Source organism: Pituophis catenifer, unplaced genomic scaffold, assembly GCF_029215685.1.
Source record: "Pituophis catenifer annectens isolate HBS135680 unplaced genomic scaffold, rPitCat1.0.hap2 SCAF_3, whole genome shotgun sequence".
Lineage (NCBI taxonomy): Eukaryota > Metazoa > Chordata > Lepidosauria > Squamata > Colubridae > Pituophis > Pituophis catenifer.
Genome location: NW_027256883.1, coordinates 157,878,849 through 158,023,027, shown reverse-complemented (window position 1 = coordinate 158,023,027; position 144,179 = coordinate 157,878,849). Strand labels below are relative to the sequence as shown.

Genomic DNA, 144,179 nt, shown 5'->3' with positions numbered 1-144,179 from the left:
CTGCAGTACAGCTTATCAAAATGTTACCTAAATAGGCTAGCTACATATTCAAATTACAGTCAATAAATATGAGTGCATTGCTGTGCCTTTCCTTAGTTAAATATTGATCAAAGTTCATTCCTCAGTTAGAAAAAAAAATTGTTGCAATATTTCCCCAAGATAGCCAGTCGACTCCCAGTTAAGCAGAAAAAGAAATGTGTTTATTCATTGCTTCACAATTTCTTGCAAGTATTCTGATTTTGCAGGCCTAGTTTTTCCAGTTTCCAACACTATACAAACATCCCAGTATTGTCTGCAGACCTTGTCCCACGTTGGGCTCAAATCTTTCTAAGCAAAGCTAGCCACCAAGTCCTAAAAATATTAAATATTGGCAAATTAAAGACTGAGACTCCTTTTTCGGCTATGACAGCCTCCTGCAGCCCCCTGCCAACCAAAATGGAACCTGAGGAGGCCACATGCGCCGGCCCCCGGCTCCGTTTTCCCTGGCAGAGGACTGCAGGAGGCTGTCACGGCTGAAAAGGGAGCCTTGACGAGTGATGTTGAGCTGGCCTTGCCCATCCTGGCTGTACACCCTGTCCCCCAACCCTGATGTGGCCCTCAATGAAATTGAGTTTGACACCCCTGATGTAGGTATCAGGAGTAGTGCAAAGGCCCTAAGTTTTATTCATCCCTGAAATTTCTTTGGTCGATTATGTGCCATCAAGTTGTTCTTGACTCCCAGCAACCACATAGCTAGATCTTCTTCATGATGATGTATCCCTAATCTTTTCTCTCAGTTCTTCCAACAGTGCACTCCTTGTTCTGACCTAGGCTTCCTGATACAATAAAAGCACACTATGAGTCCCCCAAACCCTCTTATTTTCACAGCTGTGAATTCTGCTCATTCAGAGCCTGTTCATTTCCAATCTGTTCATTCACAGAGGAGTTCCAAATAATTGTAAAAAGTCTGACAGAAATCTGCCACAGTTCTTCGGGATAATGGTGATAAACACCCACCTTTATCTCCCTTGACACACTGCCAAGACCTAATTGGCAATTAACTTTGCAAAACCACACAGAACACAGAGTCGACACAGAGCTGCAGTCTTGAAACCGGCCAGCACGGACAACAGTTGCTTCCTGCAAAGGGCTCATGTGCCTTTGCTCCTCCTTTATGTCTTATGGGAGGGGGCCAATCATCTCCAAGCCCTACTCCCGAGTCGTCCCTTTTGTTTTAACTGTTCTTGCCTTCTGGCAGCTCTGCGCATGCGCACACTGGGAACAGGCTCCCCCTGTTCCTCTGCCTTGCTGATGTCTGACTCTGGAGGCTCCAGAGTTCACACATAATTCCAGATGGTCCTGGCCCCATCTTTGCCTCTGATGCAGAGCCGTCATCTGAGCCTTCCCCAGACTCCAGGACTGGCCCATGTTCCTCCCCAGCCTCCTCACTGTCCGACTCTGCTGCCAGCTCTGCAGGCTGCTGGCGGACCACAACACTCCTCACCACTGTAACTGAATCCCTTCACCTTGCTGCTAGTCATCGTCTTCTTCTTTTCCCAGCTTTGGAGCCTTTCCCAGAGAGCTAAGTCTTCTCAGAATGTGTCCAATGTAGTATAATTTGAGCCTGATCATTTGCGCCTCTAGTGCCAACTCTGGGTTGATATGTTGGATGATCCATCAGTTTGTTTTCTTGGCTACTCATGGTATTCTCAGTAATCTTCTCCAACACCAATGTTCAAAATACTCTTCCTATCGTTCTTCTTCATTGCCCATTGAAATGTATTTACAGAGCACAAACCCCCATTTATTTTGGCCATCTCAACTAATCAACCATAGCTTATTAAATGAGCACTATTTGTTGCTTTATCTGTTTGAAAAGCAAATGATTGATTTTTTTAGCTTTCCAATGAGTTGGTTGTTTCGATCTTCTGCTATATATTTTACTTGGCAGGACAAAGAGAAATTTAAAAGCTGTTTGGCATAGCAATAGACTCACCCTATATAGTTGTAACATATGAATAACAGCTAGAAGATTGAATGTTTCTCCAGTTTTATGTAAATGGGCAGTTCCATATCCAATGTTATAAGCAAAAAGTGAAGGATTAGTCATACATTTAATTACAATTATATTTTGTTCTTTAATTTCATCTCCATTTTAAAAGAAAAAGTCTTGAGGTTTCTTACCTAAACTTTGCACAATTGATTTCCAGATGTAGTGTTAGTTTGCTTGGCTTCATACTCCCAACAGCAATTTTCCTTTGACAAATAAGACACTGAGGAAATTATTCCCCAGTAAGAAAAACACTCATGAAACCATAAGTATATAGCTTTCATCATACTTTCCTGATGAGGCTTACTTTTATCAGCATTATGAGTACATTGGTCATCTGTAATTTTTCTTTTACCCTTTGAAACCCTCCTCCATTCTGTTTTTAAAGGTTAGAAATGTAAAATAATGGATACTGATGTAAAGATGAAAAATTGAAAATAATCATTCAACAGAAAGCCACTTCCCAATCTGCAGGGTGTGGCCAATTGCACATAAAACCAGTTGGAACTTTGAGTGCACTTTTGTGGTCACCAACTTGACTTTTTTGTACACACATATTGTATACCTGATAGCTGACTTTTCCAGGTAGAGTAGCTTTGAGAGTAATTCAGTTTTGAGTGTGTAAATTCTTTGAAAACTGTATGCAACGAAATTTCATTTTAATGTATGGCGAATAGTGTACATTTAAAGTGACAATAAAGTTATTCTAAGTCTAACTGGTTTATTTTTTTACAACTGTACATACAACAAATAATATGTAGTATTTGTTGTATACAGTATATCATCGTGTACAACAGAAGCATTTCAAGCATTGCCAGAGGATTACATTTTTCATAGAGCATCATTCTAAATATACAATGAAAATTTTTCAGTTTTACCAAGAAAGAATAAAAATGTTAATTTTATTGATTTCTCCATGTTATTTGTGCCCCTTTCCCTGCTTTCACCATTACGTAGGCCAGTGTTTTTCAACCTTGGCAACTTTAGTATGTGTGGACTTCAACTCCCAAAATTCCCCAGTCAGCATGCTGGCTGGGGAATTCTGGAAGTTGAAGTTCACACATCTCAAAACTGTCAAGGTTGACAAACACTGACTTAGGCATTTGGTATACTATTGGCTAGGTCATTTGCACGGATCTCTAGTCTTGACTAATGAGGCAGCATTACAGGAAATGTGTCAATCACTAATTGGCTAATATTGTCCAGAGGCTTGATGGCTGAGTTAAGAAAGTATAATTCAAAGGAAAATTGCGGGAAGGGGAACAAAAGGAGACTAATGGTTGGAAATTTCCATGCTGTTCCACTATGAAAAAGCCTTTCACAGAAAGGGAAAGAATAAGTGCTTTCTCCACTCAAGCTTTTTGCAACCTCTAATTGCATTTCGCAAAGGCCATGGAGAGTTAACCATGAAAAAGACCAAGAGTGGTGAATATGAACAGTCAAAACCATGAACAACAAAAATATCAACCCCGTTTTTTTTTCAATGAATCAAAACTAGTGAAAGCCTACTGAAATCCATTTCAATTATCCTTTAGATTCACCAACAAACTCTGATCAAACAGAGTTTCAACGTCAATACTTTTTTCATCTCTTCCCTTCCCACATTTCTATTGGCTTTTCTAATAGAAAGATTTATTGATCTCTTTAAGTTTGCTTCCAGGTTTGAACATATTTGGTTGGTTACTGCCTAACTATAGGTGGCAATTTGAGAGGGGAGTTTATCTCTACTCCATTCTGATAGTCTTCTGCCAAATTAAGCCAATTGGTTTTAGTAAAAAAAAATTATTGCTGAGTCCTATCATAAAGTCTTAACACTTAATATGTAGCTGATATTTTGGCTCTGGATGTTCTTATCCTTACTTACTTACACCAGGAAGCGCGGGAGGACCCCTTGGAGGGTAGAGCCGAGGATTTTGTTCAGTATCTGTATTACAAAATCACTCAGATTCGGGAAGATTTGGACTCCGACTGGGTAGTCTCAGGGGGAGAGACAGGGGCAGGTCTTGAGAATGTTATCTGGGATGAGTTTGATCCTGTGACCCCTGAGGACGTGGACAGGATTCTGGGTAGACTGAACGTGACCACTTGTTTATTGGATCCGTGTCCTTCCTGGTTAGTACTGGCTTCCCGGGAAGTGACACGAGGCTGGCTCCAGGGGATTATAAACGCTTCGCTGGGTGAGGGTGACTTTCCCGCCGCCTTGAAAGAGGCGGTGGTGAGGCCTCTCCTCAAGAAGCCTGACCTGGACCCGGCAATGTTGGTAAATTATCGTCCGGTCTCCAACCTTCGCTTTGTTGCGAAGGTTGTTGAGAGTGTGGTCGCGCAACAGCTCCCCCAGCACCTGGATGAAACGACGTATCTGGATCCGTTCCAGTCGGGCTTCAGGCCCGGGTACAGCACGGAAACGGCATTGGTCGCATTCGTTGATGATCTCTGGAGGGCTCAGGACAGGGGGTGCTCCTCTGTCCTGGTCCTGTTAGATCTCTCAGCGGATTTTGATACCATCGACCATGGTATCATGCTGCACCGGTTGGAAGAGTTGGGGGTGGGAGGCACTGTGTTGCGGTGGTTCTCCTCCTTTCTCTCTGACCAGTCGCAGTCTGTGTTGACAGGGGGACAGAGGTCGACCCCGAGGCCCCTCATATGTGGGGTGCCACAAGGGTCGGTCCTCTCGCCTCTCCTGTTCAACATTTATGTGAAGCCGCTGGGCGAGATCATCCGTGGTTTCGGGGTGGAGTACCATCAGTACGCTGACAACACTCAGCTGTACATCTCCACCCCGGATCACCCCAACAATGCCCTTGAAGTGATGTCCCGGTGCCTGGAGGCCGTACGGATCTGGATGGGGAGGAACAGGCTCAGGCTCAACCCATCCAAGACCGAGTGGCTGTGGTTTCCGACGTCCCGATATAGTCAGTTGACGCCATCACTGACTATTGGGGGTGAATCATTGGCCCCCACGGAGAGGGCTCGCAACTTGGGCGTCCTCCTGGATTCACGGCTGTCTTTAGAAGAGCACTTGACGGCCGTGACCGGGAGGATTTTTCATCAGGTTCGCCTGATTCGCCAGTTGCGTCCCTTTCTGGATCGGGACTCGTTACTCACGGTCACTCATGCCCTTGTCACCTCCCGCCTGGACTACTGCAACGCTCTCTACATGGGGCTCCCCTTGAGGAGCACCCGGAGGCTCCAACTGGCGCAGAGTGCGGCCGCGCGGGTGGTAATGGGAGCGACATGGCATTCCCATGTAACACCCCTCCTGCGCGAGCTGCACTGGCTCCCGGTGGTCTTCCGGGTGCGCTTCAAGGTTCTGGTTACCACCTTTAAAGCGCTCCATGGCTTAGGACTTGGGTACTTGCGGGACCGCCTACTACCACCAATAGCCTCCCACCGGCCGGTATGGTCCCATAGAGAGGGGCTCCTCCGGGTGCCGTCAGCCAAACAATGCTGACTGGCGGCCCCCAGGGGGAGAGCCTTCTCTGTGGGGGCACCTACTATCTGGAACGAGCTCCCCCCAGAGATACGGAGGATCCTGGATCTGCGCACCTTCCGCCGCGCCTTAAAGACCTTACTATTTCACCAGGCCAGCCTGGCCTAATTTTCCCCCTCTTTTATAAGAGATTTTAAAAATTTTAAATATCTTTTAGTATTTTATATATTCAATTTTAAATTGGTTTTAAAAGTTTGGGGTTTTAAATTTGTCGGGGCCAAAATTATTTAATTTGATTTTATTCTATTTTTAAATTTTGTATATATGTGTTTTTATTGTTTGGCTGTGCACCGCCCTGAGTCCTTCGGGAGTAGGGCGGTATAGAAATCTAATAAAATAAATAAATTTGCCCATTGTCTGCCATTGCTTCATCACTGGTCCAAATAATTTTGCTCATCCTGTGGAATTGGCAATGTTACCTCTTCCAGAATTTATGCTAGTAGTAGCATACATTTGTTCAACAGGGTGAATATAACTGGAGGCAATACCTTAACTAGCACAGCATTCCCCTCCCCTTATCTGTTGTCCTGCAGATCCATTAATTGATGTAAACCATTTGAAACCAGATGAACCTGATGATTAAGATTTTATTTAATAGCAAGTTATCCCAGGGATTCAGTCAGTCATATTTAATTAGGCCGTGCTGGGCTTGAGATCTGATTCCAAAAGATTGCTACCTTAAAGCAATCATGCAGTCCTGGGAGAAAGATCCAAATCACCTTGTTATTTTTTCCTATCCAGCAGAATATTAGAATTTACATCATCAATAATGTCATCAGAGATTGTTCATACAAAAAGAGATTTATTGAGAGAAGCTGGAAAACTTGTAATTTATCTGCCAAAGACAAATGTAAGTGGCCTCTAAGATGGGCAAGAGATGAGTTGATGGTAAATACACACACACACACACACACACACACACACACACACACACACACAATTTCTCCCCAAAATAAGACATCGCCAAATAAGACATCGCCCAATCGGGCTTTTGAGCACATGGCAATAAGGCCAAGCGCTTATTTCAGGGTTCAAAAAATATAAGACAAGTCTTATTTGCAGGGAAACACAGTATATATATAATAACAGAGTTGGAAGGGACCTTGGAGGTCTTCTAGTCCAACCTCCTGCCTAGGCAGGAAACCCTACACCACTTCAGACAAATGGTTATCCAACATCATCTTAAAAATTTCCACTGTTGGAGCATTCGCAACTTCTGGAGGCAAGTTGTTCCACTGATTAATTGTTCTAACTGTCAGGAAATTTCTCCTTATTTCTAAGTTGCTTCTCTCCTTGATTAGTTTCCACCCATTGCTTCTTGTCTTATCCTCAGGTGCTTTGGAGAATACCTTGACTTCCCTCTGAGATATTGGAACACTGCTATCATGTCTCCCCTAGTCCTTCTTTTCATTAAACTAGACATACCCAGTTCCTGCAACTGTTCTTCATATGTTTTAGCCTCCAATCCCCTAATCATCTTTGTTGCTCTTCTCTGCACTCTTTCTAGAGTCTCCACATCTGTGTGTGTGTGTGTGTGTGTGTGTGTGTGTGTGTGTGTGTGTGTGTATGTGGTGGCTCAGTGGCTAAGACGCTGAGCTTGTCGATCAGAAAGGTCGGCAGTTCAATGGTTCAAATCCCTAACACCATGTAACGGAGTGAGTTCCCATTCTTTGCCCCAGCCTCTGCCAACCTAGCAGTTCAAAAGCATGTAAAAATGCAAGTAGAAAAATAGGGACCACCTTGGTGGGAAGGTAACATTGTTCCGTGTGCCTTCGGCATTTAGTCATGCCAGCTACATGTCCATGGAATTGTCATCAGACAGCGCTGGCTCTTTGGCTTTGAAACGGAGATGAGCACCGCCCCCTAGAATCGAGAATGACTAGCACGTACGTGCGAGGAGAACCTTTACCTTTACCTTATATATATACTTGGAAGTAATTTACCATAGAGTCTAATTTATTCTAACCTCTCTATTACAGCAGTAATTGAGAGTCTGAGATGAACTACTGGACAGCCCACTCCTCCCTGCTTCCCTATAAGGCTGTTGCCATCAATTGTCTCAGAATTGCTGCAGCAGTAAAAGACGGTAAAGTAAAAAACATGCCAAGTCATGGGTTCTCAAAGCTTCTTGAAACAAAGTGATGTCATCAAGAAACCAGCAGAGCATGGCCACCTTGAGATATTTTGCTTCTTAAGGCAGAGAAGTCAATTGCATTTGCAGCTCAGGAAAGGCACATCTGAGTAAAACCTGGCCAAATTACCGGTGAGGTAGAAAATTGCACAAGTATCTCTCTTCTTTCCTGACAGTCAAAACACAATGATACTGGGGTTAATAATTAATAGCTTGCTGCACTTTCGTGAAAATTGGAATGTGTTGCTGGAGGTGGTTACCTTACTCCACCAGATGATAGGGCTGAGCTTCACAGGAACTGCGAGAGGTGTAGAAACATTTCCTTCCATACGATCAAGGCTGCTGACGAAAAGGCCCCGCTCCAGTCTAGGTTTTCAAAAGACAAAATCTGGACCAGGGCTTCCTTTAGTTTTAAGCGAAAAAGCATTCCAAATGGATGGCATGGCAACACTTTTATTTGCCAGGCTTACTTATAATTTAAAGAACAGAACAGCCTGTAGTGTTAACCAATGTATAGCAGACAGTAATTTAGGGCTCTTCTTCACAGTAATATTGGCATGCATTCCCTCTCCTTAGTTGGCACAAAGGGAGTCTGACATAAAGTGTCTCGCATGCTAAACTCTATTTTGCTTTCTGCTTCAGTGATGAGGCTGGTCAGTGCTGTCCTTACATGTTCAATTTAAAGGCAACAATTGATGGGCTTCTCCAACTGCATTTCTTTTCCCACCACTGGCAGGAAAACAACCACCAATTACTCTTTTTAAGCTGGAGTGGAGGGTTGGGCAGTTGTGTGTAGGTTCCCAAGGTCTTTAATCACCTTTCAACCTACCTGCCTGACAGGTTGGTGGAATAAAGGAGAGTTGTGGAGTAAAATGGAAGGGACATCACTTATGAAAGTTCCTTCAGAACTTCTCTTCTGCTTCATTGACTGGTCAATTGGTCAGTTTTGGAAGACAGTTTAGCATTCCGAAATAGTTTGGGTGTCAAGTCATTGACACGATAGAGCAGTGTTTCCCAAACTTGGGAACTTTAAGAAGTGTGGACTTCAACTCCCAGAATTCCCCATCCAGCATGGCTGGCTGTGGGATTTTGGGAGTTGAAGTCCATACATCTTGAAGTTCCCAAGTTTGGGAAACACTGCGATAGAGGGATTGAAAACAGCATCAAGCAGCCTTCTTCTCATTTCTGCTGCTCTATGCTTGTGACTGTCTCACAGGCAACAAAAGGACCAAATTTCAAACAGTATTATTAAATTAACTTATTTTAACTTGGATTATGGACTGGGTTTGGTTGGCTTGCTACTATTGAGAAAGCACGACTTCTAGGTAGCTTACCCAAATACCTCTGATTTCATATACATCTTACAAAAAAAGCGACCCAGATCCATAACTTCTTGCTTCAATATTAAGGGGGCTTCAATATACATACAGTGTATCCACATGAAAATAAATGTAGAAAATAAATTTGAGCAGTGGAAAGACAATAACTTGTTCAGACTGCAAGTTCTAATAAGACAAAGATGAAATCCTTCAAGATTCTTTTTTTCCAAATGGTCAGAATCGTCTTATTCATTTCAATATCTCCAAATTAGCTGTATAGTTCTAAAAGGATTACATACAAGACTGAACACTTATAGACCTTCTAGTTGGACTTAAAGAAATATTTATAATGCATAATTCAGAACTTTTGCTGGGGTTTATTTACAAGTTGTTCCTGAAATACAATTCAGAAACAAGGTGTGATTAAATGGATGCAGAATTTAAATAGAAAGATGGTATGCAGCATGGCTACGTGGAAGAAAAAATATTAAATTTATAGTATATATTGCAAAAATGCATTACCAATGGTATAGTACTCTAGCTACTCTTGCTAAAATCTATAATTCTAAAAATTGTTAGAAATATAATAATTAGATCAGGTCATTTTTTAAAATACTTGATAGCAATACTGAGAATCTCAATAATTCTAGAAGATGATTTATAACAGAATTGTCACAAGTAAATGCCTTATTCTCTAATAGGGGAATTGTATATACACGGGGTATCAGGGGTTAATTTATTCTTCCTCCCTTAATGTATTCATATGTAACCACTCCCATCCTTTACTCCGCCTTGTTAATATAAAAGGGGATGTATGCACCTCCTCCTTGCTTCTATCTACAATCATTCAGAGAATATAGAATGCCTACTGTAAATAAATAGTGTTATGTTTGAATACTTCATTCTTGAATCATTTATTGAGTCTGATCCTTAAAATTACGCAACAAGAATGAAACAAAATCTAAAGGTTGCATCCTTTTACCATCCTGTTATTTTTGTATTAAATATTACCAAATATCGTATTTCCACAAAGCATAACAAACTCACTTTGTATATTGTTAGAGCTACTAGGATACTTTGCAGTTCTCACTGGAAATCACATCCCTTTTATAGAAGAATAGCAAATTAAGTTTTGGAAGTATGCATTCATGTTGTAAGTAGCCTTACATCTGAAAGAGAAATCTGATATGGAATTCCATTTGACATTGAAACTTTGCCTGGATTATAGCTAGTCCTCGTTTAGTGATCACAGTTGGGACTCACAACTTAGTTGTTAAGAAAGTGTTCACTAAATGAAACCATGACTATGCTTATGATCTTATTTCAGCTTTCCTTTGGTCTACAGCCCTCAGTTTACAACCGGCAGCTTACTGACCATTCAAAGTTATGACCTACCTGAAAAAGAAGATTTATGACCCAGAGCTAAAGTTCCAATGGTCACCCTTCTCCCTCCCTCCCACCATAGTCACGTGGCTGTACTTTGGGTGCCCCAACAACACAGACCCATTTTCAAAATTCTGAGGTGACATGATTACGTTTTACAATGGTTTTGCCACAAATCACAAATTACTGTGAGCAATGGGTTCGCTTGATACCTTGGCATTTGCTTAATGACCGCCAAAAAAAAAAGGATCATAAAACCTCTGCCATTTTATGACCACAACAACTTATGACCATAATGGGTAGGCTCAGATATCGTCCTAACTCAAGAAATACCTGTACAAACCTGTGAAGGTTCCAAATGTGAGGATAAATTGTGAAGTAACTTTTTCATCACCATCACAACTGTGAACCGTTGTTAAACTAGGCAGTTGCTAAACAAGGGCTACCTGCTTATTTCTACATATGTGGTCCTACATTGTATCTGAATATTGGATTTCTTTTAACATAAGATTTTACTATTTGAGTTTCTTTACCACTTGCAAAATAAGGATAGAATTTTTAATCTGGGTGTAATTTCCAGTGGTTTTCTTATTTACAGTTATTAGGAAGATTGAAAGCTTATGATTTTGAACATTGAAATTATCTACAAACGATGAATTTCTATTGACATTTGAAAGAGAAGAAAAATTTGATAAAACAGGCTGAACACTTTGGTTACACAGGTAGTCCCTGACTTACAATGAGCCGTTGTGGCAGAGTGGTTAGAATGCAGTACTGCAGGTTGATTCTGCTGACTGCCGGCTGCCAGCAGTTTGGCAGTTCGATTCTCACTGGCTCAAGGTTGACTCAGCCTTCCATCCTTCTGAGGTCAGTAAAATGAGGACCCAGATTGTTGGGGGCAATATTATAATCATAATCATAAGTGTATTTGTCATGCATATATAAGATAACAGGTAAAAGTATAAACATAACTTGAATACATGAGAAGAGTAAGTAAAAAGAAATATTAGGACAGGGATGGTAGGCACACTGGTGCACTTATGCACACCCCTTACAGACCTCTTAGGAATGGGGTGGACAGTTTAAGGTTAAAGTTTTGGGGAAGAAACTACAGAGTCAGGTAGTGCATTCCAGGCATTGACCACTCTGTTACTGAAGTCATATTTTCTGCAATTGAGTTTGGAACGGTTTACCTTGAGTTTGTATCTATTATTTGCTCGTGTATTGTTGTGGTTGAAGCTGAAGTAGTCATTGACAAGAAGGCCATTGTGGCAGATAATTTTATGTACTGTGCTTAGGTCAGACTGAAGTCGGCGTAGTTCTAAGTTGTCTAAGCCCAAAATGTGGAGTCTGGTGGCATAAGGTATTTTATTGCAGTTAGAGGAATGGAGGACTCTTCTCATAAAATATCTCTGGACTCTCTCAATTGTATTTATGTCCCATATGCAATGCGGGTTCCAGACAGATGAGCTGTATTCAAGAATTGGATATGCTGACTGTAAACCACTTAGAGAGGGCTGTAAAGCAATGTATAAGTCTAAGTGCTATTGCTATTGCGACAACCACAACTGAGCCCAGAATTTGCATTGCTAGGCAAGACAGTTGTTAAGTGAGTTTTTACGACCCTTCTTGCCACAGTTGTTATGTGAATCACTGCAGTTATTAAGTTAGTAACATGGTTGTTAAATGAATCTGGCTTCCCCATTTGACTTTGCTTGTTAGAAGTTCTCAAAAGTGATGACATGATCCTGGGACATACCAGTTGCCAAGCTTCTGAATTTCCGAATCACATGGCCATGGGGATGCTGAAAGTGTGGAAAACGGTCATAAGTCACTTTTTTCAGTGCCATTTAACTTTGAACGGTCACTAAACAAATGGTCAAGGACTACCTATAGAATGAAGATGGGAAAATATGTTGTTGAAAGGATTGAAAAAGTCATAATTTTAAAGAGAATTTTTATGAAATGATGTATTTCGTTAGGTTTAGGTCACTAGAGAAATAGAATGGATTCATTTCATAGAGTACATTAATATACAATTGAAACCAGATATTTTTCTTTTGGGACTGGTGGAAACCCATTGGGAAAAAGTTATGGAACTTCATTTTTGCATATAAAAACTGCAGTGATATTATTGTATGCATTAAGATAGAAAAACTTGGCAATACCTACAACAGAGGAATGGTTGGTGAAGATGATAGAATTTGCTGAGATCACCAAATTAATTTCTTTGATTAGAGAAAAGACAATAACTATATTTATTGCTGACTGGAAACCCCTAACAGACTTTTTGGGGAAAACGGAAAAATTGAACTTTATGATTTATGGTTTTGATGACTAGGTAGGATAGATTATAGAAAGAAGGACGTATTATAACCTTAGAGAAAGAGGTAAATTTATGATTGTACTTATAACTGCTATAAACAAGATGGGAATTCATTTCTTTATGTATTTTTCTTTCACTATTTTTTCCTATCTTGCATTTTTAGCCTTCTCTTTGATTTCTTTTTCTTTGTTTTAACTTTTTATTAGTTTTTATCTTCTTTAAAAAAATATAAATAAAGCTTTGTATATAAAAAAGAGTTTTAGACGGTAGAAATTATTATAATCACTTACATTGATTTATAAATTATACTTTAATGGTTATTGTCATTAATTATCCCATGTTATCTTGATTTAAATCATCAGCTGAAGTTTGACATTGACATAAGGTATTTTAATTAGTAGGACCAAACTAATGTTATTCTGAGGTTTTTAATTTAATGTTATAAGTCTATATAATCTCCTCTGTTTCAATTTTTGTGTGTGTGTGCCTTATTTCTGGTTTTTGCCCTCAATTATGTCTTTAAATATTAATACTTTTTTCTTCAAAAAAAGAATTCTTGCCAATTTCACCCCAGCTCCCTGTATCCGAAATTGATAAGCACTGCAAAGGAGGCAGAGATGGCAGTGTAGCATTTGGCTGGCAGCATCTGAAGTAGCCAATGGAATATTCGGAGTGGCATTGGAGAATGAAACAGTGGCACATTCCCAAAGTAATAAAAGAGAAAGAAAAAGAAAAAGCCCTTATCAGCAGATGCAGTAACTGAGCTGGCAAAAACTGGCTCTCTTTCCCATTTTAAATCAACCAGAATCCTAATACTTTTTGTACAGACAGGTCTAGCACTCTTTCAGAAGATTGCTAAACCCAGATGGGTTGTCCTTGACTTACAACTGGTCTCTTAATGACCATTTGAAGTTCTGACCCAGATACGAAATTATTTTTTTAAAAAAATAAATATAGAAAGAGCAAAAATTTCAATGTCTACATAAACAGTGTGTTGTCTGGGTATAGTTAGTTTGAGCAATAATCATCACCATAATAACAATAGCATTCATAACATTAGTAATAATAATATAGTAACAATGATGTCTTATCATAACATTGATAATAAACATATAATGACAATAATGCTTACTTATCCATTTGATAAACCATTTTTTTTTACAAAATAAGTCATTCTCTTGTATTTTTTGAAATCTAACTTCTGTTTCTGTTCGTTACCCATTGATAGAACGAATCCCATATTAAGAAATATTCAGTGTCTTCTTTGTCTTTAATTTTAAGTGTTGATTTATCAATTTTTGCACGTTCTAGTATTTTTTTTTATTACATTCTCTTCTGTAAGGATCTCTATGCTCTTCCAGTGTTGTGCAATTCTAGCCACTGTTAACACATGTAGTATTTTTTTAAAAATTTGATTTATATGCCGCCCTTCTCCGGAGACTCAGGGTGGCTTACACTGCATTAAGCAATAGCCTTCATACTTTTGTATATTTATACAAAGTCAGTTTATTGCCCCCACAAACTGGGTCCTCAAGCATTAAGTACATATTCCCTTTATTATATTTTTCTAGTATAATACTCAACAGAAATATTTCCGCTTTTAAGTCTATGTGTTCCTTTGTCATTTTTTTCTATCCAAGTGTGTATTTTTGTCCAGTATTGTTTTGCCTTTGGGCACGTCCACCATGTGGTAATATGAGCCCAGTGTCGTATTACGATACATTTCCAGCACTTATCCTTAAACAACTTAGCTAGTCTTGCTGGTACAAAATTCTGATGGACACTCCCCCCTCCGTGATCACGTGACCATACTTCAGTCACTTGGCAACTGGGCTACATTTACAGTCATTCTCAGCATCTTGCAGTCATGTGACCATATTTTATGATTTTTTTAACGAAAATTGGCATTTATTTCCAGCTTTTGGCAAGCTATGGTCTTGGGAAACCATTGGTCATAACTCAAGAACCGCCTCTGCCTACATTTATTAGATGCCTCTGAAAGCTTCAAATGGTGCTCTCTGAAGTGCTGCAGCTGCTCCTGGGGAAGTCAAGAGTCCAGTTTTTCCTGAAGCACGCGTCAAATGGCCAGGAGGGCAGTGCTCAGCAACCAGAGAGGGCAGCTCAAGCTGCCGGTAGCAGTGGTGCATTTCTGAGCCCCTACCATCTCTACCATCAGCAATGTCCTTGAGATCCTTAATGGCAACTCCAGAAGAGCTAACAATGAAATTAGGCTTCCTTGGCTACAGCTTGGAGAGGAGGGGAAACAACATCATGAGGATCAGTGGTGGAATTCAAAATTTTTTACTACCGGTTCTGTGGGTGTGGCTTGGTGGGCGTGGCATGGCTTGGTGGGCATGGCAGGGAAAGGATACTGTAAAATCTCCATTCCCTCTCCACTCCAGGGGAGGATACTGTAAAATCTCCATTCCCCCCCACTCCAGGGGAGGATACTGTAAAATCTCTATTCCCACCCCACTCCAGGGGAAGGTTACTGCAAAATCCCCATTTCCTCCCAATTAGCTGGGACTCGGGAGGCAGAGAATAGATGGGGGTGGGGCCATTCAGAGGTGGTATATACCGGTTCTCCGAACTACTCAAAATTTCCGCTGCTGGTTCTCCAGAACTGGTCAGAACCTGCTGAATACCACCTCTGTCTTTTAAAGACAGCTAGTGAGGCAACTTGAGCCACAATAGGATGAGCTATGAGGGCTCCTTCCACTTTCCATTCTTTGCAGCTCATTGTCCCATGTGTGGACGGGAATGTTCTGTTTTAAATCTGACAAAGTTAAGCAGCAAAACAAGAGAGATGGAACAAATTTCTTCTTGTAAATGGGAGGTTCCGCCAGAATTGCCACATTTTGTACTAGCTGTCTAGCAACATTAATTTAGCCGCAGATTAGAGTTATTTTGGGCAACGATGCATCATTGAGTCTGTCACCTTTTTATCCATCATCAGAGAGAATCCTTGATTTTATTTAATTAATAATACAGGAAAAAAGCTACATGATTTCTATTATTTGGTATTGGAATATATAAAGAAAAAAAAAGGAAGCCACTTTATTGCTCCTTTGACTAGCTCAATCTTTGCTGAAAAATACAGACTAATTGTACGATGTTAACATATAGCTGCCAGTAGATGGCAGTGTTACTTAAAATAGAGAAAGGTAGGCAGACAGTAATACAGTAATACAGACTACTGTACAGCATTGTAAAACTGCATTCCTAATTGCTTATTAAGGATAACTAAAGGGGCTTTCTTCTCTATTGTTAAAACCGTAATGTAGATTATTCCTTGGTATGGTTTCTGGAATGAAACTGGTGCTGCTGTTAACTTGGTAGGAACAGGGTGGAATGGGCACCTAATTTCTCAGTTTTGAACCAGTTAAATATACTGAAACGTAAGAGTGTTTCATTAAGCCAAGACTTCTAGCTGCAGTGTTTGCACAAAACTCCATCAGTGCAGCAAGTCAGTTTGCCTCCTTGGCGAATATTGACAAAAATGAACAGCACAAAAAATTGAACTTGACAGATTTGTACAAAAAAACTGAAAGAGATCAGCATCGATAGTGTCACCTATTTCTGTTACAGTACTTTGCTTTTGTAGACCTTGATATATGTTTACTCAGGAGTAAGCTTTCCTTCCTTCAGTCACTTACTGTACTAATCCATAATTTAATGACTAAACTATAATTGGCTTCCTTCAAAAAACACACTAAAAAGCATGGCTTAGAAACCACAGTGTCAGGGTTCGTACAATGTGCCAGACCCAAATCAAATAATTCTTGCTAAGACTTAATCTGAATGTGAACCAGGTCCTTGAGTTCAGCTGCACTTATTTTTGCATTAATCCCAAATACAATCTTATGGTTGACAGAGCTGGCAATGTAATAAAATAAACTAGATGTATGCCACGTTTTCCCAAGAAAAATATAATTATTAATATAATTTAGAAGTTGAAGGGATGAAAAGTTTTCTGTTCAAATATTTTTCAAAGAATGAGCCATCTACCTCACAGGCCAAAAGATGTCTGAATCTAACCCCAAATTCTGCAGACAAAGCTGGGTGATGGCAGAATAAATGCCTTATCTGGAATCATTTCAAGGAAGTAGTATATAATTATTCTTCAAGACAAAATATTCTGGAACAAATACCATATGTGGCCTTAAAGTTAGCAAGGCCCACCAACAGTTCTTAATGAGGTCACATAATCTATTGTCTTCTCCAGAAAGTTGTTTTATACTACTAAATACTTTCTTAATATTTTCTTTTCCTGGTTCTAATGTCCAATCTAACCATAACTGCATGGTGGGCATTTTCCAGAACCCAGTTTCATTTCACTACTATAAAATTGAAAGTTTGCATAAAGGTCTTTTACATTTAAAATTAAAGTTTGATATGTTTGGCTAAGAACTCTTTTCTATAATTCTGGAAAAAGTCCTGCCACAAAGCCTTATAGCTGTAATTCACCACAGAAGTATATGGTACTTGAAATGCTGCTGCTATTCAGACTTCAGAAAATGGACATCATATCACCATAATCCCAACTATAAGACCAAATTACATCTTTAAATTACAGTAAAACTACAATATTGTACAACATTAAAATATCAGATAACAACTCAATAGTCAAAAAAATGATATACATAAGCAGAGACAATTCAAAAAGCATTTCGGTCAAAAAGGACAGCTGTTTAGTCTAGAAACAATGATGTAGGCACAGAGAAAAAGCTCTTCTGTTTTACAAGCTGTATCTGTCAGCATTCACAAATGCTAGAAAATTGTTCTGCTACAGTTGTTTGCTCATTTGTATTCAAATTGATGTAATTTTGCCTGCCTTATGTTGCAAAGTACAATAGCACCGAAAATTTAATCAAATAGTGAGATTTTCCCCATTTCAAACTGGTTATCTCACAAAATGTGAATTTTTTTCTTTCATTCAAATAAAATGTTATTATTTTAGTTACATTAAAAACAAATTTGATTTTTAGCTACAGGCGTATTATTTTTGCTGTGCAACAAAATCTGTTGTAGAAGGATTCGGTTTTCTTTAACATAAGTTAATATAAACAGAGAAATGCATGAGTATATTTTGGACAGAAACCAACCACACCACATTATGGTTTAATGAGCCCAGCCCCTGAGCAACTTCTCACAAACTGTAAACTTTCATAGAGGAAAAGTCGCCACCCAAACCAAAAAGATCTTTAAATTCCTGTGGCTTGATTCGCATTTTGGAGAAATTGTATCAATCACTTCAGCTGTAGGAGGGCTGACCATGCTGTAGTTGCCCAAGAAAAATACCAATATGAACATAGAGAACAACATGTAGAATATAATGCTCTCTACCAGAGCATGTGGTTTGTCATTAGGACTGCTAGCTTGCATTTTAGGATTTCTATACTGAATGCAGTTCTCTATAAATTTACCTGAGCCAGACATCCCATATCTGAAACCATCCAGATGTGTTGGACTCTATTTCACAGAAGCTGTATAGTCCAGCACATTTGGAAGACGTCTTCTCTTAACTTTTGTATAATATGATCCATATATCCTAATAATACTTTAGACATATCAGATGTCTAGCCTTAGTGCTAGGAGGTAGCTGAATAGTGGGGGGAGGGGGGAAGGGCCTTCTTGATCTGAGCAACTCTAACCTCCAAGGTATCACCCCCAATTTGCATACAAGGGCAAATGGGGTTGGAGTTTAAGTCGCTAATTGATACGGTTGCATAGCATGATGTCACGTGACTGCATTGCTTAATAATAGCAATCCTGGTCACCACTGTAACCCCAGGTCTGTTAAGTGGGTACAGGTGAGAGTCCTAGGCAATGAGCATGGGGGTTGTAGGGGTGTTGTGGTGTGCCATCAGAGCTTCTAGTCGGTTGGTAGGGGTACTATCACACTACAAAGTGCAGATGGGCACTATGGAGTGTGGGTGGAGGGTGGACTAGGGTGGGGCACAGGCAGGTGCGGGAACATTGTGGGCACATGTAGGACTCCTCAGGAGAAATAGTGATAGCACTAACTTATGGGAGTAACTTGCAGTCTTCCCTACCACCTTCCCAATTGACTGGCTGCCATCATTTTCATCATCTAAGAACCTGCCTTATCTTAGTCATTCATTATAATTTCTAATTTTGTATGGGCAAAACATGTGCCCTGCTCTGTAGACTTTCTCGCTTCTACCCATTTGCCCTACCATAAAAAAAAATCTTGCTTTAAAAATTCTGACGAAGGTGAAAGCTTACACAATAAAGTTTTGGATTCCCCCCTCCTCCATAACTAAAGGGTTTGGCTATAACCATTGTTTATATACAATATAGTATCAAGACTTGTCCTTCAAGCTGAAATTGACTTTATGAACCTTCTTACAGAACATTGCTTAGGGATAGGGAATTTCAGGACTGTAGACTCAGCTGGGAAGTTGAAAAACATTCTGGAAGAAAACAATGGCAGATATTTCCAATGTTGCCATGAACATTGTGTCAATGTATTCATTTTAAGATTCAAGCTTGATTTGAAGGAGAAACCACTGTTTTTTAAAGATAGTGATGTAATTAATTAATACATTGAAATGACTTTGTGTAGAGTTTATATATTTGTCAAAAAGATCAGTAAATGATCCTTCTGCCTATATGAAGATTTTTGCTTCAGCTGTTTGTTGCAATTCTGTTTCCAATATATAGATGTGGAGCAGCTATTTTTGTTATCCAATGGATTTGTAAAAGTTTAGGGCGATATAGGGCAGTGATGGCGAACCTTTTTGGCACCGAGTGCCCAAACTGAAATGTGTGTGTGCACGTCGGAGTGCTGGAAACCCAAAGACCAGCTGGCTGTTGCGCGCATGCCTGATTTTTGGCCATTTTTGGCTGGTTTTTTGGACGTTTTCCGGATGTTTTCCAGTGCTCTGGTGCCCGCGAAGACCAGCTGGCTGGCGCTCATGTGCGCGCTGGAAACCAGAAGAATAGCTGGCGACGGCGCACATGCCCACAGAGAGGGCTCTGCGTGCCACCTCTGGCACTCATGCCATAGGTTTACCATCGCGGCTATAAGGTATTTATAATTTTTGGGACTGTTAACACCCAGTGGAATGTATGTAGAAGGATCATGTATGCACATCCTACTGTAGAGAAATTGTTTGGCTTGAGTTTGTAGTTAAATCTGAAGCAGAATCAGACAAAAGATGAATACATTGTGAGCTGGCAGAGGCCAAATCATCTATACTTTTTGAAGGGAGAAGTGATGTCTGATTAGGGCTGTCCTATTGACTTGTGGAAGTGGTATACCTCTGCTGTGTTTTATTTTATTTTTATTTTTTTTTAATTTATTTTTACAATGCGTTAAGCAATAGCCTTCATACTTTTTGTATATTTTTATACAAAGTCAGCTTATTGCCCCCACAAACCGGGTCCTCATTTTACCCACCTTAGAAAGGATGGAAGGCTGAGTCGACCTTGAGCCTGGTGAGAATTGAACTCGCAGTAATTGCAGGCAGCTGGATGTTAAACGCCACTCAGGCTCCTTTTATACATATGTAAAGAGAATTGCAAAGACCCCGTGTCAAATAATATTTCGTAATATTTGGAAGCATCATGCCAGAAGTTTCTCACTGCATGGGGAAATGGTTGGGGCAACCCCAAGCACCACCTTTCCAAGGTTGACCCTTTTAAAAACAGCAAAGGGTAGAAGCCCTGTGTGATTGCTTTTTTTTTTTAAATTGCAAAGCTTCTGCCATTTTCTCTCTTTTTCTTGAATTCTGCCCCGCAACAACGAGACTGCTCGAACCTTTCTGAAAGTTTGTTGTGACCCTCGACCCCCTTTAAGAGAAGCCTTTGAAGATGGCTTGGGTCAGTTTTGTTCTGAATTTCCTGCAGCGCTCTCTCCCTTTCCTGAAAAGTTTTGAGTTCAGCCTGAACTTTTCTCTTTCCGAAGTCACTTTGCACAGCTATTAAACTGTATCACTACAGCCGCGGCTGGCACACAGTTGGGAGTGTGCGTGTGTGTGTCTTTCACTGTGTTGCTGCCTGATGTCCTGAGCGAGTAAATTTCAAAGCTGTCACAAGCGAACAGCGCGGCCCTTCCAGGCTCTGCCTTCCCTCCCGCGTCTCGGGTTCCAGCTCTGCTGTTGCCATGGCTTTCTGGCTGGTCACGAGAACAGCCACGCAGCGCTCCCGGATTTGTTCCCACCTCCCCAGTCCCCTATAGCTTTCGTTTTCTTCCAGCGTATGGAGAGCGAGAGAAAGAGGGGACGGGGCGGGGGTGGGGGAGGTGGAGAGAGGCAAGCCTGCCTTGTTCACACGGAAACTGTTCCAGGGCTGCCATTCAAAAGCCGCCCGCTTTCCAAGAAGGGGGGATTAATGTGGCGTGAGGCAGGCGTGTCTGGCACGTCGGCTGAACTGGGGAGGGGGCTTCGGGGGGCGAAGGGGCTGCAACGTGCTAAGCAGTCACTGGCTGGGCTGGTTGCTAGGGGCTGCAGGCAATGGGCATCAGGGATTGCGCTCAGCGATGGGCCCGCCGCCGCCGACAGCCAGGCCAAGTTGCTAAGCAGTTTTCACCGGAGCTGAGGGGGGATAAAAAAAAAAAAACAAGAAAAAAAAGCCGCTTTGGGTGCTGTGTCAGCGCTTTTTCTTCCCTCCGTGTTCCCTTCCCACTTGTGTCTTGCAGGGTGGGGGGTGGGGAACGGGGAAGGAGGCTCCATTCGCCTTTCAATCCGGAACCTACATTCTTGGGCAGACCGCCAAGGCTTACTACATACTGGGAATTATAAATATTACCTGTTGTTCGGGTTGGAGGATTAACTAGTTCAAAAAAAAAAACAACAAAAAAAAAACAACCCACAGGTGCTCTTGATTTGACCTGCAGAACATTGGGAGTCTGAAAAAGGAGTTTCCCATTGTGTTTGATGGGTTTTGGTATGGAGTAAGGTGGGCTACTTTCAAAACGGGGTGTTGGAATGACTTGTGCAAATATGGGAAATGGGGCCACCCTGATGTCTTTATTCTGTGCAAACTTAAAGTTGCTTTTAAACATCAGGGTCCCTGCTATTTAAGGAATAAAGCAGTTTTCACTTAAACGGGCACCATCTCTGAATTCCATCAAGTTGGTGAAACCCAGCAACAGGACAGGTAAGGCTTGATGGATAAATAAGGATACATTTCACAGAAAGAAATGTTGGGCTGCTCCACAATGTCAGCTTAATGTGAATTCAACCCATCCTTGAAGTTGCAGAAAACTATATTGACTTAATGTTTATGGAGATTCTCAGTCATCCAGGTCATGGTTGTCCCAAATGTGCTTTTTCAAGAGGCAACTGGACTTTCCGGTTTTTCTTTGAAGATGTTTCGCTTCTCATCCAAGAAGCTTCTTCAGCTTCAGCTCTGAAGAAGCTTCTTGGATGAGAAGTGAAACATCTTCAAAGAAAAACCAGAAAGTCCAGTTGCCTCTTGAAAAAGCACATTTGGGATATAATGACTTAACATTTGCTGCCCCATTTAGTGATCCACAGGCATAAGGCTGACAAGTGATACTGCCCATATTTGTGATGTACAGTGATGTTTCTCAACCTGAGTAATCTTAAAATGTGTGGTCTTCAATTCCCAGAATTCCTCAGCCAATGTGTGTGGATTTCTGTTCCCAGAATTCTCTAGTCAGCTTCTGGGACTTAAAAGTCCATATGTTTTAAAGCTGCTGAGGCTGAGAAACACTGATGTACAGGGTATATGGGATTGCTGAATTCTCCTAGTTTTGTCCCTGCCTTTTCATCCAAAATCCAGTGTAAAAGAACTGGACTCTTCTAATGCCTGAAATAGAATGACCATCAAAGACTGCACAAGAAATGTAGTAGAATCCTAGCCTAAATCAGCCAATAGGCAAGAGGATTATTACTCCCTAATTGTCATCTGATTGCACCACTGACAGAATATGAGTGAAGTGTATCAGATTATATCCATGACAAAATTGTGGCAGGATAAGGGAGAAATAACCCTGGTGCAGTGAAGGATGACTTGAAAAATGTCTCATCTGCAAACAAGGAATCAGATGTAGGTAATGTCACGGGAACATAAGACAGCTGAAGTTGTCTATAGCTGCAGTTAGACGTAGTAAGGAAAGACTTGTTGGTAGGTTGAGCTGAGAAAGTATTTATTAACTCCACCTTTATCTCTACTGAAAAATAGAAACAATGAGCATAGGCAATGTTGAATTTGGATGTTTTGGGTTAAATTGTGATACCCTATCTGATCATTATGTCTTGTTAGTATAACCTAGAGCAGGGCTGTCAAACTTGCTGCCCGCAGACTGGATGTATCATGCGCTGGCCACATCCACGCTTGGTTTAGCAAAGGGGGAGAAAGTCCTGATACGTCATGTGACGCTGCCGTGACGACACAAGTTTGACAGTCCTGACCTAGAATATCTGACTATGAAACAGAATTAATCAAATTGTAATTGATGTATGCATACAACCATGCTTCCATCTTTATTGGCTCTTTTTATCTAATAAAGTTCCTCTTGAATCTAATGTAAATTCTGGTGATTATGCAGAAATGATTATGTTGGTTTGTAGCAAAAATATAGAAGTGCCTTGCCATTGTTTTCTTCCTGGATTTTTTAAAAAATTCCAAGTGTAGTTTGTATTCCTGGGATTTCTCCTATACAAATAAGGAGCCCATCCCAGGTCATCTCCCATCTAAGTATAGCAACTCAAAGTGTATTTGGTTTTATTCATAATAAAAAAAATGCCTACTTAGTTTCTCTTCTTTTCCCCCCACCATTCTATATGAAGGAAAGAGTTTTGACTCTAACTGGAGGAAATACGAAAAATGGAAAGCCTTCAAGCATTGCCTTTCTGCTTCTTTCCTAGCACAGTCTTAGGTAAGTCCTTGACTTATTTCCATTCATTTAGTGACGCTTCTAAGTTATGACCATGCTGAAAAAAGCCCAGTCCTTGCACTTACATTAATTGCAGTGTCCCTATAGTCACATGATTTACATTCAGGCGTTTGACAACTGGCATGTAAGGTTGCAGAGTCCTGGGGCCGTTTGTGACTTTCCCAGCTGCTTTCCAACATGCAAAATCTATGAAGAAAGCCAAATTTGCTTAATGACTGTGTGATTCACTTTATGACCTCAGCAAAAAAGGTTGTAAAATCAGATCACTTAACCGCCTTGCTTACTGACAAAAGATCCAGTCCCAATCATGCTTGTAAGGTGAGGGCTATCTGTCCTTCATTTTCAGACGTTCTTACTTGCTCTAATATCACTCACATTCTCTCTTCTGTTTTTCTTGTTTCTGAAATTCATAAGCTGAAAACAATTTTAGGAAGAGTATTGGACAAGAAAAACCAAATGTACAGATATAGATTAGGTGAAAGCTGGCTCAATAGCAGTAACTGTGAGAGGGATCTTGGAGTCCTAGTGGACAATCATTTAAATACGAGCCAGCAGTGTGCAGCAGCTGCCAAAAAAGCCAATGCAATCATAGGCTGCATTAACAGAAGGATAGAATCAAGATCACATGAAGTACTAGTACTTTATAAATCCTTAGTAAGACCACACTTAGAATACTGCATGCAGTTTTGGTCACCATATTATAAAAAAGATGTTGAGTGCAGAAAAGAGCAACAGATGATTAGAGGGGCGGAGGCTAAAACATCCGAAGAACGATTGCAGGAATTGAGTATGTCCAGTCTAGAGAAAAAAAGGCCAGGGTGACATGATTAGCAGTGTTCCAATATTTGAGAGGCTACGAGAAAGAAGGGTGTGTGTGTGTGTGTGTGTGTGTGTGTGTGTGTGTGTGTGTGAGAGAGAGAGAGAGAGAGAGAGAGAGAGAGAGAGAGAGAGAGAGAGAGCCTATTTTCTAAAGCACCAGGAGGCAAGACGAGAAACAATGGATGGAAACTAATCAAGCAGAGAGGAAACCTAGAACTAAAGAGAAATTTCCTAACAGTGAGAACAATTAACCAATGGAACAGCTCGCATTCAGAAGTTGTGGGTGTTTCATCACTGGAGGCTTTTAAGAAGAGACTGGACAGCCACTTGTCTGAAGGGTCTCCCCTTGGAGCAGCGGATTGGATTAGAAGACCTCCAAGGTCCCTTCCAAGTCTGGTATTTTGTTATTCTAATAGTAATATTTCTGTGAATGTTATGCACCTACATTATCATATACTCCAACAAGAGCCTCGGTGGTGCAGCGGACTAAAGTGCTGTTAAGTGCCAGCTGCCTGCAATTAGTGCAAGTTTGAATCTCACCAGGCTCAAGGTTGACTCAGCCTTCCATCTGTCAGGTTTCGTTGCTGTCTTAACGCTGACACCATCCTTTCGAGGTAGGTAAATTGAGGACCCGGATTGTGGGGGCAATAAGCCAACTTTGTATAGAACAACACCGCTTAGTGGGGGCCAAAAGCCCTAATAAGCAGGTATATACAAAAAAGTATGCAGGCTATTGCTATAATGCATTGTAAGCAGCCCTGAGTCTACGGAGAAGGGTGGCATATAAATTGGACAAACAAACAAACAAATAAATAAATAAATAAACAAACAAACATTTGAATTACAATGAAATGACCTTGTTACCTATAGCATGTTAATGTGTTATCTTCTTTAACAGCAGCACCATTACTTTAGCTACGTAGTCAAAAACAGGATTTTGTGGCTATCAGTTCTATACAAGAGCAAAAAAATACCTTCTTAATAAAAAAATGTCCTATTTTCTTGCCCTTAATTATGGTATCTGATTTTCTCAAACCAGTATGTTGTGCTTGTCTTTGATGTGTCATCCAGTCCAGCTTAGGCCCCCTTTCCCTTTTTTGGTTTGTTCTCTGCTTATTTTAGCAGAAGAAAAGATTAATGAAAGTCAAATTGTCAGTTTAGGCTTTATTTATGTATTTTATTTTCTCTAAAGATTGGCCAATCAAATAAATTGCTTCTTTCTCCTCTGTTCACAAGTGCATTTTAACATTCACTGTATCCCTTAGAAAAGAACTATTTCTAAATCAAATATTTGAATCAATCAACCTGTATATTTCATTTGACAAACATGACAAAAATATTTATTAAGAGTGAAAGATTTGTTTTTCCTATCTTGGGTTTTTATAATATTATCAAGTATGCAGTTTCTCTCACACTTCAAAGAATTCGACACAGCATGGCCAATTTTCATTTCCTTGTTTTGAAAAATTCATCCCTGTGTGGTTGTGTACATAAGTTGAAAAGTAGTCAGTGGGTTGTTTGAGAAAGCCTCCTTTTGAAGCTTTTCATGCTGATGTTTTAACTCCATAATACCTCAACATTAAACACAATTATTAGTGTGTAAGCCACATTGACTTGTGAGATCTCAGTTATGAGAAAGCATGAATAGAATCACAGTGTTAGAAGTATGTAGCTCCAACTGATCATAATTTACCATAGAATTAATACAGTAGTTGTAACTTTATGTGGAAACCAATGATTTTGGATGAAGAACTATTTCTTTTAGATATGCTATCTAAAATCTTATAAAAAGGCTAGTAAGCAATAGAAAACAAAATGTGCAAAGTTGTATACAGTCTGTTTTTAAACAGAATATATTACTCCTATACAAATAAAGTAGCATCTGCAGTTCTACACTGAATATTAGTATTGATAGTGGAATTTTGAGTCTTGTTTTTTTTAAAGAAATGACTGATCAGAAGTAATTTAGTCTGGTCTCTGGAATTGGAGGAAAGAAAAAGAAGCTGTTTAAGATAGTTTCTTGTGAATTTTTGAAAAATATTATTTATCTTTATTGCCTTTATAGTGAAAAGATACATTTGTTTTCTCCAGTGGGAGTACAGATAGTCCTTGACTTACAACCACAATTGAGCCCAAAAATTCTGTTGCTAAGTGAGTTTTGCCCCATTTTATGACCTTTCTTGCCACAATGAGTCACTGCAGTTGTTAAATTACTAACATGGTTGTTAAGTGAATCTGGCTTCCCCATTGACTTTCCTTATCAGAAGGACACAATAACTGTTCACATGGTTTCAGGACATGGCCTCATAAATATGAATCAGTTGCCAAGCATCTGAATTTTAATCATGTGACCAGGAGTATGCTGTAACAGTCCTAAGTGTGAAAAACAGTCGTCACTTTTTTTCAGTGCCATTATAACTTTGAATGGCCATTAAACGAACTGTTATAAATTGAGGGCTACCTGTATTACCATATTATGAGCCCAGAGAGAGGTTAATTGTGATAGGATTTCAGTCTTCATACTGGAATTTGGACATTCATCAATGACAGCTCCAGATGCATTTTGCTGTTGGGAAATAAGGAGGGGATTGTATTTTCTTAATGTGCAGGAATATGGACTCCAACTCACTCAGAACCATATTCTCCAGATCTCTTGGATTACAGTTCCCAGCCAGCATGAACAATATATGGTTGGAAAATTTATTTAATAGCACCTGAAGTTTTCTTTGTTTATATCCTCCAATAGCCCTTTGACCTGTCCCCTGTGTTGGGGTATAAATCCAGTAAATTCAATGAGATTTACTCCTAAGTATGAGTTTATTGCTGTTTGCTGAGACAACTTATCCTAATGTTCAAAGCAATCGAACACTTCCTTAGTAATATGTAAAATAAAATACAATAATAAAAATTATTAAATAAAATTATATGTGAAAAGTTCTGTTTCCAGCTTTCGGAAGGATTGAATACAATTCTTAATCCATTCAAATGTTTCCTTTTGAGGGATTAATTTATAGTTACTTTTTCTACATTTCTACATTCACTTACTGTACGCTCAATTTTTTCCTAGATTCTAATCATATTTATTGAGCCATACCTGCTGTTTTTCATTGCTCCATAATCAATTGTTTTATTGGTTACAATGGAAACAACTTGCAGTAGTTTAGAAATAGCAGGATGAAATTTTCAAGTACATGTAAATCAGAAACCTTGATTGCATTTGCAGAGTTGTATTCTGTGGTTGCTGTACAAACATAATATGCTCCTTTGCCCTTGGAAGTGGCCAGCTGGGAACACTTGAAATCTGTCATAACTCACCTGAATATCAAACTGGGGATTTTGAGCCAAATATTCTGCTTACTTCAAATCAATATGTACATTTCAGTCTCTCCACTTACTGCTTTGCTGTCCAAGGTTGTTACCTTAAAGTCTCTTCAATTCTATATTTTGTTTGTTTGTTTCAGCAGCATACACATTCTGATTTTTTTTCCTAATTAGCTTTTTATTTCTTTATTACACTGATTCTTTTCCACATCACTCATTCTTAAAAACATTAACAAGAACTTTGTTAGACCAAATCAAATATCTACAGTGGCACTTCTAGGCCTGAGATCTCCTGAGGCAAGAGGTCTCTCAGGTACCTCCTGGTCCCCGTTGATTCTGCTGCCACCTGTTTCCCTCTTGCTGCTTCCACTGCTGGTTAATCAGCAAAATCAACCTGAGAAGCCCACAAGCAAAACATGGATATTCCCAATCATCAGTAATCCTGCTAAGAGTATTGTGTCCTGGCAGCTACCTGAGATACAGTAAATGTTTGCACAAGAGTCCTATACTCTTGTCTGAAGCTATTTCCCTTAAAGCGTAACCTCTGAACTAATCTTGTTTTATACCCCTACGTTTGTCTCCAACCAGCAAAATTGTGTTTGACATGATCGCTTTGTACAACTATATCACTTTACCAGCATTAGAAATTGGTTGATTTATTATTTGATGCCAAAATGAGTAAAACTAATATTCCAGGTTCCTCTTTCTGTTTTATTGACCTTCTAATTCCTGGTGCATTTTGGTTCATCAGCAAATGCCAGATTAAGCTGCTTCTATTTTCCGCAATCCTAGTTGGTTTCCAAAGCATCAGAAATATTCTGTAATGCTTCTGCAGCACCTTTGAATACTTACTCAAGGGTACCCACTCCTGCTAATGCTTCTCATTTTGTCACAATTAATCTTTTTCTGTAAAGCATGACAGATGAATTAATACATAGTTTATGTTTTGGGGAGAAAAGAGATTAACAGTTTTAATTGGGTGTAAGGGATTATTTGCATTTTCTCTTTGATTGCCAGATTTAAGTCACAGGCTTGATGATGCTATTTGAAAGTAAAATTCTGAAATTTCTGATACTTTTTTCTTGAATGTGGATGTTTTCTGTGTGGTAGGGGCAGTTGGAATATGCATGTGTTTTTTTTAAAAAATATTTTAATTGGAATGTTCTTCCAGAATATAATTACTTGGGAGTATGCAGAGCTGAATTGAATATGACTTTTATTATAACTGCTAAAATTGTCTTGTTGGTCTCCAAGGATAATTTCTGTCAGCATCCAGCAGTCTAATCTGTGATTGGTGCTGCTGCCTCCTTAAGTACATGTGGATACCATTGGGCCTTTGCAAGTACTGTTGAGGGGTATGAGAGGCATTTAGGAATGCTAGGAAATATGTCAATGCCATATCCCCCCCCCAAGTCATATGAGCTGAGACGACCCATGCTTAAGAGTAATAGCATTTAGACTTATATACCATTAATAGCTATGAGATACAGAAATAAACATCCCAAATAAAACATTTCTCCCCTGCCAGTCAGTAATGAATGACACCAATGAATGTTTAGATAGGCGGGCATAAAATACAATTGTTAGGAGAGGTTGAGAGAAGCAAAACCATAAAATATATTTGCCACTCAATATCTGCAATATGACTAATGAAAAATTACAATGCATTTTCAGTCATAAAAAGAGGACAACAAAAATTATGATACAGTTGGCAGAATAGAATGATATTAACATGAAATTTCAGATCAGCAAGTTAGTGATGGCAACCAGGAAGGATCAAAGTTAGACTACAGCAGATCAAATGTGAGAGATTTGGGGAAAGGAGTTTTTGCAGGGCTTTTCATAGGAAGGTACAACTCGTACACAAATCAATGTTTAATTTTTATTTACATTTAATCAGCCTATGTCCTCAGTGCCTCCAAATTTTTTCTGTCTTCTGACTTGCCTGTTATCTTTCTTGTTTTCTCACAATAAATATCCACTCCTGGATTAGTGAATAAAATACCAGGATGGGCAACACCTGTAAGACTTACTTTCCATTTTTGGGGGGGCACTGATGTTTTTCTGAACAGCGAGCACTTTACCTTAATCATCTTTCCACTGTGGATAATCTCATCTCAACTGCAGCCCTGTCACTATTTCTACTTTCCTGAATTTCAGAATCCAAACAGATTTCTTCCCTCATGGAAAATAGACCTACTGTGTGAATTAAATTAGGCACCAGAATTTTGAGTTTGCAAATATTTCCTTTCTTTTCTGGCTGCAACTCTTCTAGGTTTATTTTTCTCAAACACCTCAAACTCCCAAAATAAAAGTGGAGCAGTTGCTGATTGTTGTAAACAGCATATATTTTGGCAAATGTTGGACTATATTATTTCATGCTGTAATTGGCAACTTACATGACTGAATTCTCTTCCATTCTATAAATCAATCAATGCATACATAGAAAATATTCTGTTCTGAGAATATTTGATATGATAGTTTTTTGAGGTTGGTGGTGGGCAAGTTATCACCTGAGCCTTCTCTTGAATGAAGTGGAAGGATCCAGACAGGTTTTCTACCTCAATTGCAGCATGTAATCATTTTTTTTATTGATGTCCTACTGCAGTGTGGGCTAGGAGAGGCTTGGACTATCATTAAAAGGGGTTAACTACGTATTTCAGTATGGTGGTGCACACTTCAAAAATAATTTAGAGGAAGTGCTTTGCATCACATCCAAGTGCAGACCTTCTCTGCTGTTTATTAAAGCAGCCTGACCTTTTTCAATTGTCCACATGAACATTTTCAGCTCCTAAGAAATGCTCGCTTTGATGTTGTGGATGTTAGAGAAGAAAAAAAGAATTGCACAGATGGGTTAGACAGCAAAATATCAGTTCCCCCCAAAACAATGGAAAATAAGGAAACTTAGTGGAAGATGCAACAGTCTTGCTACATATTTTCTAAATTATCTAAATGCCACTGTTTAATCCACTTATAGTTAATGCAAGTCTTTAAAAAAGTTGCAGGTTTTATTTTTCAGGCTCATTTAGAGGCCTGTACAGATTTGAACTATTTAATAAGTAAAGAAGTGCTGGGCTTGTACAACATCTGAAAGCCTCCTTATGAATCATTTCAAAGCATTAATATGTCAAGTCTTGTTATTGCTATCAATAGCATGGCAAATTTCAACAGCAATTCTGATACATGGGCTTTTATTGCCTCATGGTTATAAGTTTTTGCTCTTAGGCATTCATTGACCCTATGATCAATTTTGATTGGGTGCTAGATTGATAGAGCAATAACTCAGTAATTCAGTAATTCTGAAGAGGACACAGAGTCATCTTTAGAAGTCATGAACGGTGACCTTAAAAGTTTCTAGCTTGTCTTCTGTGGAAGCCCAAGGGAACAGCATCCATATAGAAAGAAGGTTGGGATATTTTTTTTTTTTTTGTATGCTAGCTCAGTCCTTCTCATGTACTGCTTACCCAAAATACTTCAAGTCTGACAATTCTTATTAAACTGATTTCAATTCAGTATCACTGAAGCAAGTTCTTAATTACTTGCACTTTCATCTGTGCCCACTGATGGAGCAGAGGTGCAAAGAGGGGATTTCATTTGCATATATTGATTAGAGTGCACCAAAACTGTATTGTGTCTGTCCATCGTGTTGAGGAAGTGTTAACTCAGAGTCTGTCAAGGCAGCTGCCCAGTTTTAATAAAGAAATGGGGGCAATCCTTTCTATATGAGAGGGCTCTCTCTAGCTCACAGGGTATTTTTAAATTTTTAAAAATGAACAAATGCCATATACATACACATATTGACTTTGCAATTTTGTCTTCTCTGTCTAATGCCAAAATTGCAAAATAGGGTTTTTTTTATATATTCTGAGTGAAGGTGCAATTTCCTTTCCTTCTGAATATTTAATTTATCTTACAGTTAGGGATGCTGGTGGAGTTTATTCAGCATGAACTCCAAACCAAATTCAGCTGAACTGTACTTTTTGAACTAATATCTGGGTTGGAAGGTAATGATTTTCTGGTAATAAAATCATTATTACCAGAATAATGGTAATCATTACATCATCATTGACAATCATTATTATTATCATCATCTTAAAAGGGAAAGATGAAAGCCAGTCAGGATTGAAATCCTGGCAGTGGGTAGAGTCAGCCTGCAATATTGCATTCCAGCCACTGCCTTCATCCTTTGAACTCTCTGAAATACTACTATCATATCTTCCCTAATACTACTATCATATCTTCCCATATCCAGGCAAAATATACCGTATTTTATTTAGCATATTATTTATTCCCCATAGGACATGGTTAGGGTTAGGATTGTCCCTTTATCCTTTTGGTACCCCCTTTTAAAAACTTGTTCTAGTTAATTGATGTCTTTTTTAAACTGCAGTACTTCAAGTAGACCCTGAGCAAAGTAGAGTAGAATTGGACAGTTAGTTCTTATAATATTGACTCTGTACTATTGTTAATAAATCCTGAAAACGGTGTTTGCCTTTTTAGCATTTGTATCATGCTATTGGTTCATATTCAACATGTGATAAGCATGTGATAAGGTAGAACACTTGGATTCTTTTCACAGGTATTACTATCCAACTGTCTTTGGTTCTGTACTCATGCTTTTCATTTCTTCTCCCTAGATTTAGGACTTCTTCCTTATTACATTTTTTTTGTGTCTCATCTTCCATAACGTTAGTCATTCCTAATTTCATGTCATTGCAAATTTGATAATCCATACAACCCATACATCTACATCCTTGTTAAAATGTTAAAACATAAAATCTAGGACTAACAGTATGGTAATTCTATTCAATATTACTTTCCAAGCTGACATGGAACCATTTATAAGTGCTCTCTGGGTACAGTTATTCAACCAATCCTTCTTACAGTTTTATCATCTAACTTGTATTTATCATTTTATTAATTAGGATATGATGACTGACTTTCTTGAATGCTTTGCTGAGATCACAGTACATTATGTCCATGGGATTTCCCCACTCTGTTAATCATGTAACTTTAAAAAAAGATATACAACATATATATAATGCCATACATTGCTAATAGTAACAAGTACTATAGTACCAATATTAAATAGATAGAACTATCAGAGTTTCCAAAAAGATAAGCACTAATAAATTGCCCAGATTAGAAACATCATTTCATGTAATTTTAATACTGATCAAAGAAGGCCTTTCCAAAGTCAGTTGGGGGGTGGGGGGAGTAAAGAAAGTGTTGGTCCCTTTATGCTGTTGCATTTTATATCATCAGAAAGAAATGATATTTGGATAAGTGCCTGAATGGCTATAGCTGAGAAAGGAGTCATTTTGTGCAGAGCTTTTTAGAAGAGTCCCATCCATGCATCTGGAACATGTTAGTATTTGGGAAGATGGCTAAAACTGATCTTTATGGGAAAGCTAAGTATATATTTTGTTCGTTTATTGGGAAATAAATCATACATTTAGTTTGTTATGAAGTGCTCTTTAACTGAGCAGTATTACCAATATCAAAAAACACTTAAGAAATGTAAGATTTGATTTGTTCTGTATTACAAGGAAAGTAATGATAGGGTTACAGTTCTTATCTGCTAAATAACTGTTTCTTAAGTGTTGATTATATTTAAATAGTTCTGAATAGAATAAAACTTGCCTATCAATATACTTTCTTGCTGATTCAAGATAAGCATTTCTGTGCAAAATGTAGAAATGGATTAAGAAACAAATTATTTCATAAGGTACAAAAAAAGATAAAACTAGTTTCTTTTTAAAAATTAATTTTCATTAAAGATGTTTATTTCAAAGTAAAAACAATTCAAATTTATAGGAAAAAAATAAAGGAAAAGTGATAATTAAATAGAAAAGAAATGAAAGAAAATAGACAAAAAGGAAAAGGACAAGAGAAGTGGTTTCTGATTTTCTTATTGGTAGTTATAAATATATTTATATTTCATCCCTTCTAAGGTTACATCATAATTTCCTTCTTTCAGTAATCTTTCTTATGATCAAACTGAAAAATCACAAGTTCAATTTTTTTTTCGACAAAGAGTCAATAAGTGGTTTCCAGTCACTAATACATGTAGTAGTTCATGTATCTCGAAGCAAACAATTTTGTCACTTCTGCTAGATCCATCATTTTTAGAAATCATTACTCGATTGTTGTATTTCAAAGTCTTTCCATTTTTTTGATATAATACTCTTGCAGCAATAATATATAAGAATGGCTTTCCATGGTTCTTTTCTAATTGTCCATTAATCCCAGCAAAAAATTTTTTACTTTCATAGTGAAAACAAGTTTCCATCAACATTAATTGCAACCATTATTCTCAGTTTTTTTTTACTTCCTCTTAACCCATTCACTCTTTCTTCATGTGTCTGTCCACAATTGAATCATCTTCATTCTTTCAGGTTGATCAAACCACCATCAGTATTGGTCACTCATTTAAGTCTTTCATTTGGCATTCATCCTTGGTCCTGTCTCTTCTTGGTTTAATACTCAAAATAAGTAATCCATACCTAGTCCATTCAACTTATCTTTATACAGGTAGTCCTCGACTTACAACACTTCATTTAGTGACCATTCAAAGTTACAATGTCACTGGAAAAAGTGACTTATGAGCATTTTTCACACTTATGACCATTGCATGGTCGCCTGATCAAAATTCAGACACTTGGCAACTGAGACATATTTATGATGATTATAATGTCCCGGGATCAGGTAAATCATCTTTTGCAACCTTCTGACAAGCAAAGTCAATGAGGAAGCCAGATTCACTTAAAACCATGTTATTAACTTAACAACTGTAATGATTCACCTAACAATTGTGGCAAGAAAGGTGTCAGCCTGGAGGCCATCTTTTTCTGGAGCCCCTGGAGGTTGTCAAACGGGGGGAAATTCACTTAATAAATACTTCACTTAGCAACAGAAATTTTGGGCTCAATTGTGGTCGTAAATTGAGGACTACCTGTATTTCTCCTGATATACTGTACCCAATTCTATGTGCTGAGAGAGTATGCTTTTATACACAACCATTTTTACTTATTTCAACAAAAAATTGTGTTACCCACTTTTAATTAGATCACATACTATCCCCTGTCTTCCTACCAGTATTCATGCATATTAAACATTTTTCCATTTTTTCATCCTGACTAAGATTTCTATCAAAATATGCAGCTTTATTTACTTGCTCTAAGGTTTCACCATTTGGTATAGCTGCAAATAATTTTCTTGTCACAAGCAGCTATCTTTTATTACATTAATGTTCAAATCCATTTTCCTTGTGGCATCATACAATCTGTCTAGCATTTGCCGAAAGTCATTGGTTTCTCTAACACAGCATGATCTGTATATAAAGGTTCATGTACAATAATGTCTCCAACCAATAGACCTTTAACAATAGTACAAGCATTAATTATGCATTTATTCATAAATACATTAAATAACCAATACATATTATTCTCTTTCTTCCAGCAGTGCTGTGCTATTTACTAAGCATTCTGTTTATTTTCATGCCTGTTTTATTTCTGTCACATATCACTCTTACTTCATTCAGCAACCAAGCCTCAATTTCATCTTCAAGCAAAACATCAATTCACAGAGCCTATTCACTTTCTCATATGATTTCTTTAAATCAGCAAATGTTCAATAAGCTTTCTCATATTCCTGCATTACTTAGGGAGCTACTGAAAAAGCTACACTCTAATGTGCTCATTGCCTGCTTAGCATAAAACTATTGTGCTTCCTAAATTTTGCTTTGATTGCTTCTTGTACCCTTTCAATCAGAATTCTGTCAGACATCTTTCCAAGCATCAAACTAATCCCTCTGTAATTTTTGCATGGACTCTTGCCAGTTTTTTTGTTTACATAGGAGAATAATAACAGCATTCTTCCAATTGTCAGCCACAGATATAGTCTTCAATAAGTTGCCTGGCCATTCCATAACAAACCATCTATACATTTTTGCATTTTTTCAGTAACACCAACTAGATCTACAATTTTGTAACTTACCAACACATTTATCATTCCCTTTTCATCATTTTTCCCTTTGGAATGCTAACATTAATAACAATGTGATTGAGTCTATATTGCGCTGATTGTGCTGGTTAGTTTTCTCGTTATGCATTGTTGTCTTCATTTATTGTTTTTGTTATGGTGATTTTTACCTGTTTTTTCTTAATTTCTTATCTGCCCACAGTCTAGTGGTGGGTTGCTCCCGGTTCTTTAGAACCGGTAGTAAAAACGGCGGGAGGCTCTGCCCACCCGCCCGGACGTCATAATTGACAATCTGCGCATGCACGCGCATGCTCCCATTGTGAAACGGTAGTAAAGGTAAGTAGAACCCACCCCTGCCACAGTTGTATATTTCAGATGGATGGCCATGTGAATTGAATAAATGAATTTGTTTCTGTTCCACTGTTCAACATATCACTTTCTGTTTTCTAAAATATTCCTTCCAATGTGCTCTCACTTTATCTCATTTTCATTCCAAATCCATTTGCTATATTATTTTTCCCCATTCATTCTTCTAGGGGGCTCCTTGCTAGCTCTTCTTTATTCCCAAAACATTTTATTTGCATGAAAATCATTCTTCATTTTCTCTGCATTTTTAAAATCATGGAATCATAAAACCATAGCAAGAACCTGGAGATCTTCTATTGAGCCCCACTCCACCCCAATCAAATTAAATGTCAGTCTTTGCTTGCGAGCAGTTGATGGGATGTGAGCAATAACATGTTTATTTGCAAAGGGGTATTTAGATTAGAGGTTCTAACTTGCATAGAATCGGGTAAGAATACTTGGAATAAAACTGTCACTGGGCTTTGTTTGTGTTTATGGCATACCGGCCAAAATGTGCCCGAACTGACCAATAATATCATTACTCACAGAGACTTCTTTATGTGCTATAGGCTGGTAACCTAGACTACATCTTTACTTTATTTAAAAGCATGACTAAAGCTTTGGTATAAATTAAAGTCCTTCTTGAAGCTATTCAAGGACATTGTTCCCTGTAAATTTAATGTGCAGAGTTTGAAGGGAAGCAGGGGGGGGGAACTCTTTCAAAGGGGGAACAAATGATTGGTCTCTGTGCTTATCTTGACCTATTGCTGTAGAACAGTAAGATACTTCTCTTTTTTTGCAGTACAGGAGTTGTGCTGGGATGTAGCCAAATATGTTAGAGTGGAATACAAGAGGCAAACACCAATAAACATACTAAGTCTAAAATAACCCTAAAACTGACCGTGTGTTTTATGAAAAAGTTCCAAATTGCATTTGTGGTATAGATCCCCAAGTAGGTGACAATGCCTGCATTGTTGGATTTATAGTCTTTGCTGACTCTGAGGGACGGCAAACAGGATTCAGCAAAATGCCGACCAAAGGGGGAAAAAAAGGAATATTGAAATATGTACACATAGTTCTCGATGTCTGTTCTCACAGAATGGCTAATCAAAGTCAGCCACACCACAAGGCAATTGGTTCACATCCAAGACAAGATGATGCATGCAGTCAAGAAAGAGGAATCCCAGCCTTAAAAAAAGAAGCGCTAAGTGAATCACTTTCTGATTATTCAGGAAAATATTTAAGACGGAGCCTAGTGTGAACTGACATCTTCAAAGTCAGAATTGGGGAGGCGGATTTATGTTACTCCATCCTTGTTTATTCCATCTCGTCCTTTTCTCCCACTTGCGTGTCCCCAGTTTTACAGAAGTACTCAAGTATTTCGACAGGGTTTCATAAACAGGGAGAAAGAGTTCATGCTTAACCTGTTGAGAGGAAAGACTTGAAAAGAGGATATAGTTTAGACCCAAACTCCTTTTATTTCTCCCACTGACTGGGAGAAGTTTACTTGCTAAGTGCTGTCTTGACCCAGTTTAGTGTGAACAAGTGTACTAGAGATTGGACAAGTAAACAGTGCTTACAGCCTCTCTGTGTCATAGGTGCTGTAAATAAATGCTTATTTCAGTTCAGGAAAACTTGATGGGTGGAATTATTAGCAAATTGCCACACCACACTGGCTTTTCCAGCTGGATTTTTTCGCAGCGCAGTTTAAAACCAATCTGTAATTTGGCCTCACTATATGCAGATTTAAAGTGCCTTCAGCAGGGCCCTGTTGACTTGCTTGTGAGTCTGGATCTCGTAAAGCAGTGGTTCTCAACCTTCCTAATGCTGCGACCCTTTAATACAGTTCCTCATGTTGTGGTGACCCCCAACCATAAAATTATTCCTAAAACCATTGAAAATATGTATTTTCCAATGGTCTTAGGCGACCCCTGTGAAAGGGTTGTTCGACCCCCAAAGGGGTCCCAACCACAGGTTGAGAACCACTGTCGTAAAGAGTTCTTTCAGACCTGAACTGACAAACAGAGCATAAGTCAACCTGTGTTCCCTCTTCTTATATCAAACTGACGTCTGTTTTGTGAATGACCATACAACTCTTTCCCCTTTCCTTCACAGAACGATAAGACACTAATTTTGAAATTGTCCCTCCATGCAGCTGGTGTATTTATCCAGATGTAATATAATTTGGCCCTTTGCAAACGTTTCTTCAGGATGCTTTGGAGATTTGCAAGGGAAGATTGACTTTTGAAACTATTTCAAGAGTTTTCTAAACATTATGGTGGGATTTCTGTAAGCCCTAAAGAGGAAGCATTCTAATGGGCGTATGAAATGTGTTGCCCCAAGATGACAGAATTGGATGACAATAAACGTTTTGTGTAATATACAAGCTAAATGGCATTTGAGGGCTTTAACCCCAGTGGACTGAAGAAAGCACTAGCTCAGAAGCAGATGATATGGCTGATCTGTCCAATGAGAGAAAAGTTGCCACAAACAGGATACTCTCCCCAAAACACAAGAGAAAAAGAGGGCAACTTGTTTCCTGGAGAATTGGAGGTTTTGAATATTTGCACTGTAGCAATGCTGGTTTGTGGACTGTAGATGACCCATGACATGGATGTGGCTGCACATACCCAGAGAACATTTACCTGATGTTCAGCTAAAATGTGAAATTGCTGACCTAGCAAAACTAATCTCTCCCTCAGATTGTGCATTATACTAAAGGACTGGAAAGTGAATGTGGCACCAGTTTTAAAGAACCTAGCAGTAGATTCAAGTAATTATAAGCCAGTTGGCTTAATGTTTGTAACAGGCAAACTGCACGATATGATCATCAAAGAAAATCACCCAGAAATACAAACAAAGGAAAAACTGCATGGATTCTGCAAACAAATTTCCCCAATCTTCTGGAATTTTAAAGGACATGAAGAGAGGGTATGGATGAAGGTGACATTGTATTCTTGAATATTCAAAAAGCCTTTGACAAAATTATTCATGATGGCCCTTGAGTAAACTTAATAGTCATGAGATAAGAGCATTAGGACTCTGTTGGGATTGTTGCTTTTTTAAATTCATAAATTATCTTGAAATTAGGGATAAACAGCAAGATAGCCATGTTTATAAATAATACCAAATTATTCAGGATGGTAAGACGAAAAAAAAAAGTGAAGAGATCCAAAACGAACTTCATGAATGGTCAAGAAAACAGCAGATTTGATTAAATTTCAGTGTATAACAGCACAGATTGGGAAGAATCTCTTTAACTTCTTATATGAACTAATGGGATTTAAGCTGTTTGTATCTACCCAGGAAAACCCTTAGGCCAATCTCTCTCAGTCCAACGCACTTCACAGGGTTGTTGTTGTGAGGAAAATAGGAGGAAGATATGTTGGATATGTTCACTGTCTTGAGTTACTTGTAATAATAATGGCAGGATGTAAATAAAAAAAAATAGTGTTAAAATAGATTGCTCAGTTAAAATGTGAAGCAGGTATGTGGCTGGTATGAAAAAAAACCTTCAAATTCCATCCTAGGTACATTAGGAAAAGGAATATAAATAAAAAATATCAAAACTATAATGACTAAATAAATCTATGATACACCCACATCTATAGTATTTGTGCAATTCTGTTTGTTGAATTGGAAAAGGATATATCAGACCTAGAAAAAATGAAACGAGCTACCAAAACAATCAGGGAGGTCAAACAATTACACTGTGAGAAAGATCTGTAGTATTTGGGACCATTTTGTTTGCAAAAAAGGTGAATGAAGATAGACACATTCAAAACGTACAGTCATACCTGACATGGAAAAAGTACAGAGGAAGAAGTATTTTCGCCCTCTCAAAACAGTGGGACCAGGAATCATCTAATGAAATTGACTGAAAGATTTAGAACAGATAAAAGAAATTATTTGTCACACTGACCTTACTACCTGTGGCTTTCATTGCCATAAGAGATGGTCTTAAAACAGAACTGGATAAATTCATGGAGAACAAACTTCTTTTGGCCTTGAAGATGCAGTTTTGCCTTACATTTGAGGTCAGCATTTGACAGATACCCGTTCTAAGAAAACAGTGGTAGGAGTGAGACATATTTCCACCTCTTATTTGTGAGCACCCTAGAGCCTTCTGTTTTAAGAAACAAAATGCTGGATTATTATGGACTGTGGCTTGATCTATTTTTCTATTTTGCAGATCAGAAAATTCAATATTTGAAAGTGTGCTTGAATCAGAATAAATAAAATTTTGTCAGCTTTCTTTCATCAGAGTCAAGCATTTCCTCATCTTCACCTATAATTTTGCTATAGTTTTTATTGTTTCCAATTTTTTTATACCTAATGTTTATTTTCATTGATTAAAAAACAAAAAAAGAGAAAAGAATACACTACATACATGTAAATATATAGCACAATGTATCTAAATTAACTTATATTGTTAATATTTTTGCTATTGCATAAACTACACTAAAGTGAAAATTGAAATGATAATTCAAAATATGGAATTATCAAATCAAATCAAAATTTTTAAAAACCACAGAAAAGTGTTATTGTAGTGTTATTGTAAGTGTTATTGTCTTTTTAGGAGATATTACAACTAAAAAAGGAAAAAGTATTCAATCTTACTTTGTTTTCTTTTTTTCTCCTGACCGCTACCTCTTATTTAAATATTTTTATAACATGTTTTAAACTTCTGAGATTATTGCTTATTTTGATTTAAATTTTTTTGATGATTTTTTAAACATTTTTCTTCTGAAACCACATTCTGAGTATCTTAACTTTCCTTACTGTGTGTGGTGGTTTCCAATTTCAGTCTAATATAATGCAAACATTGAGTGCAAACAGCATAACTTTAGAAAGTGCAGACCCTTCTATATATTGAATAAAAAAACAAGCATTTTAGTTCAAATATGTGTGCACTTTACTCTTTGGGAGAAATCTTATTATGTATCAAAACATTTAAGGATGCAATTCATACTCATTAAAATCAACATTCATAACATTTGGCATTTAATCTTAGCATTGCGTTGAACCCAAATCAGAGACTACTTAAATAATCATCTGATAGGTGCAATTTATAACAAAACCTGAAGCTTGTCAAAACTGAGAAAATAAGTCTGTTTTGTGATTTATAGATGATAGACAGACAGACAGACAGATATAGAATGATCTAGGAAGCACATTGCAAACGGAATAGAACTGCAGGAATAGGACATCTTTAAAATTTTATTGGTAACAGCAAAATTGCAGTAGACTATATCCAGTAAAGACTCTCTTAATTGAAGAGAGAGTTCCTGTAATTAGTTTTGAAGTATGGATTAATGTGGTCAGGATAGAGGTGGTATATAACTCCATTAGTTGCTTGATGGAGTTATAGAAATATTAGTTTTTATTATGAAAGCTAGTGGATTTTGATCAGAACACAAGGGATAATAATTGAATTGATTTAGTTTATATGCTGGCCCATCTCACTACCAAGTGACTCTGGGCAGCCCTCTTATTGTAAGATAGATCCAAGTATCCCTCTTTAAGAAATATTACAGTTTTAACATTGTCATATTATGTTAGGTTTTTAATGCTCCTCCGACTGCAAAATGCTTGAAGACAGGATGCTACAGATGGATTTGAAATTTTGAAGCAAGAAAAAACTTGATGTTGTTATTCTAACTAAGTAACAAAGCGTTTAGTAATTGGTAAGACTTTTGGAGATTCCACAGTAATATACTGAAGTATCATTATTTGTAAGAATTTATCTTTAAGAAATCAAATATTACATTTTAAAAAGAAAGCCAACATACTTTTATGATCACATCATACCAACTAGGCTGTATTTCTGAATTTATTAGAAACAGCGGTCAGTACATCCTTCTAAAACATTACATTTAAATGTGCTTTATTGCAATTTTTATTGCATTTTTATTTTAAAGCAAAATAGGCCAGAATGCTTAGTGTCTGGAATTCCAAAGTTCAACCATCTATTTTTTAAAAATAAAAAACATAAACATCATAGTACACTTGGTGACACATATGATGTTGCATTACTCATCTAGAAACTACAATATGATTAACATACAACTGTTTTCTTCATGAAGCAGTTTCTTTTCAAAAGTTAAACAACATGAATTGGGCTACATCATAAAATGACAGAACAGGTTTTACAGACCAACACGAATACCAAAGTTACATGCTGGAATTCATATTAAAAAGAATAAAAACAAAAACAATTGTGGTGGCTTCGTGAGAAGCAAATCTTTTGATAGAGAGTATCCCTTAAGAGGAAAACCAAAATGTATTTCAAGAATGCAGTGCTTAGGTGTGAGATGTACAAAGAAGTGCACATTCCTAGCATACTCCATTAAAATTAATAATGGTATATTCTTAGAGAAAATGATATTCTATTTATATCTATAGATATAACTTTCCATATGTTGCAATTAATGCTACAGTACTGCTCTCCTTTGCACACTATTTCTAGATGATGTGGCTTTCACTTTAAAAAATGCAATTGTTACTTTATCTCAAAAGAGTTGAGGGTTTGTAGAAAGCATTGCAACTTTGCTTTATGAGATAAGACTCACTTTACTTTTTGTAGCGAGGGCAGTCAAAATATGATCCCAGTTTCAGGCTAAATGTTTCCAGCAAGAGCAGGTGGGCAATTTGGACTCAGTGGGGCAATGCATTTATCTATATACATGTAGTACACTTGCTCACACTCAAATACACAAACAGAAAAGGTTGCAGAGCAATAAATGAATGGGGCTGAAAAGTGGCAAAACAATTAATACTCATGTTTCTTTATAATCAGTCGCCCCAAACTCAAACTCTATACAGGTTGCTAGCTTGGAGTAGAGGTGCAAACAGCTGGGGCAAAGGGATATGGAGAATATTGTCCCCTACAAATTCCTGGAAATAGTTGTTTTCCTACAAATCTGTTACCTGCCTTAAAAAAGGCTGCAAGGTGTTAACTGCAGTCCTTCCACTGTTGTAGGCAGATTGCCAAATCATGTGGAAAATCAAAGTAGATTCTAAATGACCCATTGTTTTATTTTTAGTGTTTCAGTTCTCTTCTCTTGAACTCAGAGTTGTTTCTGTGCTATTTGCTCTGGAGAGCTCTTTAAATTATATTCTAAATTAACAGGGCTTGTATCAAGACATGTTGCTGAAAACATATTAAATAGAAAAATTGGCTTAAAAACTATGGTGCCAGCCAAAATGGCAGTGCTTGAACCTTTTTTTTTTTTTTTTGAAAAGTCAGATTATTAATATGAGGTGAAATAAAAATCATTTTTGTTATCATTAAAGTAATTCTGCATATTTGCTATATGTAGAAATATTCAAATCATTTCCTCTTTTCCAGAATCATACTGCTATCTGTCCATCTATGACCATTAAGAAAACAACTGATTCTTTGTATTTCAATGTGGCTTTTGCATTTTCAAAAAAACTTGTAAGGCCAACTAATATAAAATCAAGTGCCTGGATTGTGATCTATCCCATTGGAACAAGAAATTCAATCCAAAAAGATTGAACAACTTCACACAATTTTTATATATTTCTTTACATTTTCTCCAACATATGGGGCTTATAGTAGAATTTATCATGTTAAGTTTCCTTGACATTAAGTATCATCTGTAAAATACTGTTTTCCCTAATTTTCGCTGAAATTTATTTCTATTGCTTTAGTTTTGTGAGGGTGCTAATATTCCAAAGGAAAAGAAGCCCTGACCCAGCATTTCCATAGCATTAGTTAACTGCCACTTCTTTTCACTGTCCACAACCCCCCTCCCCCAATGTGAGATAATGGAAGATTGTAGACCAATAAAAACATAGGAGAATGGAAAAGAGGCACTGTTGGTAGTGAAGACATCTACCATTGGCAAAGAAACATAGCCAATAAAAGTATGCTGGGATAGTGTTGGCCTAAGTACAACAGCAACAAGGTCTGCAGAGCCCAACTTTTTGATGACACAGAATATTTTTCTTGACTTAAGCAAGAAGAAGCAAGAGGTGAGTTGCAGGAAGTATTGTGACATTCCTAACGCTTCTAGGAAGGTGGAGAAAAGCCTGGGTTTGAAGAGAAGGACTGATGGCTCAGGTATAAAGAAAAGCAAAGATAGCAACACAGAAACTAATGGTGGCTCCTCATTCTTAATGTTGAATTTAGCATCTGCCTAATCAATCCAGAAAGAACAAACCATTATACTTTTTTTTAAAAAAAAATTATTTATGCCATAACATATTTCCACTGTATGTTTGAAAACAATCCTATCCTTGGAGTAAGATCTTCAGTTTTGTTTTTTAAACAATAACTTTTAGTATCAAAATTGCTGACAATAAAATCTACAGTTAATTTTGGCTATACTATAAGCAAATAGGGAGTTTCAAGAAATGAAAAGAATTATGCTTCCAACTGCAATTCTCTTTAAGGGCAAAAGAAGACTGTATGTAAATTTATCTCAGAAACATATCCAAATATCCCAAACCATAAATCACTGGTTTAAGGATTAATGTGCACAAATAAAAATAAAAATATGAAACCAATGATTGATCGTATGCTTGGCTACAGTCACACATAACCTGTAACCTAAAAAAAAGTTTGCCACAATACACACTACCACTTTAGTTTTTTATTCCCCATTAACTGTAAATTTAAGGTACACAAAATTTAAAACAAAAACAAACAAAAAACCCAACAACCATACATTTCATCAGGAAAAAAAATCAAGTACCAAAAAGGGCTTTTCCAAATTTGAAAAAGAGCAAAAAAGCAAAATTGCTACATGAACAAACACTGTATTAAGTCACTGTACATCTTGTCAAGACTTTCCATAGTGAGTGCCAATGTTTATCCCCCAAATCTGTAACATAGCACTAAACATGTCCCTATTTCTTTAAACAAACCACTATCTACCTGTTCCAAGACAGATTGAATGACCTGTCTCTATTCCTGAGATTATGCAGGTTGGTGTCTTGTAGAATTAATGTGGTTTCTTTTATTTTAATCCAAGTGCTACATTATATAAAAAATACAGTATGACTGGAGAAATTGCATATAAATGAGTTCAGTGTAGATGGATTTGATAGATGTAGCTGGAAATTGGAATACTGTATTCCAGCATTAAGAATGCCACGCTTAGACCATGATCCCAATGAATCCTATGGATGTGCAAGAAGTTGGTAACAGTTTACATATAAACAATAGTTTATATGACCTTTTTGAAAAATAAAAATATACAAAAGTACTTTGAGGCAGTGTAAGAGAGAATGGAGAAACAAATAGCTCCAGTTTGCTCATATGAGCCTTTGTATGTTTAAAATGGGTCTCTAGTTCATAAACTATTCATATGATTAAATGAATGGTTCAGGGTTCTGCTTAGGGCTAAGAGTGCAAGAGATGTTATACCCTAGATATTACTGCTTCTTGATACCTCCAATTAAATGTATGCATTAGTTCTTATTAAGTACCAGTGGCAAAGAAATTAATGACCAGAGGTACTGGCATTTCAATTGTTTTTTAACCTGACCCACTGAGCATCATAGCAAATTTAGCAATTGCATAAAAATGAACTTGTGAGAAAACAAAATACTGTAAAATTCTCAATCATAACTCTGAATATTAGACAACACTATTTCGTCCACCCCATTTACCATTTAACACTGCAAAAACAAAGAATGGATCATCAAGATCAGCATTTTTTAAAAAATCATACTTTTTAACAACCCAAATATTTTTGTTTTTAGAAGCAAATATTTTTGCTTTGCTTTTTGGATGTACATTCATTCATTCATTGATTTGACTTCTGGACTTCTGTTGTTTTCTGTTCATTTCAGCTTTGCTGTTAGCCAGTGATGCTTGTAGGGCAGCTAATCCTAACAATCAGGCAGGAGAATTAAGAATGCTGCCACTTGAGGTCAGCTAAGTCCCACTAATGTAAAAAAAATATTGCAGTCAAGGACATTAAATCAAGAACGCCTGCTGAAGCTGAATGCAGATGGTAAAACATATTCTCTATATATTTCAATTAGGTTTTAAAGAGTGAAAAACAATAGAGCCATATTCATAAACTGGATCAAGGTGGCTCCTGAGGTGTATATGAAATAGATAATGTTTAAAGGAAGTGTACATTTCAGAATTACTGAAATCAACAAATTCCAGTGAGTTTGAATGGGTAAACAAGGTGAAATTTATTCATAATATGGGAGTTGGTAGATTATATACTGGCAATCCATTTTATGTTTATATTTTAAATAGAAAGACTGATTATTGAAGGCCCAGAAAAGTTCCACTGTTGTTGACATATGACTTTTGTAGCCTAACCAGTACTTGAAAAATGTGCAAGTGCCAGATCAGACTGTACAACCTGCCTGGCACCCAGAGGATCTCCGTGCTATTTCTGAAAACTAGCAAATTCAAAGACACATTTAGCAGTAGAAACTTTGCTGGTGAGTAAAAGTAAAGTGTGGTGTCTAGGCTTTATTTAAGAGGATGGGAAAGGGTCATTCATTATCTTTGCAGAAGCCTAGGGATTACACAGCTACAGTTCTTTTCACAAAGAACTACAGTCAATCCAGTTTTTTTCTGAAGACATTGCTGCAGCTCTTGGTTTAAATGGCAGTAGAATAGTGCAAATCAGAAGTGCTGTTGGGACATATTAAGCAGTCTACTTTGGCCCCTCCAGCTGATAATTAGAACTCAAGATTTTTCAATTCCTGTTCAGCAATTTCATATTCTGCATAATACATATCCTTTCTGTAGTGCATTCTGCTATATGTAAACATTTGTAACAGTCTGGGGGCTCAAGATGTCATGAAAGCAAGGTAAAGACAGAAGAGGTCCATGTCCCAAACCCCTGGCATGCACTTCATGCTGAATTTGCTTGTTTCCCCCTTCCTTTGTGTAAGCAGTTGTTCTAGCTCAAGTATACCGAGAAAATTCAAGAAAATTATATGTGGAGTGACAAAATGACAGCATTTTTAGGAACACAAATTCTTAGTCTAGTGGATCCAGTTCTCATTATTTGCTATTATTATTTGATGTTACACAGAATCTAGATGGATCTGATGATAGCAGAAAACCAAGCACAGCTGTTTATATTCCGTTAAATTCTACCACTTTTATAGCTTGAGCAGTCTGACAAAATTCAGTTACCCAAATATTTGCTTGATGGTAAAACAACAATGAATCATAAGGATACGTATACAATCTGTGCAATGGAATCAATGATTTAGGGTGCAAGTCAAACATATTACAAGTAAAATTATTGTAGCCAGTTTCAACAATATATAGACTGCACTCATAGGGATATTTTTTTTTTTTTTGGTTTAGCAAGCCACTGAGAAGCAATCCATTGCACTTTTCAAGAATTTTTTTTTATAAAAACAAAATCAAACAATGTTTTCAAAACAGCAAAAATTATTAAGCATTTTAAAAAACATGCCAAGAGCCCGCTTCATTCTGGTATACATTCCAAAGCTTAGTATCTTTTAAAAAGAACATCTGAAATAGTTATAAGAAAAGAAAAATGTTAAAAACTAATGGGGAAAAAGTGGTGCAGTTACATCAGGTCAGTTATAAAAATGACATGAGAAAGTTTTAGCTTTCATAATTTTCTCTTCAAGTTTTGGCAAGTGTGCGATTGCAAATGCAATTATCCCCATAAGTGCTCAGTCCAGCAATGAGAGAAGTTTTGTTGGATAAAGTTTGCTTTTTTAAATTTGAAGATCTGTAGTGCTGTTGAAACTGAAACTTTGTTATTGTTGGTAATATATAAAGCAACATTTCTTTGAGGATATTCTTTTAAGAATGAACCTGAAACTTCTCCCAAAATTCCTTTGGTCTCCTCTCACCAAATACCATGCTACATCAAGATGAGCCCTCATTTGTAAGTTATTCTAACTTGCAGCAAAGTTGCTAAAATTAACACGGAAAAGCTTCTTTAGGTGAGCCTTTCTCCTATTTTCCTGGAGTTTAAGACTGAAAGACGTTACCAATACCTCAGAAAAGAAAAATCCATGTAGAAATTCCATTGATGGTGCCAGGCAAAAATGTTCCTACAATTTTGCTTCAATGGATTTTTAAACACAGAGTTTGAGAGAGTTTTCTTGTTCTTTTTGGGAAATCAAGAGGCAGTCTCCTTATGAACACAGCTGATCTTCAGGTAGCACTATGGTACCTATCCCGAAGCTGTTGCTGCTAAGTTTCCGATTCACATTCATCATATAACTTCTTGTGCAAAACAAGCAGTCTAAGGAGAAAGAATGCCCTCTGGGTTCTAATAAAAATTGTAGAAAAGAAATTCGAGATAACCAACACTTCAGCTATACTTCATCTTCCTAAAATTTATCTACAAAGGGAGGGCATCTGTGCGTAGACAGGATAAGCAAGACGGACATTTAGAGAGTCGTTGTGTTGGACGAGAGAGGTATGCTGGTAATGCAGGACTAATTCTTTAAGGGTGCTATATAGGTTATATGGCTCTGCAAACCCATAACCTCTTGGAGTGCTGTAGATCACACAGTGTTTAACTTCACCTTCAGTTCTGTTAAGGAAAAGAAACAACATTTAACGTGATAAATGTTAGAAGATTACAATAAAAAAAGATTCAGAAATTAATGGACCATATAGTTTAAAAATGTTTTTTTAGCTCTTTAATCCAAGCTATTTTTTAGGAAGATTTTCAGACCATTAAGACATCTATACTTTTAACAAATGTGGAGCTGTATCTAAAAGATTACATGTATATCATTTCTACCAAAATAGTTTTATTTTTAAGTAACAGAATTTAGACCAATGGAGAAAACTGAAGAATGAAATATTTTGTCAAAAGAATGAGTGAGAATGAAGAAAAAACCCATTTTTAAAAACAGCCTCAAATGCCAATTAATTATATCATTTATTTCATTAAAAGATTTGTATCTCACTGCTTGCTCTAGTGATTTTCTAACTGTATAAAACAATAAGTTCACCAAAGAGAGAAACATTAGGGGAATTGTGGCTGGGGAAGTCCATTATAAAAAGTCAAGTTAAAACATGCTGGTATTATCTTTAAAAAGTTTTTAAGAACTAAAGAAAATAACCTTAAAGCAAAAAGCGGATAGATTGAATCACTCCCACTCTAAAGCAAGCTCTTCTAATATAGTTACGCTTTGCAAGTGTGCTGAGAGCTTTCAGGTAGTTCATAAAGCCAATACTTACACCACAGAACAAGCATAGCAGCCTTTCTTGCTACTTTCTCGAATTAAAAATGCTCCATCAGGTTTCCCGCAAAGCAAATCTTCTGCCTGGATGCGATTGATGTCTCCCACAAACCAAGTCTTTTCATCATAATGTGGCAGATTTTCATCTTCCTCATTCATAAAATATGTACTAGGAAAACAACAAATCCTTTTTCCTTAATGCAGGTTTACCTTTTATACTACTTATTCTTGAATAAAACAATGTATACAAACATCGGCAAAGCCTTGCCTTAAAAAGAACATGCAACACTACTACCATCAACTTTTGTTAGAAGCATGACACAAACTGTGGAGTAGGTATCGGGCGTCTCATATGTAAATGTGCATGCGTATAATTAAAATAATGAAAGGAGGAGGTACTGAAGCATTAGTTACATTTTTATGCTATATTCTACATATGGTAAAATCCATTACAATAATAAACGTTACTTTTTAATTAAAGTATGTAAAACAGAAAATATCAGTGTTATTTGGCTGTTCTTATGGATTTTTTTTAGACATGGTCTTTGACTAAGAAAATATACATATTTACGTGGTGATGACATTATTCTAGCACAGATCTGTACGCACCTCTACTAGGATTTTAAATACAGTTTGATAGCAATATAACATTAAACAATTGCACTTACTCATCAACAGTTTCATTTTTGATTCCCAGCCAGTCATTAATTCGTTTCTGCCTTACTCCTTTATGATTAAGCCAGCTGCCAAAGAGAGACAATACTAGTTATTAACTTTCTATAATGATTTGGATCATTCCATCAAATGCTTCTCCAAGATCCCAAGAATACTAGACCTATTATTTTATCAATATAAATGGTTTTATCACAGAACTATCCCCAGCAATAATGTTTTAAGAGAAAAGAAGACAGTTGTGCTTCTTTTGTCTGTTTGTACATTATGTGACATTTACTTTCTTGGCAAAAACAGCTGATTATGGCATAGAAAATATTTGTGGTATGTAAGAACATATCCTTCCTCCTTCTTCCCTCAGTAATGAGAGAGAATGATTGATTTATTCAATGATGCCCCCAATCATCATAACACTAATGCACGAAGTAGTCACCATATTGCAGAATGGCATAATTGAACTAATTAGTCTATGAACATTGCATTGCCTTTAATTTCAAATTGTCTGGGAATATGGAACAAGAATAGTATTGAACAAGCGCTGAGAAGGCTAGCTAAATTTATAATTCTTTTGTGTCAAGAAACTCACTTATCTTATACTATGTTATTAGTAGAGGCAAGCAGTAGTGGGGAAATTGACCTGGTTGGCCGTGGTTTTTTGCTTTTAATTAATATCCCACTCTGAATCAGGAACCTTTTATATTAATTAAAAACTATTTAAACATTTTAAAAAACCTTTTATAATATCTTGTTTAGTTTTGTTACCATTCTCTTGGAATTAAAGCAGAGACTGGGTGTTGTAGTAGGTAGTGAATAATGGTTAGGAGCTTAGCTAGTGCTTACTTACACAAGGTACTGATCTCTGATTTTGCGTAGCTGGATAAGATCAGGTTTGATACTGTTCATTTTCTTGTCTGTTTCTCGGTTGTCCAGGGCTTGCTTCTTCAAATCTTGTTCCAGTCGCATCTTACTATCATGAATCTCACCCAGGCGTAATTTCAATTTTTCATAATTTATCATAATCCTATAAAACAAAATCTAGCGTTTTTAGAAGTTACAAATACACTTCTCAAACTAAAATATTCTGATTTTAAAAGTATGCACATATTTTATCCATAATTATATAGAACCCAAATCAATAGTATGCACTCTACAGAATTCTTGTCCGACTTGAAAACATCCCATTTTCAGTTCCTCCTTTAAAAAAAAAAGCCTTAAAGTTTTATTAATAGTACCCTGTTTCCCCCAAAATAAGACATCCCCTGATAATAAGCCCAGTCAAGCTTTTGAGCGCATGGCAATAAGGCCAAGGGCTTATTTCAGGGTTTAAAAAAATTTAAGGCAGGGTCTTATTTTCGGGGAAACATGGTATATACACATGTCAACCTCAATCAGCTAAATTATCTTCATTATATCAGGAAAAACCCTTATGGTATCTATAATGTACCTAGAGCCCTACAAACTGCTTTGATGTGTCTCAGGTGATAGAAGTGATGAGACTGAAGACAGAACTCTGATCTCAGAGGGAAACCCTGAGGTCTCTTCTTGCCTTTTTGCCAGCCTCCAATGCTGGGTCTTTGATAAGATGAAATATCTCGATCCAGGAAAGTCCTAGCACAAATATGAAAGAGGGCTGAGAATATGATGCTAAGCCTGATGTAGAGAGCGTAGAGAATGTCTTTGAAGGACAGTGGAAGGATCCATGACCAAGCTAATGATCAGATGAGCACAGAGACTTTTCCAAGAAACAAGTGTCAGCAGCTGACACTTGCCCCCAGCTTTCAAACATTCCTGTTACCAAGAAGGGGATTGTTTTCTCCTCAGTCTGACCATTTCCTTCTTTCAGATAATATTTAAATGCTATTGTGAGGAAGACAAATGACATGCTGTGTAAAAATGATTTTGGCATATGGTATCAGAATCTGAACTAAAAGGAAATTCAGTTATATAAAGAGTATTGTTCTGCTGCTATAATTATACCTCTAGAATATGTAAAAACATCATTCAACACGATTGTGTTATTAAATTTTCCTGCTTAGTTGTATCTCTGTCCTATAAAGATTCTGCTGACTTCAAACAGCATAATTAAGTTTTTAAAATTACAATTAATATATACCTGAACTGTTTGTCCCTTAATTTAGAAAATGGAAATTCAAAATATTTTTTAAAGACTGTATATTAAAACCATTAAGATTTCTGAACTCAAAAAAATATTCCTTTAATTCATAGCTGGAAACGGCATACTTATATAATGACTCCAGATTAGTTATTTAGGTACTCTTTAATATTTAATGCAGCTACTTCGGAGCTGAGTGAGAACAATTAAACAATATGGGGCTGACAATGTAACTACCATACTGAACTAAGTATTATTAGTAGGTATAGTATTTGGTAGACTTACCGTTCAATTTCTTTCTCATTCCCTTCTCTTCGAAATCGTTCAATGTATTCTTTGCTATACCGTTCTTGGGTGTGGCACTGCTCTTCAAATATTTTAATTGTTTCATTAAAAGCTTCTATTGCTGTCCTCTTCATCTGAATTTCCTGCAGAAAGCATTCCATTTAAAATATAATAGTTCACAACCAGAAGCATAAAGCTATTAGAATGACTTCTTATGTATTACCATTACATGAAAATATAGCACACTCTTAATTTAGGGGGCAAAATTTATAAAATTCAAGCTTTTTTAACACTTTACATTTTGTTAAAATTGATTCAAATTCAGATTTGTTACCTTACGTGATGAAAAAAGCAACTATGTAAGTAAAGAAATTAAAGTGGTCTCAACTATGAAGAACTAAGTGAACCTAACCAAAACCAAATATGAACCCTCCAGCTTTAGAACTTAATGTAGAAGCACAAGAAAGTTTAAGGAGGGAAGCAACTTGAAAAGCAAAAATAATGTAAAAGCAGGTCTATTTGCATGAAATAGTGATAAGATATGAGAAGGAGCTTTCATAGATGATGTGATAATTTTTCTAATATGTTTCGCAACAATGCATATTCTGTTTTTCTTCTGAATGTGCCAATTTGAGATTTTTTTTAGAAATAAAGAATAGGAAGTAGCATTCCAGATGTGGTTGTATCTCAAAATGTCTAGCACATATGAAAATGCTTCCTGTTCCAGAAGGTTTATTGCCAAAACTAAGAACCACCTTGTAATTCTTGAATTCTGCAAGAATAGTTCCCACCTGGAACATAGACTTTTCATATACATGATGATATAATCTCAGTTTAGAGGGAATGTAAAATTTTATAAAGGAACAACTATAAATAACTATTAATAGAGCAGCTTGGTTCAAGTCACAAATTATAATTTCATATTGGCCTCTGATATATAGTAAAATAGCATGTGCAGGGTAGAAAAGAGCAAACCAAATGCTTTTTTAAAAAAAAACCCAACCCTTCCCATAGCTGTTTTAGTGGTCAAATTGACACATGTATGTTTCAGAATATAATGAAGAAAACTATATATTGAAAATCAAGCATCCCTTTGGTTTGCATGGGCATTTACTGTCAAATTCTATTTTTTGCATAAGTCACCATAAGAAGGTAATCAACTTGCAATATACCTGTGATGTTCTGGTATATTCTTCATATAATCTGTCATATTCTTTACTTTTCTCTTGATATTGAGTGTGGTATTCCTGAAGCTTTTTGCCCACAGCATCAATATTATCTTCTTTTACCAGCTGATCCTGTGTACATCAGAGCAGAAAATAGATATAATTTTCTATGAAAGAAATTCAGATGCTGCTTTCTATCTCGAGGAAAACACATCAATTTTCTTAACCCTATAGCACAAAGTCAAACCTATCATACAAAGAAGACAAAATCTTCTTAATTACCAACATTTCTCCACCCAGATTTTAAATGCTGTTTCAATTACTAAGGCAATCTATACGTCTAAAGACGATATAGTTTTGGGACTTTTTGGGAGATCAACTTTTTTTGGATAAATGCCCAACACTAAGTTTTTAATTAATTGTTTAATCTCATTACAAAGCATGATAGGTTTTCATCAATGAAAAAAAGATATCAAACGCAGATTTTATGATAAGTAGATAAAATTATAATCTGTTCATCTTAGTTTTGCATCAAAATTCATTTAGATACACTTTTTAAAAAACTTGATGTGAAATTATATTAGATGAACAGATCTCAACCATTATAGTTTAAAAAAGATGCCAAATAATTGATATACATGGTGCAAAGATAAATTCTTAACATCTAAAAAGCGTCTGCATTTATTTACGTTGAAATAGTAAACTTTTATTTTTACATTTTTACAAATGGGTACTCTAAAGTAAAAGCTCTTGAAACAATCATATTTTAGCTGTGGTAAATTAAAGTATTCAAATAGGAGTAGAAAAGATTATTCACAGCCTATTTTTCCATAAACATTCAATGAAATCCACCTATACGCTCTTTGAAAACTTACCTGCTGATATTTAGATACAGGATACATCAGCTTCACATCAAGTTTAGGATTATATTGGGCAAGAGATTCATGATGATAATGGTTAATCAATTCCACAACAGAATTAAATGTCAGTGGATCAGAAAAGCCATATTTCCCATCCAGATGATAGATTTTAATTAATTTATTGTTGCCACCCTTCCTAGAAGATAGATAATAACAATCATCAGGTACATAGCACATTTCATTGATGATGCATACAAATCATAACATACTTTATGCTAGAACAGAAAGCCAAATAAAACAATTCCTACATAATTATTTTGCACCATAAATTTTCATTTTCGCCTGTAACACTTCATTCATTTCTTTAATATTAGTATTTTAAAAATTATATGAAAATGCATCCTAGGTAGAGCTTCACCCAAACCTCACTAACTGCTAAGAACACCATGCTTAATTAAAATTTTAAATTAAAATTTGGTAGAGGAAGTTTTTTATGAATGTATAGAAAACATTACTCTTTAAACCTGAGAAATTTTATAAGGCATGATTTGGCTTCTTTGCCTAATTATATGGTCAGATGTTCTACAGAACTACAAGGAAAATAATTTAGCTGGCCTCAAGTACACTGCAACCATTTGTATATCTGCGTTACTATAGGCAAATAAAACAATTCTTCTGGATTCAATATATTAAAACAATTGGTAGGGTGAACCTGGAATATTCAATCCTTTCCATTTCCAGATATTGTTTTACTGTAATGTATTTTTCTTGAAGAATTAGTATCTCAAAAACAGCTAAGATAAATATGAAAATATAATTCTCAATAGTTTTTAATCATGTGGTTGTTGCACATATATATGTAACAAAACTAAAAATATGAATGGCCTGTAGAGAAAATGTTTGAAGCAGAGAGCAGAAGCAAGCCTTTAGCTTTTGCATTCTTTTTTAGACCTATCCCGCATTTACTAAAAAAAACAATAACAGCTGCCATTAATTTTAAGAAAGCAAAATAAAACACTGTATTTGAGGACAAAGAAGCAAAGAAAAAACATTTTTTTTTTATAATGAAAGATAGACACAAACAGGAATCCCATAAGAAGATAGATCTAATTTATGAGGGTAAATCGCCCCAGATTACGAGTTAATTTACAAGAGAGAAGTATTCAATGCAAAACAACACTCCTTGAAAATAACCTTTGATTTGAGTTTGTTTGGTTTGAGAAACAATTTGAAGAAGTGATTAAGGCATCAGCTAGAAACTGAGAGACCATGAGTTCTTCTCCTACCTTGGGCAAAAGACCAGCTGGGTGAACTTGGGCTAGTTATTTTTTTCTCAGGCCTAGGAAAAAGGCACTGGCAAACCACTTCTGAAAACCTTGCCAAGAAAACTGCAAGCCATTGTTCAATTCTTTGAGAATTGGTCATGATTGAATGGAAGATTTTTTTTTTTTAAAGGCATGGTTCACTTGCTTGTCCTGGCTATAGCAGTAGTATATATGAAACATACAGGTAGTCCTCAACCATAGTTGAGCCCAACATTTCTGTTAAACAAGAAAGTTGTTAAGTGAGTTTTGCCACACTTTAAAACCTTTCTTGTTAAATAGGTCACTGGAATTGTTAAGTTAGTGACATAATTGTTAAATGAATCTGCCTTCCCCACTGACTTTACTGTCAGAAGGTCACGTGTCTGAATTTTGATCATGTGACCATGGGGATACTGCAACAGTTATGTGTATAAAACGGTCATAAATTACTTTTTAGTGCCGTTGTAACATTGAACTGTCACTATGCGAATGGTTGTAAGTCAAGGATTACCTGTCTGAGAGATATCAAGAGACTGGAAGTATATCAAAGATTGAGAAATTTTATGTCTTCCTTTCCCCTGCACATTTAACTTTTTGTGAAGTCAATTCGAGTCTCACCAGGCTCGAGGTTGACTCAGCCTTCCATCCTACCGAGGTCAGTAAAATGAGGACCCAGATTGTTAGGTGCAATATGCTGACTCTGTAAACCACTTAGACACGGCTGCAAAGCACTGTGAAGCGGTATATAAGTCTAAGTGCTATTGTAATTGTGCTAGTTATGCCAAAGAAAGGCAAGTATTATTATTACTATTAAAGAAAACCATTATATATCATTGTTTATTTTGAGATCTTTAATTTGCCTTCAGGTAACTTTCTGGGACAAAAGAAAAGCTGTGGACAACAGCTATAGGGAAACTGCTAAGGATAATTATAACAACCAAGACAATGAAAAGCAGCTCAAATCCTGGCAACCCTGTTTTTAATTCAGACTTCTGACATCCTTTGAAACTGAAACCAGAACCTGGTTGTATAGAGAAAGAAAAAAGTGCTAGGCTGCCAATTTCCATAGAGTTTGCAAATGCTCTGACACAGATTATGCTACTCTTTCGTATTATGCGGCATTTTTATAGCCCAGCACATACAGTACATAAAAGAACATTCTAAGACAATAAAGAATATTTACCATTCACATTCACTAGTTGCAACATATCAGTTTACTAGCAAGTAAAGAGCTGAGGTGGCGCAGTGGTTAGAGTGCTGTACTGCAGCTACTTCAACTGACTGCTAGTTCAGCAGATCAGCAGATTAAATCTCACCGGCTCAAGGTTGACTCAGCTTTCCATCCTTCCGAGGTGGGTAAAATGAGGACCCAGATTGTTGGGGGCAATATACTATTTAGTATACTGTCGATTGTTGTAAGCCGCCCAGAGTCCTCGGAGAGTGGGCAGCATAGAAATATAATAAATAAATAAATAAATAAATAAATAAATAAATAAATAAATAAATAAATAAATAAATAAATAAATAAATAAATAAATAAATAAATAAAGTGTCAAACAGAACTTTAGGACAACTTATATGGTAATATCCCAGTTATTTACCGGAGTGTGAGTGTATAGTCTCCCTGTTTCTTCGTTGATGCATCTCGCACCAAGAATGTTCCATCTGGCATGTCTCGGAGTTTGTCATTTACCTCTTCTCTGGAAGTTCAAGAAATAAATAAAATACATTTACTTTTACTTTTACTGGGATTACATCGTAATAGCAATGTTAATTGCAAAAACATCTACCCTGTTTTCCCCAAAATAAGACAACCCCTGATAAGCCCAATCGGGCTTTTGAGCACATGGCAATAAGGCCAAGCACTTATTTCAGGTTCAAAAAAATATAAGACAGGTCTTATTTTGGGGGAAATATGGTAGGTACTCTTGTTTTGTTTCCTTCTAAAACAATTACACATTTCCTACTTAAAACTTTCAGAACACTATTGCCTAAAATAGTTTGCAGTCAATTTTTAGAATCTACTTATATGGTTTGAAGCTTTAATTAAACTTTTTTTTAAAAAAAACAAGTTAATATTTGAACTAGTTATTTTTGATTAGTTATAGTTACCGATAAGTGAAGTAACTAAGGATTGCTTCACATCAGGTTATTTACTGTTGATACTTTTAAATTACTTGAATCCAAAGACAATTTTACATTAATTAAATGTATACAATGTATCAATTTTTGTTTTGTAGCTTATTATTTCCTGAACATATACTTGGTTGTAATAAATGATTAAGCTGCACGGGACTTTACCTAAATAGTAGTCTACTTTTTTTGTTGATTTTATGAACCAATTTAAGAAAACTACAAAATCAATTATTTGAAGAATGACACTGATGTGTGGCAGTTCCTGGGCAAAAGAGATTTTTTTAATGAAATAAAAGGACTCTTTATTGATAATCACAATATTTCTAATTTGCACAATAATGGTTGTAATGTGGCTATAATAGGAACTGTAGCTCTGCCAGGGGAAAAGAAGCATTGCTACTCCCTTGCCACCTCTCTAAGAGTGCACTGTACATGACCTACTGAATCATATACTCTGCATTATCTAATCAAATACCTTTTCTCCTGATTCTTTTTTAAATTAGACAGTTATATTAAATGCAAAAGGGTTTAAGATTAAATTCACTTGAAATTAGGCTATTTTAGACATTTGATTTTAATGTAAAGATCAGTTTTTACTTATGAAAATGTAGTTTTCAAAAATTAGAGTATCTATTTCTTGATTTCATTATATGATATCATTGATTTCATATGGTTTAACAAGTAGCAAAATTGTAATTTTAACCTTGAGTAAAAAAACTTCACCAAGCTTACTATCTTCACAATACTGCCTACATAATTGCATATTATTTAATATTCTTTACCTTGAGATGTCTCCCCAGTACCATTCCGCTTCCTGCAATGGCGAGCTGCAGTTCTCTTTTATCTCATTTGTATTGATAGGAGTTATTGGTTTGGAGGGCTTTGGAGGAAGAGCTGAAAGAGAAATTTGGTCTATTATTTCGGACCGCATAGTACAATCTAAAAAATTTAAAGAGAGGATTCAACTGGGAATAAGATAATTTAAGAACACAATTATTAATAACATGCAAGAACTAAAGACAAAAGTGTCCTTCCTGAAATTTAAGATACATTTTGTTAGCTGTTATTTGATTACACATAAAACTATTTCATCTGCAAATTTTATTCTGGAATTAGGTAGTGCTTGAATTAAATAAATTACATTAATGTTTGCCATAACACAACATACAGTTATCTTGCATTTTGAGTTCAATCAGTTGTTACAGCCAGTCAAAAGGCTCTGAGTAATATGAATTGTATGTTGAAATGGAAGAAGCACTGTATGATAAAATGGGGCTAAGACTCTGGATATAATATATTGATGGAACAGTGGGGGAATATATGTGCTTAGAAGGACTGACATTGTTATAACTTAAAAGAGAACTTTTAGAAAGTTATATGCGGTTGGTTGATTCCAGAAAAATTGTCTTGAATGTATAAAGGTACTTCAAATTTATTTTGGAAATGTGAACAGTAAGAAGGGTCATTTTATCATGATTGGTAGACTTGTAAAAAAGCCAGACATTTTTGGATTCAAATACATATAACGATACAAAGAATTTTAAAGATCAATGTTCAACTGAAACCAGAACTTTTCTGGCTAGGATTAATGGAAAGCCAATTAAAAAAGAGCCGTTGAAGATTATTTAAGATTATTTAATATGCACACTTGCACACACACACACACAAATTTCCCCTGGATTCATGTCTGGTTTCCCTGACCTCAAAAACATACACAATTATATTTGATTAATACCCAGATAGAAGAATAACAAAAAATACTGCATGTGAAAAGGCAACTGCAAATCACGTTTATATCACTGCCAAGAAAACTAACTGGACATATCTATGAAGTCATTGGGAGCTAAGGTTGACTCAAAGGAGACACAATTTTATGAGTGAACATGCCTTTTCAATACAGCACTGGCAAAAAGAAAAACTTACACAAACTATTGAAGATCTCTTATAAAATATTTCCTAAATCCTTTTCCACAAATGTTTAGTGCTATGTAATATATTGCACAAAATAAAAGCTGTGTTTAATTTCAGGAGTACATTTTGTAGAAAACACGTGAGGTCTGCATCCTAAGGAACATGATAGTATACTGCCAAAAACACACAGTTTGGATGCATAAAGCTCCTGACATTTTCCTTTAAAATTACCCTATCCTAACTGGGTCAGGGAATTTTAAGATAAAATAGATGGCCTATGAGAAACAATGTCCCCCTGATGCTTTTAATACAGCTATGCATGTTCATAAGCAGGAAAAGTAAATCCTAATGTAGCCACACTAATATAGCTAAAGGGAAAACAAATAACAATGCTGAGGTCAAACTGCATGCTAATATTTTAGGACTTTAATGTAAATACAGCAAATTTATTCTCTGTTTACTCCAGAGGGCAGAAAACAAACCAATAAACTCAAGTCCTAAGACATGGGGTTTTCAATTAAACTTCAAGAAATACTTTTTAGCAGCAGCTATTCAAAAATGGAATTGATTATCTTAAAGCTGGTGGACTTGCCTTGTTAAGATTTTGTATCCTTTGTTTAGAGATTAACTTTGTTCCAGTGGAACAGACCTCTGAGGCTCCTTCCAAGTTCATGTTTCTAAATGTTTCCTATCCCAAAATATGTTTCTAAACTTGACTTGAAGAGTGAAAAGTATCTTTATTAGCCATGTTAATGATAAGTTAGAAGATGGGTGTAACAGAAGGTTTAGAAAAGGAGGTGCATAGGGGTGTAGGTTTGGGATGAATTCCTATATATTTAGAACAAGAGTGCAACAGGAACTGTGATAGTGTACAACTATTTTCTAAACACCAACGTTAGTTGATAGCATTCTGTACCTACGGAGCAGTCAAATTACAGAAGATAATGTTGCAGATTCACAAGATGTCATTATATCTTTCAGATACATAAATAAAACATATTTGAATATTTCTGCCTTCATAAATTTAAAATAATTGATATGACAAATTTAGGATTTTTATTTCAATTTCTGTTCTGATCCTGGGATACCCATCATATATCTGCTAGGCACTGGGCTCACAAAAAGTATCATGTGATCATTAATCAGTCATACTTTCAATCACAGTGGAAACTCCAGAATTTTGCATTATATTGTATTTAATTATATAATGTATTTATATATTATATAAATAGGGGATGTTCACATTAACTCTATATGAAACCATCACTGTTTCACAGAACTGTGAATATAAATATACAATATTTAAGGAAAAATTGCTTCACATGCTATCAAGAGAGAACCTGGTATAAATTACGAATATAAAACCAGGAATAGGGGTCTTAAGTATCAGGGAGGCTGTTTTCTGTTGAATATTAGGAAAAATTCACCAGTAAGAGCACTTTAACAGTAGAAATCAATAACCAATAAAAATGTGAGGTCCATTTCCCTGGATGTATTGAAACAGGCTGGACAGTTATGGGCACTTTTAATTGAATTTATGCACTGAACAAGGGCTAGACTGATTGGTTTAAATGGTCCCTTTCAGGTTTATGATTCCATGAAATAAACAATAGCATGCTAGGATACAGTTACTCTGAACTATGTCCTGCTATAACTGGAAAAGGATCGAGAGAATTAAAAACAAAGTATGCCAGTTGCAATTTACCACTTTCTATACAAAGAATAATTTGCAGGTATGCAAAGTCATAATCTAAGCAGCCACACAGAGTTTGAAGACTGAGCTTGGCTCAATGATCAGTGTAGATGCCAAAGAACTAAAAAGACCAAAGCAGAAACCTCTCTCATAATCTTTTACAGCATCTGTTACAAATCCCAATGCAATGTACTGGATTTGTCTCTTTAGAAGGATACGAATACTGCCCGAGTTCTTTACAGTTCATAAAGAGACAAGAGGACTTGTATGCTGCTAAAGGCAGCTTTATTGTTAGCAGACTATTTTTAATAATCTGTGAGCTGCTCTGGTTACTCTTGTGGGCTAAAAGCAGCCGACAATTTCATTTGAATATAATCATCCTTACAAACAAAAAACAAAAAAACAGAGAATGAAAAATAGAAATTAAAAAGATAAACCTCATGCAATAGGGGAAAAAAGTTCCTAAGAAAACAAATGTATATAATAATAATAATAATAATAATAATAATAATAATAATAATAATAATAATAATAATTTTATTTCTATACCGCCCTTCTCCCGAAGGACTCAGGGCGGTGTACAGCCAATTTAAAAACACAAGACACAACAATGATTAAAATTTAAAATAATTAAATAGATTTGGCCGGTTTAAAACCCCAAAAATTTAAAATACCCCAATTTAAAATCATTATGTTGATAGCCCGGCCTGGCGGAACAACAGGGTCTTCAATGCGCAATGAAACACCCAGAGGTTGGAGATCTTACGTATTTCCGGGGGCAGTTCATTCCATAGGGCTGGGGCTCGCACAGAGAAGGCCCTCCCCCTGGGTGTCGCCAGCCGACATAACTTGGCCGATGGCACCCTGAGGAGACCCTCTCTGTGGGAGCGAACTGGCCGGTGGGAGGCTATTGGTGGCAGAAATCAGTCTCGAAGATACCCGGGTCCTATGCCATGGAGCACTTTAAAGGTGGTAACCAGCACCTTGAATCGCACCCGGAAGACCACTGGGAGCCAGTGCAGCTCGCGCAGGAGGGGTGTCACACGGGCACAATGAGTTGCGCCCATAACCAAAAGCAAAAACAAATGTATTTAAGAGAAAAAGAATTAAACGCATTACTAAACCTTGACCACACGGATGGACAACACGGGAACTAAATCAGCTATATAAAATGAAAGAGAACATTCAGTAAGAATACATCCAGGTACAGATTGTGGAACATGGCATCAATTTTAGATGCCAACTATATGGATTACCTTTAGAAAATGAAAGATGAAACATGTCCCAGAAAGATTTGAGCTGGAAGATACAATACACAGTTAGAACTCATGGTCAATATAAATAATGGGTTAAATATGTTTAATGAGTGAAAGAGACTCTAGGAGCTATGTGTAGAGATAATAGAAAGTACAAAGTGAAAAAAAAATATTCCCAAAATTTTAAACAGGAAAGAACTGAACAAGGCTGCATACTAATTGAATGATGACTTTCAGTATCAAGCAAGAGAGTAATAAGAATGTATCTCAATCAAGAATGTAAAACAAGGAAAATAATAAAAATGAAAAATGTTTCAAAGGAATTATAGGAAAATTTACAGTATAGCCATGACAGAACTACTAAAGAGTAAGCATAAAAGTTATCTAATAGAGGCAACCCCCTTTTAAAAGAAGTACAGAAAGATTAATACAGTAAAGGGAATATATTCATTAAATCATTCCACAGAAACCTTTGGTATCATAGGCAATAAGCCAGCAGATTTATAGGAAAGCAATAGGTGCTGGAAAAAAAAGTACCTGCACTTATTTAATGGTTAAAATTTAGGCAAAGAGGCAGCTAAATTGCTGATAAGTCCAATAAATTTCAACATATTGAAATTCTAGGGCCTATAGATGAAAAACGATCAGGTTATATAATCATCCTAAAGAAGGGATGCAAAAAAAAAAAATCCTTGAAACCTGTCATAGTAATTTCTCACACAACAAAGTTTTGCTTAAAATTTTACAAAGAACAAAGCTATACAGGGAGACAGCAAAATGAATGGACAGGCAGTTTTCAGAAAAGATAGAGGGACACAAGATCAGATAACAAACATAAAATGGCTAACAGAGGAAGGAAGAGAAAGTAAAAAAAGAAAATTACCCTTTCTTTATTGACTACAGCAAGGCTTTTGTGTAGATCATACCAGTACATGTCCTACATTACAGCTAATCAAAGTGTCCGAAGATCCAATTATTCTTCTGAGGAAGCTTTACAATGATCAAGAAAGCTACTATAAGAACTGAATTGGAGAATCAGGGTAGTTGAGACTAAGGAATAGATTGAGAAAGAATGCACATTGTCCCCATATCTATTTAACTTGTACAGCAAATACATCTGAAGAATAGAAGATGATGGCTTGGACCAAAATTTGAGATGAAAATGCGAACAATTTAAGATCTGAGATGACACCACTTTGTTAACTGAAAGTAAAGAAGCTTTAGAACAGTTCAAAATGGAAACTGAAAAATCTGGGTTGGTGTTAAATATTAAAAAAACCCTGTTTATTGAACTGATTGGTGGCAAAGCTTGACGTATATTTTAGTTTTCTTGGGACCAAGGAAAGATAGTGTGCATTGTTCTAGGAAAAGTAAAGAGATTTACTAAGGAGGATGCAACAACAAATTAAGATATGATCATTTCTATGATCCTCACTCCACAAAAGATCCAAACAAGTGAAAGTAATGGTTATTCCAGTGATAAATATAGAAGGCAATAGAAAAGACAAGAGATCAAAAAAGATTACTGGAATATACTTGAAAGAGCTATAAATTATTGCTGGCACAGGTCCTGGCATTTATCTATAAAGCTGCAAGGAGTTTCGGCCCAGATAACTAAATTACTAATGGTAAACAGTTTACATACATTAACAACTTACTCATAGTTTTATTATATCTTTTGTAACTCACATCACCCTGAACAAAGTTTCCAAATACAGATTCAGAATGGTTTCTTTGTTAAAGTAATTGTAAAAGTTTCTTTCTAGTTCTAAAATACTATGAAAAATAGATTTAAATGTGAAAGAATTTGCATTTGAAAGTTCTAGAATCTAGGCAGTTGCATTCAATGGCTTTCATACAAGTAGCAGAGCCTTTTATTAACTGCTGTGGATTTTCTCTGTTGTCTCCCAGGCCGGGTGTGAACTTGAAATTTTTAATAACCAAATTCTAATATTTTACTAACAGGGAAAAACCAATCAAATACCAGCTGTTATGCGACTATCAAGTGATGCCAAGAACCCAAAAGCAAATATGTCCAGATAAAGCTTGTCCAATAGAACTAAAACTCGGCCAAAACATCCCATTGCTTTATTAGAGTACCAACTTTTCAAATTACCGGTACATATTATTTCACTGCATTTTAAAACAATATAAATAATAATTGAGAACAAAATTTCTACATTTAATTTTAACCCCTTTAACTTTAAAGGAAAACTATACAATATAATAAAAGTAAAAAACTGAAAAAACAAAGGCAAAAATGAAAATAACATTGTTTTTTTTTTTTACATTATAGAACTCTGATTTTGTGTAGTTTTTAAAAACTCAAATTGATCAAACAGGCACAACAGAAGATTCCTAAGGAATAAGCAGAAATATTCTTCTCTGCTGAGAAGTACAGGTACTTTTGGTCCTTTGGCCCCAGGTATACCAGGAAAACTACAATTTCTGGCAGAGATATCTTTTGGCTCTCAAACATTTCAAAATTCAATTTTACAGCCCGCATAGCCAATATAAAAAAAATGCTATAACTTAGTTCAAACAAGATTTGGAGGGACACAACTTCCTCTAAAATTATTGGTTAATTTTATGGGTAAGGGGTTTTAAATTGGGGAAAGCCATTGGATTTAATTTTGTTTTAAATGCATTTTAATGTTTGTATTGGATGTTTTTAACCTTGGCTGTTCACCGCCCCGAGTCCTTTGGGAGAGGGGGCGGTATAAAAATTTAATAAATAAATAAATAAATAAATAAATAAATAAATAAATAAATAAATAGATAGATAGATAGATAGATAGATAGATAGATAGATAGATAAATAAAGTAATACTGGATGGAAAGTGAACATGTAACTCCTTTTTCCCCCTAGAAAAAAACTTACATATTGCTGATGGATCTAATTCAACATGGAATAATATCCTTTTATCAAAGGAGATGTTAAAGAAAACATTACTACATCTTTGAGCAACTCTGTATAACCCCAAGCCCATCATTTTTCATTAATGATCTATTGTTCCAAAATTAATAAATCAGCAGCCTTACTCCCACTCTTAGAATAAAAAAAAGCATAATTTGAGTTTGAAAATCTGTATTTTAAAAATCCATATTGTTGAAAATTATTTGAAATAAAGCATTATTAATTGGCTGTAAATGATGCATATTTTTCAAAGCAAACTATCTTAGTTTATTACTTTAGATAGATTTCTGGAAGTTAACACAGTACTTACTATTCATAGAAAGCGGGAAGAATCACATGAAGGGCCCTCAAGACGAAGTTCTTAAATTTGCAAGACACATGCAACCTTAGTTATTATTTGGCCAGCTAATAAAATCTGACAGTTCTAGGTTAAATTAGCATCTGTTTGAACCAAGCAATGGATGTATAAAGTAATTTAGATTCTTTCTCCTATAAAGCATTATGAACGAAATATTTGATTTGCTGATTTAACAAATCTCTAGTCTTTGGCATATAGCAATAGTAGGGCACCTGGTATCAATGCTCTATAAGTATCACACAACTTTAAGTAACTGTCAAAAACTACACTGATGAAGAACAGTATTGCCATATAGTGTATGCACTTTATAATAAACCTTAAAATTAAAATGTAATTTATAGTTGAGAAATATAGAACAGTTTAATGTAGTGGATGGAGAGTGGGAGGATAAAGAATGTACATGGAAAAATATTTTCCTTCGAAAATAAGATTCCCCCATTTAATGCATCTTTAATGCAATAAATATAAATTATATAAAAATATGAATGTAGTAAATAAATGTATAAATAATTCTTTTCCCTTGGCGATCACTTATCCCCTGATAGAATTTTAAATACTGTATTTTACTTTTTCATAATGCATGGATCTATTTGAAAACACAATGTTAAAAATTGTAGCAATGATTTTCATTGATAGGAATGTTGTCTACCCCTGAGATGCCTTGATACTACAGTTGAACTATTCTTCTGGGGGAAAAAATCAGCACAACAAAAGTCTGAATAACAATACCCAGGGCCTAGTGGCTCAGCATCTCACCAGGCTCAAGGTTGACTCAGCCTTCCATCCTTCATATCCTTTGTAAGGTAGGTAAATTGAGGACCCAGTTGTGGGGGCAATAAGCTGACTTTGTATAAATATACAAAAGTATGAAGGCTATTGCTTAACACATTGTAAGCCGCCCTGAGTCTCCGGAGAAAGGCGGCATATAAATCAATTTTTTTAAAAAAATACCCATCTCTAGTTTGCGTACCATGTTTATGATTTGACAAATATTTATTTTTCTATACCTAGGAATCAATACAATCAATTTCAGATTTTGGGAGTTAACTAGGCATATGCAAGCTAAATTAGATGATTTCTCACAATAAGAAACACAACTTTGTACAATGTGATAAGGCTCTTAAAATGTATCTGCAACAGTACTCCCATTCTTAAAGTCAGCATCACCAACCAACCTGCTGCATTCAGAATTCTAATGATTCTATCTGAACATCGGAAACTGAATTTTGAAAGAAACAGCATTTCAGTCAAATATGAAATGTGCTTAAACTCATATGTTAGTGATGTCAGTATGCTGACTATTTATGACTTTCTATCGAGGAGCTTTAGCACAGCTGCTCATGCTTTGCAAATTATTTTCCTTTTCTGTACCCACAATTTAGCTCAATAATTCAATTTTTGTGTGAATGTGTTTATCTACATAGAAATAATGGCCTTTTTCATTCAGTGGGCTTTCATGTATAAATAAAGTTTGCACACGACTGCAGTCTTATTACCTCAAAATATGAAACAAACTGAAGCTTTAGACAGCAAAAAGAAAGTGATACTAAAAGGTAGTCATAGTAGTATTTTACACTACAGGTAGTCTTCACTTAGCAACCATAACTGGGGCTGGCAATTCCATTGCTAAGCACTATGGACACTAAGTGAAAATCACATTATCATGATGGGCTTATACTTTCCCTTCAGTTGTTAAGCAAATCACTGTAGTTGTAAAGTGAAACATCATGCGATGGCAATTTACAATTTTACTTCTGCCTTCTCTACTAACTATGATTGCCACAGGCCAGTTTTCAAGCAATCAAAGTTTGCACAAGACTGCAGGATAGTCATAAATGTGAGGAGTGGTCACAAAGCTATTTTTAAACATAGCTGTAACTTCAAATGGCTACTAAATGAGGCAGTCAGGAAACAATGCTTATCTGTACTACCATGAATATTGTGGTAATTTTAAAAAAGGTAAAGGTAAAGGAATCCCTGAAGATTTTACTTGGCTAGTTGTTGCTATTTTTAAAAATATTTTTTATACTAACACTTTTTTTTTTTTTAATTTGATTTATATGCCGCCCTTCTCCGGAGACTCAGGGCGGCTTACAATGTGCTCAGCAATAGCCTTCATACTTTTGTATATTTATACAAAGTCAGCTTATTGCCCCCACAAACTGGGTCCTCATTTAACCTACCTTAGAAAGGATGGAAGGCTGAGTCAACCTTGAGCCTTGGAGAGATTCGAACCAGCAGTAAATTGCAGGCAGCTGTGTTAATAACAGGGTGCTTTAAACCACTGTAGTACCAAGGCTCTTATAGATCTCAGGCTTCATCACATCCATGCAATGAAAAGTCCCTCTCATAGGACCTCACTCCATACATCAGATGAAGTGGTGTAACACGTGATAAAAGAAAATTGGATATAGCTATTTTTTTTTTAAAAAAAGATAGTGGTATAGTGCAGTAGTGGGTTCCACTTACCTTCGCTACCAGTTTGGAATCAGGAGCGCACGTGCGCGCTCACAATGCGTAGTGTGTCCGTGATGACATCTGGGTGGGTGGGCGGAGCCTCCCACCGCCGCCACTACCGGTTTGCCCGAACCGGGGTGAATTAGTAGAAACCCACCACGGTTATAGTGGTTAAGGGATTGAACTGGGACTCAGATTGAAAACCATCCTCAACTATGTTAGTTCAGTGAGTGACTTTGGGCCAGTCACTCTCTCAATTCAGCCTACCTCTTAGGACTGTTCTTGTCAGGAAAATAATATGGAATTTTGGTATATACTGCCTTGAGCTCCTAGAGGAAAGATGGCATATAAACGTAACAGAAGATCAGGCAAGTTTTTCCAATGGTATTCCTTAATATTATGTATACAGTAGAAATCTAAGTTCCAAAAATATGTTATTGCATTCATTTAGACTATAAAGGTTGGAACTTCTAGCATACCAAGACATTTCCATATTAACTTTTATGATAATTTAGAATCTACTTCAAACTCCAGAGTTCCCATAGTATGGACTGTATTGTGAGTGTCGAGCCACATTTTTCCTAGTTCTGTGTGACTTATATCACACTGAAACTAAAGCTATTATTATCTTCTACAATGCTGATGTTCTGCAGAAATTGAGAGTTGTTTGTTTTCCCATTGACAGGAATTCTTGCCTCATCCTGTCACTTGATTTTTAGCTTCAGCATCCTGTTTCTGATAGCCTCTAAATGCCTATTGACAAAGATCTTTCCCTTCTCTGATTTACCACAGCAGTATGGAGTCCATGATTAGAGGTTGCAGGTAAAATACGTTGTTGCCAAAATGTTGATACATTATTCTTTCATCATCATCTTTTGTAAAATGATTTTAAATACAGGAGAAAAGGCAACTTTATAACCAGAAAGTTTATTTCATAGCGATCAGGTTTTCTTTCCTTACAAATGACCGAATACATTCAATATGGATTACTATCAAGTGGGGGTTATTAATAATTTAAATTTCCTTCTTATGTGGAGTAGGGATGAGTGGGGGCTGTTGCTATTCAGTTGTAGCTCAGAAAATGGGAAATTAATTTAATTGTTTAAACTATTATTTGTCACCTCTTTAAGTTCTGATTTTCTCAGTTTGTTTTCTGCATATTGTTATACCTGAATATCCAGAAAACAACCTGAGAAAATCAGGGCTTAAAGAAGTGAATAGTGATGAAGATGCTTCCCTCCCAACTTGGAAGGCTGAGAGTCCTAGGTAGCTGCCAATGTTTTTCCCCTAAGGCACAAAGAAAAAATATCTGTTGCGATCTCCCTGTGGCGTCAGGAAGGGCACCCGGCCAGCTCAGTTCCATCCAGTCATTCCAACTCTTCCCTGAATTAAGGAATCACAAGGTTGTCAAAAGGGAGGGGTTTTATACATGTATGTAAAAACGCATATTTTGTGTTCTTTAATTGGCAGAAAACAAGATAAATACAGTATGGCATTATTATTTTGGAGGAATTGGAGTTAATAATGGCAGCATGGAAAATATTCTAAATCATACAATAGACTTTAGAGAAGAAATATTTCTGCAACTTCATATTGTAACACTGATAAAGACAAAATTAAACAATATCTTATTATGAAAAGTATTATCATGGTTAATAATTTTAATTGTAATATTAAGTGCAAAGAGTTAAACAAGTAATTAAAATAATGACTAAAATTACTCAGATGCTTTGTCAACTACTATTAAGCTGCATATAGACTGTTGCCTCAAAGCGTCAGGACATTACGAAAGAGCAGTCACAGGAAGGCCTGGCCATTCTTCTTTTTCTTGGACCCTACAAGGCTGTACATATGATGCATGTCATGCATGGACATCTGTGTCTTTTAACCATGTGTTCTACATATTAAAGAAAACAGACATGACTATTCAATACTTCTACCATTTAGTTCAGTATTAACTGTTGATGTGATTGTTATACATGTTAAAAAGCTTAAAATAACTGCACATAATAAAAATGCTATTTAAAACTAAGTTGCCTTAAAATGATTGCATGAAAATATTAAATTAATTCTACGCTTATAAGAAAAAGCACTCATTTATTTTATTCTGTAGTTTAATTCACAGATTGTGATTGCGTTTAACCGTATTGTAACATTTGAGTAATGATCGGTTCATCATGATGAACATTGTTACACAATGTGATAAAACAGAACAGTACTGACTACTTTTGCTGTACTTTCATTTAGAATTTATTCTAGCTTTTATTTAGAATTTATTCTGTTTCAAGAAGTTGAATCCTAAAATTGATCAATAGGAAACATTTTATTAGTTCATACATTGAGACAGAATTTACAGTTTCTATCACTACCACTTTTAGGAAAACATAATTTAATGAACAAAGTAAGTGTTAGGCACAATATACATTTATTGTTGCTGCACAATGCAACAAACTTTTAACAGTTATTGTATCAATCAGCAAGAATAACTATTACTATGACTGTGTGTTAAATGATGAGTTAACTTGCACACTTCAGAATTTTCCTAATACTTTCATTAAAGAAACTAACAAAATCCCTTTAATATCTCAGATTTTTATATAATGATATCAAATTAATATTAAATAAACAAGCGATAATATCTACAATGTTCCAAATCCTCTAGAATCACATTTGATTATAGAAATAGGGAGCAATATATTCACCAAATTAGCCACCTAATTATTTCTTTGAGGTTTAATGATTATTCCATTATAGCAAAATAATCAAGCCTACTTACAAATGCAAAATGAAAGAATTATTAAGGCACACATACTTTACTGAATCCAAACAAAACATTAATATCTTATTTGTAATTCTTTAGGTACCAGAAGACTATTGAATAAATTACATATTTCTTGCTTCATACATAGTATGAGCTACATTCAGAAGTTAGGAGGCCATTAGTCTCAGTCCACCTCTGGACATGAGCATTTCCATCAAAAGATCAAACCAGCTGAATAATAGGATCTACACGAACAATTTAAAGAGTGGATTGGAGGTGCAGCTCTTTAAGATTAATCTAACCAATACACCACACTGGCTTATGATGCATCCTTTCATTTCAAAACTCGCTAAGCAAAACATTTAGTTCAGCTATTTTGCTTTCATGTTCTTCTGAAACAAAATAATCCTTTTCTTTGCTTTTCTTTGCAACTGAATATTTGAAGGAGATGGCTTTACACAATGCTTATTGTGTATTTGTTACCTTGTAACAAAACAAATCTGATCAGAACAGTAATGGGAAAGAGTGAAAAAGAATACTTGTATTTAATGGTAGAAACATGTCAACAGTAGGCTAATCAAGAATTAGAACAGCCAAAAAAATAGAATTTACTTTTCTCATTTTTATAACTATTGTAATTTGTTTTCATATAAGGGGAAAACTCCTTGGAGATTAAGAAAGAAGAGTTATAACACTACCTAGAATAATATTAATTAGTCTCTTCTGCCTGTTTATCCCTAAGGTAAAAGTAATTTGGATATTCAATAGAGACTTGTATCTTTACCTTAAATTAAAGCTATTAAGTGTCTTCTCTATTTCATGGAGGATATCTGTATCCTTACCGCATAGCAACCAAGGGGAAGAAGGCAATTTAACTTGCAAAAGTGGCATGAAAAACAGGCTATATATACATTTTAAAAATCATTTTGTGAATTTTTTTCAAGATCCTACAGCAAATTACAATGTGTTATTTGTTTTTTTAAACTGTATATAGATATCTTAAATACAAATTTGCTGTGACCCTAACTCAAGTCATTTTCTTCAGACGTACTAGCTTTTCCAGATGCATTAAGCAACCAATTAGTTTTTCTTGTTCCTGGTATAGGCCAACTGTACAATGCTGATTAGTAGCCTTCTGACTATTACAAAACCATTCCATTCTATGCAATATTGCAAGATTTTTTAAAAAGTCAGTCTTTCTTAGGAACCAATTTATTTATGATTTCGTTCCTGCCTTTTAAGACATGCCCCTTCCAAAGAGGGTTTCCAAACATCTTGCAGGTCAATATACTAAAATGCAAGCTGTAAAATAAAACATTAAATAAGATGAAAATAAATGACTGAATATGCCTCAATTGGGGGGAAAGTACTATTTATTTAATATCTCACACTTTAGCAGGAGAGTCTCTCATTGCAGCATACAGAGCCATAAATAGAGAGTCTTTTCCCTCAGGCTACAATCTAAAATATATTCATCCCTAGGATGAGGGGAAGGACTGAAACAGTATTAGTATGCACTCAGAGCCAAATAGCCACATTATTGCACAAAACAAAACAAAACTGGTGGAAGAAGACAAGAGATATATTACATGTATTGAAGCATTTGGAATCTTATTATTTCATTCCAAATGAACACTTGTAAAATAAATGTGGCTGAGATGTAAGCTAAAATCCAATAATCATAAAACATTCTGGTTGTCTTTTTCAAAATATTCTCCAAGATGTTATTGTTTATAATAAGGAAGCCAATGAAAGATTGTACTTTTTGCACTAAAAGGTACCTCTAGAGAACATTTTCACTGTTCTCATTAATTTGCACTTATGAAGAACTTCTCTAATTGCTTCAACTAATTCTGAAAATAATTAATGAACCATTATAGTCTCTGTTTTCAGGTTCTGTTTCTTTGCTTATTTGCTTTCCTGCAATATTACTATAGTAGTATCAAAAGAATGAGACACGCATTCCTCTGCAAATTTTTTGGGAGCGATGGAACAGTAGGACAACACTTCTGCCGCTTCATTTTTCAGACTTTTAAGACTGACAAAAGCGATTCTTGATAGCACTGTAGCAATTCTTTCAGCTAGGTCTCCTCTATTTCTCCACAGTCTGATCATCAAAAGTAAGAATGATAGACCAGAAAAGTGGTCTAGAATTAATGATATTGTGCATTCTGCTTCTACCAGATGAGAGGTTTAGAAAAGCAGAAAACAAATAGTCCTAAAAACATGGTTTCCCTCAATATGTAGAGGAAAAGGAACTGGAATGCAATCTTTCTTTATTTCAACCAAGCATAAGAGAATAATGGCACATTTGCTGCCTTATGATGCCATAAAATGTAGTTTCTTTTTTGTTTTATCAAACGTTTTAATGACTAAAGTCAAGTTGCAGCCCTTACCTCCTTAGATTTATATGAATGCAAAATCACAACTAACTAACATTCTCCTCATATGAGCTCCAGATATCAGGAGAATGTTAAGACATGATTTTGCATACGTCTAAATCTAAGGAGGTAAGGGCTCCTTACTTGACTTTAGGAGAAAGACGGTGCTCTATATAGTGGACTACATTTAAAGAATAGCAATAGCATTGAGACTTATCTACCACTTCATAGTGCTTTACACTATGGGCTCTCTCTAAGCACTTTACAGAGTCAGCATATAGCCCCCAACAATCTGGATCCTCATTTTACTGACCTCGGAAGGCTGGAAGGCTGAGTCAACCTTGAGCACCGAGAACGACTTTATCATGAAGCAGGTGATCAGTTACTTAAGACTGGCATAGAAGTTGCCTAAACAAAGAAGTTGTCTAAACAAAGAAGTTGCCAAAATTTGTGAAGAATGATGGCAGGATTTGTCAGCTTTCTAAATGTGTATTACAGTCACTAAGATAAATAAAATTAACATTTGAAGTTATTTATATTCTGATTTTTAAACAACTTTTCCCTGGAAAAAAGAACTCGCCATTCCTCTAATCCAGTTAATGAATTCCTCTCTTCTAGAAACTCAACACAATGTGTATATAGAGCATTCTGAACAATACAGCAATTACTTTGATAGACTGGGCTGAGGTACAGTTATAGGCCTTAAATCAATATATACATAACTTTTGCTAGTTTCCAAGTAGCAGCCGTACTTCGCTATGACAAAATAAAATAAATGATCTAGTCAATAATATAATGGGGAATGCTTTATGCTGATTAAAACAAACATGTATATAGAGAAATTCCATAGGATTTTTCTAAGGAGAACTTATAATAATTTTGATTTGGGAAAAAGACCATTATTTAACTAATTTAACATTCTGAAGTTAGCAGTGATTAATGAAATATACTATAGTTCAGTAGATATGTGTGTACAAATGAATTATGTTTTTTTAAAAAAAGTTATTTTAGTGTCTAGATTAATCTTCCTTTAAATCTCAATCTAGCCACATCCACAGATAAGAGACATTATCTATTATCTATTACAGGTTATTCAGTTAAATACTTGGTAGGTAAAGTCAGCAGACTTTACGCAGGGCAGTGTATCTCACCACAGAGTCCTGGACAGGGCAAATCAATAGGCTGTCATGTACAGCCACAGGGGTGTGAGTTTTACCAAAACCTGCTGCTCTTGTGTTCATTTGATTACCTTATCACAAACAAAAGATATCAAAGTCTGACTGTTTTATTAGGGCACAATGGTTATCTGTTGAAGAAGACATAATGCCATAAATGCTGTTTAATTTCATTCAGATTAAAAGCTGAATATAGTAAATTGAGTATAGCTAGAGGTAGTTCATTTTACAAAAACAGACAAATTGCTCAAAATTGGCTATTTTTCCAGAAAGTTATCCACGTCTAATTAACAAATATCATCATATGGCTATTTCATTGCTATAACTAAGATAACCAAAAGAACAATTTGCCCACTTCAATTTTGCCACTGGAATTTAAAAAAGAAAAAAAAATTGCTTTTACGTTGTAATATCAACTGTAATATCCCAAGTAGAAAACACTATAGCTAACATTTAAAAAACCAGTAAGGAGATGAATATATATCTATGCCAAGATATGTAAGTGCAAACATGCCCTTTTATTTAAGTTAGACCCCACATTGACACGCAGTTGATGCCATTATGATTTACTACATGCTGATGTGCCACTGATTCAAAAGACCTATAATGCAGCACCAAGACTGATATTGCAACTGCTTTTCTGGTGTGTACGTGATTTTAGAAAGGATCAGGCATGAGCCGTCACATACTACATACGTCCCATACTCTCTGATTTAGGAAGTACGCTACTTTGTAATCCTCTCTTCTATTTTTGTGGTATAAGAAAAAATATATATAAGAAAGTATAAGTATTTGAAAGATTCCCAGTATCTTTTAATAATCCCACAGACAAGAATTATGAAATCCAACACAAATCAAAATATAACTCTACAATATCCATCAACTTTGGCTTGAAAATCCACTGCCTTTAAGAGACTTTTTGTTCAATATGCTACTGTCCATCCATACTGTAATATTCATTAGTATGTTTTTTTAAAAAGGCACAACTAAATTTTAAAATTCTTTCTTCAATTTTAGGATCTAGGTTTAACAAGATACATTAATTCTACAAATCATAGGAAACTAATAATGGAACTACAGTTCCATTACATAATGGAACATAATGACATTCTGAATGTTGTAATCATGTCATATCAATAATAGGTATACAAAACTATAGTATATCAGTTTGGAAAAAGAAAAATTCTTAAATAATGTGAAACATGTAAGACCAACAACCTGTCATCTACAATTATTTATTCTTAGGGGGTGTGTAAATGGAATATTAACAATAACAATGGTTGAAATGTTCTACAGCAGCATTATGCCACAACTATAATGTGTTTATATAATATGTCATGATATGTTCTCTATTAACGTTGGAAAAATTTACAACAAAACGGTGAAGTCAGAGTATTCTGTCTTAAGTTGAATTGGAAGATAAATAACAGAAAATATGTTTCGCAAGCTAACTTTCATTATCTGCCTAAAGAAATCTATAGAGCTCAAATTCAATGAATACAGTCATGATTCACACCACAGAATTTTAGGAGATTGTTTCGTCCAACACCCTTATGAATCTTATTAAAGACACATTTATACTTTACACTGTGTTTTCTGTCATTTATGTGGATTCAGCAACTATGACATCTAATCTTCACACATCTAGTACTCTTTACAAAAGGATTATTCTTAGAAAATGGTAAAATTTCTGCAAAACATTTTCTCCCCAACATTTTTTCCTTAACACAAACATGCTAAAAATTTATTTTATAATTCACTTTATTGAAGCTAGTTTAGTTATACAGGATCCAACCTGAGTACATCACCGGGACCAAAGTTTATTCTTCCAAGCTTCCTACTGGAGCCCATCATCAGGGAACTTCTCTCTCTCCAGAATATGCAACATTATCCTGGGACACATATATTTATGTTCATTCATTTTAGCAAAGTGAATGTGCTATAGCAAGTCTTATTCCAAGATCAATAGAATACTTTTAGCTCAGGGTTGAACTGTGGGGTCCTTGATGCTCTCTTAGCATGGTTGTTTTCTTGCAGACATTTCATCATCAAATTAGGTAACATTATCAGTGCCTTTCCAGCAAGGGCTCAGAGAGCACCAAGGTCCCCACATACCAACATCTAATGAAACACAGAACAGTTCATTAATACAAAGGTAAAGAATTAAAGGAAAATTTACCTTTACCTTTTACTTTGAATGTTATGTGTAAGCTTTGAGGAATTTAAAAAAACCTGTTGAATGAAATTATCTAATCATGCTACTTGGCAATATCTGGGGATGGGGAGAATATGTTGCTGCATGCTTTAGGTATATTTGGCAGGCAGATGTCAAATATGAAGTTATAAGACTTAAATGGATGAAATCGTAACATTTCAATTGATCTAAAAATGAGTTGTCGTCACAGATTTGATTTTTCCTTTATCAAAACGGTTACTTTAAAAAAAAAAGTTCTTATCTTTCAACTTGTGGTGGAGGGGGTTAAACATCTATCTATACTTTTGATTTTAATCCAGTAAGATCAATCTATGTTGACTAATTTTCAACTGATGAGTTTTCAACAACAAATACTTTGATAGAATCAATACACACACACACACACACACACACACACACACACACACACACACTCACTCTGCTATCTTATGTTGGAGAAGGTCACTAGCTCTCTTGTCAAAGATATACTCAGATGGTTTCCCAATTTGCGCCCATTTTATTGGAGGCTGTATGTCAGCATGCTTCAGAATACATTCAAATAGCTGTACCTGTGCTTTGAAACTGGCTGAAGATTTCAAGGTGGCAAGGGTGGCAGGTCTAATCCTAGGGGTTTTTATAGGAAAAAAAACACAACTGGCCCTCAAAAGGAAAAGATTTCTAGAAGAAAAGGAACTTCTTGGAGGTTAAAAGAAAATTACAAGCCAAGAAATGGGAAGAAACTATACAATTATAGAAAAGGTGGCTACATGACTCAAATCTGTAAGATCTGACTGACTAAGAATATTTCTGAACATATTAAACACTACTCTGATAACAACGGATAATGCCTCATTAAACTATGAGACAGGACTGTAACCTTTAAAAAAAAGAATGTTCACTATGTGAAATGAAACGATGTACCTAATCTTTTAGAAACTAAACATCAAATGGTGGTCACCACAGCCAAGTGTCATTAGAAGCATTTTTAGATACAGGCTGTTTCCAGTTTTATCAGGGATAGGTTTTCTGTTAAAATTGTTTCTCCCAAGAGAAAGTGTAAAGATTTTGAGTTCAAAGAATCCTGACTTTATCTGATAGTTAGTGTACCAGCAGAGGTTAGAGAAAGGGTTTTCTTTGAGAGTGGGAGTAAATCCCAAATTGCCTTATGAACACAGTATTTTATTAAAGAATTTTAATGACCCCCAGATTGATTTCTCAGTTATTACCAAATGTGTCACTTGTTTGATGCACTTGAAGATCCACAGAAAAGTGTAAGTGAGAAACCTTGGAAATACTGAAGGTACAAAGAACAGAAAAGGGGAACTGGACCACCACAGAAAAAGATTCAGTCTGATCCCTGGAGTCAAAGAAGAGATGGAGTGAGTCTCCCTGGTATTGCAATGTCTATGTCTATACCTACGCCTACCTATCTCATTCATTCATTCATTCATTCATTCATTCATTCATTCATTCATTCATTCATTCTTGTTTATATAGCTGCTCAACTCGCAACTGCAACTGTGACTCCCTTTATAATCTACATGTTTTGGAGCCTGGGCAGATTTGTGGGTGTCCTCAGTGATGGTTGTTGCCTTTCAGTGAAAAGCTATGGACATAATGGGAAAAAGTCAAAGAGGGTTCAAGTTTATTCTTAGCCTGTGTAATTATGTTATTAGGTACCAGAACTGGTCCATGCAGGCAGTCTGGTTGGCATTGTTTGAATTGTTCTTGCAAATTAGAATGTGGAAGGAACTGATTACCAATAATAAAAACTTTACTAGTCAAGTTATAAAATTCCTTTATGTTATTTATTTATTTTGGAAAATTTATATGGCTGCCTACTTGCTCATGGTGATTCTGGGCAGCTTACAGAAAAATGTAAGAAAAATTAGAGTACAAGGAATCAGTACCATTATAAAGTACACAATCAGAATCAGCTCCAACTGATACAGGTAGGATTTATTTTCATTTGCTTATTGAGAAGTACCAAAAGCATTCCTAGGTGTTTTTCCCTTTTGAATTATTATACAAACGACAAGTCAGAGAATCTCTCCAAATGGTCAAAGACAGCTGAGAGAAAAATCCCAAACCTATTATAAATATTACCAAATATGTTTTGAAAATGCAGGAAATGAGAATAAGAAAGAAAGAGCAACAGAAAATGCTATGAGTAAAATACTAAATTATGAGATTTCCATCTTGGACATAAAAGTATTTCTTTTGCTTCTTTCTAGCACAACTGACAAGGTCTTCTCAGTGTAATATAGTGCACTGGGTCTAAATTATGAAATATTCATACATGGAAGATGGCCATTAAATTAAATCTGGCATATTAAATATCTGGAAATTTCTGGGAATGGTGGTTGGTAGGCAGTTTTATCCTTAAATTCTCAAGTAAGATGCTCCTCCCTACTCATAAATCAAAACCAACACAGGTGCAATGGGCTAGGATGTGTGAAAAAATGTTCAGAATTTGAAACCCACCTTTGCTCAAGCTTCAATTCTAAACAGCCCAATTCTTCACAGCTCTTTATATTTTAATGAAGATGCACACATTGGAAGTGGGAAGATTTGAGCAGGTGCCACCCAAAGGCACAACCTAATGGCAATCAGTCAGAAGTTACTACATGAGAAATTACATACTCTATTATGAATGCATAGCTATTTAAGTAGGTGGTAGAATAATTATTGGGCATGAAAGCCCTTTAGCCATGAGACTCTGAGATGGCTGCAGGCCATGTAATCAACAAATCCACAGCTCATGCGTTGGTCTTTAGCACTTTAACTCCATCAGTTCAACACTATGCATGACCCAAGTAATGAAATATGATGACAGTTTATTTGTTCCGAATTAAGAGAAAAGTGCTGCCATTTATGATAAAAACTTTATTGAAAGTAGCTAAACTTCCCAAAAGATCTGCAATCCATACTTCAAAAGAAAGACACACATCTCCAAAAACCTTGTAACAAATCTAATGAAAAAATACTCCAAGTTCCAAAGGTAAATTCAACTGATACATTCTTCTCTGATATACTAATCTGCAGTAGCTCATACCACTAGGCTATTTGGGAACTAAGGAAAAGATGATGTGGTAGAGAAGAAGCACCAGCTTTCTCATCTGGATTTGAAAATAAGTTTTGACAGAATGAATCTGCTAGTCTTCTAGCTGTGCTTTATAAAAAGGATTATGAGGGAAGGGAAACATTGTAGAAAGAGTTACAAGCAGCTCTGTCCTTGGATTAGGAAAGATAAGATTTTTGTTTCAAGGGCCAAATTAACTGCTAGGAACACAGGAAAGCAGAGGAGAGCTGGAAGATAGTGAGAAGCTTCATGTTGTGAGAGAATAATTAACAACTTTGCAAATTAATGGCTAACAGCTAAACAAACAGAGTTGCACATCTGTGAGCCTCCCTCAGAAGGTATCTCTCTCCCTTGGAGGAGCTAGCATCTCTGCAAACTATGGACAACTGAGCATCAAACAGATTGGTTTGCTGAAAACCCCAGAGGCTTTAACTTCAAATGGAGCTAACTTGAACTTCTAAAAGTGAGGAAACTGACCTCTGTTTTTAATATGGACATTTTCTTTTGTTTAAAGCAATGATTTTAGATTAGCACTGGAGCTTCCGGAATCTGGTTGTGCCCTCTAGGGAGAAGGAAGGAGAAAAGATAAACCCAACTTCCTTCTTAAAGCTTAGCTGGCGCCATTGTTTACAGAGCTTGCAGACTATTTGGGGAAACTCCTAATTCTACCTAACACTATGTGCACATATAGTATTTTCAGTTCTTAAAAAGCTTTTAATTGAAGCTCTTAATTGTAAGATAAAATAAGGAGCTTCTATACTCTACATTTAAGCTATAGTAGTGTTTTTAATCAACAATCAATATATTTTGGTACCTCTGAAGATTTTTCAAGAGCTGCAAAATAGCTATTTAAAATAAAATGTCAAAGTTAAAAATTATCTATGAAGGCTGCAGAAAAAAGTCAACAGCCTATATTATATCTCATCATTCTAAAAGGCAGTAATTTTTTGACCATAAGATTGAAAACTGCAGCTATTAATATATAAAAAGATCTTTAAATTTACTGTTAATCCCTATTTTGTAAGTGTTCTAATAAATAAAATGTGTAAAAAAAATTGTAAAAACTGTAAAAAGATCTGGTAGTTCTCATTTATGATACTAATAACCACAACCAAAAGATTATTTGAGACCCTCTTTATTAAATATTAATGAAGCAAGGTAGTTGGGCAATTTATATCAGGTCCATACATTTATTCTATAGTATTTAAAATATTTGTCTATCATGTCACTTACAATTTAAAAAAAGACTGAAAACAGTTTATGGATACAATATTAACAAAAAGTTCAATTACAATTAAAGACAATACTGAATTTAGATGAACATGTTATATATATAGGAACCTTTCAGAAAAGATAGCTTGTACCTCTATTTAAATATATAATAGAATTAAAGGTAAGATTACCAGAAGTTTCTGGAAGCCATATTCATATTGTCTCTACTTTCACATACTAATTGTAGAGAAACACAACTGGGAAAAGGTTAGTTTGTTTATGTTAGGCTTGCTACAGACATGGCTAATTTCTGTGGGATTAGAGAGCAAGTTTACAGATCCCTCTAGTCTAAACAAAGCTTTTTCTTAAATTCAGTTCCTGGTGACTTCACAGACATGCTCATATAGTTTTCCTGGCAAACAATATAGAAGTTGTTTGCCATTGCTTTTTCTTGGATTTCTTGTTTTTTTACTCTACATGTAAGTCTGCAGCTCAAATATATCCTGTGGTCTCCCGTCCAAATACTAATCAGGTAAGTGAATGCTAGTGGGATACAAATGTTATATTTATACTAAAAATGGGGTGGTGGTGTTATGTGCTAGACTGCTGAGAGGGTTCCGGGTTCTGAGAAGAGTGAAGAATGGGAGTTAGGTAATTACCGTTAAGCTATACTTGATTCTTGCAATAATTGCCCCTGAGCAAATTGTATTTGTTGACAAAATTCTATTTCATATTGAAAGACCTTCAGAAGATAAAATGTGGTATGCCTAAAGTAATGCTCATTAAAAACAAGGGTTGAATACATCTGACCTAAAAACGATCACCATCACTTGGAGAATAAATCATTTCGTCAAGAAGCTGCCCTCAAACAGCAAACATGGACAGCTTCTGTCATATTTCCTATCTTCTCTTTTAAGGGAAGTGTTGGCATCAGAAGAGATCATAGAGAATGCAGAGTTCCTTTCGGCCATACCTGGACATGGGATGGAAATTGCACTGGTTGCTCCTGTGTATGATTTATGATTGGATCTGGAGAGAAAAAGCCTAATCTCTTTGATCCTCCTGGATTTCTGAGCAGCCTTCAATACCACTGGCTGGGATCAGAGGCGTTGTTCTGTTCCTTCTTAAGTGAGGGGCTTCAATTAGGAGCATGGTAGAAGAGAAGCCAAGCTCTTAGCTACTGCAATGTGGGGTGCTCTAGAGTTCAGACCTCTCTCTCATATTGTTTAAAATTTACATGCAGTTGCTAGAGGTCATCCACTGGCATTGGGCGATATGTTTTAATAAGCATGTATGTACATATGCATGTATGTATTCCATTCCAACTTTAATTCTGGGCAGGTCTGAAGCTCCCTAAGAGATGATCTGCAATAGAAATCCTCCTGAACTTCCAGCGAGCTCCTGCTAAAACCATGAGCAAGAAAGCCTTTGCTAGCTTTAGTTGCTATGCCAGTTGAGGCTGTTCTTGGAATGGGAAGCATAAGTAACAATATTTTACATCCCTGTCACCTTGTAATTGGGCTACTACAGTTCATTCTGTATGGGACTAGCTTTGAGGATCAGGGACTATAGCTGGTAAAAAATGCAACTGCTCATAATTAGTAGGGGAGAGGTATTACCGCCACGTTGCATCTTTAATATGGGAACTACACTGGCTTCAGTTTTGCTTCCAAGTACAATCTAATCTATGCACTATTCAAATTCTCATGTCTATAATCTTTAACAAGGTGGTACAGTGCATCATATAGCTACGATTTTAGAATCAAGGTACCTGAAATGAGTTAATGTATAGAATGTGTCTGAAATCTGGGACTATGACTTCCGCAGAATTGAAATTTGACAAAGCTGAAATTGCTTCAGTGCTGCTGTGCTGCCATCACCCAGAAATTCAGTAAATCAGTCCCACCCTAATTCTCTGGAGGCCAGATGGACTGGCTCCTCCTTCCGCCTCTGGAGATCATGTCAGTCCCACATTAGCTCTCTGGAGACTGGGAAGGAGTGTCCCACATCAGCTGCTTTAGGGCAGTCAGTTGCAGACAAGCTAGCAAGCAGTCAAAAGTGGCTTCCATTCCCATTGTTTTTTTTCTTCTTGTCATTCTGTTTCTCTATTTAGATAAGGAAATATCTCTGAAACTATAATCCAATGGGTCATGGATTGTTTAGTGATTTATATGGCTTTGGTTCTGGGCTTTTTTGACATCAAAAAAGCTCATTTGATTTCAACAAGCCGATTTGAAATTATAATTCCCTGCCATTTGGGAAAAAATGGGATAGGTTCCCCAAAATGCCAGTCCTTTGAGATGGCCTTCAACATCTGGAACATTTTGCCTTTAAATTTTAACGGCTCCCTTCCTGTTAAAATTCAGGAAGTTAAAATACTGCTGTTTCATGTAGTTTTTATGGAATAAGCTTTATGCTACATTTAAATTATAGGTGTGTTACCTGGTAAGTTTTTATAACAGATTTTGTTACTTTTTTGATATTGATAATTGATCTTCTCATTCAATAATTACTAGTTTGTATTCTACTATATTTATTTCATTGTACTGTAGGAAGCTGTTTAATGTCAGTATTTGAAATGGCATACTGCTTTTGTAAATAAGTAAATTATGTCATCAGCAATGCAGACTGCTGTTCTGAAGTTCTGCATTTTTTAGTCCGCTGAAATGAGTGGAGCTTCTCTATCAGGACTAGATCCATTGGATTTCTTGTTCATCCTCAAAGTCTTCAGTTAAAATACACAGTTTTAACCTATTAGAAAAATCCTGGAAATAACTACTATTGGGCCTACATCTTTTCAGTCTTGCATTTCACAAACAATTTGTACAGTACGGTAGAAGAAACCAACAATAAGGAACATTATAATAAACTTGTTTTTTTTTTTTAAAAAAAAGATGGAAGTTATCTTAACTATACTAATTTAAATCCAATAAAGACATAGTCCGGCATTATCTGAAGTGGATGGCAATGATTAAGCAGAGAAATGAGGCCATTTCAAGTCGTCTATCCCTAATATGGCTTTTTCTGGTTTTCATGATTGCATCATACATACAGGTATCAGAGGAACAATTAATCAACCAAGACATCAGGGGTGGAATTACTCAGTGTATCCTTGTTCTCCACTCATGTGCTGCATTAATCTGTTTAAACTACTTTAAAAAGTTTTAATTTTAAAAGATTCAACATGCATATTTTAAAGGATAATTTACAGATAAATATCCTATTCTCACAAATAGTCATTATGATTACTTCCAATATTATTTTCTCTATTCCGTGCATTTAGTTTTTATTTCTCTTTATCAGACTTATCCACCTAAAAAAAACCTTTTAGGATCTACATCTCATTTTCTATGAACATATTTGTATTAACTATTCAAACATTTAATAAACACTCAACAAAGTCCTCTGAAATGCAGAATATAGTGTTTTTTTTCGGAAGAAGTCTAATGTTAAGCTTTAGTAAAACTATTCTGTTATAAATCACAAACTTTTTTCTAAACAAATCAGTAAAACAGAGTACATGATTCTAGGGTCTGATATATACTGTAACTTATAATGAAACACCTTTTTGACAAAAGCTCCCCTCCCACCAAAGCATCTCATATCTGAAAAAAATAATACAGCTCTACATTCACAAACAGCAGTATTATTAAATTAAAGCTTAAATGAAGACTTGCATTCAACAGACAAATGCTTAAATCCAAACTGGATTTAACTGGATCATAATGAACTTTTTGGGAAAAAAATAAATTTCTGACAGTATATTATAGACATGTTCACAAAATGATTAATATGGGTGGGGAGTTTGCCTATTCATTAAATAGCTAACTGTAAAAGAGTTCATAATCAGCTACACAACATATATTTTACCAGAACAGAAAGAAATGAAGTTGCTCTCCACACTATTCCCCTATCCCCCAGAATGTTCTCTATCCATCCAACAAATCTTTGTCTGTTTTTCCTGAACAGGTGAGCAAACTTCCAAACAAAACACTGAGCTGTACTATCTATCATTTTATTAGTTCTTTGAATACCTACTCAGCTCAGAGAAATTATTCTAAACAAATATGATGCCACAGGCTGGAACTTCACATTATAGTGTGCCAGCTCCCCATTTTTAATTCAAGCAATCTAAAAAATTGAGAGAGCATAAGGAGTTGAGGGGCATTAAGAATACACCTATAGATACAGATATACCATGCTGCCTATCAGAACTGCAACCATCTATCTAGTTACCTAGCATAACAAATATCTTGAAGAACCGTGTTGTTTCACACAGCCATAGGATTGCTGCATACAGATGGACCCTGCAGAAAACACAATTTCTTTAAAACCTATGGAACAAGTTACTTGTCCTCATGAATTTAAAGAAACAAGATAAATGGCTGATGAAGCATCAAAATTTGAGTATGAATAAAGAGGATTCTAATCATTTGCTTGCTCTATTCTTAGCAGTATTACCTGCTCACAGCTAAAAATATGAACTTATAACTAGTACTTTAATGCCACTCTCCATTACCAGCTGTTACAGTCTGCTATCTAAACTTGTATTATCCCTTAAGACATCTTCAAGTTGAAGTGCACACTGCAAAATTATCCCATGCAGAATTTGCTTCATTTGCATTTTATTTCAAAGAAATACAACTTTTTTTTCCTCTCTAGGTTATAAAAGCTTGTATCCCAGAAAGACTATAAATGTAACAGTCTGGTTTACAATGAATTTTAGCTTTGTTGGATTACTTAGATGCATTTGCAGATCTCAGTTATGCATTGTGATGTGTTCTTGTTTAAAAAGTGAGATTTAACTGAAATGTAAATATATATTAAAAATGTCTTAAAATATAAATTTATAGAGTTTTGACAGTCTGAGTTATTCTAAACTTCTATAGTATCTAATTTTGTTGCCATACTGTACCACAACTATCACATTCCAAATATTAATAAAACAAAGATAATAGCCTGTAAAGTTCATGGCATGTAAGAAAACAGTGAAAAACTAAGCACATTTGATTTAGTTATCAGCTAAATTCTTACATACAATTACTTTTAAGAAAATTCTTCTTAATTCAATGGGACTCAAACACTGAGATTATAATACTATATTAATGAAAGAACCAGAGGGATAGTTTTTCAGTATCTAGAAGACTATTCTAAAAAAAAAAAAAAACAACCCAGAAAATTTATTATAAGAATCAGAGGCTTTTTAACATCTTTTATTAACATGCATTCAGCCAATTCAGTTTTCTTAGTAACCTACTGAATACTTTTCTCCAGAGAAATGAATGAAGGAGAAACAAGCATCATCACCATGGTTAAAGTTTATCGTATAATGCTATTACATCTGCTTCACAAGGATGATTTCTGTTATTACTTTTGCTTTACAATATAATGACCCCCCCATCTGCACCACCCCATGCAATACCAAGTAATGGCAAGAATGTTTTCTCTATTTAAATTTATTTCAATATTGTATTTTCCTAAACAAAAATGATATTTAAGAAAATGTATACAAATATATTTTTCATATTGAGGATTTCACCAAAGAGGAAGCTTCATGAACTGTGAAACTCTCACAATCCTAATTCTAAACACATCACCAGAGAGTCAACCAACCTCTGGCTCCTCTTGTATCTTATTCCTTCCTAGGCACAAAAGAAGCACTATGTGAGAGCAAAGTAAGAACAATACTTCTCAAACAATGGAAATACTCAACATTAAATGTTATAATGCCTTTAACTGTTCTAAGATACTTAAGCTGTGATGATATGCATGCTTACTTGGTCTTAAAAGCCCAATGAACTTAGTGGGACAGATTTTCAAATTAACAAGCACAGAATTAGATGCCAGATATTTTTTTTTTTTGCCCAGAACACCCAATATAGAATCGAAAACTAAAAACAGAAAGTGTTAGAAAAGAGCAATATTAAATGTTTACAACTAAATATTTAGTTAGCTGGCACATCAACGAACTCTTTAAAAAAAAGGTGGCAGGTTAGATTACAATGTAATCTAGGTAATAAATCCACTAAATAGAATTTTGAAGGTCAGGAAAACCGGATGCCTTCGATTTTGGAATTTAGAGCGTTTTCCATCTTTACAAAATATAGTCCTTTGAAAACGGTGACTACAATAGTAGAAGAGCAAAAGTTTACAGGCTTCCATTCAAGCATAGGTCCCCCCCTTCCCTTCAGAAAGGAAAGCTAAAGCTGCACCATTGGGGAAAAGAGAACAATGAACTTCTGCAGATGGCTGACACTGGGGGAGGAAAAAAAAAAGCAAAAAAGCACCACGACTCTAAACCTGCACACAAAAGTAAAAACTGCTCTTTACCTGGAGGGTCCATTTCGATATAAAATATCAGCTCCGTGGAATACGGCATCATCACTTCTCTCCAGTCCGTATCATCGCGATCCATATCCCACACTGTATTGTACATTGTGACAAACAGGCAGGTGGGCGACGATCGCTCGGGAGCTCTCTTGGCCAGGACTCTCTTTTACTTTTTTTTAAAAAAATATAAAAGTCTGGCACAGCACGAAGTAAAAAGCCTCGCCTCCCGAAGCATGTACAAAAAAGAGAGAGAGAGAGAGAGAGAGAAAAAAACCCGGGAGGGGGTAGAGAAGAAACTTTCTTAAGAATAGCTCGATGGCTTCCTCTTCAGGAAAACCACTCCCCTCTCAGGAAGCAAGAGAAATGTCCCCCTCTTTCAATTTCCCCCTTTGCTTCGAGGGAACGGAGCCGCTTATTTCAGCTTCTTTCTCGCAGATCCAAAATAAAAGAGGGGGGGTAGACAATATATATATATATATATATTAATGTTTTAAGATGAGAGAGATCGAAATTTGGGGAAACGGAGCTGCTTGGAGGCAGTTAGCAGATGGGGGGGGGCTTGTTCTTAAAAAGCAAAAGTTTTAAGACAGGTCTATAACAAAACCCTCCCGGTGCCCCCTAAAGCCAGCAAGGCAGCCGCGGCGGACAGACACGCCTCGCTTCTCTACCCCTTTTCAGGGGCAAAGCTCGACACCGCCGCCGGTTCAGCGACGCTTCCGTTCCCCTCGAAGCCCCAGCGCTCGGCGGCGCTCACTGCTGCAAGCAGCGGCTCCCAACCGGCTTCTGGCTCCACGCAAACCCAGGCTCAGCTCTCGCGCGCACTTCGGTGCTCGGCTGTTCCCAACCCCGGCCAGTTTCATTTTAAAGAGGCACCCAGGGCCCCAACCGTCGCTAACCGCCTCTATGCCGGGGATAAGCCCCGCCTCCGAGGTGGGAAGAGAGAGGGCCAAGCGAGAGCGAAGCCACGCCCCCCTCGGTTTAACTCGCTCGTGCTCGGGCTGGAGATTGAGCCGAAGGGCTTCCTTTTTTTTTTTTTTTTTTGCGCTTCTGGCGAAGTACCTTGGCCGTGCCAAGAAACAAAAGCTGCTAGAAAGCGGGGAGAGTCGGCTTCCAGTTTTACCTCTAATTGTTTTTGAGATTTCATGTATATATGTGTATATATAGTGCAAGTGGCAGTGATGCGAGGAAGCTATGCCTCCAGCTGGAGCGGCTGGCGACAGATGCCCCTCCATCACCCCTCTGCGCTATGTGAATGTATGCCTACCCCCCCCCCCCCCGGCCGCTCAGCGGTAAAGTCGCCAGAATATTCAGAGATAGGAGACCCTTCTTCCCGCTCCCCCCCATTTTTTCTCAGACGGCACACAAAAGATGCAAACCCCCCCTCCCCAAAGGGTCCACTTGATTCCTGTCATGGTTTGACAACGCGTAGCAAAGTAAATGGTAGGTTTATCTTTCACCATGTATTTCCTGCATTTTCGGTTGGTATATAGATAATATTCGGAGGTTGTGTGCCTGCTGCTGGGGCTGGGACTGTTTGCAGATGATGATCTGTTGCACCGGTGACTCTATAGCTCTTTAATATACACAAAGAACAGGGAGAACTTGGAATGTGCTTAATATTTCAATATGGAATTCTGTGTGTATTATCGATACTATATGATAGGTCACCCTCAACAGTCCATCATTTAAATGACTGATGTAAAATATGGAAACTCTAGACGTGTACTTTATGAATAGCTTTGAATGATGCACATATGGTAGTTTAGAATGTGAAAAGTGTCCACTGGATATCAAGCTAATAACTAAGCATTTTAATATTCTTAACTACTAAATTTAAGAATGACTATTAAAACTGAAGCTAGGACTCAGTGTATTTTATTCTAGTCTTGTGTAACAATTCACATAGGTATACAATAAATCTCCATGTATAAATAGAAGGAAGCTGGCTTTTCGAAGGGAAAAGTACACTATCAATTGGGTTTTCATGACTAGTCATGGTAGTAGTTGAAGTTGAAAAGGCTTTGAACAGTTGATATTTCTTTTATCTCTAACAAACTGTAAGTTCAAATGTATGTCTTGTGTACAGCAAGGGTTGATCAAGTGAAAATATTATCAGTCTTTAATTATTTTATACCTTTGTGATGCATGCTTACAAACACATCACCAGTGTCTCAGTGTATTTCAGAATTATGATTAAAGTTAATGTGTAACTGACAGTTGGATGACTTACAGAAATTTTGGGACTATGCAACTGCTCAGAGAGATATTCTTATTTTAAGTAAGTCTTATTCTCACCAGTTGGGTTACTCTGAAGATGTAGGAGTGGTGTCTCATTATGATAGTGCTATCTGCTTGGATTGTTGTCAAATTCAAGTAGTGTGATTAATTGGCAGAGTAAGTTAATGATTTTCCAAAATATAAAAAGTATATGTTCACCTTATACTAGTTAAAATACTTTCCAGCATAGAATCTGAACGTATATATATATACACGTATATATATATATATAGTTGATCTCCCCATTCAGATACTGAGGTTTGTTAAATTTCAGTGCTGTGTCCCTTAAAATTCAAAATCTAATCATGTTCATGATTTGATCATAAGATATTGCCCAAGCATTAATATTTGGAAGAATGGCTATATAGTACTGAATAGTGTATTAACAACACTTGCTTTCATCCATTATGTTTGTGATGTATTCTGTATATGTAGAATCAGAATGTTCCCCATCACCCATAACCACAATTCTCTTGCAGCACATTATGAATTATTGACATGGTTACTCACTATAATATTTGTGATCCATAGCCAAGCCTTGCAGGATTATTTGTGGTAATAAGTTATCATATGGAAGAATTATCTGCCCAATCACATCTGGTACATGTATATTTATTTTGCTTCATGTTTATACAGAATATATGTGATGGAAGTGTTGGCCTATCATGCCATTATTTACAACTGGAGTAAAGTCAATGACACCTGCAGTCATTCTAATTAGGTTTCTAATTAGTAACTGAGATTTAACATATCATCTAGCTAATATCCTCACTTCACTAAGGTTATGCCAAAGTCTCTTGATGAGAATCTGCTTTAGTTTAACAATGACAAAGTTGTCAGTAAATTCAATTCCAGGACCAGCTTGTTGCTATCCTTGAAGATTTCCACTAGTTTAGGGTTAATAAGCAAAGAGTTTAGGTATTTTGAAGCCCAGATGTCTTATTATGCTCAAGGTGGAGATTAGTTGTTTAAGCAGATATTTAAATAGCTTTAGATACATTGTTAAAACTTTCAAGTTCTTTGTGACAGAAGAGGGCCTGCTTGCTTTATTATAGTATATGGAGCAACAGCATTATTTGGTAGGGAGGAGGGTTTGTGTGTGTGTGTGTGTGTTTGGAATATATGTGTGCATTTTCACTTTTCCTCTCTGCTCTCATTTCAAGAAAAGGCAAAGTTGCATATTCCGTTCCTGGCTCGCTTCCAGGATGGACGCCAGGTCGGCGGGGTGGCGGCGGTGGAAAGTGAATGTCGGGAGGGGGAGGGGGGAGCGCGTATTAGTTAGCCTCGTTTGCCAGAGCCCCCGCGCTTGTCTTTTGTCTGGGAAGAAGCAACGAGCTCGGGGATTCGCTGAAAGGCCTCCAACAGAAGCAGCCAATGGCAAGGCCGCGATGCCGGCTGGCAGTTTGAGGATTGGTTGGCAGTCTCAGTTACCAAGCGGGATCGAAAAGGAGGATGAAGGTGCGGGGGGGGGGGGGGGTGTTTGCGTAGAAGTAGGAACGAAAATGCTTACGGAGCCCATCTCACCCTTGTCCTCAATCGGTTCTTTTCTGCCCCGTTTTACCCAAAGGTGTTTCAGCAGCAACACGAGTGATACGTGTCGAATGGCAGCCATGCAATTTGAATACTCCTCTGGACATTGGTAGCCTTCCCGATCGGACCGTCCCATATAAGAGATACGAAAGTACCTGAATGGTGAGTGGAGGCCAGTGTTGACGGGGACCACGGTTTCAAGCTCACGTCAGATGGCCCCGTCTACACGATAGCCTCGCTTTCCACCGTTTCACACTCATCCACTGTAGTAGCCCTGGTGCCCTTGACAACAGAGATGACGATGATGATAAAACTATACGGCTTTAAGGAAAGTGACAAGTTCGGTTCTAGCGGGATAATCTTAAATCCCACTACGGTTTCAATTGAACTCCGGTCCTGGGACGGAGAGATTTCTTTTTAATGTATTTTGAGATTTCAAAAATAGAGAGATTAATCATAGTTAATGGAGTCTTAAATAGGCTGCTATTGGTGGGAACAATATCCTCAATTAAAATAACTAAAGAAGAGGAAAGAAAATATTTTGCATTTGCCCCTATGGGTCTGAAATAGATTGATAGTTAGAAGACAACTAAAATAATCCTGGCCACGTTTCCTCAGAAGTAAATGTCATCTGAGATCACAGAGAGATACTTCTAAATGCAGAACTGCAGCCTCCTTCGTATACATATTTAGTTTTTCTTGTTAGTATTCCAAATTTATGCCCTAAGTATATTTATTTCAAAGTAAATTTCACTGAATTCAATAGTAACTGTAAGAAAGCATATTTGGAATACATTGCAACTTCATGCAGCATTTATACAGTTTGCTATCTTGTTGCAGCTAATCCAAAAGTAATGGTGCAAGATGAACATCTAATCAACCTCAGTTTAATACTAGAATGTTTCTATGACCACAGTATAGGTGGATGTAAATAAATTAACTCTGAGAAAAAAGTAGGAGTCTTGGACATTTCTGAATAATAATGGAGCAGATTGTACATTGAATGCATCCACTTAGCAAGAGATAGAAACAAAGTGACATTGAATAGAGTTGGGCACATCTTATAATTTTATAGTTGTCTGAAAACGCCTGACTGAAATACATGCAAAATTCACAGAATGTATCTCTGTACATCTCTGTTCAACTTACCTGCAAAGAAATGTCCACATCTAAAGACACAAAGTTTAATTAACATGTTTCTTGAAACATTAAATGTATTGCTTCTTTATGCACTGTAGTTTATTGCTGTGTAAATTAAGAAACCCATACTTTTTCCAATCATATATTTCTGGAAACATACAGCTGAAGTTTTGATGTATGATTAAAGTGAGCAAATATTCTGCTGAATATTTAGAAGCCTACATTCACTTTTCAAAATCATGGCAATTGAGAATTTGAAGTTTAAAACTACTGCTTAAATAATTCACTTAGAAATTTATTAAAAGAACTATGTTGCTATACTAAACTGATTATTTATAGGAGAATTGCTTAAAAGTTCAGAGTTTGATTCAAAGTAATTCCACTAAATAAATTATGTATCATTATTTACTGTTTAATGAATCTGTGATTGGCTACCGAGTCTTTTTTGTACATTCTTCAGAAATTATTTCAGTGTTTTTCTACTTGTCATTCTCTAATGCAAACTACAGTTAATAAGATGCCAGTTAATGCAAAGATATTTCTGAGATTAAATAATGTTGATGAGATACTCTTTCTAATATTTGGACTTCAGTATATATTTGTACAACACGGTCATATAAAATTCTTAAGCAAGTTTGATATCTTTCTAAGACTGTTTTTATAACTCCCACAGTTCTTGTAGACTGTACATCCTAGATAGAAAGAATAATGCTAATCATTAGTTGAATATATTTTGCTTTACACTAATTTGGATACTAGTTACTAGGCAGAAAATGTGTTTGCAAGGTGGAGATTACTTCATATGAGATGAAAGTAAAGCAGAGGCATCACTTCCTCACCACTCAATGTCTGGCCTCGTTTTTCCACAGAAGAAAGATTCAACTTATATTATTTTTATTACTTTTTACATCTAGTTCTAATTGATTACTGTTATTAATTATATCTGTAACTATAATAAAAGCTATTTTGCTGAAAGAACAGGATGACATATGTTTTAAAAATAAAAATAAACTTCAGAGCCTACATTTGAATTCCATATACGATTCATCCATGCAAAATCAAGTGCCTTTATGCTGATTTTTTTATCACAGTTTGCTGATATTTTTAGATATCATGTATTTATTGCTTATCTAGTAATAATACGTCCTTTTTACTAAAATGTAATAATAGAAAACTGAAATAATTTGCATTGAATTGTTGTTGACCTCCTATTATGAATATATCATATGTCCTGTGCTAGCCCTAGAAATGTTCACTGAATTTAGGTCAGTTCATTTTCACTGTAGTTAATTTCCCATCGCTTGTATTTTTAGCAATAGCTACAATTTTTCATCTCTTACATACAATGGATGTTAAATATTAAATGTCTGATCAAAAGTAAATACACAAAGTTCAAGAGAACTTTACTTCATGGCAACAACCACAAGATTTATATGTCTGAAAAGATAATAGAATGTTTATATGTATAAATATATATTAGTTTTACATCCTGTCTTTTCACAGGAATTCAAAGTGACATACATGCTCCTTGAAAGAGATTGCAGAGATACTGGTTGGCTTAAAGACAGGTGAGCTTCCATGGCTACAGTAGACTTGATTCTGAATCTTCCCAGTTCTGGTCAAATCTTACAGTATATTTTACTATACTTCACAGTGATACTATAATTACAATACCAGTAACATTCAGGAATATGTAAATTTACATTCTTATCAGTGTAAATGCATCCAAGTAAACTTTGAATAGTATCCAAATATCTTGTTAATAGATAATTTCTTCTATTTTACACAACCCAAATTTATCAGATTTCCTCTACTGTACTGGGGAATACTCTGTTACTGCAGACGTCCATGGTCTTTGTGTTACTATAATAATAATATGATGATGATCTTAAAAGATACAATTGAATAAAATCAACAATCTGCCTGCTCTCTGATACAACAAGAGAGCTCAAATTCTTTTTCATTTCCTTGCATCTAACAATTTCTACTTTGAAGTGACATTAAATTTTAAACGCTTGAGCATTTTCATGTACTGTAATTTAGAAAATGCCAGAAGAACTTTTAACAATATGCAGAACACATTCTGGATTCCTTTTGGATAGTACTACAAAAATATGATAACCAATAACCTATTTTAGCTCTGGCAAGCTTGTAGAGCATAAGTTCAATAGAAGAAAACAAACTGTGCAGTGAATTCCATGTGAATTTATAGGGAAGTAAGCCATCATTTGTATATTATGTTAAATAGAGATTAATTTTAACCAAAGCTTGTTAAGTAAATCACTACAATTAGGTTTTTATACCTTAAGTCATAAATCATGCTTTGCATGCCTTGGGCTTAGATTCACAAGTCTTCAAGCTCTCTAATTTTCATACTAGCTTCTTGAGGAAATCTAGGATCTGTAACCTGGTAAAGCAGTAGGGAATTGATAAAACCCAAAATATAATGGCATTTGTACATATAACAAAATTCTATCTATTGAAATTACAGCTAGGTGGCTCACATTTAGAATCTGAAAACTAACAGTGGGACAACAGTTAATGTCAGCGGGGCACATGACTGAAAGACCCAGTTCCCTAGTACCAAAGTTCTGATACTGGGGAAAATGGAAGGGAAGAGAAGAGGATAACTAGCAGCAACATACTATAGATGGATTCAGTTATAGAAGTGATGGGTATACTGCTGAAAGACCTGGTTAGAGACATATTGTCATGGAGAAAATCTATGTGGTTACTAAGATTAACACTGATTTAATGGCATATAATCAATCATGTTAGTAGGTCGATCACCAAACATCAGAATGGAAACCCAATAAAGCCTTTGAAATGCTGTTCTTTGTTTGGTGCCCTTGTTTATCCAAAGAATGAAATTTCCCATGTGTGAAAAGAGTTAATTGTCCTTTAAAATAGTTAAAACTGGAAAATAAAATTAATTTAAATCTCTTTATGTTAATTAGTGAATTAGTGTTAACTAAAGCATATATACAGTAACCTTTGCTAAGGTGTATTTAGGTGTAATAATATTGTGGATTACCCACATTATATACAGAATGCTTGCAATTATCTAATATGTCAGTTAGCCATACACATAAGCCATAAATTCTCTTGTTCTTGGAAAAGTTCTGACGCAGGTTGCCTCACATCTTTAGTAGAAAAAATGTGTATAACAAAAACTCAAATCTTTTTACTTTGACCTAAACAGGCAAACCATTGTAAGTACAGTACTAGAGAGGAAAGCAAAACTTCCTCAGAATGAGATCAATTGATGTAAACTATGATAAATTTCCTTCCTATGTATAGATACACCTACTCTAATTGTGAAAATAAACCTATTGATTAATTCAAAATGAAAATTTTTGAAGCAGTGTAACAATAACCTACTCCATCCAATATTTCTTTTCTGTATACTGTATGTCACAGCATTATCTCTCTCTTTCTCCTCCACTTGGAACCAAAAAGAGATGTGAGTTGGGGGAAAAGAAGGAAAGAAAAAGTGAGTTTTGTAAGAACAAGTTCTTTATTGCATGCCTAGTAGGGTGTGGGTGTGGATATTCATTAGCAGCTACAATTTAATTGCAATCTCTAGCATTGCCATCAATTATACTGTCAATGGAAGTTGTGAGTAACATGGGCAATTAATTTTTTGACAGTACTTTGATCACAGGTTTTCATTGGAATTTTGAAAGGGTCTATTTTCAAATTTTCCAAATTTGATTTCTATCCTCATTCTATCCTATTCTCTTTCCCAAGAACTCGAGAGTTTTTCTATGGGGATCTTCCTTCATTTTATCCCCACAATAGCATGCTTCTGAGGTAGGTTGAGTTGAGAAATAGTCCAAAGTTTTTGAAGCTAAAAATGATCTTCTCATCTAATCCAACACATGTATCATTATACCACACTTCATTCCAATACTGATTATACAGTATCGCTACTATATATCCTCTTCCAAGTTGGTGAAGTACTCATGGCTGCAGATTGTACAATGAAGTGAAGTTGCATGCAGTTCATAAAAACTTTAAATGATAAATAGTGTTGCTCAAAATAGATATTAACAATACAATCCTATATGTGTCTATTCAGAAATAAGTATTGCTAAATTCACCCAGACTTACTCCTATATTAGCAAGAATCAGATTGATTTTTAAGACTATTTCATTAACGCAGTAGCAAGACAGGGAAACAGATGAATGCCTTATTTATTTCCTTCCTTCTTTCCTTCTTTCCTTGACTTGTGTGCCATTCTGGTCATAAAACCAACTCTGACAGGCTTATAGACCTGAATACAGTAATTGGATTAAAAACATGAAACTATTTTTTTAAAAATTGTAATAAATGCATTAGAAATGGTTCAAATACATACAATATTCCCCTGCAAGAAGGAAAAATTAAACATATCAGACTCCAGTGGCTTGTTGAAAAACCATGTATTACTGGTTTAGAAAAATCCATGAATTGGGGTTGAACTGAAAATAGTGTTCCAGAAATGGTCTATGACTGAGAAGGCCAAATTCCGTGATTCCTGCAGATATCCGCTACAGATATAGGGATCAAGAGGGGTCTTTTTCTGTCACTTTTTTTTAGATGGGCAGAAGCCATTGGGTGTAAGAACTCTTGAAAAGAACCAGGTTTTAAGGTATAAAGGCCTTTAAAGGTGATATCTCATTTTCAGTTCATAATACAAAGTCACACAGCAAAGAAATTTGTGCCCATAACTGCTTGAGCTGCTGCATTCTGGACTCACTGAAGCTTCTAGGTTGTTATCAAGGAGAAGCCCTGCACAGAGAATATTGCAGTAGTCTAGATTAACTAAAGCATGAATAATAGTTATGCCAATCATGTTCCTCGGCCACATTTTTCATCTCCAATTCACCTTTTATCCATTATGAATCCACTCCCTATAATTTAAAGGAACTTTTGAAATGCTTGGTAACAAATGAAATAAATCACAGTTCTTTATTTCTAAAGCAAAAAAGAATATCATACCTTGAATAATAGCAAATCTACTATCCCATATTTTTATAGATTATAGAGAGAATAATCTGGTTATATAAATTCTCCATTTTGATATGTGATTTCCTTTAGTCCCATGACTGAGCATAATCAGTGGTAGATAAATTACTTGAAAAGTTATCCACACTCTCAGTAATTTAACATGTTAAGATAAGATGCATTTTTAAAAGAAATCACTTGTTTTGTAGGATCTTTGTAAGCCTAAATTCCTGCTGTTTTTGGAATATTTTAGATTTTCACACACATGGAATATTATTGTTTTATTTGTAGTCTTTGATCCCAGAGTCCTCTAAAAAGTATTAAATAAAGTTTATTTGACTGTGTGGTTTCATCTATGCATTTCTTTTATGTAACTGTTTGCATTATTTTATGTTTTCATACTTCACTATACTTGAAAAATTCCTATTTTTTTGCATGAATTTTTGGTAAATGAATTTAATAGCAATAGAATCTTAACTGCTTTTTCCCCATTTTAATCCAACAAAAAGACTTGGATGAGTAGAAATCATATATATGTATATGTATGTGTGTATAAAGTGTGTAGGTGTATCAGTTCTGTGACACATATTGGACTAAAAGATGTCTACGGAGATTCTCAGTCATCCAGGTCATGGTTGTCTCAACCGCTTTTTTCCCTTTTCTCAACCATGACCTGAATGACTGAGAATCTCCATAGACATTTAGCTATGATCTTTGGGATGGACACCCTTTGAATGGTGCGGGAGTATGAACAGATTTCCAGAAAAATTGCAGACTACAGGAATCATTTGTGCTTCAGTTTGAGAAAAGAATGCAAATGACTAGCTGTTTGCAAGGAATATAAATCCTTCCATTCCCCACCATCCAGTCAGAGCTGAGAAGCTTCTTGGATGAGAAGCAAAACATCTTCAAAAAAAAAAAAAAAAAAACCAAGAAAGTCTAGCTGCCTCTTGAAAAAAAGCACCTTTGAGTTAAGAGAGCGACTACAAGAGAAAGGTGGCCCCTGAATCTCTTAGGCCTTAATCTGACATTTTCACCACTATATCATGTTGTTCCTCAGTTTGTAGAATATGCCATTTATAATGCTTCATTTAAGAGGTGTGACCCAAATTTAGGAATGGAAAGTAAGACCCCTACTTTTGAAATGCTGTGATAAGGATTCTGTTAGATTTTGAGTACCATAATTTGAAAATACTGAGATTATAGTCATAGGTCAAACCAGAGTTTGATTTTAAGTATTATCTAGAAGGCCTTGGAAGAGAAAAATGCCATTCAGATCCCACTGACAGATCTGTTATTTTGACACCTTTTCCACAAGAAGGATAGATATCTGATCTAAATGGGTAAACAAATCTAAGAAAAAAAAGGCCTTGAGGATATAAAAAAGTGGGAAAAAAAGTCACATTACTTCGTAATATGTTGAACTAAATATTCAGAGGCATATACCACAAACAGTTCTTACATTGAAAGTAGCATATTGCTTTCAGTTGCATTCTTTCAGTTTGATCTTTCAAAATGGCCCATTATTCCACAATGCACAGTTGTCTGGTTTCAGTCATTCTTTTAGTACATTTTAAAAATGTTAAAAGGTTTCTTCTATCTGTAGAAAATGCATTTTTCTTGGCTTTCTTTTCCTAAGAAATATAGTCAGGAAATGAGGCAGAGGATCTCTTAACATGAGGTGAAAATTGCAGTTGCTTAATGAAACTTTAATTCTTTCATTTGAAATAAAAGATATTAGATATGACTTATCACAATTGTAACCTTGGGGGTGGGGGAGAAGGAAGAATACAGTTGAAACTTATTATTAAACAATACTCAGTGTATGTGTGAGACATGTTGTCTGACAGCAAAAGTGGGTTCGTATATCAGGCTTAATTCAGAGATAATGAGCGATGCCCACAAGTATTTTTCTTGGCACCTTATCCAACCTGATCTTAATTTTATTTTTAGATTCTGTTAATTAAATAATTAAAAAAGGAAATCAAGTAAACTCTAAAGCCTAGAGCCATCTTAGAGCAAGTTGTAAACGAATTACCATACATTGCTTCCAACATATAAGGTATATAGTCCCTTCAAGCATATTTAATATATTAAAACAGTTGGTTGCTGTTGTAGCCCATGCTTTATTTAGAAATGCCCAGACTTAGCAAAAAATACATTTAACATAATAACTTGCCCAGCGAAAAAGACAAAGGTAGGTTGGAAAGAAAGGGGAAATAGATTAGCAACAATTTTGATTCCTAATCAATTAATGTTTTAACCGGCCATAACCATAACAGCAATTTCTTGAACAGGCCAGCTTCTTAATGATGTTTTTTTTGTGAAAACTTTTATACATGCACTGAAAACTCCAAATATGTCCACCATCCCAAAAAGTTGTTTATTCTTATACTAATAATGGTTTGATCTAACTATTTACAAAATGCTAGTTTGTAACTCAAGATATATCAACCATAATAGCTCAATTAATACAAGAAATTTTATTACAGCATGGCTGAAAAAGATATATTTATTCAGAGATATTTTCTGGGGTATAGTAAGGAGACTTTCTTCACCTGGGAATGGAGGAAAAATAATTTTCACAAGCAGGTTTGACACCCTTTCCCTTTATTTTAAAATTTAAACAGTAACTTGCAACAACAGTACTAGAAATAATACTTTTTGCAGATCTGTGCTTGGTTATCATTCAGATTAAAATTCTGCAAAGAAATATAGCCTTTTGCAAAATTAAGTCTATTTCAGTGGCTATATTCTTTCTGATTTTGTTTTGTTATTAAAAATAGGACATCATTTTGAAAACTAGTCATTATATAAAATATGATACATACATTTAGTACATTCAGTTGGATGTATCAAATTTTAATATACAGTTGGAGAACCTAAAGTTGTAAATTCATATGTGTTCTCTTTTCTCTTCAGAAGAGTACAGCACATCCAAAGACTGAAGAACATGCTGAAAGATATTTTTCTGAATAAATTATGTTTTGATCGGAAACCCAGAATCATGTGTAAACTGAGTGTCTTGGTCCTAGAATTTTTGTCTCTGATTATGAAAGGTTTATTTAATAGGCTGTGCAAATCATAGGAAACAAATCTTTGCAACATGCTGGACTGCTAATAAAGAATTTCAGTTTCAGGACCTGCAGAACCTGATAGCTTGTAATTGTATTGACATTTTATTTCCTATGGTGTAAAGTGCCTAGAGCCTAAAGCCTGAAGATTAGGCAACAGAGAAATTTTGGGATGTAAATTAATAAAGTTACAAATAAGTGTTATTCCCTTATGCATGCAAGTATGGCATGTGACATCACAACACATACACCAAAAGAGTGGAGTTTGTGTCAACATAATATAACTTGTTTTTGTTACTTGTTTCCCACCCAGTCCTCCCTCTTCCTGAGGACATGGATGCTTCTGCTCTCTGAATTGTTAAAGCAGCTTAGCGAAGATGAAGGGACTTTTGGACATAGCTAAATTAACCCCTTTGATTAGAGAGAAAAAATAAAATAGTATTTACATTTATGTTTGACTGGAAACCTTTTATAAACTTCTTGCATGAAATGGAAAAATGCACTTATTTTTGGTTTTGATGATTAGAAAAAAAAACTCTGGATAATAGACAAAAGAGTGAGGGTTTTTTTGTAATCATAGAGTAAGGGTTAATTTTTTAATTGTATTTATATTTGCTGCAAAGGAAATCTCAAGCTTTTTACTGTTCCTTTTTTTTCTTTCTGTCTGCACTGTTGCCTGTTTTCTTCCTTTTTTTACTATTTTACTTGTAATTAGCTTGTTTTAGTTTTCATGTTCTTTATAAGACTATATATATAATTTTGCAATTTTGCACTTTCCTATTGTAGTTTATAGTGCTATGCCAGCTAAGAATCCTGGACATTAGAATTAATTTCTTTGAATTTCTACAAGAACAGCCGAAAGTCCACTGGCTACAAATTCTGAAAAAATCCAACAAAATCTGGAAGGTATCAGATTGGAGAAGACTGAGCTATATGAATCAGTCCCCATCAATAGAGACAAGCCCAAATCTTATCTCCAATCATGTTCATCTGAAGGTTTATCAGTTTTATTTACAGGTTCAGCTTGTCCATTTCTCACTGGTCAAGGGCAGAGAAAGGTCATTACTATAGAATAAATGCATTTGTTTGACTAATAAACTCTCAAACCCCTAGGGAACTGATGTTTTTAAAATTAGTTCAAAGGATTATGAAACCACAAACAAGCTTTGAGTATAGATTGGACTAAGTAATCATGAGGTTTTTGTTGTCTATGAGGAAAGACAATATAAACACTGCAGTGCTGATTAATATCAGCATTGCATAGCAATGTAGGTTTTAATAACAATAGCTCCTAGTCCAAGAATTGGATATTAACTATTGTTCTTAAACTATTTTGAATTATTCCTATGCTAATCAAAATAAGTAGGTTAACAGATTATATTTACCTTTTCTAGTTGGAATGGTAAAAGCTCTTGAAAAACCTAATAGCTCATGAAGAATCCCATAATTCTGAAACACTTTTTCTAGTCAATCAAAATTCAAACAATATAGGCTTTGGACTGGGAAGAGTTTATATGTATGTACCATAGTACTGCATTCTATGGTTAATGGTTCTGATCACACATCAGAAACAGTAAAGCAAATAAAGTAACAGGTACCTGAAACAGAAATCAGAAACATTATGGTGGAACTCTAACCCTGTAGATAAAATTAGGCCAATTTTGCACAGGTTTAGTATAATTCTGCAACAGGTTTTGGTAAGTGTGGTTCTTCCCACTTATTAAATTGTATAACCAAAGTGTGTTTGATACAGTATTGCATTTAAAGAAAAGTATGTATGATAAATACCATATGCCTACTGAATCAATAGTGTCATGTGGTTTATGCGGATGAGAAACAACAGTCTAAAACTGCACAATATCTTGTTAAAATACAAACTCTGAACTCAAAGTAAGTGTATCACATTGATTTCAATAGAATTAACTATATATTGCTGAATGGGACAAATGGAAAACAGCAGGTTACTTTAGTCTACTAGCTAATCTTGATATTTAAAAGATATACTTCACCATCTGACCCCAGTATCGTATTGTTCCTTGTCAGAAAGAGAACACTGAAGTACACTTAACTATATCCACATGTGCAAACTATAAGAGCTAGGAAAATGGCTTCAGATTGAATTGCATGTGCAAACAGGCAAAGCAAGGTAAATTATTAGCTACTAATTAGAAATTAATTAGTGAGAAAACCACAAATACTAATGAAAAATAGTTCCACATAGATCTACCTTAATTTGGATTGCATAGCAATAATAATAATAATAATAATAATAATAATAATAATAATAATAATAATAATAATAATAATAATAATAATAATAATAATAATAATAATTTTATTTCTATACCGCCCTTCTCCCGAAGGACTCAGGGCGATGTACAGCCTATTTAAAAACACAAGACAAACATCAATTTAAAATTTAAAATTATTAAATAAATTTGGCTCCATTTAAAACCCCAGAAATTTGAAATACCCCAATTTAAAATTATCATGTCGATAGCCCGGCCTGGCAGAACAACAGGATCTTCAGTGCACAGCGAAATACCCGGAGGTCGGGGATCTTATGTATTTCCGGGGGCAGTTCATTCCACAGGGCTGGGGCTCCCACAGAGAAGGCCCTCCCCCTGGGTGTCACCAGCCGACATAACTTGGCCGATGGCACCCTGAGGAGATCCTCTCTGTGGGAGCGAACTGGCCGGTGGGAGGCTATTGGTGGCAGAAGTCGGTCTCGAAGGTACCCGGGTCCTATGCCATGGAGCACTTTAAAGGTGGTAACCAGCACCTTGAATCACACCCGGAAGACCACTGGGAGCCAGTGCAGCTCGCGCAGGAGGGGTGTCACATGGGCACAATGAGTTGCGCCCATAACCACCCATGCGACCGCATTCTGGACCAGTTGGAGCCTCTGAGTGCTCTTCAAGGGGAGCCCCATGTAGAAAGCATTACAATAGTCCAGCCGGGAGGTGACAAGGGCGTGAGTGACCGTGCGCAAGGCGTCCCGGTCCAGAAAGGGCTGCAACTGGCGAATCAGGCGAACCTGATAAAAGGCATCCCTGGCCACGGCCGTCATATGCTCTTCTAAAAACAGCCGTGCATTCAGGAGGACACCCAGATTGCGAGCCCTCTCTGTGGGGGGCAAAGATTCACCCCCAATAGTCAGCGATGGCACCTGCTGACTATATCGGGATGTCGGAAGCCACAGCCACTCAGTCTTGGAGGGGTTGAGTCTGAGCCTGTTTCTCCCCATCCAGACCTGCATGGCCTCCAGGCAGCAAGACATCACATCAAGGGCATCGTTGGGGTGGTCTGGGGTGGAGATGTACAGCTGAATATCATCAGAGTACAGATGACACTTCACCCCAAAACCACGGATGATCTCACCCAGCGGCTTCACATAAATGTTGAACAGAAGGGGCAAGAGGACCGACCCCTGTGGCACTCCCCATGCGAGGTGCCTCGAGGTCGACCTCTGCCCCCCTGCCAACACAAACTGCGAGCGGTTGGAGAGGAAGGAGGAGAACCACCGCAAAACGGTGCCCCCTATTCCTAACCCCCTCAACCACTGCAGCATGATACCATGGTCGATGGTATCAAAAGCCGCTGAGAGACCTAATAGGACTAGGACAGAGGAGCAACCCCTGTCCCGAGCCCTCCAGAGATCATCTACCAATGTGACCAATGCGTTTCTGTGCTGTACCCCTGCCTGAAGCCCGACTGGCACGGGTCCAGATAGATAGAATAGCCCATCCAGGCCACAGATAATCCTGTAAGGAGAAGACTGATTTCTGTCTCCTGCACCAGGAGGTTGTACTCAGTCATTCATGCTCTGGTCACATCCTGAATGGATTATTGTAATGTGTCTACATGGGGCTGCCCTTGAAAAGTATCCAGAAGTTTCAGCGGATGCAACATGTACTATCATGGGCAATTATGTGGACTCCTTAATTAGTGCATGTTACACCTCTGCTCCATGAGCTGCATTAATTGACAGTTTGCTTCTGGGTTCAATACAATGGTAATGTATTATGGTAATGACCCATAAAAGCCTTCATGATGTGGGGCCAGGTTATTTTCCGAGTTCCAGTTTTACCTATTCCAACAGGGCTAGTAGAAGAGACACATTAGGGGTCCAGTGCCATCTGATGGGATTCAGGAAGAGAGCCTTTGCTGCCAGTGCCCACTTTGAAATATCATTAGTTAAATCATCCACAACTCTTTTATTTTTTGAAAGACTCTGAAGACATGCCTTTGTCCTTGTATTTTGTCCTATTATGTTTTATGATTTTAATGTAGTTTTAAAATAGTTTATAAATTCATAAAATATTTTATAAAAGTAAAGTATTTTTGAAGGGGAGGTTGGTTGTTTTAATTATATGAGCCACCCGGAGTCACAAATGTGAGATGGACAGTTGTACAAATTGAATGAATGAATAATAAATAAGGATAAATAAGGTATTCCCTAAACCTTTGCATTTTTAGAAATGTTGTATTTCCACAATATACGATTCATTCTTTTACACAACTAACTGGTTGAAATCTGCTGAATGTATTTTGTGTATGGATATACATGTGATTACTTTCATGCATTAAAGTGTGCTTTACTTGGCCTGTATGAAAGCATCTGTATTTTCCACTATCTCTATTTATATTAGGCAATTCTTAGGACATTATGGGAAGAGAATTTAATCTGAAAATTGGATGACAAAGTATCACCTTAAAATACTTCACTCTTATCCTTGGCATAGAATTTGCTTCATTATTTTCAGAAGTTGCAGTTGCATACTTCTGCAGCATTATATAAGTAAAATAATCTTAGCTGGGCAACACTAAGTTTTCACTTGAGGTGAGGTGTTGATGAGGAAGTGCAGATATTTGAAGCAATTGGTAAAAATGCCAAGAAAGGCAGGGAAATCACTGTCATCCCAATAATAATAATAACTTCATTGTCATTGTACGTTTATACAAAGTATACCCATACAACAAAATTCACTTAACACCCAAAGACCAGGTCCAACACACATAACAATCTCCAAATACACCCCCACCCACCACAAATTCCCCACCCCTAAACCACCTAAACATTCCAAGCTACAGTGATGGGATTGCTTGGAAAGAGAATTCATGTAGGCATAGAAAAATATATTTTTATGAACATGTTAGAGCAAGTCCTTTTGGAAAGTCTCTTGAATAAGAATTTGAATTTTATTTCAAGCTTCTAAGTTATGAATGATCTCACCCATTTTGTGTTAACAGCAAATTTGGTGAATGCTTTTTTTACCCATCCAATGAATAAAAATGTTAAGAAATACAATTGCAGGATAGAATCTTATAACATTGTACATATTCAGTTCCTCCAATCTCTCCTGATGAGAGATTTAGCTATTTACCTGAGTTTATCAACATCTACTTTTTTGAAATCCAAGATCTATCTCTACCATACTCAGGTTAAAGAATAGTATGTTTCCCTTTAAAAAGAATATATTTTCTTTTCTATTGCTTTTGTTCCTCTTGAACAAACTTCATACTTCAATTGTCATATTCCAATCACAGGAGTCATCCCAGAAGAACTCTATTATAACTATTAAATCTTATTTCCCATACTATGAACATTATTGTATAAAAAAATTGAAGGCCATGAACTTTATGAGCCAATGTTCTTTCTGATTTTTTCACTGAGAGATTTAGTGAGCCATAGTAACAGCAACACTCCCATTTCTTCTACACAAGTCTTTGTCCAAAGTTCTTGTTCAGAATGCTTGTCTTTCAAACCCCACAGGTTTCAATTTAAGACTCTCCTGAGCAAACTTAACAAACTTTGTCCAAGCATATTTTTATTAGTCTATGTGAACTACAACTCATCTCATGCCAGCAATCCATCATTCATAACTTAGACCATGAATTCAGAAACCAAATAATTGCTGTCAACATAATTTGAATAGCCAGTCACTCATTTCCAATATTCCTTTTTTTCTTTTTCAGTCTTCTTTTATGAAGTATGGATGAGAACACTATTTCATCCCTTAGATTCTTGAACTTATTCCTAAACTTTTAAGGTTTATTTTATATAATTATATAGTCACTTAGATGAGATGTGCAATGTTGAAATGCCATTATTTAATAGAAGTTACTTTTTTGTGGTATTCTTTGTCCGTGCAGAAAAGGATTACTCTCAGTTTTTGGTAATTCTTGTAAGTGATTCTGGTACATTTCTGGTCCTTGTTTTTGGCCAACAGCATAACTCATGAGCTGATGGATCCAACTGGCACACATTTGTTTCAATAAGTCACCAATTGCCATGACTCCTTCTTTTCCCAGCTGTATTCCCTTTGATTTCCACAGATTCAAAATCCTATCTTTTCTCTGACGGTGTCTTTTCCTTCCCCAGAAAGTTTAGTTAGAGTCTTATTTCTTTTGCATGGGCCAGAAAGTGTTTTCTACATTTCCTGTTTCTAGATTCATCCCTGGAAATTGCTTCTTTGCTTCATGCTCTTCTGTATGGAGAGTTGCTTTGCTGCTATAGCTACCATTTTAGGTACTAAAGAATACTGAGTTACATGGAGAAACAGCCTGAAACTTGAACTAGGGTAACTGTTGAATTGAATCTCCAAATGATTATTGCTTTGTTTATGTGATCTAATATTCCCAAAGTTTCACCTGCATAGAGGACACACACACACACACACACACACACACACACACACACACACACACACACACACTAACTATATTGGTGGCTGGATAGCATAGTGGTTACAGCGCCACCTTTGACGTAGGATACCATGTTGGTACCTAATTTACCAGGAAAGGTCCTTGGGCAAAGACCTTTTAACTCTTTACCTGCCTACTTCAAATATGAGAATGATATGAACAAGGAGAGTCATACTGGCTGAGACATTGATTAACAAGGTTTGCATCAGATGTTGAGGAACAATACAATCTGATTCATAAGTGGGCTACTGGGACAAACCATATAGTGACGAGACAGTAGAACTTGTAATTGATGGAATGCTACTACAATAGCAGACCTAATGAGAGAAAAGTGTATGAGGGAACTATGGATGGACAGAAGACCTGCATCCATACTAAGTCAGAAACAGCTAGCTACCCAAAGCTTCAATGTAATGAACAGGAAGCTGCTCCCACAACTTGAAGATAGATCAGGGATGTCAAACTCGCAGCATCATGTCACGTGACACATAGCGGCTCCCCCCTTCACTAAACCGGGGTGAGTGTGGCCAGTATGTGACGCATCCAGCCTGCGGGCCATGAGTTTGACACCCCTCAGATGGATCAACTATACCTTACATCCCAGATTCAAGAAGACCAGGAAGAACAATTGGATGTGCAGCCAACATCTGAAGCAGGAATGTCACTGCCATCCTCTCTGTTAAAGACCACAGCTGCTCATATGAGACATAAGATCATGGATAAACTAGCTATTATCAACCTTGGAGGCCAGTACCAAGGCTCAGTGGAGAAACACCATCAGATATGCTAGAAGATGCAAATAGAGTCCTACTGCAAATAATAATGCAAATAATCCCTACTACCACCATAATTCAAACCTATGAATTGGTATACACTACGCCACTGTAATCCTGTAACTCCTAAACTGGGATAATAGCTGCAACAGATCTCAGGAATGAAGTCAGAAGTCTCTGTCTGGAAGAGTGCAATGTTAGAAACAGTTAAGATACTGTGCTATGCAGGTCCTGCTCCCAGGCCTCTGTTAGAGGAACTGAAATTAAGGAAGACACATACCATCCACAGAAGGGAATTTTGGAATGTTTTTTGAAATAAGTTAATGTGGCTTTTCATCTATTTGACAATTCCAGATATAGCCTTGAAGAGCTGAATCTGCAATAAGATCAATCTCTGAAAGCTGTTTCTTAAACTTTTTTTTACAGTAACTGCCTCAGAATGCAAAAAGATAATTAATCACCTCTGCCATCCTTCCATTTTTAGATTTTTGCCAAAAGACAAAGTCCTTACTTCAACTTGAAGTTTTAAAGTGTATTTAGTTGCTAGCATATTTTTTTCCATCTGTGGAATTACATTTCCTAATCATTTGATTATTGGAAAGTAAGGCTGTCTGGTGTTCAAATTTCACTCAGCCCTAAGAGTATTCCTCTTCATAGGACAGATGTTGGGGTCGGGCACAAATGATGATAGGATCCTGAAAGATGAGTATAATTTCACTAGATATCAGTAGAGATCAGCAGTGTGAAATCTTAAAAGAATGCTTTAAAAAAATAACTTCCTTGCTGAGGTTTGGACTGGAAAAGCTAAACCCTTGTGAGATCTGATGAGATTTTAGAATGTGATCCTTGAAGCTCTTTCAGTCTTGGGAACCTTTTGGAGAGCTGGCAGGCAGGATTCTGGAGTCATAGCAGGGATGCTGACAAAAAGAATAATTGGAGACATTCCATCATTGCTGTTCTCCCACAGCAAAATCTAAATAGGTCCATTTATGTACTTGTTCCAGATAAGCCTGACCTCTGCTGACATTGCTTGAATGTTGTCACATGTCTGAGTACAACTGCCTGCAGTAAAGAAACCTTCATGTATACAGCTGAACATGCCTTTTGGCTTCTGCATAAGTTAGGAACTTCAATTATCAGGGTCTTTGCTCATGTGGAAGACTGAAATTCTTTTCCGCAGGCATTCGGACTAAATGCGCAAGTGTAGGAAGTTGTCATCTGAACAGTGTTGGAAGGGAGTAGAATTTAATGTTCATGATAAGAGTTTCATACTGATAATATCTGCATAGGGCTAAGACTATTTGCAAATATTCTCTAGTTCCCATGTTCAGTATAATTTATTTTATTTTCTTCTCTGCTAGAAAAAAATAGGATGGGCTCACTTTTAGAAGAATTATTGCCATACTCATGGATGAACCTCTATCCCTTTTACCTGGAAATGGCAGAGAATTGATGAATTCCATATAAAAATTATATTAAAATACTTAATTTAAGGCTGTGATGAGAAACAATCAAATCTGGGAGAAAGTAGCAAGAATGACATCCTGCCTCCTCCCTCTCCCTCTTTAATCTTTTAAACATAGCTGGACTCTTAACAGTTTCTCAAACAAAAAGAGTATCTCTTGACATTTTTATCTTTCAGGATCAGAGTTCCACTAAGAGTCACAAGTAATTAGAGGCATTCTAAATTACTATTACAATTTACAGTCATAGTCAGCTGGGAAAGTCTCCTGTGAATGCTTCACTGAGATTTCATAATCTCAGCTTTCTGCAACCTGATACCTTCCAGATGTGTTAGAGTGTAACTCTTGTCAACTTATTGGCCAAGTAGCGTAGGTGACAGATGTTAAACTCCAACATATCTGGAGGATACCAGTTTGGGGGAGGCCATAATACACACTGATTCTGTTTCCAATTATTTCAAGGTTGTTGAATAATTTTTCTGTAACATAGAAGGAGCTGTCCTCAGGTAGTCTCAGGGTGAGAGTGAGATGGGGATGAAGTTAGCTTGAGGGGTTCAAGGCTAATGGTTTTTCCCCCTCTGAGTACTGATTTCTATTTCTTGCATTTTGAGAGGACAGACCTCCCTTGTTATATAAATGGGAAGGAAATTACTGCCAGAGAATATTAATAACCAGTCAATTGAGGATAGCTGGGAGGAAAGGCTAATACAAGAAAGAGTCAATCAAGCAAAAATGGAAGAGGTCCAATGGTCAAATGAAAGGATGTGTTAGAAAGGATGAGTGGGCAATGTAAAAAATAACCTGTTAGTCCAAGGTACCAGGCAGAGGGTACCAGGCTTGGAAGACTGTTATAGGTCAAGACCTTGAGTGGCTATTTTTCGGGAAAAGGTAAAATATCCCTTTAATAAATTGATTTTGGCTTAATTTAGAAGGGATCTCAGGGCAAACTAATTTTTGATTGATTTGTCTGAGACACAATCTACCTAGTTTAATTATGCCAGGTCTAGGAAAGCTTCTTCATGGTTTGTCCTCCCTGCTAAACTCTTTCTCAAACATCAGTAGTAAGTATGGGAAAATGGCAGAAGGGAGCCCATATAGTTAAAGTTAAAGACATTTTCCTTTAGGAAAATGGTTTTAGAAATAGTGAGATTATATTTTTCATGCTTTACATTGGCAATGGCGTTTCTACAACTGTGGTTTTCCAAAGGATATCCATATTTACAAAACTGAATTGGGAAAAGCTTGTCTGATTGTACTATGATATAGCATGATACCTGGACTGATTCTTCAAATGGGAAAACTCTTGAATGATTCTTCTGAATCCATCAGACTACATACTGGTACTTCTTATTTCTATGAATTATGATTTCCTTTATAATGTGAATGGGAAAACTCAAACCCTTGAATGAGGACAATATCTGTAATGTTTTCTGTAATTTATTTCAATGTATTACAAGCATATAAAAAGGAAACACATAATTATGTCAAAATTTTATATTTCTTCAAAACATTCTAAGTATTTGCAATCTTTTAAAATGTTTTAAATAGCTTGTTTAGCCTTTAAAGCATTTTTATATTTTCTACCATTTTAAAGAATATTTGTATTACAAAATTTTACTTAAGTGCCATATTTAATATTTCAACTCCTTAGAGAATTTAGTATTCTTAAGTTTAATTTTTGAAATTTAGCTAATGTGCAAGAGAAAGATATATGTAAATTGGAGCATTTGTCACATTTTAGCCAGCATTTAAAAATCCAATATTATGTGGGAGAGAGTTAATTAGAAACAATTTTATATAATGCTGCCAGTGAAACTCTTTGCTATTTTGTTGGCTATTTTTGCAGCTCTATAAAACAGCATGATCTTCAATTTATTTCAGACTTGTGTGACATTTCCTATTGCTACTTTCAACATACACTATTTTTCTATTATGGTCTTACCACCAGCCAATGAGAAAACTTGTAAACATGGATTGTAAACCTGCATAATTTTGAAAAAAATTATCAGCTCCTATAGCAACATTGTCAACCATTCCATTTTACATCTTTACTTAAAATATGACTTTTGATGTGTTCCAATCAATTTCTGAATTGTGATGATGTTTATATTCTCTTTGAGCTGGGGATGGGCTCTAACAGTGCAGCAATCTAGAGCTGCCTTCCCCAAACACAGGGCTCTTCAAATATAACAGGTCAACCACTTCCAGAATTCATAGCCAGTAGATTGGAAAAGGATGCTTTAGAGCTCATAATTAATCATTGGCGCCCTTCTCACCAAATTGTGATTTTCATTGGCAAACTAATTAAAAACACATTTACCACCATCATTTATTCTAAAGGATGTCTAGTTTGGACATTAGTGACATGAAAGAAAGGAATCAGGCCATTCATGGAGGATGAAGTCTGGTGTCTTAAGGGATGCCAAGTGTTCTTAAACAGAAATCAATACATAGATGCAGTACTGCCTAAGGAGTTGTTTTCTTGTCTATTCAACCACGACAAAAAAGACTGCACATACTGGCTACCCGGTCATGTTAATGTTATCCTTGGTTAACCCACTGAATATTAAACCCAAATATTTTATGAACATTGCAACAATATAAGCTGTTAACCTGGGAACTGTAGGGCAACTTACATTGAAAGGGTATGGCAATCACTCAGTGTTTTCTATTGCTGTGCGGGACATCTCTCTAATCTAAAACCAATGGTAACCGCTCAGCAATAACTTATTATTCTTTCCTTCAATATAAAGTTACAGTGACATTTCCAGGTTTTTCTTGCTTAGTTGTGACCTCTTTCAGCTTTTTCACTTTGACTGAAAATGTCCCTGCCTCTGTGTTGTCTATAAATGAATAGCGTTCCCAATCAAATCTGCCCTGATACCATTCCATCTTATACTGAAAGATCAGGTATCTAAGAACATTCATAATAAGTGAAATCAAGTCTTCCACTTGTAATCTATTGAAATGCAAATTAACCATAGAACTTTTGTAATCTTTGTATTAATGGCTGTGGCGTTCAGCAGAATAGAAGACATTCTTTGGCATAACTAGCATCATTAGAAATTTTCTCCCCAAAAGATTTCCCTTTATGTAATCTATGTACAAATAGATTAGACATTTGCCAGATCCAATACATCAGTGCAGACAGCTACAGAAAAGTTAAAATAATTGCATCTGTGCAGTTATTTACATAGATACTGTTCTGGTTATAAATGTATTAGATAGGCTTGCTGGCTGTTGAGTAAAGTGAACTTGTTTTGCTGTGTCAGAGAAGAGCTTTGAATATTGCTGAATCCTCAGAACTAATCCTTGCCTTGGCTTCCATTGAAGCAGCAGAAATAGGCACATAGCAAAAATGTGTTGGTCATGATCAGCAATTCCCAGTGGGACTTTCTGAACAAAGTATGAGTCTGTAAAACAGAAGCCAGAGCAGATGCCTTTAGGTGACATCACTGTCTGCTTTTATAAAAAAATTGTTTCCTGATTGGTCAGACAGAGGTATCTATCTATCTATCTATCTATCTATCTATCTATCTATCTATCTATCTATCTATCTATCTATCTATCTATCATCTCTCTCTCTCTCTCCCTCCCTCCCTCCCTCCCTTTTCTGAGCTTGCATCCTTTAGTGCCCAGCACCCATGAATAAAATAAATAAATACATACAAGAAAAGGGATGTGTGACAAATCTAGCATCCCTCTCTTTTCTGAAGAAAAGAGCTTATTGTCTCCCCACTTAATGGTAATACTATTTACTGAATTGCTGCGAAATCATTAACTAACTATTCAGCAATAGTGTAAAAATTAAACTTTATGTGTACTTGAATTTTATTGAACTCTGTGAATTGGGGCTTCTTGGTTTTCTAGCACACCCTCAAACTCTTATTTTAATATATGAGCATAGTTTCAGATAGTCAGGCATTGAATTAGATTAGACCATATTAGATTATGTCTGAGAAATCTGACAATTTAACTTGGAACATATTCTCAAGGAGCTTTATTTATTTCAAGATTAATCATTTATATGGAGGAGATTGTGAACAGCTATGTATTTCCTCCCAGTCTTGTGGCATTTCTGATTGAATTTTGGTTTTGTACAATCATGGATCTAGTATTATCACTGATCTTGCCTAATCTCATGTCCTCTAAGTATGTTGGGATTCCAATTCTCCAAATCCCTTAGCTAGAAAAGGCCTTTTGGTCATATTGATTGAGAATTTCTGGGACATGAAGCCTCAACATATGTGGGGAACTCCAGTTGGAAAGAATGTTTTATATAGAGACTTATCCCCAAGGTAATGCCTTTAAAAATATTGTTAGTGATATACATATAAGCTATTGTTGTCTTTATATAAAGAAAAAAAAATACTTTCATACCCAAGCAACATAAATGGTTTGGTTCTAATTTCATATCAAGGATGGAGCCTTAGCGCATACATAATGCTGAGTTAAGTTGCTAAAGGAGTAACCTATTACAAAGATATCACATCTGTTCTGAAAGAGATACACTTGCTGCCAATTTGCTACAAGCTTAAATTAAAGTAAGCTGCTTATTATACAAATAAAAAATTGTATAGGTTTGTACCACATCCAAAAGTTGGGTTTCTTCTAAATATTCCAGCTCTACTGGAACTGATAAATTTGAATAGATCTTCAGTAGCCTGGATATATTTTACTATAATGTCGATCTTTTTCATTGTATATTGTTCTGACTACTGTTGTTTATATTCATAAATTGCTTGCATTTAAGGAAGACCTGCAGTTTTGAAAATGATATCATATATTCAGTCATTTAAAACCAATCAATGTAATAGTAAAAAAAAATAATCTAATCCTGTGATGCTTGTAAATTCCCTATTTATTCATTCTGTGCTTTATTTACTTTATTCTTTCCCCCCTCTTTTTTCCTTTGACTATCTATCCTTTTTTTTTCTCTCTTTCTTTTCTCTCATTTTAAATGCTTAATAGAATAGTTTAAAAAAAAACTGAGTAGTGCTGCATTACCTACCACTAATAATCCATACCTCTTTTCAGGTGTTTGACTACATGAGGGTATCTGTGCATTGGCAATTAGGAAAAGATGTTCTTATAATATTTTAAGATCACTGATTAAAAATGGGAGTATGAAACCTTATTTTGCAAGGAAAGAAAGTGAGAAAAGAAAAAAAACCATGGCCTTCATATGCCATCCACACAGTAACTCTACATTTAAAGGAAAATATTTGTAGCTCAGGGTAAAATGAGGGATCCTTTGGTGTTCTCTGAGCTTGGTTGTTTTCTTGCATTTTTTTAATCCAAACTAGGTAATGACCACTAGATGCACTGATGTTATTACCTAGTTTGGGTAATTAAACATCTGAAGAAAACAATCAAGATCAGAGAGCACCAAACACCGCACAACTCTACATTTGTTTATGTCACCAAAGTAAAATCTCTGCAGCTGAATGGCAAATAGAACTCAGGATAAAAGTCGACCAAGACCAGGGTATAGATGTCGTATTTGTTTTAGAACTATTTGTACAAAAGGTGAAATAGCAGTCAAAACATATTTGCTATACCATATTTCTGAATAATGTGTACTTGGATGGTTGAATTTCTCTCTCATGGAATGCTTATAACTAAATGCATAAACCACCATGCACAAAGTTGTACATGTGTGCCATTTAAAAGTAGTATATTTTATATCCAAGTTTAAAAAGCAGACAATGTGAACTGGCTCTGAGAAAATTGTAGAAAAATCCCAAGTTATGGAGGTCTAAAAATTTCAACCATATTGCTAGCCTCCTTCATCTCAAAAATGAAATCTAAGCATGAACTTGAAATGGGAAAAAAAAAAAATCAAGGTCACCATCCAAAGGAGAAAATCTAACAACTGGTGACTTTTGCCATCTTCAGATTGAATAAATGACACTGTAGCTTGTCAGAGACAACCACTTTAGATAAATTACTGTTAGTCATGGAACTGACAGGAAAGAAGACAAACCTAGAGTTAATCCTGAGTGTTGTACTGGATCTAGAATAAGACATGTTGTCAAACGTTTACTTCATTCAGGTTCTGTACCCAGATTGGCCATCCAATTGCTATAGGAAACATTCTTCTGTTCATATCCTCTAGCAGTATTGAGAGGCCTCTTTCCAAGGAAGAGGTCAAAGATGTGCAAGAGTTACTGAACACACTATTTTTAGAAATGACAAAGGAGCTGAATACTTCCTTGCAACAACCATTCTTGAAGCGAATTGAGCTATATAAAGGGTGTACTCTCCTCTCTATAAGCTTTGTATTTGTATAGAAATTTTTGGAAATAATCATTATAAAAAAGAACAAATAGATTGATCCAGTTCCATCCAATTCTCATTTTTCTGCTATCTATATTGTCTGTCTGTCTGTCTATCAAACTGCATGGAAAGTTATATTTATTTTTATGTACATTTCCTTTTGCAGAAGATAGTTTTGAATAATGATATCAGTTTATAGATGATGTTGAAGAGGCTGAATTAATATAAAATATTTGCTATTTATACAAACCACATATAATACATATAAATCATATTATTATAAACAGTAAAGCAAAAATCAAATTTATTTCTATCATGAGAGAAATTGGAGTAATCCACGCACACAACCCACTTATTCAAAATGAGGCATTTAGTATTTTTAATATTTTTTCTTCTGTAAGAAATTTTAAGCAATTGCATTTTGCTTCTAAACAGTTCTAGGAAAGATTATCTTGAAGAGTAACAGAGATAGCTGTAATCACTACCTTTAATGCACAGAGAAAATCTATTTGTGACCAATTAAATCAAAATACTCTTCTAATGTTTGGGGGAGGGGATTCTCCTAGAGAGAACCAAGCACAGCTTTTACCATGCTGGAGTTTGGATTATTTATTGTAACTATTTTAAAAAGAGTTTTAAAATTCTATCTTTATTATTTTTATAAATAACTCACCATACCTAATATTCCTTCCTTCTCCTATTTTCCCCACAACCCCCCCTGAGGTGAGTTGAGCTGAGAGATAGTGACTGGTCCAAAGTCACCCATCTGGTTTTTATGTCTAAAATGGGACTAAAACTCACAGTCTCCTAGTTTCTAGCTTGGTGGCCTAGACCAAACTGGCTCTGATAGACACATATTGGACCAATTAGAGAGATGAACTAGGAAGCATTTAATTAGGGTAATGGCCACGGGTGAGTTTCAGACCTTCTGTGGAATTCAAATTTTCTCATTGAGGACAATACATGCAGGCTCTCTTGATCATGCGTCTGTTTTGAAAGTAGATACAACCTTTTATGAGTATTATAAACACAATAGTTTGTATCTATAAAAGGTCTCTCCCTCCCTTCCCTTCTTGTGCAATTAGCAATCAGCTTAGGGACCTTAGGATATTACTGTAATGGAATTACTGATGAGTTATACATTACTATCTGCTGCATATGGTGGGGTCCTTTCTTTAACACTATATACATCTGCAGTATATTACAAAGAACTGTACTTCAGTTTTGAAACGCTCTTTAGGAGCAAAGACTCATCTGAAAACAAATTGGGGAGCTGATAACTCTTACAGGGATATTGCTGTGATGAGTATGTATATGCTTCCCAGAATATGTGGTCCCTTAGAGCACACCAGAAAAAGTAGTGTCAGAATCACTGGGTTTTGATTTTTCTCCTTTTCCCCGAAGGGAACCATCAAATGGCTCCCAAAACCCAGCTCACTGCTCACTGTGGTAATTTTATCATATGATTCCATGTCCTCTGTGATCCTCAGAGAGTCCACAGTAAATAAATAACACAATATCTTCACATTGCAAAAGACACCTGGTGTAAATAAAAAATAACATGTCACAAAAAATCTCCATTAAGATTCCTGCATTAAGATTCCATTAACTCATTCCAAGGAAACTGAAACCTGGAATTATAACCATAGCGATGCCATTATAGAAAAATATTCTTCTACCTTCATCCCTATGCCTGATTCATCATGACACAAATAATAGCAAATAAAAATCCTGACTGCTGTTTTCAATGGCTAAACACAGAAATGAAAAAGATTGATAAGTCTAATAATTTAATCAATTCAGTCCCCAACTAGCAATTATCCCCACATCCCAAACTATGACATTTCACTGTTAAAAAGGAACTATGTTACATAGAAGAAATGGATCTAGATCTTGAGTCCCACCCTACATGTTTAAAACTGCCTCTACACTGAGTGTCTCTATGCAATTTAGTGGTGCACTTTAAGGAGGAAAACAATCTGGCTACTCAGCAAATGCCCGAAATAAGATTTTATTTAGCAGTGCTACTAAAACTTGCTTCAAGAAGAAGATTCTGATGCATATCTCCCAAACTTTGTTTTTCAACTGAGAAGGCCGACTTTCTGCTATACCACTTGCCCCTCAGCAAGTGGCATAAACTGTGGTAAATTGTGACAAGAAGGATCTGTGTTTTATTTGCTTTTTTAACATAACTAACAGTATACTCAGTGGACTGAGGCATAGAAAGGATCAGAATGACAATCCAGTCGATTCTGTTTTTATTAACTTGTATTGATTTATTAGTAGAAATGTTGGGAAAAAATAATAAAAATAAAACAAAATATATCATTGTGTATACAGAAAATACTATACTATATCATTTTAAAACAAATCATTATGTGAACGACAGATTAAATTTTGATTGTACTGAATCGTATAGTTCAATCTTTTAACTGAGTCTATAAAGGCATAATTCAAAATATGAAAGGAAATACAATCCAGAAAGCTGTATCCAGGATGTAGCTTCATTCTAGCCACACATTTATATCTTTACTCTACCCCAATTCTCTTAAACTGAGAAATTCCAAATTTTGGCACACAATTTAACTTTATATTTATATTCTTAAATATTAATTTTCTTCTCCATATCTTATTTATAAGAAACAAACATTAAATCAGGATGGGAAAACCAAAGTGTAGTTTCAAATCATGTGTTAAATACCCTTCAATTTATTGTATTTCCAGCATAAAAGTTTGATCACTAGCCTTTCTTAAACTTCTTCTGGGATGTCCAGTAAACATGAAATAGCATTTTTAATTAACTAATTGCATTTTAACATTGTAAAACACATGTCTAAAGTTTTTTTTTTATAAATTTAAAGCTAGTGATTCACTATAATAGATTATTTCAAAAATTTTGTAAATTCTTATTAGATTTGATCTTAGTAATAGTCCTTAGTTGTTAGCTAGATTCTACCAAAATCTTTCTATTTTTAAATAAGTTTTGTTGGTTGCTACCATACTAGATCAAAATTATGGGATCAGCAAATGCTTTCATTTACTGCACTAGCTTTTTTGATAAACCAAATTATTTAGGTAATGACTCACAAGCTTTAAGAAACTTTAATACTCGTGGATTCTTCTTTTTTTGCCCAAATTCTGTAAAAAGCAACATAAAAAAAAAAAAAACCTTACAAAATTTTAATTAGAGTTAACTGAAAGAATAATTTTCTCATGGAAGCCAGATAAAACTTAAGCCCTTGTCCCCAAATTTTCCAAATATTTACGCTGCTTTTAATGTAGGAAAAATAATTGAGTGTTGAATAAAATGAGAAGCACTTGCCAGGATTTCATAGGAGGCAAATAATAGCTTCCTGATGCTCCCATAATGATTTACATTCAGTATTATTAACATTCCACATTAAAAAAGGTATTATGAATGGAAATGTGGGAAAGTAACCTCCCATTTTCTTAAGGAAACCTAAGTTTAGAAAAAAGAAAAGAAAAGAAAAAAAACCCTGGAGACATACGCCTTGCACGTAAGTCAAATTACTGTTATATAGGACCAAAACTTCGTGTAAATAACTTCTAAATTCATCTAGACCATGATCTTTTTCCTTTTTTCCTGTTATTTATTTCCTATCATTCACACTTTTTATGAACAAAAATATGATTAAATAGCTCCATCTCCCTTTGATTCACTTGATGGGATGATAAATGTTTCCTGAATTTAACTTTGCATACGTTCAGATTACTGCCCCCATTCTGGCAGTAATGCAGTCTATACCTGCATAGACACCTGTAGGCAAACCCCCTAGAATTAATGGTTTGCAATCATTGTCTGCATACATTAAAAAAAGGAAAAAGGATGATCCTACCAGCTATAGACCTAATAGCCTCCTTAACACAATCAGTAAACTCTGTGCTACAGAGTTTTACAACCTACAACAGAAATTCATGGCCTGGAAGGAGTAAAAAACAGATGGCAGAGAAGTGAGCTAGCTTTAGGGAAGGTCAGTCTATCTAAGAGTAGCTAGCCTCTGGGCTGATGGTGCCCAACCCTTTAAGATCTCCTCCCCAGGCAGCCCAACTGCTTTGCAAAGAGCAGCTATAGAAGCCCTCCAATAAAGCAAACAAAATAGATAAAGTAATAGAAAGTGAAGAAGCTAAAGTGCTCTAGGACTTTAAAATTCAAGCATCTGCCATGCAACACCCCAGATTTAATAATTGTTGATAAAAAAGACAATAAAAGTCTAGATAATGGATGTAGTACCTAGAAACAGCAGAAGAGAAGAGAAAGAATTGGAAAAAATCACAAACTACAAAAAGAAAGCAAATAAAGTATTAATAGACACCTTTGGGGGTATAATCCTCAAACATCTGGAACATCACTTGAACTCCGTTGGCCTTGACAAAATCACCATCAGTCAATTGCAAAAGGTATCGTCACATCCTGTGACGATACCTTTAATATCATCATCATCAGACAACAACATCTGCCTTTCCTAAGTCCTTGGGAAGGACTTGATAGGTGGACAAAAATGCCAAATCCAGTCTGAACATCTAGCTGACTGTGTGATGAACCAAAATAATAACCACCAGTTAGGCATTACTTGATATGGTTGTGGGGGTTAAGTGCTCTGAAGAAGAGAGCTATGCCAGAGGTTCAACCATACTGGATAGGTCTCATCAGAGGAGCCAGATGAAGAGTGTCTCTCCCATAAACAATATGGTGAGACATGATTTACAGAAACCTATACTGGATCAATCATCATACTGGTCAACAAGGACAGTGCTATGTGTTGGAGTTCCTAGACATCTGGCAACAAATGGGCTACAGGACTTGGGCTACTGTTGGCTGAGCAACCAGGCCAGTAGCTGTAGTACTTCTGGGGAAAAAAAGACGTTTACCTGTTGCAAATGTATAATGCAATCATATCTTTAACATCATCAAACAGCAACATCTGCCTACTTCACCTCTGATCCAAAGGAGAGATGGACTTCAATAATATTTGGACTCATTGCATATAGCCTAGAATATCAACAACATGGATTTGGTATTAAACCAAAAGTTAAAAATGCAACATGATATATAGCTGTAGGGAAGATTCTTTCCTGGGATTAAAACCTACTTAATGTCTTATACCAGTGTCATTTCATACTGCCAATATTTGAAAGGTAATATCACTGTCATATATAAAATACTTTCCCTCTAGTCTCAGGCAAGGAGAAAATTTGATTTTCCTGAAGTAATTCTGGATTAGATAAATAATCAGTTATAATATGAATGCATTACATATTTAATAGCTAACTTCACATTTTACATGAACTGGGATTTTTGGAAGGGTCTAATAATAGTACACACAATTGAAAATTACTGTTTAAAAATTGAATTTTTAAAAATCTTACTACCTAGAACTTAACCAAGGGTAATAGTTAAAACAGCTGATAGTCTTATGCTGTGCCAAGGGGAAAAACATTTTCTGACAAAGAATGGTTCCTTTTTATTTTTCACAGAGATGTCTTTCTAATTCAATTCATTTTTGGATACCATAGCAACTGTGGAGTAGCTAATGTTGATGGGAATCATATGCTGAAGAAAGGTGGGGATCTGCTGTCTTTCTTGAGCTGCTCCAACTGAACCAGTTTTTTGTTGAATGTCGGGGAAGTGCAAATTCAGGTGTGCAAACTACATGGAATCCCAAAAGCAATCTGGTATCATTCAAATAGTGAAAATGCTTTTCAATAAGAATTAGATGTTTGTAACATGGCTCTATTAAGAAATAACTCTACAAATTATTACTGATTATTATTCTTTAATTTTTATTTAATTATTTTATTGTTATTCAAATATTTGCCAATTTAGTTCCAGTTTAGTGTAAAGAAATAGATTCCATGTATTTGGAATACATATAACAATAACAGTATCATAATTCTAGACAGTAACATAGCTGTTACTTTATTCTTTACAACATGTATACCATTTAGAACACCATTTCTAAAAGTGATCTTGTGAGTGAAAATGTAATGTAAGAAAATGATAATATTTTCTTTGTGTAGGTTATGCAATATCACAGGAGGAATATGAATTTAAGATTTTTCTTTTTCTTTTTAACTTAGGCACCATGATTTTCCAAAGAATCTTCAAAAACAGATGAGCAATGATTGTGTAAGAAGAAAGCCTAGCACTGCAGAATCACAGAAAATATTCTCACAGCAAAAGTTCAGGATGAAAAGGGCAGTTTTTGTTCCAAACTTAAATTTGAAATTCAAGTGAAATGGATCTAGAAAATAATTTTCACCCAAGAATGATGGAATTGGTAAGCAACAATCTGCTTAAATGTATGTTTCTGGAAGGAATGCCCAACCGCCCTGTTTGTTCTGGCCTATTTTTGAGGCCAGGAAAGATGGCAAAGGATTGTTGAAGAGCATGGCAGCGACCAATATCTTCTCTTGTACTGTGGTAGAGCAGAGAAGATGACATGTCAGCAAAGACCTCATCAACTTGATAGATGGACGGTATCTATACTGCTATTCTCTGGCTTTGAAATAGGGATCCAGTACTTGTATTTGCAGCCCAAAGACAGTCCTGTCTTCTAGGTTGGAAGGTTTTATTTCCCTCCTAAAGAATAACATTTTTTGAGGCACAAGAATGACTTTCTCTCCAAGGAAGAATTTATAAATGTCCAAGCAGAACCAGGCAATTCCTCCATAGTATAACAAATTAAGATAGACAAAGTTCAAGTAAGCAGATGGCTGTCTGAATGTCTCCAAATGTGGATTCCAAGTGACTCATGTGCTCAGTCCAATTCAAGTGATTGTAACAAACAGTTCCAATAGTTAAGCAGAATAAAAAGTGAGAGTTATGTTGATATACCCTTATAGTTAATTACATTAAACCTTGTTTGTTACTTTAACAAACTTCAATCTTTTACATGGGAGGGATTTAATGAGGCTTAAGTTTTAGTACATCTGCACAGAATTGTAATGCCAGTCATCCAGTTTGAAGAGATAGCTTCAAAGCCTTTGGCAGTCTGCCTTTGTTCTCATCAGAAATCTTGGCTCCCTCACTGTTCACTCTTAATTCTAGAATTTAATTTACAAAATTGAAGATATCCTTGGGAATTCCATTTCTTCCTGATTGTCATCTTATGTGTCAGTGTACTCCCATTATTAGTGATTTATTCGGTAAACCACACTTAAACAAACCATGGCCTAGCATGATATGGGAGGCATTACCTGCTTGGTTTTCTGAAAACATTTTTATAATGTCCTTTCACCAAACACTCCTGTGTAAACCTAGAAACAACTAGATAAGAGGATATAGAACAAAAACATCATTAAGAGGCTTTTTGAAAGTCCAAAGGTCGTGAGTTCATACATACCAGGACATGATTTCTTGGACATGGTTTCCTGAAAAATATAATTAGCTAAATTCACATATTGGCCTTATACACTGTGGTTACACACATCACAGTGTTATCTTTTTAAGTTATCTAACTTAAAAAGCCATACTAAACATGCCGTATTAGCAAAATTTTGGATCCCAGACAAGATTTATCAAACTAGATATATTGTTTTTTTATACTTTCTTTAAAAAAAAAGTTCTGTGAGACAAATAAGTCTTCAGTTCTCAAAACAAAACAATTTTTTTCATCAAATTTATTTCAGAACTTTATCAATAATGCTTTTCATCAATATATCAGAATATACAATATACAGAACTGTTGTTTTTTTTAAATATATATCTTCCTTGGCTTTTTTTCTTTTAAAAAAATCAAATCAGTATTGTAATGGCTACTTTCCAATTCTCACACAAAGGTGCCAATTTCATGGCTAAGCTGCATATTTCTGTTAGAAGTTCAGCAGTTTCAAATTAATTTAAGAAGGTTTAGGTGGATGTCATCCAGATTTCATGAATAGTTATTTTTTAAATTTTGTTTTTATGGATTAGTCATTATTTGCTATATCTATGTCAGAGTTGGTTCAGCTGTAGTGCAACTTCCTCCATAGCCAATTTCCTGCTTCTAATATATTTTTAAAAATCATAAATTACTGCTACTGTTACTGCTTTTTGCAATATTCGAATTTTGCAGTTCGGGTTGACGGGGGGGCAGAGATCGACTTCGAGGCGCCTTGCATGAGGAGTGCCACAGGGGTCGGTCCTCTCGCCCCTTCTGTTCAACATTTATGTGAAGCCGCTGGGTAAGATCATCCGTGGTTTTGGGGTGAGAGTCCATCTGTACACTGATGATACTCAGCTGTACATCTCCACCCCAGACCACCCCAACGATGCCCTTGATGTGATGTCTCGCTGCCTGGAGGCCGTGCGGGTCTGGATGGGGAGAAATAGGCTCAGACTCAACCCCTCCAAGACCGAGTGGCTGTGGTTCCCAGCGTCGCGATATAGTCAGCTGGTGCCATCGCTGACTATTGGGGGTGAGTCTTTACCCCCCAGAGAGAGGGCCCGCAATCTGGGTGTCCTCCTGGATGCACAGCTGCCTTTAGAAGAACATATGACGGCCGTGACCAGGGGGGCTTTTTATCAGGTTCGCCTGATCCGCCAGTTGCGGCCCTTTCTGGACCGTGACGCCTTGCGCACAGTCACTCACGCCCTTGTCACCTCCTGACTGGACTACTGCAATGCTCTCTACATGGGGCTCCCCTTGAAAAGCACCACTCCAACTGGTCCAGAATGCGGCTGTGCGGGTGGTTATGGGCGCAACTCGTTGTGCCCACGTGACACCCCTCCTGCGTAAGCTGCACTGGCTCCCGGTGGTCTTCTGGGTGCGATTCAAGGTGTTGGTTACCACCTTTAAAGCGCTCCATGGCATTGGACCTGGAAAACTTCGAGACCATCTTCTGCCACCAGTAGCCTCCCACCGGCCAGTTCGCTCCCACAGAGAGGGTCTCCTCAGGGTGCCATCGGCCAAATTATGTCGGCTGGCGACACCCAGGGGGAGGGCCTTCCCTGTGGGAGCCCCTGCCCTTTGGAATGATCTGCCCCCAGAAATTCGTAAAATCTCTGATCTTCGTGTGTTTCGCTGTGCCCTCAAAACCATGTTGTTCTGCCAGGCTGGGCTATCAATGTAAAGATTTTAATTGGTTTTAAATGGGATTTTAAATTTGGGGTTTTATAAATTGGGCCTATTATTTAATAATTTTAATTATTTTTAAATTTTGTCTGTCTTTGTGTTTTTAATTAGGCTGTACACCACCCTGAGTCCTTCGGGAGAAGGGCGGTATAGAAATAAAATAAATAAATAAATATGTCTCAATACATTTTTTTCACCTGCCTTATTATTAAATAATAATATTTTGCCAGAGTGTATATTCAACTTTCTTTTTCTCATTTGAACAATTTCTGAAGGAAATCTTCTACACTTTTAAGGCTTCCTTGAAGCTGGTTGTTTTCCATGGTGGCATTTTCTTTCCTAATCTAATGTGTACTCTAAATAGTTGAGCTTTTATTGTAATATTAAATTTTACCCTCATTTGTCTGTTTTTTTAAATGAATCTTGTAATTCTTTAAAACCATTTTCTTTTGAAGTCAGCTATGACTTGTCAGATGTTATTGCCAGTGTTCCAATAAAACATATACATGTTATTCCAACCATTTTATTCATTTGTTTGCTCATTCATTCATTTCATTTGATTTTTTTTCCTGCCACAATCCATAAGATTCTTGGTAATTTACAAAATGTAGGCCAAATGTTACCCCAGTAACTTATATAGAAAAAAAAATCCACAATAAATTCCTCAGAATAATAAAATCATGATGAGTAATCACTTTCACGAAAGAAAAAAAATTCATAAAAGAATGAATTAAAGTGTAATCACTTTAATAATACTCAATCATATTAACTCTTCGAACACACATTGATAGTGTCATTTTCAACTGCAAATATTCTGCAGGAGAAAGTTTTGTACCATTTTTTTCTAAATGAAATCAGGCAGGGAGGCAGTCTGATTTCAACCAGAAGATAAAATAATGGAGATATTTAATTTTTTTAGAAGTGGTGCCATTGTTAATGACATCAATATGCATTTGCCTGATCTATGTGAGACTAACTTGAGTCACTTCTTTTTCTGAAACTTTCTCCTTTGGATGTCTTCCTATTCCTGAATTTCACGATCAGCCTCAACATTTTGCTGATGTTGGAGAAAATAGTACTATTAAATGACTAGCATGCTGCATTCCTAAAATCATTTACCATTAAAATCAATACTATTTTTTTTGATATGGTGTTTGAAAGTTACTACGTCTTGCCTGTGTCACTATTGCACTAGAAAGTTACAACAGTGACTCTTTGGCCCCATAAACAGCACAAACAGTATTTGTGTGCTAAAAATTGTCTGAAAGCAAGCAATGAAATTCAATAAGGTCTCCTTACGATCAGTATTTGGATGGGAAAGTACCTGGACTATACTAAGCTTATTAGAGAAAATATAATCATAACAAATATATCATTATACAGTACATATAGCTGCACACACATGTTCAACAATCACTGACTGCAAAATACTACCTACATAGATTGTATAACATTTTGCAATTCAGGGAACATGTCAAGGATTTGATGTTTAAACATGCTCAGAAAAGGAAGTCCTGGACTTTGCAGGATGATAGAAAATCTGTAACATTTTGCCTATTGAGTTGACTGTCTACACAATGCAAAGGTCTTTTAATCTGTTAATCTTCCTCTGTTTCCAAAGCTGAACTCAGAGCAACCCGGAGATGGAGATCTCAGACTGACTGGCAGCAGCAACCGGTCAAACCCACTGGTGCTGGCAGCTAATCCAGAGACACATTGTTCAGCCGAGATCATTTGCACTGAACTGAGTTTCCGTCCATTGTTTCAGGAGGGGATACAATGAGGTGTGTGACAGCAGGGAATCAGCTGAGTTACATATTAGCTGCATTCAGCATGCTTGGTTGATGTTTAGCTTAAAGACCATGTGAGTTTTTCCCCCTGATGTGCTGGCTAATGAAATGAATTCTTGGAACACCAGACTGGATAATTGTCTTCTATTACTCATGAATATCTCACAAAGGAAAAGACACTGATCCCAATGATGGATTTATTTTATCCACATTATGGCTTAAAAAAGAAAAGAGACATTGAATAGATTAATACAAATAATTTGTTGTATAGCACATCAATTGGTTGTAGTTCTGCATTCTGCAGCTGTGTTGTTTTACCTGAAAGCCACAAAGCCTATTTTTTTTGCATCTTATAGTAAGTTGAGTTATACAAGTTTGGCTTCCCATGAATAAGTTGCTTAGCTCTTCCTGTCAGGAAAAATAGCTAAACAGACCATGTGTCTGATTCCCATATGTGTTTATTGTGACACACAAACAAAGCCAAATTAATAAATAATAAATTAGAAGCCAAAAGCTTGCATTTGACTCCGGCTTGTAAGAAGAATAAGCTACAGTTTGCATGTCATGGCAAACATTACCACAAAGGGAGATTCAATGATTTATGGTCACTGAAAGCTATGATTATGGTCACTGAATTTAGATTTATAAATGTACAAACAAACAAACCCATAAACATACATATTTCTAGTGCTACAACTTCTAAGCTGCTTAACTGATTAAAGAACAGTACTATGCTTGCTCCTGCTGAGGCATCAATTAATTAGAGCCGTTAGATCTGAATAGAAGAGAAAGTTGGACTTTGAAGAAAGAATATTGATGCTTTTGAATGTCTATGTCGGAGAAGACTCCAGAGAGGAGGCAGCCAGGAAAACAAACAAATGGATCATTGAACAAATCAACCCAGAATTCTCACTCAAGGCACAAATGACCAGGCTCAAATTATTATACTTTGGACATATTACCCAAAGACCCAGGTGTCTGGAAAAGATTCTAATGCGGGAAAGGTAGAAGGAAAGATAAGGAGGAGAGCAGCAAAGTGAATATTACAGTGGTGATTGGCGCCCCATTGCAGGAACAAGTTAGACAGGTCATAATGGAGGAAATGTGTGGCTGACTTGATGGCACTTAAGCAAACAAGAAATCACCAGATGTGGGTTGCAAATATCCAAATGGTCATGAAACATCAGTAAAGGAATACAGTTTTGTTATCTCTTGGTTATCATTTGTAATTGTCTGGATTTTTTTTTTTTTTTTGCTAGTGGTTCTAAATTAATTAATGATATTTTTCTCATCATTTTTCATATTATTACAGGCTGTAAAGCAGGGACATATTACAGACTTGCAAAAGAGGAGATAACAGACATAGCTATCTTATCCCAATAGTAAAGGATACAAAACTGTCTCACACCAAATCAAACTGTTTGACAAAAGTAGCTTCCCAAGGTCTCTGGCACACTGTTTTTCTAGCATCCAGTTCCTTTGACTGGAGTTGTTAGCTAGGGATTCAAAGTGGAAACATCTGCTTGCACAGTATGCTATATCTGAACGCTAACTAAAAGTTATCATGAGGTCCATCCACATTCATGTGAACCCAGCGTTAAGATCTGCTTCAGAGACTTTGCTCACTGCTCTAGTTTTAAGGATGATTTGGTGAAGAGAACTAGGAAGTTTTTAAGTGGTGTCTCCCATTTCATTACAAACGTTTACATTTAATTTTTTTAAAAAATAACTGAAGTTTTATTTATATTTGTGTTAACTTTATATTGAATCTTTATGTTTTTAATGCTTGGATTAAATTATTTTTTTAAAATAAATCCTATCGTCAACTTTAAATATGTGGTTTTGAAATATCTTTGTTTTGAGGGGAGGGATTGTGATTATAGCCATGTTCTAAATAGGAAAAAAATTCAGATACCAGATAAGCATAAACTATAAGCTACATTGGCCTTAGACTAAATATACAATTTGGCTCAAATGCTGATTTTTTCACATAAATATTTGCCTTTATTCCTATGGCATAGGAACAGTTACACGGTTACAGTTCTGCCAAGATCAGCCCACATGGACTGTTTGTGATTGTTGCAGTCCCACCTTAAATTTTGAAAACAAAGTGATTGTGCTCCCTCTGTATGGTTTTTTTTTTATTTTTATTTTTTTACTGTTGTTCAATTGTGTCTGATTCTCAGAGATCACTTGGACAGGCCCCTGCAGTTTTCTTGACAAGAATTGGATTTTGGCTTAGTGCCTAAGATGGGACTACAATTTATGGTCTCCCAGTTTCTAGCCTCAACTGTGGTCATAAATTGAGGTCTACCTGTCAACTTAAAACCACAATTGAGCCCAAAATTGATGTTATTAAGTGAGAAATTTGTTAAGTGAGTTTGTCCCATTTATAACTTTTCTTGCCACATTTGTTAAGTGAATCACTGAAGTTGTTAAATTAATAGCATGCTTGTTAGGTGAATCTGACTTCCCCATTGTCTTTGCTTCTCAGAAGTTTGCAAAAGGTGAACACATGACCCTGAGACACAGCAACAGTCATTAAATATAAATCAGTTGTCAATCATCTGAATTTTGATCATATGATCATGGGTATGCTGAAAGGTTGTAATTGTGAACAACAGTCATAAGTCACTTTTTTTCAGTGCCGTTGAAATTTCAAATGGTCACTAAGTGAACAGTTGTAAGTCAAGGAATACCTGTATAACATTGTTTTGTACTATTATTGTAGCGCTTTATTGTTTGTTTTTGTTATGATTGTAAACTTTTACATTGGTTCAAGTTGGCATATATTACATAAATAAATTCAGTAACAAGTTTTTTTAATTGCACTAATTAACAAAACAAAACCATAGATACATATAACAACATTCAAAGATCGACAAAGTTGATAAGAATAGCAACAAAAGGAGGGAAGGAAGGAAACCTGGAACCCCTATATGCAGTAAATGGTAGAACTCAAAAATCCTGTATAAAATTTTGTCTTCCTTGCATTTTATCAAAAAAATGTTGATAAAGACCCACCAGCAGTCCATCACTACAAATCAAGTGAAAATTTATCTTTCCAGTGCTGCATAATTACTCTCTTTAGACAGCAACCATGACCAAAAATTCCATTTTTTTATTTTTTTTTAATAACTCCCAAAGGGCATATGTGTTTTTAACAGTTAGCGATTGCTGTAGGACATATTAACAATCCATTTCATGGTTAACCCAAACTGCATAATAATTGGACAAAATCAAACCATATTAATTAATGTTCCAACTTCTGAATTACATTTCTGGCAGCAGTGTGATTGTAGCCAGTCTTTACTGAACATCTGTTGAGGCATCTAGTAATTCAGTAACCAGTTTAAGCCTGCCGAATGAGCAGCCACTGTAAGACTGTGTATAGAATGATGTTTGCAGTTAGCTGAAGTGGTTATATAGAGCAGCTTCTTTTTTCAAATAAATCAGAATGGAAGTGGGATGATGGTGGCAGGGCTTCTTGACTTAATTTTAATTGTTCTAAAAGGATTCAAGAGGGTCTGTCTGGGATCCAATCAATGAAATTCGTATTGAACAAGGAAGTCATGATATGTCATAATCATAAACATCTTCTGAACATCCCCCCCCCCAACTGGAGACAGGGAGATGGATCTGGTTTCTTCTGCATGCAAAGCATGTGGTCCATCAAATAGCTGCATGGGTACCGTTGCTCTATTTCTCCAGTTTTAAAAGCCCAAAGGAAACCAAGCTTGCAGTTTGGTAATTCAGTCGCATTTTTTTCATAGAGCAAGTTGCAGGATGTATATTTAGAAATAGATATGTACCCCAAAATCTTGCTAGGGATTCCAGTGGAAAACTGGTTCTTTCACCCTATTTCTGTTTGGAGGAATCTTGCAGAAACATGTCAACCAGTGTGGGGTAGACCCTCCCTGGATAGTAATCCAAATTCTGTTCACCCCTTAGCCAAATTTGGCATCTCCTTTTGCCAATGTGTGGCTGCTGGAGGAATGCAATTTTGGTGGGAGCCCTTTTGTTCCGGGACAAGGCAGGTATTGCTATTTTCCTTCTTCAATTTATTTTCAACCTTGAGACTGCACCGATCTTTTCTCTCTCTCTCTCTCTTCCCTCTCCCCCTCCCACCCGTTGCCTGAGTGAAGGATGACGATTTCTCTTGACTTCATTCCAAAAAGGCTGTTTTCTCTTTATTGATGGGGATTGTGCTGTTCATTCTTATCGGAGGAATAGGTTTCAGCTCTGCACTCGCTCCATTAGCTCCGATGTACCGTGGGGAATAAAGCTGCCCACCTCCTTCGCTGCGATTGCTGGCATTAGAGCACTCTCCTAGCTGCTGCCAACTCGGTGATGTCATCTTCAACTGCAATGCGACCTCCCCTCCTGGCCTTGTGCAAAACTCCCTTAATGAGGCGTCTGTGCTCCTGGCTGCTTCCTTGTTAGCACTCAGGAAAACAAAGGGCGTGCTGCACAAACCCATCTTTGCAGGCATTCATCTTTATTGTTGCATACTGACCCAAAGAACCTCTTCTTCTCCCTTCCCCCCCCCCAACAACTGATTGAAATTCAACGAGAGAGGAGGGGGAAAAAATGCCAGGAGAACAATTTGTCCTTAACTAAACACAGTTTCTTTTTCTCCCTGCTTTCTGCCATCCTCCCCACCTCCCCCAATCTGTGCAGGAGCTGCTCTTAAGTTTGCTTCCAAGATTCTCCTTCTGGCAAGGAGAAAAGATTTGAGAGGCTGAATTTCTGAACATTAGCTCAGCCTTATGGATGAATTCCCCTCCCCAACACGGAGCACCTTTCCGCCATGTAGCCTTTACAATTAACTGCAACAAACCATTGCCAAGCAGCAGCAATGATCCCGGAGAGAATAAGCCTTGGCTGCTCAAACTCGTGTGTATTTTTTTTGGGGGTGGGGGGCAGAGTATACAAGGTTTCCCCCTCCTTTTCTTAGTAATGACTGCAATGGGTCCTTTAGTTCAGAAAGCAGTTCAGATTATGGTGCTAATCCTCAAGGAAGACACTTGTGAAAGAACTAAACTGAATCTGGAATTGCTCAATCCAGTTAAATTCTGTGGTGTTTGTGTATGTTAGTAATGTATTTGCTTCTTTCTTGTTAATCCTTAAATGGGAAGAGATTATAGGGTTTGGGTACAGATGAAATACAAGGGGGAGGGGAAATGAAAGCAATACATAAAATTACACTTGGTATAGAGAAAGAGGATATGGAGAAGTATCCCCCCCCTTCTAATAGCAGAACTTGAGATCATCCAGTTAAGTTAAATAATGGGGGATTCAGGACGTATGAAAAAATGCTACCAAACCAATTCACTACCACAAGAGAGCCAGTGTGGTGTTGTGGTTGGATTACTAGACTAGAAGCAGGATTCAGGCCCATCCTCGGTCCAGAAGCTCAATGGGTTGCCCTCTTTTATTCCAACCAATCTCTCAGGGTTAATATTGTGGGGAAAAAACTGGGGGAGAATCTGCCATGTACACTGATGTGAATTCCTGAATTAAAGGTAGGATATAAATCTAGCATCTAAATAAAACACACACATAAATATGGCAATGTCACCAACTTTGACCTTTAAAGAGAAGAAGAGAAATCCATGTAAGAAAAGGTCATGAGTGGCTACTAAGCTCCTGCTGGAGGAGCAGCCGTATAAAAATAAAACAATGATTACTCACCGTTACCATGGTTATTTAAACTCAATTAAAGGATGCAGTGGCTTTTAAATGGTAGCTGCTTGGGACTTGAACCATCTATTGCATGCAAGTATTTGTCATCTAGAAAGGTCTCCGGTCCGATTCATTGCAGCATCTCCTCTCATTTTAGCCTCACAGAATTGGCGTGACTATAAGAGTTATGTGTAAAAGCAGGAATTTGGATCTGAAACCATTTTCTCAGTGGTAAATTATAGCATCTTATAGCATCCTCTGACATAACCGTATTAAAGACAGGCTTTCTGTTGGTACAATAAGGTTTGAGTGATTCCGTAAGTTGCTATAAATCACTGGTTTGTTACTGTCAAATCTGTGATAGGACACTTCTGGACAAAATAAAGAAATAAAGATACTGTACTGTTTCACTAATTGTAATGGAATTACCTTCTGCATATATATTCTCTTTGGAATGAGGTGCAAATATCCTTTCAGCAATACAAATGGCATCATTTTCCAAACTTCAATCGAAACTCATGTATGGTTCTTCTTAAGGTTCAAGTAGTTATTTTGTCTAAAGTGGTTGAGTCCAGCAGGAACTGGGAAATGTTTTCAGTACTGAAAAATGTTTATTCTTAGAAATGGCTGATGGAACATGGATAGTTTCATGCAAAGGACAAATGTAAGTTGAACATACCCAGGAGAAAGAAACCATTTTCTTTCAACAATCTGTTCTGTGGCTTACCACACTTGACAACAAAAGAGTATTAATATAGTCATCTTCGTCCCTGAAACAGTTAAAAGTTTCTAAAACAGGACCTGAGTGGATTGAAAGTAGGCAGGAGGAATAGGCAATAATGCCAACCAGTGTGAGGACAGCACTCTTCTAACAATATATTGGCACACTGCTTCACAATGTATTTGTGGAGTTTTTGATTGAAACTCACATGACTTCCAAATAAAATGATCAGAAGTCAACTAAGAATTTGCTAATTCACAATACCATGGAATCCTCAAAATAGTGAATCCTTCTGCTTAACTTGCCAAATTGCAAAACAAGACCAATGAAAATCTGCTTGGCTTTAGCGTCTCCTGATTAGTGTCTTATATCCATGTTTTATTAGGCATAGTCCAGCGCACATATGGGGTGGGGTGGGGGGGGAGAGTAAAAGAAGTCATGATGTCAATCATAGACACCATCCTACCTCCACCCGGATGCACCTGCAGATGTTGTCATATATTTCTTGATAAAAAATCCTCTAGGTAAGGCCAGAATGAACAGAAACCAAAGATTAAGTTTTTGAATAGTAGGATTTAAATAACAATGGAGGTGCTGAATGGAGATTGAATGGCAGCTGTAACAATGTTTGGATGCTATGAAACAGAAGGGTTATTTTCTAGTCTAAATAATGTTCCAAATAAGAGATAAGTATCTAGTAGCAGTGTTTTCTGCCAGGCTTATGAGGATAGTGCTCAGTTTGAAAAAAATGTCCAGTCCAAGCCTAGTTTAAAGGCAAAGAATACTATGAAAAGACGCGAAAGGCCTTGAAGTTAACCATTAGGCAACCAGCTAAAATTGTGTACAAAATATCCAATCATAGTACCAATATTATTTATTTTTTTATTTATTATTTTTCAGATTTCTATACCGCCCTTCTCCTTTCGGACTCAGGGCGGTGAACAGCCAAAATAAAACATTTGTACACAAAAGTTAAAATAGATTTAAAATAATTAAATAAAGTTTGGCCCATAATTTAAAACATTTCAATTAAAATCGATATCAAATTTTAAAAACCAACCATAAAATCAGGACAGCCCGGCTAACTGAAAAAAGTAGGTTTTAAGGGCCCGACGAAAAGTCCGGAGGTCTGGGATCACTCGTATCTCTGGGGGTAGATTGTTCCAGAGGGTAGGTGCCACCACAGAGAAGGATCTCCCCCTGGGAGTCCCCAGCCGGCATTGTCTGGCCGACGGCACCCTGAGGAGGCCCTCTCTGTGGGAGCGAACTTTTCGGTGGGAGGCAATCGGTGGCAGAAGGCGGTCCCATAAGTACCCCAGCCCTAAGCCATGGAGCGCTTTAAAGGTGATCACCAACACCTTGAAGTGCACCCGGAAGTCCACCGGAAGCCAATGCAGCTCGCACAGGAGAGGAGTCACAGGGAGCACCCCGTCGCTCCCATAATCCCCCGCGTGGCCACATTTTGCACCAGTTGGAGCCTCCGGGCGTACCCCAAGGGGAGCCCCATGTAGAGAGTGTTGCAATAGTCCAGATGAGAAGTGATGAGTGCTTGAGTGACCGTGCGTAGATGGATTTACCAAATTCCTATTATGATTGTAGCAGTTATTATGGCTGTGAAGTGCTTTGAATTCCATACTCAGAATGTGAGACTGGCTGAGGAAGTCTGGAAGTTGAAGTCCTTAAAACTGCTAAGTTTGAGAAACACAGATATGATGTTTGCACTCCTGCAGGCTTTGAAGCTCTTTTTGGAGATCAAAGCTGCAATACTGCATAGTCCTACTAATTAACTGTAAATTATCTATTATAGATAGATGTAATTAACATGTAGATACTTTATCCAAATCTCTGACCACATTTTATATAATTTTCTCTTGAGCACTGCATTTGGCTAGCCATAAACTAATTCAGAAAATGATCCCTGAAAGTCACATTGTACACTGATAAATATTAAAACAATATGTGATTACTCAAAATTCTTTTTTTCCCCATTTGGGAATATTTAGAAACATTAAAGAGATTTTTGCACCGCAACTCCTACATAGTACAACATTAAAGAATAGGAACAGTCCACGTGGTCAACAAGACCTATACATTTCTGTATTCCACTTTTAAAGGAACAAAAATGTATGAACTCAGCTGCAGATTTTACTTCTTGTGGATAAACCAAGAACAAGTTTTGGAACAAATTCTTTTTGATATCTATTATATTGATACATCACATATAGTGATTCTTTTGCAGATGTGCATGGCTAGGATCAGTAAAGTCAATGAACCACTAGTAGCTAGCCTAGTCATAAATAAATAATACAACCCATTAATAATAGTAGTGCCAGTCCTTTTCCCATAGCAGTGGCTAATGATACAGTGCAGCAAATTGATATAAATAACCAACAAAGCTTTATAAAAGGTTCTGAAAGCAGGGGATGAGAAGTCAGTACTGTGCTGATTTGCTGTGCTGACTTGTTACCAACACTTTATGCTTACTAATGTTACCAGCAGCCTATACTAATATGGGGAGCAATTGTCTCTCAGCAATCATGCAGCTATGTGGTGTTGATCTAACTTTCAACACTGGTGTGTATCTTCTACCTATAGGAGGGCAAGACATTCCTCCCATTTCTGTGCTGCTCTCGAGCAGCTGGCATAAGCTATCTGCTGTGCCCCTTCATTTGCCTTCCTGTGTTCTACTTTTTTGCTATTTGATATCTGCACCCAGCCTTCTAGAACAGAAAAGAAATTCATACAGAAAACTCACCAAGCCCTTTCACCCTGTCTTTAGAAATGTACCACTATTTGCATAAGCTATTAAGCAGTAAACTAAACAGATGTGACCTTTTTAGTTTGTAATCCAGCATGGACATGAGCTAAATGAAACATTTATTATGACATATAGTAAATTCCAATTCAGCATATGTGTCAGCAGTGCCTTTAATATTAACTTTCAGAAAGTAAATACTTCCTTGTATTGCTCAAATTTCTAACCCCAACTCCATCGATTTACAATTCATCCCAAATTTTCATGTGCCAGGGCTGGGGCATGGACAACAGCGGAGGAAAAGTCATGAACCTGGAATTAACTAATACTCCAGTCCAGACCAAAGAGTGTTGAAACCCAATATATGATGACCTCATTGCCAAAAAGGCTAAACTTGAACCAAGGACTTCTTATACTCCTCCTAGTGGCCAGCCTGGGTAGAAGGATTCCAATCAGGCCAAAAAGCTTTTGCTTTTCAGTAACTCTTCATATGGGAGCAACTTACGGTTCTTTATAGCATTTTCTGATATGATTCCATTATTTCCTTCATCCCAAAATGAATTAGTATTCAGCCTACTGAATAATGGTAACAGAATCTGTTACAACAGAGTAAGTTGTAAAGGTACAATATCCTTTATTCCAGGGGTGGGTTCTACTTACCTTTACTACCGGTACGCAATGGGGCCGTGCGCGCATGCTCGCTTCCATTGCGCGCGTGCCCTCTTCTGCGCATGCGCAGAAGCATTTTGATGACGTTGGGGTCGGTGGGTGGAGCTTCCCGCCGGTTTTACTACCAGTTCTATAGAACTGGTGCGAACCGGGGGCAACCCACCACTGCTCTACTCCCAGAGCATATGAGTTATCATCTTGTACGGTACTTACAGAAGTGAACAACTGGTATGCTCTGGTAGATAAGCCTTACTCTATAACTTAACACAAGTCTTATGATAATCTGTTCCACAAATAATTCTGGATTCAGGATTGGCAGTAATGCAAATAAATGCTCATGAGCAACTCATATCTGCCCCACACTGTATAAATACAGTTTAAGCAAAAACCCCATACTTCCATTGTTCCTGCTTCAGTAAAAGTGGAAGCACAATTAATTGTACTTTGAACACGGCTTGAGTTAGAAGTCATTCATCTTAACATGTTAATATCTGTATGGGCGAATCAATCAAGGAGTAAATCACAAGACCAAGAAAGGAGTGATATGAATAAGTTATACGAGTTAGATATGCACCCCATTTTGAAATAAGTTCAGATCTTTGTGAACAAGGATGCAAAATTTGAGGTTTCCAGGAGCCTCTGTTGTCTAAAAATAATTCCTGGTGCTATAGCTTTAAAAGTATGAAGGGGTTCATATCTCTGTCAGGATTCAGGGTTGACAATCTCACTGTTTTTCATTGTGATGGTGTCAACCCTTTGAAGTAGTCTAAATAGGAAACCACCTCCCATTCTTTTGGGCTGAGATACAGATTGTCCCCATTAAACAACCACTCATTTAGAGACCATTTGAACTTACAGCAACACTCAATGAGTGGAAGTTATGAATGGTCCTCATACTTACAACTAGTGCAATGTCCCCACACTGGTCTAATTAGCATTAAACAAGGACTAGCTGTATCTCTTATCTGACCATTGTCCTGACTGCAGATGTTCCTTTTTTCTCCTAAAATTATTTTCATATCCCATTACAGATAATTACGCTTTTGATATGTGGGGCTTTTTTACCATTGGTTTATTTATTTTTTTAATGATTTTTAACTTACAGTGTTTCTTTTAAGCCATAACTTGAAACTGAATTGGTAGCATATAAACATAGAAGATAAATATTCCATCCTTATGATATATATTTAATTCAGAGATATTTATTCTGAGATAAATATGTATGATATATAGGATGACAGCTAGAGTATAGGAATACAAAAAACAAGTTTCACATCAATCAGAAGATATAGTCTTGTATTTGAGAATCCCTAATTTATTGCTACCTGAAGGGAAAAATTATGCAAAACAAATATGTGTATGAAAGTGTATATGAATTTTTACCTCCAATTCTGGCTTGCACCGCTCAGAATAATACAATAACAGAGTTGGAAGGGACCTTGGAGGTCTTCTAGTCCAACCCCCTGCTCAGGCAGGAAACCCAAACCATTTCAGACAAATAGTTGTCCAATCTCTTCTTAAAAACTTCCAGTGTTGGAGTATCCACGACTTCTGGAGTTGTTCTAACTGATTAATCAGTTCTAACTGATTAATTGTTCTGTCAGGAAATTTATCCTTAATTCTAGGTTGCTTCTCTCCTTGATTAGTTTCCATCTATTCCTTCTTGTCTTAGCCTCAGGTGCTTTGGAGAATAGCTTGACTCCCTCTCCTTTCTTGCAACCCCTGAGATCTTGGAAAACTGCTATCATGTCACCTCCAGTCCTTCTTTTCATTAAACATACCCAATTCCAGCAACTATTCTTTATATGTTTTAGTCTCCAGTCCCCTAATCAACTTTGTTGCTCTTCTCTGCACTCTTTCTAGAGTCTCAACATCTTTTTTACATTGTGGCGACCAAAACTGGATGCAGTATCCAAGTGTGGTCTTACCAAAGCATTATAAAGTGGTTTTAACACTTCATGTGATCTTGATTCTGTCCCTCTGTTAATGCAACCTAGGACTGCATTTGCTTTTTTGGCATCTGCAGCACACTACTGGCTCATATTTAAGGATTCCACTAGGAATCCAAGATCCCTCTCACAGTTACTACTATTTAGCCAGATACCACCTATACCAGGGGTGTCAAATTCGTGGCCTGCAGGCCGGATGCGTCACATACTGGCCACCCCCATCCCTGTTTTAGCGAAAGGGGAAGGGAAAGTTGTGAAACATCATGTAACAACAAGATGTTGTCGTGAGTTTGACACCCCTGACCTATACTATACCTGTGCATTTGGTTTTACTTGCCTAAATGTCGAACCTTAGGAAATGTAGTCCTTAGGATGAAAAAAATAAAGCTTTAAAAAGTCTTCATCCAGATAACAACCATTAACCGTGACTAACACAGGTAGGTCCCATAGAATATGGAGTTACATCCAGTATGAAGCAATTACATTACATCCAAATTATCAATTTTCCATTGATGATTTACTGCAGCCCCAGATGTTATTTTCCAAATATACTGAACTGTAACAAAAACATGTAGTGTACCAAGTTATCCAGAAGGTAATTATTGATAATATCAGTTTCCAGTCCTGCTATATGTACTCACATATCACCAACAGTGCTTTGTTTATTAGCATTCACACTTTAGAAGAGAAACACGAGGAACCACAATTTTTATAAACTGCAATGGTTGTCGAGATGTGGGTGCATTTAGGATATTACTAACAGCTAAGAGCTGACTATTTATTTATTACTTAAAAGTCTCTGTGTAGCTTTATCCTTCAATTTTTACACTGCAAGATATCCATAAGTTCTCTTCCCACCCCCTACTCCATCCCCAAATGACTGATGTGTTTGATGTTCATTTTGTCTAAGGAAATCAATGTCTGTATCAATAGATGAATGTATTGGATTTACTTCTCCAAGGACAGTCTTCTTTAAACAAGTTGGTATATTTTAGCCATTATCCTGTAACCATGTCATTTTAATTAAAAATATACCAAAGGACTATTCATGTTAAAGCCACGTAAGAAGTTTCAGAAACATGCCCTTGGGCACTTTAAATTTAGAAAAATTAAGGTGGTTCTTGGGAATGGGGAGGACCTTTCTTTTGATGGAATTAAATAAGATTTATAGGATCTTGCAACAGAACAGAGTTTTGTTTAGTAATGATGGTGGGGAATGATGGAAGATTGCGCATGATTTGCAAATTTTTAGAGATAAGTCATAAAGATGAAAGAGAGGAAAGAAACTTTTGCTGTGTTATTCATTGCTGAATTCTGAATTCAGTTTACCTTAATGGGAAATGCCCTCTTTCTTTTACTGTGGTAAGTTAAATTAAAACAAATTCTGGACCAGCAAAATCCAGCCTGATATAGACAATCTTGCTGCCACCTCTGATCTGCTTGATAATTTAGAAAGAAGGTAAATAATGCCAGATTAGATAAAAAGAAGAAAAATAGTAACTGATAAGGATTTTTATTTTTTTCAACACATCAAAAACTTCAAGGGAGAAGTGTAAATTACTAAACAGAAGATCATGATGTCACATGCTCTTGAATCTTCTATTTATCTATTTTGTTGTAGCAAAGAGCAAGAACAGGACAGTAGTTTTCAATCATAGCTGTGGAAATACCTTACGCAATTTCAAATCCCTGTCAGCTAAACATTTTTATATTGTTATCCAGTTTTATGGATGCAATAGGCTCTGCTGAGCTTATAGGATGGAAGGCTAAATTTTCAAACCTCTTTCAGAAGTTTTCAGAGCCTTCACAACCTGGAAGCACAACCTCCTGCTTGTTATTTCCTGTTGCTACGACTTGGCTTCAGATGAAGGGTTTCTGAAAAGGATAGGGTTGTCACAACTTATTCTACTTTTCTGGAGGGATAAAAACCAAAAAGTAAAATAATTCCTATAATATCATGTCCTGGGACATACAGCATTAAAGTATGTGTTCTTGTTTCTCACACAAGAAATAAAGGAAATCAAATTTTCTAAAACAAAGAATAAATGATGAAAATAACAGGAAAACTTTTTAATATCCAAACTGCAAAATTCAATATCGAAGAAGATTCTTTATGGAATTGTTTTGGTTATGGGAAAGTGGGACTTTGATTTAAAAAAGAAAAGTTACAAAAGAAAATGTAATGCTCTGGGTAAACGATGTGATGTTGCTGGTTTGCTATAAGTGAGTATTTTACCAGAATCTAAAGAGAGATTTTAGGGAAGATTTCCAATTTATTATTATGGATCAGAAAATAGGTTATCATACATACATATTCATGTATCAGCCCATCTGTGGACAAGTTGACCACAGTTTTCATATGTTTTCATTTTCACAACTGATTTATCTGCAGGTAGCTATATTATATATGAGATATAATATATGGGATATACATGTATTTTAAAAACGTAGTACTGTAAATATTTGCAGATAAGTTAAACCCAATTTTAGGGTGTACCTAAAATTCTTAGCTTCTCTTAAAATGAATTGTAAAGCAGGCCAAACTTGAAAAAAAATCAAAAGGCTGAGAAGATAAATAAATTCCTAAGGGGTACAAAGAAATAAAAGACAGGAGAAACAATCACAGTAGCACAGAAATTAAACCTAGCACAATTTCCTGGCTACACTGTTACTATGAGAGTAGCAATTTTGTGTGTGAGATATTTTTTTCTGCTTCAAATTATTCTAAATTCCTTAAGAGTCCAGAGTTTTATCAGGGGCTGTTTGAGGAGATGATAAGTCCCACTCTTCTTGCCTTCCTCCAGCTACTTCTCCCCTTGCTTTAGTAAGGTCCTTTTTCTTTTTCCTTCTATCTCAAGAAGATAGAAGGATATCCATGCAAGCATCTCTCCCTTATGGAGATATGGGCTAGGCATGACAGAAAGGCAGCCTACATGCCCACAACAATGAACTAGAGATGTAGTATCTTAAAGATAAGCCTAAAGCAGATAAATAAAATTGCAGCAGAATTTCTGTGTTGATTAGAAGCCTTTGGCTTTTATTCAGCAGCTATTTAATTCAGTCAAAGGTTACATCTGGATTTCAGAAGGTATAATAAAAGGAACTGTCTTTAATCTGAAAGCAGCGATGTAGTCCATGACACTGTAGCATTAGTGGCTATGTCATCAGAGCAGTTTGGATGTGGGGAGGGGGTGGGAAAACGACTGATGATTGAAGCACTGACTTATTTGAAAGACATATAATGAGTCACTGTGAAATCTTGAGACTTTCAAATAAATCAAGATAGCAAATCAATCTGCCGTATTGGCATTAGGGAATTACTTGGTAAGATTAAAATAAGGAACAACAAACATGGAAGCAAAGCATGGGAGGTAGTTCAGGCAGTCTGGATTTTACATAGGCATACTCTTTGAACAATAATTACTGGCAGAAAAACTGCTGATAGGAAAAGTGTAAAATAATAATAAGGAATGCATGCATGAGAGGTAAAATTTGAGGGGTGTATGACAAAAGGAAGATGAAGAGGAGGAAGAAGAAGGTTTCAAATATGTTTCAAACAGAATTTGAATTGAAGCAGGGCCACTAGATGATAAAGGTGTGAAAGGAACACACAAAGAGGATGTGGAAATTGTGGAGACAGATACCTAAGTTTGCACTGAAGTCCTTTTTAAAGAAAGGAATTGGAACAACTAAAGTAAATTGAATTGAGAAAAGAAGATATTCTAGAATAATTTGAGAGGCTGCACAATTAACAAATCATAGGATTCCTATGGCATCTAGGTTTCTTTTAGAACCCAACAGATTAAATTACTGATGTCCTCCTAAAAATATGTAACTTCTCCCTGAGGGCAGGCTTAATATCAGAGGAGTGAGAACAAACAATATAATGTGGAGTTTTAAAAAGTAGCCCAGGGTAGATCTGGGAAAGTATAGGCTGGGTAGATTAATATTTGCTTCGGACAAACTGGTCGAACAAGTAATCAAATAAAAAATAACTAAATAAATAAAAAGTACAAGCTCTTTGAAGAAAAATTAGCATGCATTCAACACGCACATGTCTTCCCTCACAAACTTGCTAGAGTTTTTTGAGAATGTCAGCAGGAGTTGCACCTCCTCACATTGTATACAGGTAGTCCCTGACTTACAACCATTGTTTTAGTGGCTGTTAAAAGTTACAACAGTGCTGAAAAAAGGGACTTATGACCAGTTTTCACACTGATGACTGTTGCAGCATCCCAATAGTCATGTGATCAAAATCCAGGCGCTTGGCAACTGCCATTATGACAGTTAATTAGGTCACGTGATCACCATTTGTAACCTTCCCAGCCAGCCTCCGACAAGCAAAGTCAATGGGGGAAGCCAGATTCACTTAATGACTACATGGTTCATTTAACAACTGCAGTGATTTGTTGGACAATTGTGGCAAAAAGGTTGTAAAATGAGGCAAAACATCACTTAACAACTGCCTTGAATTGAAATTTTGGGCTTAATTGTGGTCAGAAGTTGAGAACCATCTGTACTTGAATTTTCAAAAAGCCTGTAACAAAGTTTCTCATCAAAGGCTCTTGAATAAGGTTTGTGGTAATGGAATAAGAAGAATCCTCTTATGGACTGCTAACTGGCTAAATAAAGCAGAAAATAGGAGTTAATAAGCAATTTTCTCAATAAAGAGAAATTAGAAGTGGTCACTCAAGGACCACTCATATTTAAACTTACTGTTCAGTGAACTTAATTTGAGGCAAGCAGTGAACTGACCTCAGCTTTGTGGAGATACTAAGCTATTTAGGATGGAGAAAACCAATCAGGATTGTGAAGGATTCAAAAATATAGTTTTAAATTATGTGAACCCAAAAACAAATGTGGTTCAATTTAAGTAACTATAATCTGTTGCAAGGGACTGACTGATAGAATACCAAGTTCGTAAATTGTTTGAACAATTCTTTGTTGAATGATCCTCAACTGGCTGGAATCAAAATACACAAAGTCATAAACCATGTTTTATAGGCCATAATGGCTTAGAGTGATGTGTAAAATAGCAAATTGATACTTGTTGCTAATTGATTATGTACAGGACTTTGCTGCAGGTAGCAATGAATATCCTGGAAGTGGCAGTGACTTTTGAAGGAAAACATACTGAGTAATTTCTCTTGTAAATGGCACAAATTTAAATAAATAAATAAGCAAGCAAGCAAGCAAGCAGCCACTGAAGGAAGATTAATTATCTGGCATATTAGTCCCAGGGAGACTGATTAGTGAGCAGGTAGAAAATAATTGATCACTCAGTTCAGCACCTGATTACTTTGTGCTTCAGTTTATCATTCAGTTATCACATGCCGTGGCTTAATCCCGGGAGTCTCTTGCTTGGTAGCTATCTATAGTGATTCGGTGAAGAGATAAAAGCAATCTGTACATATTCAAAAGTGTCCTAGGTCTGCACAAATTCAAAAATCTACAATCAGCTGTCCCAATTTAAATTCGGTATCGTATGATGGACATAGGTTCAAGGATACAAGAGAAGCAAGGGAATATTCAGATGGATTGCTAGCCTGAAGTTTGTGCATATGATTATGCTTGGTGTGCCTTAATTACTGAGAGAAAATAATGAGAGAAATAATTCCAGGGCTTCAAATCAACAATGCATCCATTTAGATCAGATTGAAGAAAAACTATTTTGGATTGTTGGACAAGACTGAAGTTACTCAGAAACGCCTGCTTTTTTCCACCTGCATAGCCAAGGCCCAGATGAGGGTTTAGTTGATGTGAGAACTGTGTAACATAAGGAAGTATATCAATATTCATGGTTTCTTTTTT

The 144,179-nt window shown here is 36.2% G+C and overlaps 1 protein-coding gene and 1 long non-coding RNA gene across 2 annotated transcripts; one reads left to right on the top strand and one right to left on the bottom strand.

The window, feature by feature from the left end:
• Window positions 1–47,236: 47,236 nt before the first annotated feature.
• On the bottom strand, window positions 47,237–87,828 carry PIK3R3 (phosphoinositide-3-kinase regulatory subunit 3). The gene is made up of 10 exons (XM_070939595.1): window positions 87,492–87,828; window positions 58,547–58,658; window positions 57,230–57,328; window positions 54,340–54,520; window positions 53,471–53,596; window positions 52,299–52,441; window positions 50,745–50,921; window positions 49,897–49,971; window positions 49,227–49,397; window positions 47,237–48,570 (listed from the first exon to the last, which is right to left on the bottom strand). The coding sequence occupies exons 1-10, from the start codon at window positions 87,595–87,597 to the stop codon at window positions 48,372–48,374; spliced, it is 1,389 nt and encodes a 462-aa protein (XP_070795696.1). The 5' UTR covers window positions 87,598–87,828; the 3' UTR covers window positions 47,237–48,371.
• Window positions 87,829–91,283: 3,455 nt separating this feature from the next.
• On the top strand, window positions 91,284–100,425 carry LOC139314073 (uncharacterized). The gene is made up of 4 exons (XR_011600171.1): window positions 91,284–91,460; window positions 93,942–94,006; window positions 95,859–95,931; window positions 100,351–100,425. It is a non-coding gene; the product is annotated as an uncharacterized lncRNA (long non-coding RNA).
• Window positions 100,426–144,179: the final 43,754 nt, after the last annotated feature.

Coding starts and splice junctions, on each gene's coding strand:
- PIK3R3 (XM_070939595.1), bottom strand. CDS start 87,597: ATGTACAATACAGTGTGGGATATGGATCGCGATGATACGGACTGGAGA. Junction 54,521..57,229: donor GACTATACACTCACACTCCG/GTAAATAACTGG, acceptor TCTATCTTCTAG/GAAGGGTGGCAACAATAAAT. Junction 49,398..49,896: donor AAAAATGAAACTGTTGATGA/GTAAGTGCAATT, acceptor TTGTTTTCCTAG/TACATATTTTATGAATGAGG.